The sequence below is a fragment of the Lepidothrix coronata genome, unplaced genomic scaffold (genome assembly GCF_001604755.1).
Source record: "Lepidothrix coronata isolate B3197 unplaced genomic scaffold, Lepidothrix_coronata-1.0 Scaffold177, whole genome shotgun sequence".
In the NCBI taxonomy this organism is placed as follows: Eukaryota; Metazoa; Chordata; class Aves; order Passeriformes; family Pipridae; genus Lepidothrix; species Lepidothrix coronata.
The window spans coordinates 1,622,677-1,745,496 of record NW_016690357.1 but is presented as its reverse complement, the minus strand read 5'-3'; the positions used below and the strand labels follow the sequence as shown (position 1 = coordinate 1,745,496).

The 122,820-nt window shown below is 37.5% G+C and overlaps 1 protein-coding gene across 6 annotated transcripts; it reads left to right on the top strand.

Annotated features, from left to right (window-relative positions):
* Positions 1–14,236: 14,236 nt before the first annotated feature.
* ETV1 (ETS variant 1) lies at positions 14,237–79,823 on the top strand. 6 transcript variants are annotated; one of them, XM_017830352.1, is made up of 14 exons: positions 14,237–14,426; positions 14,956–15,089; positions 15,879–15,966; positions 17,734–17,781; positions 27,539–27,592; positions 47,700–47,829; positions 49,346–49,534; positions 52,596–52,843; positions 64,770–64,838; positions 67,194–67,262; positions 70,419–70,588; positions 74,592–74,693; positions 77,231–78,048; positions 78,103–79,823. In XM_017830352.1, exons 2-13 carry the CDS (start codon positions 15,045–15,047, stop codon positions 77,450–77,452), a joined length of 1,434 nt encoding a protein of 477 aa, XP_017685841.1. In that variant the 5' UTR covers positions 14,237–14,426; positions 14,956–15,044; the 3' UTR covers positions 77,453–78,048; positions 78,103–79,823. The 6 variants fall into 6 exon arrangements, with proteins under 6 accessions (XP_017685841.1, XP_017685843.1, XP_017685844.1 ...); XM_017830354.1 differs by lacking the exon at positions 64,770–64,838; XM_017830355.1 differs by lacking the exons at positions 14,237–14,426; positions 14,956–15,089; positions 15,879–15,966 and adding an exon at positions 18,157–18,298 and having other exon boundaries at positions 17,732–17,781.
* The last annotated feature ends 42,997 nt before the right edge of the window (positions 79,824–122,820 follow it).

Genomic DNA, 122,820 nt, shown 5'->3' with positions numbered 1-122,820 from the left:
TACACATTTCTATCAGTCCCTTTAAGCTTTCTCCCTCAATTCAGTCCAGGAAATACTCTTCGGGCTGATAGGTACCCAGTCACTCTCTTGTGGGAGTGTTCGGGGAACCTCCAGCCATTTGCTGAACTCCTTTCTTCTTCATGAAGTCCAAGAAGATAGCTCTGAGTCCGTCCTCCTTGGTTCCGTGTCAGTCTCTGCTGTGTCATTCTCTCACTCTCATACCTCAGTTCCATGCTGCTGTAGTCCAGCTTATGAACGCACGCATTTTGGAATCTTCATTCCTCCTCCATGTTTTCGGATGCTCCCGGTCAAACCTCGGCAGGGCACCCCCCGAGCCTCTCTCTGGCCCGTCTCCAATTTTGCCTGGAGTTTTCTCCCTGGTGTCAAGCCTTCTCCTCTGGCCCATCTCTTGGCTCAGCTTCAAAATACTAAACTTCGTATCCAATCCCACTTACAGTGAGAGGAAAAGCCCCCGCTCAGCTTTTGCTACAGGCGTTCGGTCCAGTTATGAACTGTCCTGAGCTCTGCAGTCTGGCTGGAAAGCGGGGGGGAAAGAGGGCCTGGCCTCCTCGCAAGGAGCTTGCCTCTCTCTCTACCTCTTACCTCAGGTGTTGTGAATCCCTTCCTTCACAACACACACTCACTCCAATGCTGTCTCCAACCCCAACTTAGGCAGAGTTGTGGGGCCGCAGGGCTCCCCTTTTCCCCCCGGAGGGGGGAAGAAGGAGGCCCTGCCACCCCTTGGCCTTCTACACCCTCACACAGCAGCAGACACAGACCGATTGCCAACAACTTCTGGAGACTGTGTATATATGATTTTTCAGCAGGAGCGAACAAGACGAGTGGTGATTGGCCCTCCAGGGAACACTGCCCTGGCACCCCATCACCTCTGAGCCCCCCCCAGCTCCCAAGGGGGCAATCTCAAACCATAACAATTAACAAAATATCTTTACACACCTCAGAAGTCTACGTGTGAACTTCCAAATGCTTTTTTTTTTTTAATATTAAAAAAGGGAGAAAATAAAAGGCAGTCCCTGATTTCTCAACTTGCCATATCTTTTTTTCCATGTTTTTTCTTTTTTACTCTAGAGGAGGAAATTAGACTTCATGTGCATAATCCTAATAAAGGAACAGTGAAAGGAGAATGCCTTGGTAAACCTGTAAGTATCTGGCTTCTATGCCCTGGTACAAATCAGAAGGAGGAAGAAGAGGATTTATAGTCCCTTTTTTAAACTTGGGATGATCTTCTAGGGTCCTGATATAGCCCTGTTAAGTAATAACTTTATTTATAAATTACTTTTTGAACTTCAAATTTAAATCTCTGATTTCTTTGTAGAAGTAAAGTTTCAGTTAAGTCTTCAAGTTGAGTTAGAAATCATAACTGAGAAAGCAAATCTAGGCAAAGTTCCCTACAAAGGGGCTATATGCATAGAGTGATTATTCCAATAGAACAACAGATTCTCTCATGAACCTCTTCTGACTGTGAGAAGAAATGTGTTTTTAACCAAGCTAGTGCAAGGGGCTTTATTTAAGTATAGACAAAACTTTCTATAGTCATGCCAGTGAAAATGAGCACAAATACTTGGACATCTCAGGTGCCTAGGAGATAATCAAGTAGGCAAATAGAAAACATTTGATTTGTGTGTGTGTAAAGGTTTCTGTAGTGGAATTTTCTTTAAAGAGGACATCAAGTTGGTGCTTAGTTAAAAATACCTGGCTTAGGGAAAATTTCTCTTTGTATGATGAAGGCATTTTTGACTTACTCAAAAACAGACTTTTGGCAGAGTATGGATTCATCTTGGTTTTGATCGAGGTAAGAGAAGGTGCTTTGATCAGAATAAATTATATAAGTCATGAGATTTGAATGACCCCATAGTGAATTATGATAACTGTTACTAGAATTTTGCTACTGGTTTGTGGGATTGTGGGAAAAAAAAAGGAAAAAAGAGTCCTTTTAACTATGGGTTTTATAAGCAGACCTTGGAAAGTTCAAAAACTGCTTTTACAGAATCTAGCAAGATAAATAAACCTCATGGCATGTATTGCAAGGTTGCTGACTGATATCTTTGAGGGAACAAAGTATTTTTATGTCTGAAATGATAGGATCTATGGAAATTGTTCTCTTGAGCCTAAACAACAGATTGGTGTGTCTCTTTTATCCCCTTCATCTTTTTTTTTTTTTAAATTTTCAATGTTTGAAATAGAAATGTTCTTAAATTGTTCACCTGTTTTGAACACCCAGAATTTCCAAACATTTGCTTCTTTTTTTTCTAAGGCTAGTCTTCTTTTCCCTCTTTTATTCTGTGAAGATATATAGAGTACAAATCAAGAAATCTTAATTGTAGATATATTTATTCCAGTTCTTTATGGGAAACTTATGGGAAACATTGAATAATAAAAAGCTGTTAATGCATTCCTGTACGAATAAATGTGGGAAGATAATAAAGGAGGGAGGGAAGGGAGCATTTTGCCCTGCTTTTGTAGAAAACATTTTTCTGACATCGATTGACTTTAGGAGGTGACACCTTGTATTTTAGAAAAATAATTTCTAACTTCAATTTCTTTAAATTTTCAAGCCTTCAGCTTCAAGTCTTAGTTTACTTTGCATTTGCTCATGTGGATTCAATATTTAACTCTAGAATACAGATTTGTAATTTATGGTCATCCATATTTTTACTGTATGATTCAGACTATTTTATCATTTTACCATTGAAATTTGTTGATGGCATTTTTAACTAATTTGACTTTATGTATATAACCATGTCATCCTTGAGGTCAGAAGCTTGAGCTGAGTTGCATTGTGCATGCCCTAACAATTTACTCATTGCTTAAGCTTTTGAATATCCTAACAAACTAATAAATATATGTCAAGTACAGCCTTTTTTACTATCCTAAGGGTAGAACTATGAATAGTATATTTAGCTTTTGAATAATTTTAGGTGTGTCTGCATGTGTAGTTGCTTCTTTCTGTATATTACTGCTCCTTTGCATCTATGTCATCCAAGGAATGTGCACCGAAGACAGCATCTTTATTGTTATGACATGAACTTCCCTGGCAAAGGTAGTTGTCATCCTGTAACTTTTAGTTTTTAAAATTAATATTTTGACACCCTGTGAAGAGAACTTGACAGTAAAGGATGGCATTCAGCCCTGACAAAAAGGCAACAAAAATATTATATCAACTTAAGAAGTTGAAAGTCCTTCTTGGAAGATATGTTTTAAGTTGTAGTCTAGTGCTAGCCCTCAAAAACTTGGTACATGTTTTTGCCATGAATTTCATTTACAAAATTAAATTTAATAATCAGAGTTGATAAAAACAAATCAACATTAAGAGAAAGAAAGCAAGCAAGTTCCATAATTCAGGTATGTTTTCCTTTTAATCTCCCTTGAGTGGAGGGAAAAAAAAAATCACAGTCACTCAGGGGACTGTGCTTAGTAAATTTGAGCTTCCTTTGTAAGATGCAAACAGAAAACAGCTTTCTTCCTTAGGCTATCATCAAAAACTTAGTGATGATAATAGAAAGAATCAACAGTTTGCAACAGAAGCATCCTGAATAAAGTACCAGATTGCAGAGATTGTAACCTTAGATATAAGAAGTCTTATATCTTTGTTTTTCTCAGGCAAATCTACAATCTGAGGACTTTTACATTGCTCTGAGCTTCTATTCTTATGTCTACTGGATTCTAACTGAATGAGAAGGTTTTTATTTTTTTTTAAATATAGCCTGGCCCTGTTCACAATGGGATTCCAACATCTCCTGTTAGAATGTGATTTACCAAGAATTTAATTAATCTCCAGTTCAAACTGTACTGCAGGCCTCTGAAATTAAAAAGAAAAATAAACATAGCAATTAACACTAAAAGAGAGCTAAACTTAGCACTTGAAACTAAAATAACAATAAATAAAGATGAACCCAAATCAAAATTGGACAAATGCATGCCAGTCAAGCCTGTTATGTTCAAAAGCCAAATATGATTTCTGTATTTTAAATCTTAGGTTAAGAATGGTATAATATAATTAGATAATCTGAGTCCTATCAAACATAAACTGTACCTTTTATATTGTTGTTTTTTCTTAGAGATGTTTATTTCTCCTCCTTCCCTCTTTCTCAACCAAGATGTGATTTCGAAACACAAGCAAATAAATGTCAAATTCTTCTGCCTCTGTTCTGCCACTCCATTTCTGAAATTCTGCCAAACTGAAAATTTCCATTCAGACTGACTGGCATTTGCTGAAGTGTGGTTTTTTGCGGAGCTTTTTATTATTATTATTGTTATTATTATTGTTTTATTCTAACACTTTTTCAAAAGTAGTCGAAACTTTGTGCAACCCTTGCTGTGCCTGTGCCTGACATTTTAAGAGCAGCTGCTTCTGTGGATTTTCTGCAGTAAAAAATAATATGTTTTTTACTGCAGACACTCTGAAAACATCTCACAAATAAACCTTCAGTTACTTTTAACTCTTGGTCTATGGTATTTCCAAACTTATATGTAGAGTAGGTACCACCTAATATAATACTATACAAACCTAAGAAATACAGATACTAAATAAAAAGATATAGTAACAGGTAAATAAGATCAGAGGAAGATTTGTTAAAATCTCTATGCCCTTCTCCTCCTCTAAAACAAAATAGGAGATTGTACAGATTTTGTCTTCAAAATCTCTGCTCTACTATTCTGCTACACTATTTTTGTGATAAAAATTACTAGGTAGAATAATATGCACAAGGAAAAAGATGAAGCAGAATGGCTTATGAGGGTTTCCTTATGTAAAAAAGGTTTTTCACATTTACAGTAGAGTAATTTCTTCAGTCTGCTAAGAAATTACTCTAAGAAACACACTAAGAAATGTGCTAGAAAGAAACATAAGACTGTGAAATGTCACTATGCTACAAGAATCCTTCTTGCTCTTTGTGGACGGTATACACGCTGGTTGCTTATTAAGGCAGCAGACAGTTCTCAGAAGATGTATTATTGTAGTTATAGAACCAATTTTTTTAATATACAATAATGAAAAGTCACAACTTCTATGATTGTACAGACCTGTATTCACAGTACTATATTTCAGCACAAGAGCTGATCAGCTTCCTTTAACCTGTCTTGTTTGCTCCTCTATGGTGAACCTGTAGTTGTAACAGCAGCAGTTGCAGATGGGACTAGACCATATTTGCCCCATTAGTCCCTTGTCACATATATCAGGGTTTTAATTCCACCTCCTGTTTTCAGTTCCCTTTTTTTTGTGTGTGGTTGGTTAAATGCAGAACATTTTAAAATAGTTATATTCCTCAAAACAGGCAAAAAAAATCTTCATGACAAAATAAAATCCAATAAGAACCAGTAACTTAATGCCCTATTAAAACATGATACTTTCAGAAATGAAAATCCTAACATTCAAAGATTGTGTGTTCTTCCCTTCTCCCCTCTTTTTCAAATACTGAAAGCTAATGAATTGCAAAGTTGTGAATGATGGTAACCTTATGCACTCTATGTGGAAGAAGCCTCTAACATCAGAGCTGAGTTTGGTGACCCAATATAGCTAGGTCAAAGAAGCAATGAAGTCCTTGAATATTACTGAAATCCTCCCAGCATGCAACACTTATCCCTCTTATTAATCCTTGGTATACTCACAAGAGCCTAAATTTCCTTTTTCGAAAAACAGGTATAGATATTCTTTCCTATCTTGTGAACAGATTTGGGGAGTTGAAAATGAAAGTTTTTAAGCCCATTAAACTCACTGAATGAAAATATCACTTCCTGCTTCTAAATGTTCTGTGTTTTATAATTCTAAGGGTTCAAGTGTTACTGTGTTGGTGCATCCTTTGTGGCATTTATTATTTCTGTGAAGACTTGCTCAATTCGTTTGGGGGGACTCTGGCCTGTAGATCCTGAACATTCTATTCCATCTGTACATGTAATTTTAGTCTCCATTTTTAGTTGATTTCTTCCCACCTGAAATTTCCTCCCAATGAGGAATTTACTTACCACGTGACTCAATACAGTTGTTTAGTCCTCAATTTAAATTTTGCAAATCTTAGCTTTTCCCAGTCACTGCCTACCTACAATTTTCTCATATCTGATCTTCACTTTCTCTTTTGGCATGTCTCCCTGTGTGTGCCATGAAGTGCTACCAGGACTAGCACTTTGTCTGTATAGCCATCTTCTACTGATTTTCATGCTCTCTTCAACCACCTTTCATAGATGTACCCTGTCTTTGGCTCTTTGCAATCTAGTTTAACCTAATGTGATACTGTCTGCTCTAGGTAGCTGTCTAAAAGTTGTAATAGCCATAAAAGCAGTAACAACAGCCTGCAGTGCCCCACATTTTCTACTTGCTTTTTGTTTTGTATGGGAAAAGTTCCCACTGAAAACTCAGGAACCTCATACATTGTGTTCTTTCAAACGCTGCCTTAAAATCTCTCATTTAAAATGCCTCTGCTTGGCACAGATAGAAGCCATATCTAGCTATTTTCTATTTTGTTACTTCTGTCTCAACAAGGCAAAGTGCCGGGTCCTGCACTTTGGTCACAGCAACCCCAGGCAGTGCTACAGGCTGGGCACAGAGTGGCTGGAGAGTGGCCAGGCAGAAAGGGACCTGGGAGTCTGGATTGACAGGAAGCTGAACATGAGCCAGCAGTGTGCCCAGGTGGCCAAGAAGGCCAATGGCATCCTGGCCTGGGTCAGGAACAGTGTGGCCAGCAGGATCAGGGAAGTGATTCTTCCCCTGTACTCAGAGCTGGTGAGGCCACACCTGGAGTGCTGTGTCCAGTTTTGGGACCCTCAGTTCAGGAAGGATATTGAGGTGCTGGAGCAGGTCCAGAGAAGAGCAACAAGGCTGGTGAAGGGACTTGAAAACAAGTCCTATGAGGAGAGGCTGAGGGAGTTGGGGTTGTTTAGCCTGAAGAAGAGGAGGCTCACGGGAGACCTCCTCACTCTCTACAACTCCCTGAAAGGAGGTTGTAGCCAGGTGGGGGTTGGTCTCTTCTCCCAGGCAGCTATCAGTAAGACAAGAGGGCATGGTCTTAAGCTCTGCCGGGGAGGTTTAGGTTGGATATTAGGAAGAAATTCTTTACAGAGGGGGTAATCAGCCATTGGAATGGGCTGCCCAGGCAAGTAGTGGATTCTCCATCCCTGGAGGTTTTTAAGATGAGGTTGGATGTGGCACTTAGTGCCATGGTCTAGTAACTACAGTGGTAGTGGATCAAGGGTTGGACTTGATGATCTCAGAGGTCCTTTCCAACCTGGCTGATTCTGTGATTCTATGATTCTATGATACTGGTTTGGAATGGAAGGGAGAATACATTTTAATTTCTGTTTTGATGAACAAACACCTATGCTCTCTAGGGCAGAGACCACCATCTTTATTCAGTACCTTCTCAGGCACAACAAAGCCCTGCTGCAAGGTTGTCATTCTCAGCAACTAAAAATATGGCAAAACTGAGAACATAATGCATATGATCTCATTAGCCTCACAGAAGTTAACATATTAACATTAGCTACTCTATAACAAAATACAGACTCCCTACTGCAAATGGACACAAAATAATTAATTTCTCACCTGAGCACAAATGGCAACACATACCTTCCACCTTCTTGATAACAAAGCTACTTCCTAATTAACTGGAGACTGGGCAGGGTTTTGTCCCTGAAACAACATTTAGAACAATGTGTTCTTCAACTAACAGTTTATCTAGGTATTTTTATTTGTCCGTACTAGGTCTTTACAACTTAAAAAACACCCTAAGAAATAATATTCACTGTTTTAATTTTTTCTTTGTATAAGTAACCTTCATCTGCTTTTCAGTATCTTGTTATTTTATGTGCATGAAGCTGTGCTTAGATTTTGTCCTCTTTCTTTGACCCTAGCATTGTTTGCCTTGGAATACTCAGGTGTTTTTATGCAGACGTGGGTTTAAGGATGGTAGGCAGGTGGTAGTGGATAGCTAGGTCTTAATGGTTATATGTGTTTATGATTTCACATATGCACATACATGATGTAATATCCATATAGCTATTGCCTGCTAATAGGAATAGTTTTTATTATTGCTCTGTCAAAATTAATAAATTAACAATTGTAGAGAGAGGTCATATTTTTTACTAGCCCAGTTGATGCAGCTGCTAAAAAAAAGAGTAGATAAGCTTAAGGTCCTTTGACACCAGAAGCTTGTTTAGTTTTTTGGTCATTATAACCACTCATTTAATAAATAGCATTGCTTTTTCCTACAGACCTCTTGCTGCTATGTTATTGTCTGTGCTCAAGCTTTGAGCATGTCCAATAGTGATCTTGAGTGAGAGTCTGTAATTCTGAAAGGGCACGTTGTGTCATCTCTGTGTCTTCTGGGTTTCAAGAAGGCTTAAACGACAACCAAAGCCATTTAATGTGTACCGAACAACTTCTAAACAACAGATTTTCCAGCAAACTTAGTAAACACAATCTTTAAGCATTTCTCTTCCTTTTCCTTCTTTCATGTTTGCCTTAGACTATAAGTGCCTCAGGAGATCTGAGATTTTCTACAACCTCTATGAACTACAGCAGGGCAGAAATCTCACATAAAGTATGTGAAGGATTCTGAAGTGTTTGCACGATTCTCTCTTGGTATCCATACAGGAGGACGTGCAAATTAAAACCATCTGTGAGATTAAGGGTTATGCACAAATTCTTTTACTGGCTTGATATTCAAGTGACTTCTAGGCTACTTCATTAACACTTAATCATGGCTGACCATTTCATGAATGTGATTGCAAGGAGTGCAAGCTGGAAACTTACTGACCCTGTAAGAACCTATTACAATTTACATTTACATGCTTTAACTTGGTTTGTTCTTCCAGTGACTCATATGTTGCTATATTAGGTCCCAAACTAGTATAATTTTTATTTTGATTTGCTCAGTTGGTCAGGAAATGAGCATTGTTGTGATGGGATAATGATGATTTATACAAGTTAATCAAACTGTCATTTAACTTGTTCTCTGGTACTTTGTGGTAGAGGACCGCTTTCTGTTTTGGTTGTGATGGTACACAGAGCTGAGCATTCTTCCTGACCATGGATTCACAGCTCTAGCTGAGTCACTCCTGCTTTGTAGCAACTGTCATTGAAGTTAATATGTATGTGTAGCATGATTTTTGCCCTTCAAAAGTTCAGAAAGAAAAAGACTGGCAATCCAAGGAGTTAGGGGCAGCCAGTATCTCCACAATCAACAGTAACAGACTATTATTTTCAATAGTACTTCTCAAGTTAAGAACTCAGTGTCTCACTTTATAAGCACAATAAAACCCCATTGAGATGACAGGGCTTGCCTGTGTATGAATAACCCAGAAGACTACTAGGAGAGCCAGAACAATACTGAGGTTACTTTGCTCCAACAAATGGGCCAGTGCACTAAGAGAGATGCCAAGCCTTCTCCTTTCTAGAGATGTTATAGTTTGAAGTCTTAGTTATAATGAAGGCTGAAAATACTATTAAACTAAACTTATTTTTCACCTTTCATAGAATCATAGAATCAGAATGATTTGGATTGGAACAGGCCTTAAAGGTCATCTGGTTCCACCTCCCATGCCATGGGCAGGGACATCTTTCACTCAGAGCTCAGAGTGGCATCCAACCTGGTCTTGAACACTTCCAGGGATGGGGCATCCACAACTTCTCTGGGCAGCCTGTTCTAGTGCCTCATCACTCTCAAATTAAACAATTTCTTCCTAATATCTAATCTAATTCATCTCTCAGTTTAAAACTGTTCCCATTTTGTCCTATCATGCCCTTGTTAAAAATCCCTCTCCAGCTCTCTCATAGGCCCCTTTAGGTACTGGATGGTGCTATAAGGTGTCACTGGAGCCTTCTTTTCTCCAGGCTGAACAACCCTGACTCTCTCAGGCTGTCTTCGTAGGACAGGTTTTCCACTCCTCTGATCAACTTAGTGGCCCTCTCAACAGGCCCATGTCCTTTTTATGTTGTGGGCCCCAGAACTGGATGCAGTACTCCAGGTGAGGCCTCCAGAGAACTGAGTAGAGATAGAGGATCTCCCTCAATCTGTTGATCATACCTCTTTTGGCACAGCCCAGGATATGGTTGGCACATGTTGCAACAGAAGGTTTGTTTGGGCTTTTGTTTTCATGCACTGATTGTGAAATACCTTAATTTTAGTTTTCCTATCTAGCATAACTTTCTAGTAGATAAATGTTTACTGAAAATTATCCTGCATTTTATTATCAGGTAAACGGACATTTAAATGCAGTTGCTTATGGAGGCCTCTAGGTTTGTGCAATGCTGTATGTAATGTTCTATTAATTCATGCAGTCAAACTGGGATTACTTCTTTATTTTCTTTCCTTTTTTCTTTGAAGATACTTGTTTACATGTACTTTTAATTCCACATCTGATAGTTTAGCATATGAATATAATCACCATGTGTTTTCTTCCTACTGTTACTTTCCTTTTTCTTGATTTAAGGTTTAGTCCTTGATGCTGCATTTGAATCACAGGCTTTAGAAAAAGCCACGCTGTTGGGCAAGTATCTGCCCTATCAATTTCTTTTTTTTTCTTTTTAATTTTGCTGTTATATACTACTTTGTTGTATGCCACTAGCATCATGATAAAACAAGCACTGTTAACCTGCTGAAAGAGTCAGCATCAGGAGGTTAAAATGTGGTCAAGGGTTAATTTACCAGAGAGAAATCTCATCAGGTTTTCATGGATTTGCTGTAGTCAGCCACCTACTATGTTGTTACTTCATTGAGTCTGCTATAGACTATGTTTTAAAAGTTGCTGCTCAACAGTTGTTTGGATGGAGGGCATATCTTTTGTTGTCTATCAGGTCCATAAGTAGATCAAAGTTTTCTGGGGAAATGCCTGGAAGGATGGAAAAGCTAAACAATTTCAGAGAAACAAGTATGATTTTTTTAACTTAATGTTGTTTTGAAATTTACCTAGCTATTATGTTTCAATTGTGACTATCCTTTCTCTGAAAGATTTTCTTTGGTATAAGCATAATTTTAGGAAGGTGTTCAAAAGGTTTATTTTTTCAGCATAAACTATTTTTGAATGTATTTCTCTGTCTTATTATCAAGTCAGTTCATATTCTTTATTTTTTATTCCTTTTTTTCATACTGAACTTAGATTTTATCATACTGGATTATAATGGTTTATTTCTTTATTTGGAAACATGGTTAAATTTTCTCACATTTTCTAGGAAAAAACAGTGTTTATCAAATCTTCTCTTTGCTCCGTCTGGATTTACTTTATGTTTTATGTTACAGCAATTATCTGTAGTTCCACAATGTGTGAAATTGAGCAAGAAATACATATTTCATTGTCCTCTTTTAGAAAAGTGTGTGAAGTGTATATTGCCATTAAGCAATGGAAATATTATATAATTTTCGATATATAGTGAAGCTTTATAGTACAGTTGAACATGTCTGTTTTTAAAAGGAAACAAGTAACTTGCTTATAAAGCAGTATCATTAGAAAAGTTGATTTTTTAAAGCGAGTTTTTATAGTAAAATAAATTCAGCACATTTTTTTCAGAATATCCTCGATCTGGTAAAAAACTGTTTCGTCTTTTCAACTAAAAATTAAAGTGATTCTGAGGTTAATTTTTCATTTTCTAAAAGGATTATTTTTTTTAATAAGAAGATATTTAAGAGTACTGCTTTCTAAAAAGAGTAATTAAAACATACAGCTTTTATTTAAAAAAATTAACTAAGGGTAAGAATTTCGAACAAACATGCGAAATTACACAATAATTACTATGGCCCCACCAGTTTACATATAAGACAGCTATGATTGGTGATGGTACAACACTGCATTCAGCACACAGAACTTCATCTACAGCATCTTCCTCTTAATAGTTAATGAAGTTTTCCTGAGTATCACTCAGCAGAGTGGATGAATAAAGATGAGGACAAAGGGGGCTTCAAAATAGCTTTACTCTTCCTTTCCTCCCTGGCATGTGTGACAGGGAAGAGATGTGTGGCATGAAGAGAAACAGCAAGCATTAGAGTGTTTCTCCTGCCAGGACGCATTTATTGTACAGCTTCTCTTAGAGTTATAGCTCAACCCAGACCTCCTACAGCTCCGTAAAGCAGGATGCCAAACCTGTGCACATGGAGGGGGGGGTGTGCTGGAAGGTGGCCACTGTGCTGTGCCAGACTTTGTGAGGTGCAGGTTGTGGTGTAGGGAAGTGCAAGATGGGATCCAGCAGTGCAAATTTCACAGGTGACACCTAATATGTGATGGCTCTGAGGTAACTGGAAACTTCAGTTGACATTGGTTAAATCGGCTTGTCTGACTAACACACCAACAATTTTTAGTGCACTGTTGAAGATAAGAAACCACCGATTTTGGTTTAGAAGAATATGTGGTAAAGTCTAGTGCTTTGGGAGCTGGTTGATGGGTGGCTCAGACATCCATCCAGTGGGGTGGGATGGACAACTGGAGGGGTAATATCTGCAGCCACAGTGTTCCCACAAGCTCAGCAGCTGCTCTAGTATGGATATGGGTATAAGTAAGAAAATCATGGTCTCATTAGAGAACTTATGGATGCCCCATTCCTGGCAGTGTTCAAGGCCAGGTTGGATGCAGCTTTGAGTAACCGGATCTAGTGAGAGATGCCCATGGCGGGGGGGTGGAACTGCATGATCTTTAACAACCCTTCCAACTCAAACCATTCTATGATTATCCAGCAAACATCATTTATACTGGAGTATTTGGTAGAATTTAATTTTTCTATTTTATCACAAAAGTGGCTTACGGGAACAGCAACTCAGATGCTTGGCCAAGAACACAATAAAATCATACATTTATACAATGTTTAGAATATCGTTACTCTCTTGTAATTACAGGTGTGCTAGGATGGGTGTTTGAAATCAGAAGGAAAAAGAACACAGAAAACAAGCTGCTGGTGGTGGACATTTTCCCTGAAAAAGCAGTATTGGAAACATAGAAGTAGTGAGGACATTGTGCTTCCCTCTTCCTTGGCTGGACAGCACAAGTGTCAAGTGAGTATGAATAGTGAAAGCAGAAAGGAGGAGAATCAAAACATTGTGGCAGAAAGTAATATGCTCTAGAATAGAGTATAATGAAACAACTGCAATTTTCAAAACAAATTAATACAGAGGAAGTAACTGTATATAACCACCACAGGCGAATCATACAAAAGCAGGTTTCTTTAGTTGCCTTTGTACCCTTAGCTATAAAGAGAGTCCTCAGAAAGTGCTGAGAGTGAACTAGGACTTGATCACTTGAGGCTCTACTTGTTAATTGCTGAACTATATCAGATCATAGAAATCTGAAACGTTGTATCTCACAGCAAGACAGCCTCATGAATACCTGAATTTACCACCTGATTCCTGTGATACCTGGAATTCACTACTCAAAGAGAGGACAAATGTAGCTCTTATGAAACCACACAATCTGTTTGGTGCATTTTGGCAGTTCAGAAAGGGGAGAGATTTTGGACACAGCCAACAGCCACTCTGTCCAAAGAACAGTTTCTTAGAGAAGTCCTCAGAAATCCTGAGCTGGGTAGGTCCTGGCATCACTGCACCTAAAAGTCCCCCAGACTGTGTCTGGGTGCTACCACATTCTGTCCACAAAACCTAGAAATTATGTCATCCTAGTGGAAATAGAAATTGCTTTCTACGATTCAACTAAAAAAGAAACCAAAGAACCCGCAAAACAAAACAAAACAAACAAACAACCCCCCCAAAACCAAAACAAAACAAAAAAAATCCCAGAACAAAACAAAACCCGCTAACCAAAAACCCCCAACAAAAAAGCAAACCCAGAACAACCACGAGCCCGGGGGTGCCACCAGGTCCGGGCAGAGCGCTGCGAAGTCTCTGTGGCCGCGCTCACCTCCTCCTCACCGCCGGGCGCCCGCAGCACTTTGCGGGGCAGCTCTGCCATCAGAAAGGGCGCGCGTGTGCGTGGGGGGTGTGCTTCGCTTAGCAGAGTCAGAGAAGCGAAACTTTTTTAAAATAAATTTTTTGTGAATGGAGGAGGTTGCCTTGCCACGCGGGGGTGTGTGGGGGACACGGTGTTCCCGCGGCAGGATCCCAAGACACCGCCGGGCATCCGAGTGTGGACTTCCGAGCCCTTCCCCCGCCGCCGGCGGAGGGTCAGAGGGGAGCGCGGAGCCTGGCCCCCGGCGCTGGCGGGGCCGGGCCGGGGGCGGCGGGGCCGGGGCCGGGGCCGGGGCGGGCGGGCGCGCGGCGATCCGGCGATCCGGCGGGGGGCGCGGGGAGCCAATGGGCGGCGGGGATCCGCCGGCGCGGCTCGGGGGCCCCTGGAGGAGGAGGAGAGGAAAAACCACGGGATTGAGCTCTGTCAGTGGCGCTCGCGGCTTCCAAGGGGGAAGTGCCGGGGAATAATTAATGTTTTTATTAAATTTGGAGGGAATTTTTTTGCAACCGATCGCCGCGCGTGGCCTTCAGGTGGGTTCTTCCCCCCGCAACTTTGCCCGCCCGCCCCGCAGGACTGCGCGGCGGCCGCGGGCTGCGGGAGCGATCCTGGGGGAGAAGGTGGCTGGGTGCGTGGGGCGGGGGGGGGCGTGTGTGGTGTGTGTGTGTCTGTGTGTGTGTGTGCGTGGCTGCAGCTGCCGGGCGCCGCCGCCGCGAGGTGCGCGGCGAGCCCCGCGTTCGCCATTACGAGTTGAGCACACGTTCGCCAGCGCGGGGGCTGCCGGTGGCGCGGATCGCCCGCGGGCACGGCGGGCAGTGTAAATAAACCCCTGCCCCTCGCCCCGCTCGCCGCCGCCTCGCAGTTCTTTTGCTCCGCGTTTCGCTGGCAGGAGCGCGTAACCCAGGTGAAGGCAGAGAAGGGAGGGTTGTTTTTATGAATGGGACTCTTTGAGGTTAATTAGCTATGCAAATGCAAGCAGTTCATTCATGCTGCTGCCTTTTTTTTTTTTTTTTTTTTTTTTTTTTTTTTTAAATCTAAAAGCCATCTTGTATTCCCCTCTAGGCTTATTGGAGTCCAGATCCCGAGGAAATCTCCAGATCAAATGCCCAGTAAATAAAACACAGAGCTAAGAGTCGTGGAAGAGCTGCAGAATGGATGGATTTTATGACCAGCAAGTGCCTTACGTGGTCACCAATGTGAGTGATCAGTTCAAAGTTGGTGTTTATAAACTTGACTCCGACTTATTTCTGTGGGGGAGTTTTACAGACACAGTCTCTGCTTTGTTACCGCTGTAGGGGCGACTCTTCATCTGGGAGCTTTGCCTGCAAGATGAGCCTATCTTCTTAGTTATTGCAATAAAGCATCGTGTTCTTTTAAAGACAGTTTTGGGATGATTAAAAAATCATGCACATGATTAGCGGATGAGAGGAGAGAGCAGCAGCAGCTGCATTCAAAGTTTCTGGCTGTGTTTGCCTGCAACGTTCAGAAGAATGAAGTTGAGGCAAACATTAACCTTTTTTTTTCTCCTTTTATTTTCTTTCAGGACTTTGCAAACAATTTTATAAGTAACACAGGAAAACAAAGCAGTCTATTTTAATTTCATATCTGGGTTCTTCTGCATAGCTTACTCAGAAGGGATTTATGGGCTATTGTGTAGGTTTGTATACTTTAGATGCTAAAAATACACGATTGGTATTGTGTTGCTGCTTGAGCACATTATATGTGTATCTGTACAAATAGATGTCTACATAGATAGATAAAAATGTTTTGCATTTGGCCACAGGACTCTTTTGGAGGATGTTAGGGTGCTCAGCAATATCTTTTGTTAGAAATTTAAAGCTGCAAGACAATCATTTCCCTGTTTGAAAATGTAAAGAATTTATGCCAACTTTGAGTATCCTTGATTAAATTAAAAAAACCCCACACCAAACCAACCAAAACCCAAACCTTCAATTTCTAAAGTAACTGATCTTTCCTGTTTATAGAATCCGCGTGGGAGAAACTGTAATGAGAGACCGACAAATGTCAGGAAAAGAAAATTCATTAACAGAGACCTGGCTCATGACTCAGAAGGTGAGGGCTTGTCATTCCCCCTCTTCCCTCCCCCCTTCTCCCTTTCTTACTAATGCAGAGAAGCTTTTTGAGAGCTATTTATTTATTTATTTTTGAGATAAATATATGTAGATCAATCTGAATAAACTGGACAAGAAAACTGCCTTTATTACTGCAAAACAAACTGGCAAAGACAGCAAATTGATAAAGTTGATACTCTTTGCTTGACTTACCCTGTTGGGTTTTGTGCACATGTGGCACACAGGTGTCGTGCACTGAGGCCAAGACTTCGCAGCCTCTGACACAAGTCATGGCACCTGGCTTTTTCACCATCAGACCTCTTGAGATTTAAGGCTTTTTTCATTCCTCCTGTCTTTTAACATCCTTTTCACTGGTATGTCTTCACTGGTGGTAGCAGGAGTGAGAGAATGTGGATGTGGAGACTGTTGATTTTCATTCTAGCTTGCTGTAGAGCTAGGGGTCAGGCTTCTGGTGTCTGCTGGGCTGTTTCTGTTGTTGTACAACACTAATAGGGTTAAAAATCCAGGGAATTTCGGTTACTGAAGCCTAGAATTGAGAAAGTTTTGTAGGGCCAAAAATTTATAACTTAGTCCCATCAGTAGTCACTCATGTTTGTAGCTTGAGGACTATGGGCTAGTAATAGCTGTTAACACTTCTTTAGGTTACCAGGTCTGTATATGTGCTACACCTACACCCCTGTGAGTACGTGAGACATACAGGAAGGCATGTAGGAGCCTATAACTTACCCCTATATAAATCTTATCAGGTTCAGGACACATTGATAAACTTTTCAAAATCCCTACTTGCCTGGGAAAGTAGATTGAAAGGAAAGCAACTTTCTGATTTTCAGTTAAGTCATTTCCCAATGTGAACGTGAGGTATCAGTCCACAGGATAAATGAATAGCCTCTGTCATTTAAGTTTATGTAAATAGTTATCTGTCAGCATTCATAAGAGAGGAAGTCTCTCTCAAAATACAGTAAATTAAAAATAAACCATTTGTTAGTTCAAATATCCTACTTAGTCTTAGTAAACAGAATTTTCATAACTGAGTTTCTGAGGTTTCCAAGTAAGCCGAATGCTGCTCTGGTTTACACCCATTGTAAGCAACTGATTTCAGTGAATTGCAAAAGAAGATAAACTGCTACAAAACTCAAGTCTATGAAGAAAGTGGTTTTAACTTTAAAGAAGTACAGTGAGTACAGCATAGAGGAAATAGTGGTGATTTTCTTGTCATATGAAGTAAAACATAAGGGGAAGTACAAAAGATTTCCCATTTCTGTTTGCTGTTGCTGCATCTCAGGTTGTGGCTTCAGAATCTTTATATGATAGATATGACCCTACTATTAAAAATACTCAATTATTGCTCAGGCAGAACTTCTGAAGTCTGAGTAAGCTTTATCTGGGGCAGATATTGCAGGAGGAGGCCTGAATTGTATAAGGAGAAATAGCTCACCTGTAAGAAAGATTATAATTTTTAACTTTTCTATGTATTGCTGAGTGAGCCTTTTATACTACAGAGCTTCGTTAAGGTTCTAGTTATTATTTCAAGAGTTGACAATACAGTAAGTGCCTGGTTTTTTTTATTTATAGGTATAGAAAAATCATTAACCGATGCCCCAAAATACCTACTTTGTCTATACATTTGACTGCCAAAATAGGATGCATGTATATTGTTCTTAGGGAAAAATATATTTTTGAACATATTTTAATCTTATGAAAAGATTAAAGGTATGAGTCTTTTATCTGTGTCTTTATGTTTTTGCAGAACTCTTTCAAGATCTCAGCCAATTACAGGAGACATGGCTTGCTGAAGGTAAGGGAAAAAACTGCTTTTAAAAAGAGGAAAAACAATTCTGGAGGGGAAAAAAAAAGTCCTGAACTTGCTGTCTTAATGTTCAGCCCAATTAATTGAGCTCTAAAAGAGCCACCTCATGTGTCATGCATACATTAGAGCCTCTGATGAGTTTGTCTTTGGGGACTCTGGGGCTGCTCTACCCAGTGTCATCACAAATTACCAGGAGAAATTGCTTCCAGCTCACAATCACATCTGCTTTTGGCAAGAACTAATGCACCAAGACTTCAAGTTCTAAGCCTCTGTTCAGATTTTAATTGCAATTGATCAGGTTTATATTATTGTACCTCGAGAGACTACATACAGCCAGAACTGGGCTTGCTGTTTCCTTTTCAGCAGCACATATAATTATTTGGTGTTCTGGTGGAGTACTTTTCTGATGGCAGAAATTAGTTTCTCTGGGTTCATCGGGACGGGATGCTTCAAGATTTAAGTGCAAGTGTCTTCTTTCCACCTTGTTCACAACACAGAACATTAGGTGTGTATGAAGTACTTAAACAGTACCTTTTTCTTTATTTTCTCTTTTTTTTTTTTTTCCTAGAAACCTTTACCTATTTTGCATGTGATTTTTGTCTTCGTATTTGTAGTTGTGAGATTGTGTACTGGGTGATTAGAAAACTAACATTGGTGTGTTTTACACATGCATGTTCTTTTAGTATTTCAAATAATCTTGCACAGCACATTCTAATGAAGAGAGAATGTTTAAGAACAATAATGTACAAATCTGAATTTAGAGTAGTTGCTGAGAGATTCATTTAACAATAACAAAAATGTGCTGCTGCATTAAGAGAACTTTAACAAGTTGCAAGATAGCTTTGTGCTAGTTGAAATCTATTTGTTCTTTTCAGCAATATTTTCTGATTTTTTTTACTTCGATATTTACAATACTGTTTATATCAAGCATCAAGATTTTTGTGCATTGCCTGTTCTTAATATTTCTGGTCGACATTTATATGTAAACTTCTGCATCTGAAAAAGACATGAATTTGATGAAAGTTAAAAAAATCTCTCTAAATTTGTCCCAATTCAAATGAATGTGAGTATTCACATATGTTTAATTTTTATCATGTACAGGACTGTGCACAACTGTTTATAGAAGAGATGTTCTGGTTTTGTTGGGTTTTTTTTTTTTTGAAAGGAGGGATGTTGAGGTGAAATGTTTGCTGTTGGTTTACATAGAAAGGGGGAAATATTGCTGATGACTACTTGCCTACATACTGATTCTGTTTTAACAGCTTTATATATAGTTAGTCAAGTTCTTTAGCTATAAGTAAGTTGTGGGGTATTGTTTATTTTGATGACATTTTTATTCTCATAGCATTATTTTTAGTATATGGTTATTCTGTATATAATCAGAAAGCCCTCCTTAAATTAATGGAACAGAGGATATATTTTTATGAATTAACATGATTCTTTCCTAATAATTGAAAACAGGATGTCCTGTACTAAGATAATTTTTGTAGTATAATGAACAGATACAACTGTAGCTGTCTCCCTGTGGTAATTTTCCTAAGGAACTCTTTATGTGGTATTATCTCATTCATTCTAGCAAGCTAGAATTATGTTAAAATACTACTCAAAAGATACTATTTTTATTTGGAGAAGTTAACTTTGATTTTTTCATTGGCATGGATGGTTTTGTTTCTGAAAAAATTATATTCTTTGATCATAAGTTAGAAAAATACAGGCATATTCATAATGCATGTGCAGATAATAATGGAAATTTAAAAATAATACAGAATTTAAAACTAATGATTTCTGTAGATACATATATATTAATATAATTGCAATTTTTACTCTAGAAGCATTGCTTCTTTTTGATTAGAATGAATTGTTCGAGAGCATTTTTACCTCTTTGTCAGAGTGTATTTCACTGAATAAATTTAGATTGGTTCTGAGAGAGAAAGGTGTCTAGTCCTGTGTCAGCTAGGTTGAGGAACCTTCTTAAAGGTAAATAAAATGATCCAGTAAATATTTAAGAAATGAAAAAAAAAGTTGATTTTTTGCCTAGCAGAGGATAATAAAGCTAAATAATGTTATTTATCTATAGTATGTTATAGCTAAATATTACAGGTTTTCCAGTGTCCTAGAAATACTTTAAGAAATCCCTGTGTTTCGGGCCAAGCCGTGGTTTTAACTGTTTCATAAAACACAAACTTTGCACAGCTTTCCTACGGGCTAAAGTAAAACTGAAATAAAAAGTTGAGAGCATCAAGTATTGAGCTGTTAACTTGATCCCAAAGTTTTAATAAAAAAACCCCCACCCTAAACAACTTTCAGTAGTCTTTATAATGTACTAGTGTTTGAGGATATTGTAGCTGTGCTCAAATGTCTACATGGATGAGCTTAGCCAGGAAACAGATTTTGAAATCAGACTTGTTTACCCATTGCTAGATGTGTCCATTTATGTTCTTCTGGACCTTTATAGGCTAGAAGTCTGCCAATTTGGCAGCATCAGTAGTGTTTACATATTTCTTTTCATGAAGCTCTGGAGCCAGGGAAATGACCATGAAATTTTAAAACATCTTGACCCTTTTTAAGAAAAGCAGTGGCAGCTGACCAGGTTTCTCCCACGAGTTCAGATCCCCACTGGGGAGTAACCAGGTCAAAAATCTACTTATTAGTTAGGAGAAGAAAGTGAGTTGCATTTTATGACACACAAATATAACGCTGGAGAATTTTTTTTGTTTGCTCTTCCTTGAGCTATCCTTACCACATCATACATTTTTACCTGGAGATTTTTACAGTTAGTGTCACCTGTGACAAGTTGGTGGTAAACAAATAAACAGAAATGTATTCTTTTCCTGTTGGAAATGGTGAGTGGTTCACATGTATTAAAGAATTAATCCAAATGTAAACAATTCAGTAACCTCTTTAATATTTTATTACTACATAATTAACAAGCTGAATACTACTTACAGAAAGCTTACAAATGTATTCCACTAGCTGCATACTAGATTTTTATGGAAATGAGTTTTGGTTCTTACTCTGTGCAGTATTATATATGTAAGAAAGAATCTAAATTATTTCGATGTAAAACTTACTCCGAATAAGGTTCCCTTGTGTCAATTGTTATGCAAGACAGAAGATAGAGTATAACTGTTTTCTGATGCCAGAAATTGAAAATGGGAAGCCTTTAATAATTTCGTCAGTGCTCAACCTTGAAATAGTTAAAGTTACCTATTGCTAACTAAGACAAATATTATTCAGGTATCTTTTCTTTTATATTTAAATAACTTAGTGGCAACTTTTTGTCATGATAGTGCTGTAAAATGACTTTATTAATTCTATATATTTGGAATCAGACTGGTTCTGACAGATAACAATTGTTCAGTGCTTTGAAAGAAATGGTTCAAATATTAATCTAATGTTATCATGGTAGCTCTTACTTCTTACTGTGGAATAAAATGAAGAGAGAACAAATTCTTAGTGAGTGAGTGTCTCCTTTCTATGGGGAGAGCATTTGTTTTTGGGGAATAATAGATTACCAAAACCCAGATTTTTATTTAAAATTACTCAGATACTAATTTCTCCTACAGCTCGTTAAAAATACATAAAAGGCATCCCAAGCAAACACAAATAATATATGTACTAGATCTACTTCTTAGAGCAATAGATAAGAAGCTTCTCAGATGGTAATATACTGAAAAATAAAATACAATGCTCTTTGAGTGATTTGGAAAAAAACCCAAAATATTAAGTGAACAGAAAGTGGTTTGAAATAATAGCTACAGGTGACGGGTTCATGACTCTACTGTGGCTCAGCTACATTGAGTGGTTGGCTTCTACAAGCTACTAGTATTCAGAACCCAGTTTTTAGTATCTGAAAGTAAGTAATTTTTCTCAAAAAATTAGCACCCAACTTCGGCATGAACTTTAGAAAAGAAATTTCTGCCCTCTGCTTTCCTAACCTGAAGGTCCCACCAGTGTCGCAGTGATGTCTAAGCAAGCGTTGGCTTGTAGTTTATTTCTTAAATGAGGAGGTATGAAAGTAAGTAGCTTCTAGTTCTTAAAGGATTGTTTTTAATAAAAGTACTAGATCTTCAAATAGTACTCTAGTTAGAGTGGCTTTGTTTAATCCGGCTAACTAGATTTTTTTCTCCCAAAAAGTTGTAAAATTTACGGAGTGTAAGGCAAATTCTATGTCGCCATATTCAAGAATTATCTACTTTTATCAATTTTTATAGTAGTAATAATAGTAAAAAAATGATAATATCTTCATGGCTGAAATCTGTCTAATGAGGACAAACACTCTTAAAAGCAGTGAAAAGACTTTTAGTTTATAGTACAGAGAATGTCTTCTTTTTTCTTTTTTTTTTTTTTAGTGGATTCTAGTGATCTGACAGATTTAGTTTTCTAATACTCATAACTTGTGATCTTAAATATCTGTGCAAAAAAGGAGAAGAGTTAAATTAGGCAAAATGGGAGGGAAGGGGCTATTATTTAAAAAAAAAAACCAACAAAAACCCAAAGAAGTAAATCCACCAAAAATCTACAAGTCTTAAGTCTGCAAGAAGTAATAGTTTGAAAGTAGTAATGTTTTTCTTGTTTGCTGGAAAAGTAAATAACTTTTACTCAAAATAATAATTTTCAAAGGCATAGTGGAGTTTGCTAACCATGAGGCGTGTAGCGAAATGTTAAATGCGAGTGCTCCTTGTAAGCTAACTTTTTTCCTCATTTTTAGTATAGCAGCAAATGAAGAGCAGATTCTGCAAACCCATCTTCATATTCCTAGGGATTATTCACATAAGGAAGAATTTTGAGATCTGGAGCTAGTTTTGAACTGCATTTAAGTTTATTAGTCAGAGCATCTCACATTATGTAAAAAGGGTTTTGGCTTGTTTTGACAGCAAATCCAGTGCTTATGGGAAATAATATTTTTTACCATCTTGAAATTTGTCACTGTTTTGCTTTCTGAATGCTTCTTTGTTAGAGACAGTTGTTCCCGTGGAAAAAGAACAACTACCAACTAACGCCCCCCACCCCCCCAGCTCTTTCAGGAATTAGTTACAATTTAGCCAATCTTTCAGATATTCAGACTTGACAATGAATCAAAGAAAACTCAATAGACCCATTACTGTTGAGGCCTGAAGTCTTATTTTAGCTGAAGCCAAAATACTACTGTTCCTATAGAATTTCCTGTCAATTTCAATTTCTTTTACCACTTTGAATAACTGATGGATATTTTAAAACTAATTGCTCTTAGCTCTAAAAGTGAAGCATGAGGTCAGAGCACACAGTACCGCAGGAAGTGTTCTGCTACCCAAAATAAAGTTTTAAGTGAAGCATTTGCAGCTTCTTGTTTTTCTGGAACGTTTCCGTTTTTTTTTTTTTTAACAGGAACACCTTTCCCTGGAATGCAGCTCAGCTTTTGGAAGCAGTTTTTGACTGGGAGTAGGAAGAGTTAAATTTAAGCCCTTTATAGTTTGCTTAACTTTTCATTTATAATGTTCCTCAGCAGGTCTGTGCTGCATCTTGAGACAAAGCAGTGAAATCAGTGTGTTTATGCCTAAAGTTCAAGTTTACTTTGCTGTAGCTCTCTGGAAGGGTGTGACATGAAAAGCTTGTGGTTGGGGCCACATGGTTCATGCTGGACTGTGTTTTTGTGAATGGAGGCAGAACTCCAGTTCTGACTGCTTGTCTTGAGGAATTGCTTCGGAGATCAGCTGTCTCATTCACTGGCAGAAAGAATGACTCATACATCTTCTGCCTTGTTTGGCTCCAGGTCATTGTTACAGTGGATAGAGCTGGTTTTAATTAAATATTAACTCCTTTTGTCCTGGATGGTTGTTAATGGGAACTTTTTGTTTACTTGCAATGAAAGCAAGCTAACAGGCCCTAGTTTTAAACTTTTTTTTTCCCCACAAAATTGCTTTCCATTTGCAAAATGATCTGTCAGTTCAGCTTTTCAAAGATTGTTTAAAGCTCTAAAAACTACAAACAAGTATTAAGTGTTTTTGTGCTGTGAATGTTTGCATTTGGCAAACTGATTTTAACTTAGTAGGTAGTGAAACTGTAAAACCTAGACTGATAACATCTCAAGATCATCATTAACATTTCTGTACACTTCCCAAATCCTCTTGAGACCTTATAGTTATAGTTAGAAGAAAAAGAAAACTTTTGGTAATATTCTAGGCTGAGTCGGATAGTTTATGCTGCAGATGTCTGCTTCAGGAGTGTGAGGCTTGATGGCTCTGAATGTGGAATGAACTGATGTAGCTGCTTCTGCTATTAGCAGTAAAAGCCACATGCTTAATATCTTTCAAAACCTTTTATTAGTCTTTTGGAATACACTTGCCTTCTCAAACCCCCATAATTAAGTAGCTCAGGGAAATATTCTCATTCGGTTAGGTGATCATTTCAGATATCTTTTTCAATTTTCCTCTGAATGGCAAAGTAAAAAAAAAAAAAAGTTTTAGTGATTTATGCACTGTGTCTTGTGTATGTTAACAGAAGACCAATGAAGATTTTATGGCAAGCTTGCTGAGTTGCAGTATTTGTGAATAAAAGAGGAAATGAATGGCATATGTATATAAATGTGCAGACAGTTGCAACACTGCAAGTACATTTTCCTTTCAGACATTCATGTTGAAGGGTCTTTACTAGTCTATTTAATTTGCTACAAAGTCTGCCTGTAATTATTCAAACTCCAGGTACAAAAACCCTCTTCTACTTGAGTAATGGGATGATGTATCCCAATGATTTGCCCTCTCACAGCAAGGTGCTGGTGGAAGGAATCTGTATGAGGATGATTGCTTGCATTTCAGCAGCATGATCATGTGCAAGTTTCAGTTTTGCTAGTTTAAAAATAATATCGGATTAAATGAGGAATAATTTGCGTTTTCATTTCCACTAGCAGATCCTTTTAATTTCTCCCTATAGCCTTTTGGGCTCATTTCTAAGGTACTGATGCTACTAAAATTAGATTCCAGTAGAAATGCATGTTCCTGGGTTGAACATTTTGGATGTTGTTATTTGTTTTGTTTATAGTTGGCAGGGTTTTAAATACTTCTTAACTTGCTGTGTTCCTTTCTCTAAAAGAGGCTTTTAAGGCTATGTTCATATTGTATTTAAATTTTGACAGTGCAGTCTCCACCTGTTTCCAGAGTACTGATAAAGTGATGTGCTTTGATCTCTATTAAATATGCCTTCATAAATTTTGGGGATCCATGAATGAAGTACATTTTTCTTGTTTATTCCATAAACAAGAGCAAATCAGGCGTAATGGCAGTAATATAGAGGTTTCCATGACATATTTTATTTTTTCCTTACTCTATGGCTGGGGAAAACCAAAAAGGACCTTATTTACTGATATTTATACATAAAACTCTACAACAGATTCGTTCTGGACTAAGTCAATTTAAAGTGATAGAACCAGAACAAAGCACTGGTGAAGCTGTCTGGTGCGCAGAGTACGCTCTATGGAAAGTTATATGATATTGGCTGTCCCAGTGCTGCAATCACTAAATGTTGCCTTTGTATTTAAACAGGAGTGTTTTTTTTTTTTCTTTAGGGCTTTTTCATATATCCTAGATTCACAGATTAATACATATATATGTATATATAAACTGCAGGTGGGTGTTAAAAAATTAAAGTTCTACTAGCCTCCTTGCTGCATTTGAAAATGATAGCTGGCTTAAGAAAACTGCGTGGGATGTGTCTTCTGTAAACAAGAAATTACTTGATACAATTACTTTAAATCTGAATGTACTCACAGACCCTTGAAAAACAATTGGAAATATAAGAAATCCTTATGAACTGATTTTTAAGTAGAAGACTTTGATTTCATAATTGGATTCTTCTGTGACAGTCAAATGGTTGGCATTTTTGTAAGGAAAATGCCAAATATTTGCATGCAGTCAATTGCATGAAATGTCAGAAATTGTGGAGTGTTAATATTTGGGCTCCCTGAGTTCATTTTTGGTAAAAGTTCTGTAGTTTCTCTGGAAGAAAGAGAAATTTAATGTGTCAAAAATACTGGGAATATTTGGGTTGGTAAAATAAGTGTTTTATAGAGCTTCAAACTTTGAGGAGCCCACACGTCCTCAGAGGCACTGATTTATCCTAAAAGGATGGTTTGCTGTAATGTTATTTTTTTCTTTAAAAACCCAAACAACAAAGCAACAGTAGCTATGCTTTTTTTTCCACAGTAAGGCTAATTACACTTAGTGGGTTTATCTTACACTTCTTTTCAAATCTGCGTTTCCATATTTCCCAAGGTCATTTGTTCTTAAGGAGTACTTTCTCCAATTAAGACAGTAAGATTTTAAATTTATTTTAAAATCCAGAGCAAATAATTTTTCAGTGTAATGAGCCTGATTCTGAACTCTTTACCAGGAAAAAAAAATTCCAATTAAGTCATTAGAAATATTTCCTGAGTAAGGAGTGGAGATCTGGTCCATGAAGAGTACTGTAGTGCACATTGAAAATAACTGTAATTATAGTTAAATATGTATTTTAAATTCAAACAAATTATAACTGTTGTACATATAGGATGGGGAGTATGCGCTTTCTAAACTAGAAAATGCTCTGAGGGACATAAAAGTTACATTTTATCACTTAATGTGTTTAATAATTTGATAGTCACAGTTTTGATAAATGATTATATAAGCAGCATTTACCTCTCAATTCTCATTGGGTAACCAGATCATGGCAGATGTTAACTTTTAATGAAGATCATGTGAATTATTTGCTTATCTTCAGACAAGAACTGTGTAAATTTAAGTATTTTTAAACAGATAATTTTATGCAGCTTTGCTGTAGTGATTCCTGTTAGTGTGTATGTTGAGGAAACGATGACAAAGTTGAGATGATAAGCTGGATCTCTCTCGGGATGTACGCAGAAGCAGTCTTGCTCCGAGGATGCCGTTTCTCAGTGTAATTTTCTGCAGTTATTTGAATGCATTCATCTGTAATATACATTCAGTGGTATTTCAGTTTAAATGGTTTAAATGATTTTACAACACCGTTTGAGAGATGGTTAATGTCTTAGATATACCGTGAAAAGGAACTGGGGTACCACAGGAGCAAAATTATTCATTAGCAGAGCATGAAATGATTGTATTTTATAGTTCTGGTTTGTGATGAAAGTTTCTTAAAAGCAACAATGATCCTACATAAGATGAATGGATATTAATGATGATTTTTGCTTTAAGTAAATATTTTTTTTTTAATGTCTGAAATGGTGTCATTGAACCAGGAATTCTGTGGTCTGGTAAAATAGTTCGTTTTGAATGTTTGAAACAATAACAGAAAATCCCTACTGTGTTGGCTGACTACCACAAACAATTGGAATCACATTTAAGTAAACCGAAGGTGTGGTAGTTTGGGGTTAAAGAAGCATAAGTGTTAATCACTAAGATTTGTTTTTATGTTCGGATATTTTGAAACTGAGCACTGATGAGTTTTACCTGTGGCGTGGTAGGTCCAGACCCTGGTGCAGGGAGTGAGGCAGGGCAAGTCAGCCCATTCCCATTGCTCTGTGCCTGGGCTGCTGTGGACTCAGACTGCACCGCACAGCTTCATCCCAGGGTTTATCAGATATTAAAATGATGCTCTTGCCTGATTTTCATACTCAACAAGGAAAAAAAAAATCCTAGTTTTAAACTTGGCAGTGCTTTGAATTAAGCACAAGTCTTTATTTATGCTATAACGGCTTCTTTTAATTCTTGTTTTTTGTTTGTTTGTTCGTTTGTTTTTTTTGTTTTCCTTTCTTCAGCTCAGGTACCTGACAATGATGAGCAGTTTGTGCCAGACTATCAGGCTGAAAGTTGTAAGTATAGTACGACTCATCGCTTTCTTAAAAATATGTATTTGTATATTTATGTTTGGGTCTTCATATTTGTTATTTATTTTGTCATCTGCAATCCTTTTGCTGGTCGGTGACATCAGTGTGATGAGTAGATAAAGCAAGTGGCATTTTGATGTGCAGCCAAAAGAAGTTATTTGGGCTGAAGGTATAACTTTTAGCAGGGGGCTAAAACTTATCTCCTATCATTCCCACCCTGAGCCCCAGGGAAGCATGGAAAAACTCAGGTTGTGGAGGTGGAAGGAGTTTGTTTGTCTGTAGAGTGAGCAGAGGAGCATTCTGAGCCGGTACAGATCAGATACCGTGGGACATAGGAGGCAACTCTGCTGAGCAGCAATCAGGCTGCTCAACACGTTTTGTGTATCAACAAATAAATACAGTTCTCTACATAATCAATCAAATACAACCACTGCTGAAGCATTTTTAAGTTGTCTTAGCATGTGGCATTTTGTTGCTCAGACAAAATTTCGCTTTGAATTAATGAGAGGAAACAGGAGTTACATTAAGCTGAATGTTTTGCTTTGTTTTCTACTCTACTTAACAAGGACCTAAACCTATTTTTATCAGCCTATGCCACTCGAGTCTTGCTTTCACCTGCTAAAATGCTACTGTTCTGTTAAGCACTGGCTCCCCTTTGCTGTACCTTTGGTTCTGCGGTTTTCGGTGGTTGCAAGGACATAGCATGAGAAACATCTGACAAGGTCATAGACTTCTTGGAGCACCTTTGTGAATTTTTATTCCTCATGGCAAGACTTCTCTCCATCATCAGAAGTCTCTTCTAAACAGTGTCTGCTGATTGTAGCAGAGCGCATGGGAGCTTTTCCATTTTGCTAGATAACTTAAATAATTTATCCTATCGGAGTGAATTACTGCAGTTCACTAAACCAGATAGCTGTTAAATACAGCATTCGTGTACTGAAACATTAAGATTAATATTAGAGAGATTAGGAAGAATTGCATTAAAATAGTCTTTAACCCAAAAAACAAATTCAGTTTTCCTATAAATCTTTTAGATTATTTTTCCAGTTACTTAGGAATTGTTCTAGGAAGAATTTATTGAGAGTATTCATAACAGCATTTTGTGAGGGAAAAAACCCCCACACTTTTTTTTTCATCCCCTGGAATTGTTGCTGTGCAGGATAGTATTCCCACGCAGCAACAATTTATTTTTATTTTTCTCTCAAAGTTCATGTTCATAAACCAACCAAAAATCATAGTCACTTTTCAACGTATAAAGTTGCCTTTATAACAGATTTTTTTCCTACCTCTCTCTTAAAAGACTTTAAAAAAAAATTATAATGTGAAAACCAAAACAATCTATAAATTGAAAATTGAATACGTTATTTTCCATAGGGAATTGTGCCCAAATATAGTCATTCATGCATATATCCTTTGTGTAACAGTACAAAGTTCAGTTGGGGCTTCTATTAACCCACAATTATCGTTATACAACAAGTCAATGATTCTTGGAAAATACTTTGTGAGCTGTGAAAGAAAAGCCCCATTGAAGCTGGTCACTGCTTTTGGTGATAAAGAAATACTCCTAATATGGTTATTTTATTAATGCTGTTGTATTTCAAAGTTCCTTAGCCACAGCTTACACAGTATTATCAAAGGAACATTTATTTCTTCGTTTCAGTTGGTTTCTTTATCTTAAGTAAAGGTCAGGAGAGCTTCCTGGTGAGCTACTCTGGCAAAGGTTATGGAGTTTCAGACGTATACTTGGTTATAAGGTATGTAGCTGTGGGCTCTGCAAAACAGGAACAGAGATCAACATAACCAAAGCCATGGGGAAATTACTGCTGCAGAAGTAGCACAATTGTGACCGTTTTCTTTAGGATCCAAACCTGCCTTCAAACTCCATTATAATGACTTACTGTATATAATCCATACCTCTGCACGGTACTTGCCCCGTTATTGGCAGCAGTCTGGCAGGAGCACTTTGGTTTTGGTTATTTTTTTTTTTTTTAAATTTATTTTTCTTTTATACATGGGAAAGGATGGACAAGCTTTCATGGATTTAGTGTTTGATGCATTTAATTGAGCCAAAAATGGTGAAAGATAGAAGTGTAAACCAGTGAAGGAGGTCACAGCCCACTGTAGTTCAAAGGCAACTAAACTGTGGTTCATTGCAGAAGTTTTGTTTATGGAGCTGGATATAGGTAGAGGGTTGTGGTTGATGTGCAGAGTATGTAAAGAAAACTGCAGTGCTCCAGTGAAACAGTTACAATCTGCAGTCCAGGTGCAAAAATTAATGACATTTTATTTCAGGATTCATTGCTTGAGAAATGGGCTTTAAAGCTGAGGCAGATCTGCGGTGTTAAACTGAAACTCATGACATTAAAAGGAGACTTAAGAAGCTTTGGTAGCAGTAGCAGTACTGGACAGCTGTGGTTAAACCTTTCTTGCCTAGAAATTACTAGCTTGGTGATTTGAAGAGGTCAGCTCTTGGAGCAAGATGTGGAAGGTAGCGGAGGAACTGATACTGCCAAGATCATATGCTGTGTCCTACCACTGAGCAGGATTAAATGCCCCTTAAAGTGCTGTGGGTTTTGCATTTTTTTTCTGTAATAATGATTATAACTAGTGAAACTGCACTGGTATTAGTAACTAAGGGAAACATTTAGTTTAGATTAGATATACAGTCCACTTTATCCACTCAGGGATTTAACTTCAAAGCTAGCTTGGGACCATGAATATTTCAATTATGAGTTGCTATTAAACTTCAATCCATTTTCAAAAAGCAAACATAATATGTGTATTTATAGTTAGGTGTAGGCTTTAGATATTATGAGTGAGATCAACAGCTAGCATAACTTCATGTGGTATTATTGACGTTATTGGAATTACGCATATTTCTATTAGCTAAGGATCCGGCACGTCAAGCTTCCCCTTAATGCTTTAAGCTTCAGTTTACCTGTTTAAGGTAGAATTTATTTTATTACTCCTTTATGTCTTCTGGAAAGGGGTCCTTCCTACCATAAGAATCTTAGAAATGTCTGCACTTTCAAACCTTCCTTTTTTGTCATCAAAGCCCCATCTTCTCTTACCTTTTTATTAAATTTTTTTTAATCTTTGCATACCTATCAGAAAGTACTTTTTTGTAGTTTTGCTTAAGAGTGAGTGGAATGTAGAGTAGAAAACAACTGCCTTGTTCGGATAAAATTTGAAAAACAGAACACAGTTTAGTTTCTTGTAACCTTCTGCTTTCTGCAAGAACTCAACTTCTTGAGTTCTGAGGGAGAAAAATGTATATGAAAAAGATTATTTTTGTTGTTGTTTGAAGTTGCACTAGGAAAATATTGAGTTGCATATTAGTGTAATTTTCTTACTTTTTCATTCCCATTCTCATACAAAATAAAGTCCACAAAAAGAGTGAGGAATCACTTTTACAGGCATTTACTTAAAAGTTTTATGTTAGGCAGGTTGGTTTTGCCTTATTCTGAATCTGCTTCTGCAATTCAGCTCACCTGTTTGCTGAATATTCAAGTGACTTCCTAATGACTCTTCTTTAAAACAATTACATGAGAAGCTGTGTAAAGAAAAGCTGCAAAATCTTTTTCCCCTAAAAAGGTGAATGCTTTTTCTTTTTTTTTCAATCAGAGTTCTGTATATGACTCTTTTTCCAAATTCTTATCTAATTCATAAAACTTAATTAAGCTGTTCTTCTGTCAGTATAAAGTCAGTATTCATATGTGGAGAAGGGTGACCTGTGTTAACTTCCTCAGATAAGGTTTCCTATTGTTTCAAGTCCATTTTCATATACTGAGGAGGAGCCAGATCCTGAACTGCTTGTAATCAGTGGCGAGGCTTTCAGATACTGTAGAACAGCAAGGACTTTCCACTCCAGGAGTAAAAATGAATAAAGTGTTCAGTTTGCTTGAAGTCAATAGCTGTTGAGGTGAAGATTGCTTGCTCCCATTATTTGGATGGTTTCTGTGACAGACACAAGAGGAAGTAGGTAGGATTTGCTGATGTTTAAAGGATGTAGTTGGCAAAGAAAACTTGGTATTGTCAACAATACCCTGAATTGTAATTCGACCTAGGTAGAATTGGTTATAAATGGGGATTACCCTACACCAAACCATATTGCCTTGTGTCTTCATAGCATAATCACATTTTGTTTTGTTTTTATATGTTTTTGACTAATCTATTTTTTTAGAGTTTTCTTTTTTCTTTTTCTTCTTTTGCCCTGAAATGTCAGTTACATATTTAAAAATAATGAAAAACTCTTGGTTTTGGCTTTTTGTTTGTTACTAGATTTCTATTAATGAAGATTTGTCTTGTACTTCATCTTCTTGATCAGTTTTCTTCTCTTTCATTTTATTCCTGTGTTGTTTTCCAGATCATCACAGCCTTAACACTGCCCAGGGGTAAATGTTAGTGTTAGACCACAGCTGTTGACAGTAAATGGGAAGAGCTGGCTGTAAAATCCGTGCTCCTCCATGTCTGATTAAACTTTTAAGATAGGAAAAATACTTTTTTAGTAGTTATTTTGTTGCTGATCTTTCATGACCTTTATTCTTTCTCTTACCTCTTTTTTGTTCCTCCAGTTTTAGCAAAGGAGTGCTTTCAATGTAGATGCCAGGAGCCTTAAATTATTCAGGGATGTGCTTTTTAGATGCTCTGGCTTGCAATCTTTAAAAGCCTGTTAAAGAGAGATTCTTTACACAGGCTTCAGGTAGCTGTATTCTTCTGTCATTTTAACTAATGGTGTAGGATATTCCAAATGCACTTTAAATGAGGAAAAGCTTTAATATTTACTTATATGTTTGCAGCATGCAAAATAATGATTTTTTTTGCACTACCAGGTGAAAAATGCTATGTTTGTTTTACTTTCTTTTTCTTTCTTTCTGTGATTTAAATTTCAAAGGTGAATTTCAGACCTAGAAGAGCATTTCCTGTTTGCTTTAGTATAGCAAGAGCTGATGAGCAATTGATAGAGGTTAATTTTCACTTAATTTTACATATTTTGGAGGAAAAAGCCCACATAATTAAAACTGAGTAGAAAACACCAGAATACTATAAGTTCTGACTGGCCTACTGAAGTCAAAAGGAGATCTATTTAAGGGATTTGTTTTCGGTTTTGATGCAGAATAGTTTAATTTTGCAGCTCCCAGAGAAAATTTTAGTGGACCAAAAAAAATGACATTTTTTAACGTGATGATTCACTACATAGGCAGCTGGTAGTTATGTCTTGGTAGTGCACAATGTCCTAGAAATTGCAGTTGGTAGCATTTTGGTTGCGTGTGTGTGTGGCGAGTTGCACACACTAGTGTGTTTTCAGGTTAGTTTTTTGGGGTCTTTTTATGTTTGGTGTTTTGTTTTGTTTTGGTTTTTTTTTTTTTTTTTGGTTTTTTGGTTTTGGTTCCCCCCCCCCCGCCAAATTTCGCATTTTTTAGAGTCTCTGTGTCTGCAGTCACCTTTTCTTTGAGTGTAGCTCTGCAAGTGTGGTGCTGCGGCAGGCAGTCCAACAATATCCTACGAGGTGTTGTTACTTATTCTTGGTGCTGCGCTATTCCCTGGTAGGGCTCTATGCTGCAGCTGTGTTTTGTTTCTTGCCACTTGTCTTGAAACTACTTCCTTCCATAGGTCAGATGTTGTCAAATACAGAGAGATTTAGTTATTTATTTTAGTGCATGCCCGACTGTGATGGATTCTTTCTTAAGGGCTGTGAGAGTCGGGGTTTTGTGGTTTGTTCCTGCCTTTAGCTTTGCATGACCTTGGGCATGTTGCTTAACATCTTTGTTTCTGGTTTGAAGTAGGTACAGAAATGCATGTATCACTGTGCTGTGAGATACACAGCTTTCTTAATGATCACTTATCTAGAGATCTCAAAAGCATTTTACAAAGACAGTCCGGTGCAATTGCTGTTGTAAGAGCTGGAGAGGTCAGACTGAGGAGTCGATGCTGACCACCTTATCTCCCTTCGTAGTTGCCTTAGATAGCCTCCCTTCTTTCATTGTGTCACTGAGCACTTGCTTCCTTTGTTTAAAGCAGGACTGAAACTGTTACCAGCTGTTAACTTTCTTTTCTCTCTCTCTCTCTCTTTTTTTTCTAATTCACATTCAAAAGAAATTACGGATTGTTGTCTTTTTAGAGAACTTTGTGGGCTCATTTTGTGGTTCATTGCTGGGCATTAGCCTGTGTTAATATGGATTTTTTTTTTCTCCTTCTTCCTCTAGAGTATTTTTGGAAATATTTAAATCTGCTATAGTCGCGTCTTTTTCCATAATTGCAAGATTTAATTATTGAAAAAGTTTTACCAAGAGGCAGAGTGTTGGTTGTAATGCCTCGGACTTCTGATTTTAACAGTAGAGAATTCATGGTTTTTTTGTGATTTTAATAAGCAGTTTCTGTTTATTTGCATTTCTGCTTGTATTTCCAGCTTTGAAGGTGGAAGGACTTCAGGTTCTCCTTTGTCCTGGATTGTAATAGTGGTAGTGGCTCAGCGATTCTGTAAATACTGGTGGTGGCAATAGCACGGTGAATCAAATTAGAAGACCCCATCAAGTACATAACTTCTGATTTTTAAAACTTTTAAAGTGTGAAAGCTTTCTTTCATAGTGCCCAGCATGCATGTGAGTTTTATTGCCTATGGAAGGGTATTTCTGGGCATCCGCAGAGACAGCAGACACAGCAGACACCTTATGCATCATTTAACTGTACAAGACCACTGTGAAGTAGATGGTCGCCAGCAATGTGGCTTGTGGGGTTTTTTCCCCCTGTCTCCCTTATGGCCTTCCATCAGCCTGTCCTTGCTCAGCCAAGCTGACTTAGTTTCCACAGAGCCCCATCCTCGTTTGCTGCTTTTTTATTGCAGATTAAAGGCTTGGATTGCATGTGGAGGTTATCAGCTAATGAATAAACTTCAGTCATCCTGTCCTGTGATAAATCTCTCTCCTAGATCAAAGATGAAGCATGTAGACTTTTTTCTTTCAAATGGTAATTTCTTAAGGCTGTCAGATCACTTCCTAAGGTCTGTTTACATAAAAACAAAAACATTAAACATATTTTATTCAAAATGTTGAATTTTTGGTTTTGAAAAAACCTTCGATTTCCTCTCTGAGGAAGCCTCCCCTCCTTCCTTCTGTGATGGTCCCATCTGTGGAAATACTGGTGATCCTCACATTGTAACTTTTAGTCACATTATTTTCTTAACACTGCAGTTACTTAGTTTTTAAACAGGTAGTTGTTCACTTAATTTCATCAGAAGTATGTGTATATATAAGATCTTTTCAGTTCCAGTTGTGCTAAAGTATGCAGAAACTTCTTTCAGCTGTATTGTCACATGGAAACCAAATAAGGCAGACTGTAGGGTGTTTGTTTTGACACAAAACTGTTATTCTCCTAGAACTCCTTTCCATGCAGTGTTTTCGCAAAATGAGTTTTGTATTTCAGTAGTAGTCTAAATAATGATTTGAAAATCCATGAGCTCTGGAATGATGTAAAATAAGGCAGTCTGCAAGTTGAGTCCATCCATTTCTATTTATTATATATGTTTCTTTAGTTCAAATGTTTTTAGTCTGTATAATTTTTTTGTCTTCTGCTTGCTACCTCAGCAACTGAAGATAGACATAAGGCTCTCCCATGGAGTGCCATGAAGTTTTCAACGGGTATAGCAGGTAAAAAAAAGAAGAGAGAGTGACAGTCCTGTAAACGTCAGTAAGCTTTGAGGAGTCTGTGACACATTCCTGTCCAGTAGGACCAATATCGCTGTCCTCTCTAAGCATAGAGGAAAAATAGTCCTTGTTTCAGGTGTTAAGTTGTTTTGATTTGGTCATGTGCGTTTCAGTACTAGGAAGTAATCACAGTGAAGCCATTTATAATCCGATAAATATGCACAAATGATTGCTAATTTTTTAAGTTTTAGAATTCATCAGTGTTTTTTCTAGGGATGATCTAAACCTAGTTTAAACTGGTAAATGGAAAACTGATTACTTTTTCAGGGCATGTGCTCGTCTTTTCCCTAAGAAGGGACTCTTTTTTTTTCCTTTCAATTATTCTTCATTTCTCCTTGTCTTCAATACATTACTCTTCCCTGTTCCTGGATTATAGTTTGACCTTGATGAGGTAAATAGAGAAGTGAACTGTCTTGGTAAAGAATATATTCTTACGTATCTATTTATTCTATAAGCTGAGGATTATGCATGCTAGAAAAGAGTGAATCATTAGCAGCTTTATTTCTGGTTGTCTTTTTTTCCTGTGGCTGTTTATGAACTTATTCAGCAAGTGTGGTTGCCAGTAAGTTAATGTAGTGAAATATTTTTTAGCAATGACATTTACTGCGGAGTCCTGCAGTCACTGAAGAGGAAGGTTACTGACTGGCCAGGTTTTTGTCTTTAAATTTATATATTATGAGTTGTCATTAAGTACATTTGAAAAATTGTGTGTGCAAAAACAATTCCCAGTCTTCCTAATTTGATCCTTCTTGCTCAGATGTTGTTTCCTTTCTGCTTCTAATGTATACCTAAAAAAGATAAACAGTTTAATTCTTTTTTAATACTCTGTCTTCATGCTGAAACTGAATGCAATGTTTCCTTATTAACCATCTGTTAATAAAATTTCTCATGACCAAAGCACTAAGGGAAGCGGAGACAACAGGGACTTTTTAAAGTGTTGGTATTCAGTAAAGACAAAGAATTTCAAGGATTTGGGATTAGATTTGGGAACTGGTTTAATACAAGTCTGCATACGCAGTGTATACTCACTGTGTATATATACATATTCTGTATATATATATATATATACACTCATATATATCTCCATATATACATATGCATATAGAAAATATACCCACCATGTAATTGTCAGTCTTACTGATTGTATGCACATGTAAAATAATCATAAAACTTCAGGAACACTTGGCTTCAGAAAACATGTGCTATGCAGCATGTTTATTGGTAATGTACATTCAGCTGCAAGTCTCATATACGGTAAGAATGCTTCAAGTAGCAGCAGAAGCCTTAAATATCCGTGTTGAGAACCAGCACCTGGTTGCAGGTGGTCAAAATTCCACCGGCTCCAGAAAGAGCACTTTGCTAAGAGTCTTTGAAAATCGGCCTACTTAAATAAGTCCTGACTTTATGTTCCCAGACTAACCACTTCTGACAATGGCTTCTTTGTTTCCCTGTTGAATCAGTGATAAAAGTTGTGAGCTGAATTTTACTGTTGACTTATTTCAATGGCCCACACCTTTTCCAGTGGAGACTGCAGTTTTTGCGGTGGCTTTTGGTAGTGAACTAAAGATTTATATTTCAGCCTTGCTTTAATGATCTGTAAACTAGGTGTGTCAGAGTTGTCTTACTGGTGAGCATTTGTGAAAATTGAACATTGAAGCATGAAGGACACATGTATTTAGAGTGGTGACAGTTTCTCTCTTCGCAAGATGTAAACAAACATCCCATTAGCTATGCTAAGTTAGTTTATACTTGTTTTATGAATGTATACATATTTTATTGTTAAAGGCAAAATAAAATTAAAAATCATCTCAATATGCAATTTCGGTCCTTTTACTTACTGTCATTGAGAGTTGCTAGAATAAAAACAAATTGTAAATAATCTTTTGAATTGGTTGTTTAATTCATGCTAGAGAGCGCTCAGTGTGTAGTACATTTCATTATTTATTAGCTTCTATGCTTTTGCATATTCTTGAGTAGCAAACTGACAGACAGGCATGATTATCCTTAAGGATAATTTTTTATTATGATGCTCTTTTATTACGAGTATATTCCTATTTTTATAGGGATGCATACTGAGCTCTTAAGACTGAGCTACTACAAACTAGACTTCACCTTCTGACACCAGTCGTTTGGGTTATGGCAGAACCAGTGATTAAATCCAGTTTCATTCACATTTTGTCCAGCTGCAAGTATAAGATCAGTAACCTTCTCATCTATAGCTGGCTGTTAGCTCTTTGTGTGAATACATCAGAAAAGAACAATAAAAAGATAATAATTAGATTGATGTAACTTGAAACTTTTCCGTAAGAGGGGAAATGAGGCAGAATCAGTTCCTGTTTGTTTTCTGCTGTGGGCATGTTCCCTAAATATCAAGTTGATGATACCTTTAAAACAATAAATAGAAGGAATACAAAATGGCTTATTTTAAAGTTTATTGTTACTTCTAGCAAAAATACTTGTTATAATTTCCAAAGTTCTCTTCATAATTCCGATTTTGGAAAACCTATTAAATTCAGACCCCAAACCCTCAAACTGCAGATTTACCTGAAGTGGAAAGTGTGTATGTATGTGTGTGTAAAATGATGGGATATTATTGGATATTTTAGTAATGGAAGTTACATAGTGCTTAGCCATTACCTCTTAGAATTTAAATTAAATTTTGGAAATTGCTGTAAATGGAAATCCTGTCCTCAGAAAAGCACACAGACCCTGATTTAGTGGCCAGCTCTTCTCTTTGCATTTAACTTTATTGATAATTCCCAGGTAGGAATACAATTTAAGTTTTCTCCGAGGCTTGTTCTTACATTAAGACCTTGCTCTTTAGCAGAAGCTCTAAAGGTGGATTGCCTCTCCTTGCACCCTGCCTGGGAGCCTTTGGAGCCAGATACATTATCAGTAACAGTAGAAACAAATGCCCCTGATTTCCTCTCAGGATTTTAACGGGGAAAGCTAATGCAGGTGAAGAGCAGCCCTGTTTCTCTGTGGGGTCCTGGAGGTTGCAGATCCACTATAGAGGGATTAAAAATGCTTTAGATATTTTTTTTTCTTCCCTCCCTGTAATCATCTTCAGCTATCCACGTGTTTTAGTTCAATTGCTACAGAACTCAGCTGGTTTAATTTTATTAGGTTACCGCTTCCTGCTCCAGAGAGCACTAAGCCGCTGTTTATTTTGGGGGCAGGGGGAGAGGGAGAGCTCTTCGTCCTGCCTCACCTACTCCCCTCAGACATCAAAGTGAGCCAGTTCACTCCTCCTAGCTTAATCCTCCCTTTCTCCCTCCCACCAATGTTCTGCAAATTTCCTTGTATTCTTCTCAGAGTTATCCAGTGTCCCTGGTATTTGTCAGCAGGTTCACTTTTGCCCTGGAGGTACTTGCTGGGAGGCAGAGACCCCCTGGAAGCACTTTCCACTCGACTGCCTGCAGCTGTGAGTCTCCTACAGCCGGACAGGTAACTGTCTGGAAAGGAAGGAGAGCACTACAGGAAGGGGACATAAATTGGAATAAAACAGTGCCTGTGACAGCATTTCTGTGAGATTGCTGCTCTTGGAGGCTAAGAAACTGTTGGTAACTGCAGCTCTTGCTGTATGAAAATACCTTCTAGACAATTGTTATTTGGCAAGTGGATATCTTTTGGGGTGAAGGTGAAAAGGGATCAACTAACCAAAATAGTGCCCAGATGTTTTTTTGCTTGGGGGTACCAGAGTAGAGACAGTGTTCTAATTACATATGGCAGTTCAGCCAGTTAGTAGTGTCAATTTAGGCCAAAGGACCTGCAGTGTCCTAACTAGGTGTTAACTAGCAGCCTCTAGAAAAGTTTGCCTTGGAATTGCTCTATCTTCGGGTTTACTTAATAGGTTATCTTTTATTGGTATTTACTGGAAGTTACTCCCCCCACTCCTCAGTCAGGTGGCTTACCCTTTTGAGCAGGCTTTTTAATTTTTGCTCTACTGAATGTACTTGTAGACTTCAATTTTCAACCGGCATGGTCTTTTTAAATGAGAAGCCAAGTGGCTACAAATATCTGAATTATCTCAGTGGTGCCTTCAGCACTTCCCAGTGTTAGAAAGCTGCAGGTGTACCCTCAGTAACTTTAATGAGCATTTCAAAAATTGCAACTGCACAGACAAGCAAATGAGGGATATCTTGACTAAAAAGGGGATTTATAGCAGTGAACCAATTATTAAGCTGTATGGGTGCAACCTCTAATATTGTGCTTCCTCTCCCACACTAACTGGGAACCCCTCCACCTCTCAGGGAGGCTGCATCTGTCATGGCAGGGGAGTCTTGGGTTAGCTGCCCAGAAATAGCTATATTGGCAAAATCTTTTAGTGTCTTAGCACGCAAGCTTTAGAAAAACACAGTTCATTTAAAGAGTGGCATTTATTTTCTTTTATAAAGAAGCATTTATAAGAATTTCTTTGCTGAACAGGAGCAGGAACATCATGTTTAGGAGTAAAATAAGCTGTCCTTTAGGGAAATGGCATATACCTGTACAAATGCCCTCATATAAACCTGCTTTACAGATAGTGATGTGAACCCTTCTCTGTTTTCTACTTCAACCTTTTTTTGGCCTCAGCTGCTATTCTCAAAGGCTTGATGTTAATGCCAGATCATAGTAAAGATAGGGAAAAATTATGGTGGACATACACAATTAACATAATATAGAGATGAACAGGTGATTCAATTAATTTAAAACTGATTTTCATTAATCCTTTTTTTGTCTTTTAGTCATTAATCTGTAATGCTTAAAAAATAGGAAAGAAAAAAACATCTCTTGCTCCTAAGCAAGAGACAGTTATTTTAACAAACAATGCTTGTTAAGGTGGATGCATTACTGTAGATCTTAAGGTCCAGAATTTCCTAATATCAGCTGTAGGAAAATGTGCTGCTATTTTCCATCTTGAAAGTCTGTGGTACTAAACAATAATAAATTCCAGCTTTTTGCTGCAGTTCATTTTCACCTGCTTGCTACTTTTTCCTAATTCAAATTCAGAATCAATTTTTTTAATTCTCATGACATGTCATCTGAGAACAGTCCATGTAGACTTTGAGTACAAAATCCCACAATTTTGGGCTGCCTTATTCTTCACCCCCCGCCTCCTATGCCTCTCCACCCTCTGAGGATTGTAAAGACTATACTATTATGTAGCATTTGTGTGATGAAGTATTCAAGTAGACCTTTAATTGACATGCACAGAATTGTATGCTTTAGTCTGGAAGAGAAAATAAGCAATTTGCTTTATTTTGCAGCACGAGTTCTAAATGTTATTAAAGTGCATTTGTAGTTGCATATTTTCCAGTAAAGGTGACAGATTACTTCAAAGCTGGTATTTTCTTTTTGTTAAACAAGGTTCTCAAATAGATCCATCGTGCCCACGTATTCTATTCTTGCCAGTTGGCTTTGAAAGCTGGTGCTTGGGCTCATCGTTCAGAACTAGCTTCCAAAAAATGAGGTCCCATGCTGTTTCTATCTATTGAGCTGGTAGGGGCTGGAAGGATCTGATCTGAAGCCAAGGCAAAGACTGAATTGATGGAATCATATATAGCAGATTTGCCAAGTAGTGCCCAGTCATGAAGTTCTGCTTTCTGGGAAAGAGCACTGACACAAGGAGTGGCAGAGCTATCCTGAGATTTCCTTCTGTGGACTTAGAGTCAGTCTGCTAGAAAGAACTAGCTTTTTATTGCATGCATTTTCACACATTTATGCATGATGCTTTCTTCTGCATGATGCTTCCCCATTTCCTCCCCAGTTGTACATATTCACTGGAAGAGGAAAAAGCTCTCTGCCCTTTACTACTATATTACACATATTTTCACCAATGTAATGTGTCATTGCAGAGGCATGCTTGGACATTCAGTATACTTACTTTCATTTGACTCAATGTGCACACACACACATATCCGAACACACACATACAGACTGTTTCAGGTGGATGGTCACCACTTGGTGAGTCTAGATAGAGACCAGTTCTCCTTAGGGCTGAATTCTGCATCTTAAAGGAGTTCTAGTTTTCTAGATGCAAACATAAAATGGAGAATAATATCAAGATCATGCACTTCTTCAGAATGGTACTTGACAGAAATGACAGTGAAAGCTCAGGTCCCTTGTCTATGTTCAGTTTTTATATAAACTGCCAGGATAGTCTCTGAAACCACAGTGATGATACATATCTGTGTGTGAGATATCCAGTTTGTCACCAGCTTCTTCCGATATCTGGTGGAGAGCAGGACCTAAATGAAATCCAGTTGACTGGAGCTCAGCTAAGATCTGATAGAGTTGACTTTGATAGATCAAATGGTTGAAGAACTTGGTGGAGTCTGTGTAGATGTAATCTGTTCAGCCACTTTTAAATCAGTCCGCAGTCTTCAAGTGTTGCTCATTTTTGCAGCTGTTGTAGTGCTCAGAAACAAAAGTTTTTTTCCTATTATCTAGACAAGAGATCGACTAGGGTGAAAACAATTGCAGATCCTGTCTATGCCTGCAGCATCCATGCTTCTGTCTTCAGCTGTTGCAGTCATCTGTATGTGTAGGATTGTAATTCAAAATCATTGGGAACAGTTTAGCTGAAAAGACTTGGTTACCAGCTTTACTGTCTTTCCATTCTGCTATCTCTCTTCATCTATTACTTCTCCAACTTGATGTTTTTATTTCAGTTTTTGTTAGTAAACTAGGCTGCATGCCACATTCAGCTGCAGCAGCAATAACCTCCGGAGTATGAACGAATGGTCAGCTGTGTTGAGTACCTGCTTTTGCTAATTTCTCCTGAGCATCCCAAAGTTACCCGTAAAATTTCTCATCGTAATATATAGTGGAATGAAATGGAAAGAGGACCACTTTGGCATCTAGATGTCTTTGATCAGATGCCTGTTAAATGGTTGTTGAAATTCAGAGTGCAGCTTCCTACAAAGGTCTAAAGCTCAAATCATAATGATCTGGAAATAAATAATCAATAAATGCAGAAGCTGTTGTTTCATAAATTAAATGCACATTTTTGAAACCTCTTCAGAAAATACATATAAAGCCTGGCATTTCCAACTAGAAGGTTATCTAGAAATTTAGTTTTATAGCTCATGGCATCAGATATGCAAATACCTATGCTGAACGTATGGATCGAACATTAAGTAACTCTTGCAAAAATAGAGCATTTAAGGCCTCATATGAACCCACAATGTAGTGTTTGGATTTTTTAAAAATGTCTACTGATAAGAGCACCTGGGTCATTGCTATCACCAGAGAGGTAAACTAGCATTTTACACTCCTTGACAAACCGTTCAATAATTTGTTCATTTGAAAGTAGAATTTTTTTTCTTATTAATGACTACCTGTTGTACTTACAGCATAAATAATTTGTTTGAATCATCAGGTGAGTGCTGTTAAGTTATAGCGAGTGAGGAAAATTGCAAAAACACGAATTAGGGTCCCTGTCCTTAAGTGTATTTCAGTTTGCATTTTGATAGCAGTTTAGAAATGTTATCGCCTGCTTTGTCACAGACATAATTCACATCTTTCTTCAGGCACTGTAAACAAGAGAAATGGTTTAATGGCTCCATAAAAGGCACTCTGTGCTGATAGCTGAGATTAGACCCTTTAGTAATGGATTTTTGTGTGTTGGGGGAAGGGGAGGGCTTGCCAGAGGTAAATGTACTGGAAAAGAATCTTGGAGAGACTCTGATGTATCTGAAATGCCTGCTGTATTTCAGTGTATATTGAGAGACAGATTTAAAGTGTGACAGTGTTGGCTTTATCAGTACAGGGGCCTTCTCTTCTTGCTGTTGAAATTTTACCAAGTACTATCTTGGGTCACCTCAGTCAGTCTAGCACCTGGAGTTGTATTGGTATTAGCTTAAGTATTTTTACATCTCCTGTCTCTTCATCTTGCTGTTGAAAAAATCAAATCCCCTATATGCAAATGTATTCAAGAAATCTCTCAAAACTTACATTGCATATTAATGTGCCAATGGATGATAAGAATGAGTTTATTTACAATATTAGGTTTAGAGGGTGATTTGAGAGCATAAATGTGAAAAGCAGTTCAGAAACAGCATGTTTAGGCTATGACTTTTTGTGACTTCCCAGTTCCTTTTCACTGCAGGTAATTCTACTACATTCACAAATTTAATATTACCTAGGATACATCAGAGTTCACTAGCACAAGCAAGGTGTGGTATAAAATCAGCTGCTGTCAATTGATTTTATGCCATATAGGAAATGCTCTTGATCTACAAGTGTTGATAATAAGACATCTTTGTCTCTTTGGTCAGTGGAATCAAGATTGTCATTAGCCAATGTCATTGAATTACCAGTACCATTTCATGGCTTTTAAAAATATGTTTAAATCTATTCTTCTTCAGAAAATAAAATCAGATTTTACTTTGTGTTCTGTGTCTGAAGTTTGAAATTTATAAAATAACTTTTTGTTGGAAGGAGAAATTACTTACAATTTCATGTATTCAGTTCTGTCTGTACAAAAGTGGTACCTTTCCTGTTTCTCAGGCTAGAAGGTACATATATCAGATTCCTCTGAGACAAACCAATTCCTCCTTTAATTTTAGAGTTCTTAAAAAAATTATTCTTCATTTAAGTCTTAAACTGGATGTTGTTATGAACAAAATGTTTTGGGATTAGGCTGTTGACAGATAGCAATGGAGAACAAAACTGCTAAAGGAAGGGTAGCAAGTTTCACCCTGTGTTTTTGCACGTTCTATGTAAGTTTACTTCGTGATGAAATCATTGCTTTGTATAAAATATAGGTCTGTACAACAGCACATTATGTGTAATATTCAAGCCCTTTTACTATCCAGATATAGATATATTTATACAAAGAAAATATGCATGCAGTAATGTGTTATACCTTCATGAATTTGCTACAGATGGTAGCAGTCCTTCTGCTTGCCTTATATCTGTGTGTTGGCTTCAGAGGAACTCCAGACAGGGTCTGTGGGTCGAGTCCTTTCTGATACTGATAAGCTTGACTTTCCCCAGTAGCTGAGGTGTTGAAGCCATTCATCTAAATACACGTTGTAAGATTGTTTGCCTTTCAAGTTTGGAGGTAGTTATCTGTAAGTAATCACTCGGGATGAAATCTTGGCCTTTGGTCACTTCTTAATAAGATCATTAGTAAGGCAGAGTGCCCTTACTTTAATAGGGTTGAGACTCTGTTCTGAGGTTAAGTAAAATGAATTTGCCATCAGGAAGAAAGAAGTGGTGAGGAGCTGGTTGTTTAAAATGTCATTTTGTTAATTTGAATGTGTTGGTAGCTTGGTATGCTGCACTAAGATTAGATTGTATAAATAAGCAACACTGCTCTCCTTAAAAGAAAGTGGATTGAAAACATAATATAAAATCCAGTTTAGCAAAACAATGTATGTTTAAAATCTGCTTTAATAGATGCACTGTAGAATGAGTGTCACACTAAAATGAAAAGTGACGGGTGGAGGGTTTTCAGTGATGATACAAGAATTGCTTTGAATATTTGAAATTTTATTGTTGGAATAAGTCTGTCATCTTCAGCCACACTTAAGATTGTTTGAAAGGTTGAGTAGCCTTCAAGAAAGACCCCCAAAAAGTATTTTTATCAGGCTATCTTTTTTCCTTTTTGCCTCTAAAAGTGTACACTTAAGGAGTTACAGATAAAGCTTAGCTTGGTGACTGTGTCAGGGGACTGCCCGAGGAAGGCTTTAAATTTTACAGCTACATTATCTTTCTGGCCGTAGTTAAGATAAAGATCTAATATAAAATCACTTTGGACTGTAATGCTTTCCCTAAATGAAATGAAGGTGTTAACCTACTTGATTTGATACACTTTACCCTCGCTTATAAAGCTGGGAGAAAGGTGAGGTAAACTCTAATTAAAACTACAGCACTGATGCCTTCTAGCACTGTGCCCTGTACCTTGCTAGGACTGTACAGTAAGCAAAATAAAACGTACCTCGCAGTAGAGTCAGCAGGCTGGAGCCGTGTTCAGTGAAAGTAATTTAATTAGTGTTGATCATGACTCCAGATGATGGTGATTTGATAAGGAATAATTTAGTACTTAACAGCCTTTTACATGCACCAACTCCATGTGGGAAGGTAAAGCAAATTGCACAAAATGAATGTGCTGCTTTCACTTGTGCCTGTGCCAGTGAGCTGGAAAACTGCCTGTTAGCAGACGTTCAGGCTCTCAGCGCTGTGATGAAATACCCAGCCAGTTCTCCGCACAGGGCTGTGGTGTGGGAGTCTCTGTACTCCCGTTATTTAAAAATAAATAAGGGAAGTAATTTTTCATAACAGATTAACTCTGAGGAAGTAGCAAAGTAAAAATAAAAAAAAAAGATTAAAAAAATAGAGCAGCATGTGGCCTTTGTGCAAATATGTGATACTGGCCTTAAAAAAGAGTCTTTTTGCATTTTTGTTTTAATTTTCTGATTCAAGTCAAAAAGATTGCCTACCTTTGCATCAGAACCACTGTCCCAGAGTTGTGGAGCCCACCATACACATTTAATGTGTGGTGTATGTTATTTGACCAAGACATGCAAAGGAGAGTCAGCAGTAAAAGTTCACTAGCAACGTCCTGGAACAAACTACTGGATGTCAGCCTGCTTTGCGATTACAGTGGAAAGCTGACTGGGCTGTATTTTGCCATATTTTTCCATATTTGAGAATATTTTTTCAAGAAGTCCATGTGGTCCTTTTTTAGTGGAAATTCAGTTTTATTCAGGAAGAATTCTTTTCTTGTGATGTTCATCACTTCTCATCTCTGTTTCCTAAGTTACTGTGGTGTGAGTATGCATTTGCGTACCTGTTTTACTGTCTGCTTCTCCTTTCTAATCTTTCCACATAACTCACTACTATCCACCAAATATAATAGCTGAATAGCAGTTTTAGAGAGAATTCTTGTAAGTTTTATGAAAATATGTGTCAAAATAACAGTGTTATGTTGCAGATCTCTCAGCTGAAAGGCAGTAGTAGAAGCGTCATATAATAGGATATGAGAGCGTCTGTTTGGAAATGAGTTCTGTGAACATTGCCCAACCATGAGAAAACCCATGACAAGAGTCTGGAATCCAGATCTTACAATGCCAGAATTTATTGATTCTGATACTCACTTCTTACACAGTGTTTCATTTATCTCCCCACCGGACACAGGCATGTGTATGCAGGTGCATTAGTATCAGAAAATATACAATCTGTAACAAATTGTCCTTCCTAAGTTCAGGTGCGAGAGAAAAGGGCAAGATGCTACTTGACAGTATATAATAATGGCCTGATTTTGTGCTGAGATTCTCTGTCAGGAACTGAGTTTTCATGGAGATGCAAGTGTCTGTGTCAGTCTAGAATGTGATGTTCAAACTATGGTGGTTTGGTGACAACATCAAAAATCAGTGATAAAATTGATCTCTAAATTCTAGGCATCTCAGAGTTCAAAAATTTATTTTCAACCTCATTTTATTTAAAACTTAATACGTGTGTTTTCAGGCTCTTACATATCTGTCTTTTAGTCCTTTGTCCTCCTAGCCACTTAGGTTTGTCCATGTCAGGTGAACTTTGAATTTTCTTCTGCTTTAATTTTGGTTAAGGTTGGATATGAGAGAAGGAAAGTTGTCTGGCTAAAACTAATTTGCTGGTTAACCTTGTCTTTACCTTTGGCCTTTTTATTAATACAGACCAACTTGTGCTTCTAATTAATGCTGAATTTCTGTCACATCCCCTCTGGATTTTTTTTTAGCTTTTAAAAAATATGATTAATTTTTTTTCAATTTGTGTCTCTATCACACCTACTACTGACTTTGATGAAGCTAGGATTTTGTCTTGTGTATTTCTAAGAAAAATTACTGAAGCCATTTCTTCTGAAAATTTTTTCAGATGTTACTTATAATTAAAGGCACATGTAATCATCCACTTTCAAGAGTTCCACTGCAAATTTTCAGGCATTTTGTGAGACAAAAAAGATTCCTGATCTTATACTTGAGGCTGATATATGAGAAATTTATTTTGTAGTCACTTGTGTGGCATTTTTTAAAGTGAACTATGATTGCATTTATAGCTAAAAGCTACCTCACTGATATTACTTAGAAACATTTGGTGCCTGGGAAGTATTTTGCCTCTGACAACATTTACAGTAGTTAAGCCAAATATAAGTGGGCTGTTATTTTCCTGCTAATGAGATGGGATGCTGGCCATCATTCTATTAAACAGTAAAAGTGAAAATAGCCAATGCATAGGATCTCTGATGTCTGTTTTTCAGTTGACACCCAAAGAAAGATTTGAAATGTTTATTTCCTATATTGTTTTTAGTATTACAATGGTTTAATTACTTATGTGTTTAATTAGAAGTGTCTAGCTTATTTGAGAGAGCTAATTGTTAATATTGTACTTGGGTTTTAATTACATTTTCTTTCTCTTTCCAGTGGCTTTTCATGGTCTCCCTGTGAAAATCAAGAAGGAACCCCATAGCCCATGTTCGGAACTTGGCTCCACTTGCAGTCAAGAGCAGCCATTCAAGTTCAGTTATGGGGAAAAGTGCCTGTACAATGTCAGGTAAAGCAATCCAAGAGCATGTTTGCAGTGAGAACTGCTGATTTGAATGAGGAATGACTAAAGAGTAATAAAACCATAATAGAGATCTTATAAAACTTACCTCTTCAGCAGATAACAGACTGATGAGATAATGCATTTAGCTGATGAACACTGATGGATTTGTTTACAGTTGTATCAAACACTTACATAATCATTTTAAAGGAGTGTTTTTCATCAAAATGCATATTCTCCATTCCTCCTCCGTGGGACATAGCCAGAGTTTAAAAACCCAGGGTGCAAGCGTGAAATAGAAGGAAGGAGTGTCTTGTTTTCTGCAAGTTGTAGTGAAAGTACTTTCAAAATGCATTAGGCATATTAGGATAGAGAGATCTGTGTAACAGGCGAGAGACTGGCAGGTCTGAGCATCACATTAGGTATTTGACAAGTTTTGCACATGTTGCATGTGTATATTCATGAGTGATTACAATTCCAAACAGTATTTCATTAGGCTCTGCATCTTTGGTATTTATTCAAAAGCAAGTTGTCTTATTTTATAGGCATAGATATTAAAAGCTTTTTTTATATATAGGTGGTGGAGGGCTTGTTACCTCTCCATTCTTTATTGACTTTGTTTTGGTTGCATTTTCATGTCACTCTTTCCTTTAGTGTCAGCACTGAAGGATTTCTTACTGACATACTACCAAAACTGTTAGCACTTAAAGCGTTTACATTTAACTTTCTGGATGTGAAGAGGGAAAAAAAAAAAAAGAAAAAGAGTGGCACCTCTGCCAGTCATAGAGGAGTGATTTTGGTTTAAAACTCAAATTAATCCACTGATGGATTTGATGGACGCTAGAGAACCTGACATAGGAAATGATGCGAGCTTGTGCTTACTATATGCCTAATGTCTGCATTTTTCCTGTTTAGAAAGAGGGATGATCGAAGTGTTCTCAAGTCCATTACTGGTTTGAGACACCTTTAAAAATAACATCTGTGTATTTGTGGGACCAGCAGTTTATTTTTGATAGAGAGGAGTAAAAAAACCCTGTCGGTAGAGGCTGCTGACATCCTAGTGTGGGTAGCTAAGCCAGCATACCATTGTTTTTCTAGGTCAGATCCCTTCCCTCTAGCTGTATTGTTTTACTGTCTCACTTTGTGTTTTGTGCAAGCTTTAAAAAAAAAAGTCTTGGCAGGCGGTGACAGCTCTTTGTGCTCTGGTCCAGGTGCTTCTACTTTTTGTATACTTCCTGTTAGAATGTCACTGTAAGACTGAATCTTTTAAAAATACATTTCTTTGCCCCAGAGAAGAAAATGCTGTGCTGAAACACTTGTCTCTAGCATGATTTTTTGTGTGCTCTTCTCAGTGTAAAGTAGAGAATTCCTCTGCTCCATACTAGTTAATAAGTTAATTGTAATGAAAAGCTTATAAATGTTACACTTGGGGGGATTTTTTCTGGATGTAGATGCTATGTTGTTTTTTGGTTGTTTTTATTCTGAAGCAATAACCTGACTTACTTTTCCCTTGCCTTACTAATAGTGCCTATGATCAGAAACCACAAGTGGGAATGAGGCCCTCCAACCCACCGACGCCATCCAGCACTCCTGTGTCACCGCTGCACCATGCCTCCCCAAACTCAGCTCAGACTCCTAAACCTGACCGGGTTTTCCCTACCCATCTCCCTCCATCCCAGTCCATTCAAGACAACAGCTTCCCTATGGACCACAGGTAAAACATGAAACGTGAGGGTCCCATGCAGCTGTTTATTGCATGAACCTGTTTTTGTCTGCTCTGTTGTGTGATTGCTCTTGAACATTTAAAATTCCAGCGGTGTGTAAAGATATATACATATATGGTGAGAAACTCAACTTACCTTTTAAACATTATCAAATTAAGAAAGACTTGAAAAGAAAATCAGTTGTTGGGAGTGTGATTTGCATGCTTCTGCTCTAATAAAGGCTGTTACCTCCAGGGATTTGTGCAGATCACATCTGAAGGAGGCTGCTAAGGTTAATATTGCTGTTTTGTGCTCTGCTGAGATAGCTTTAAATACCACCCAAGGTTCTCTACAAGCTCTTCTGGAGGTGAAGAAACACTGAATAGACCCCTTCAGCTGCCATAGTCACCATCATCTCTTCGGCTGTGGACTGTGATCTAAGCACGCAGGCCCCCAGTGAAGCCAGGCAGCAGTTTTGATTACAGGATGATGGATAAATGTGGTTCTGTATATACACCAAAGTCAAGCTGACAGGAGACTGAAATCTCCAGAAGCTAAATAGGTTATGTGGAGAGAGCAGTAGTAAGATTTTTCAGATGACAGAAAATCTTGTTTTTTAAAGGAACTTGTAAAGAGAATACTGAACCTGTATGTCAGCCCTAACTTGAGCATTTGTAGATAGTTGTAGACATCTTAGTGTAATTTCTGTACCCATAACACTTGCCCTGCACGAGCTTTGTAGGCTCTTTACAAGATTTCTGCTTTACTCAACCCCACCTCACCCCTGTCTTTGATATTCATGTTCTTTAGGGCATTTTGCACAAATGCTTCCCTTCTGTAATAGAACATCACGTGTTCTTGTGAAGTCCAAAATTGCTGACTCAAGCAAAAAAAAAAAAAAATTTTCTCCTTTTTTTTAAAAAAGTACAATTGCAGTGGAAGGTATTTTCCCCCATTTTCGTATTTATTTTGAATCTTGTGTTTGAAGCAAACATGTACTTTTTATATTTTCATGAAATTCAAATCTTCCTGATTTACAGGGTGATATGCTACTACAATGAGTGTATTTAGAAAATGTGATTTAAACAAATGACTTACCTATGTGAATTCATATGTGAATCTATAACTCAGGGCACATTTCTTTGGAACATGTATTGGTGGCATAAGATAGCATTAGTATCTAGTCCATATAGCCCATACATCTTCATACAGAGCATGAGTGTATGAATGATAAGTGGTCCTAACAAGTACCAACAGGAAACAAATCCACTTGTATAAACAAATGGCTTGATTCCATACAAAGCTTCCAGTACAACAAGTATTATTAACTTCCTTTGAGGCTTTGTGAGTGAGCCTGTTTCTTATTTTATCTTCAAGTTGCAATTTTCTGATTCACTCCTTGACAGTTCTTAATGATAATTTCTGCTTCTTTTTTTGGCTAATGAAAAAAGGAAAAGAGGGAAATGAATGCAGTGCCAGTCAGCCTAACTGTTTCATAATACATTTGAGTTTCTAAGTTTATTTTCTGCAGGTGTAGGTGGAATTGCAAAACCCAATGTAGCAGTGCAGTACTCCTTCTGCTGCAAAAATTATATTATTTACAGCAACATTTCGAAAATAAATTTTGTCTCCACTACTACATTGTAATAGTTTCTATCTGTGTAGTTTCCACAGTATTTGTAATTAAACTATGAGAGCAAACATTTGTCAGACCAAGTTACAGCAGTATTATGACAGATGGTAGTAGAGCTTAAATTGTTTCAGAAACATATACTACCTATGAGTTGATAGCCAAGGGTTGTATTGCTTATGCAATCAAACCCCTTCATTGTTCCTCACTCACAGAGTTTTCTCTAAAAGTCTGGTTTCACTTGCATGAACCGAAGTTGGTTCAAATTCAAAGTCCAGAAAACTCAGGAACGAAAAGGTCTTCATTTTTTTCAGTGTGACAGTGAGAAGCTTCCAGAGAAAGGCACAGGTTACTTTTTTTTTATTTTAAGTGTATTTTGTTTACAATATGCTATAACAGGAGTAGTAAGCAGTTTCTTGCAAGAATGTTGCTCTGCTGTTGGTTAGTGCAGACACAGTATTACTACAGTGGTGGTTACTACTGTGGTAATCTGCAAGAAGACTTCATGTGGTTCATCAGGGCATGGTGGGAGAATAGCATCCTTGTATTCTTCTGTATGCTTCTGAACCTGCAGACATCCAAGTGATTACATTTCAGGCCTTTTTGGTAGGGTAGATGGGATTTAGGGAAGAAACAACAAGCACAGGTTCTTCATTTCATTGCATGTAAATGAAGTTAATTTAAAACTGAATTATCTGAGTTTATGCCTACTGAAGAGCATTTGGGAGTAGTGAATGGCAGTGTGGCTTGTATGGATTACTACTTTCATGTAGAAATGACTAACGGAAAAAGTTAAGGCAGGAGGGTAATTCTTTCTCTTGGCAGAAATTTGTACCCTTTCCTCTTCCTGGGATGCTGACGTTCCCTTCCCATTACAGCTGAAGTGCAGTGCCAACCTTGCTAGGTAGATCTCTCGTGGCACTATCCCTGAGAGGACAAAACAGTGGACTTTTACCCTGGAATGTTTCCAAATGTTAGAGCAGACAATACTCTATTCAAAATGTGTTTATTGTGGTCAGGAATGGTTTTCGTATAACAGTAAAATGGGTAAGAATAAATTAGAGTACCAGCAATATGTTGGTAACACTTGTGAAAGAGCAGAAAACTCTACCTACGCCTCCTTCGTGTTATTGTGGTAGAATGTCAGTCTTTCTACTGTTTTGCAGCTGATGCATTTCCTGTTTGTCTCTTCTGTTGAGAGAAGATAATGAAAGCAAAGAGGATGTGGTGGGAACAGGTCTTAGAGCTGGTATTAATAGGTGGGATTCTTGTTTCTTTGCTTGTTCGTGTTCTGCCATGCAAGTGATCCTGATGGGAGCACTTGGCATGATTGTAAGCAAAATGTTCGTTACTGAGAAAGTGTTGCAGCCACTAATAATGACCATTTGGGAAATGAAATGTAGCTCAAGTCCTTTACATGACCTCTCTAACTTGTGTCCTAGATTTCGCCGCCAGCTCTCTGAACCTTGCAATTCTTTCCCACCTTTGCCTCCAATGCCAAGGGAAGGACGTCCAATATATCAGCGCCAGATGTCTGAACCAAACATCCCTTTCCCGCCTCAAGGTTTTAAGCAGGAGTACCACGATCCAGTTTATGAACACAACGCTATGGTTGGCAGTGCAGCCAGTCAAAATTTCCCCCCTCCTCTGATGATTAAACAGGAACCTAGGGATTTTGCATATGATTCAGGTAGGTGAGACTCTTCTTTAGTTCTGCATAGTAAAGGAATAAATGAGTCCAAGCCAGTGCTATTGATATTTTGGTTGTATGACTTGAAACTTGCTCTTTTGATGCTTAAGTCTCACAAATTTTGTCTGAGCTAGCTTAAAAAGTAGTAAGATTGCTACGTAGTACCATGTGACTTGTGCCACCATTGCTTGCTCTTTAAAGGATTTCATTTTCTAGAACTCTTATGTCCAGAAAGTGCACAGGTTAAAGAAGCTGGAGAAGAAAGTCAAGGGTACAAAAATGAGCTTTGTTAAGAGGGAACTTGTTCTGTACTATCTTGTCTCTGACCTCTGAATTTGTGTGCTTCATTTTACAAGCTCTTTCATTTGTCTGCCAGAAAGAGAGGACTCTTTCTCCTCTTGCTTGCTTTACTTTAAATCAGGAGGAACTCCACTGAAGTGGGGTTTATACAGCTATAAAACCAATGAGGGAGAAGAATCGGCCAAATTGGTGTCAGCTTCTCAGTTTGTGCATACTGCTGTGTTTTGTGGAGGTACATAATCTGTGATGCCAGGTTGCTGATGTAGAGAATACACTGTTGCTATTAATAATGTTTATTATGATTGCGCTTATAAGGCAACTGGAATGGAGCCTTATTGCTCTACAGACAGTACAAAACAGAGGAAGGTAGTGGCAGAGCCTGCTTTCAATAACTTCTGATCAAAATAGAAAAGATAAGCAATAGAAAGGATAGAAAAATAAATCAAGGGAATAACATTGTAAATGTTTGACACGATTTAAACATAATATTTATATTATGCTTGGGAAAAGAGAGAGAATTAGGGATGCAAAAAATGAGTTTAGTAATGAGTACCAAGTAACAAGGAGAAGAAAGCTGGAAAGAAGGAAGCTACAAAACTAGTATGGAGAAATTAAAACACATAGAAGTGGGCTAGGTGAGGTAAATAGCTGATTGGTATGGAGCCAAGACAATGCAATCAAAACATGTTTTTCAGTTTTATTGTGATTTCTGCAGCTCCTCTTCAGTTTCTGTCTCTGTCCTGCTTCATGTATGCCACACTGTTTAAATGGAGGGATTTCAGCATGTCTCAGCCATGTTTCTGGAGGAGGATAGATTGCTTTCATACACATGCATGCTGAGTTGTGCAGTGGGAATGGGTGCCCCTGTCTGCCCTTTGTCTGACTCCCTCTTGTTTTGGGTGCTGCTGTACACCCAGGGCTCTCCTGCTGGTTCAGCCTCTGGCAAGATGCTTTTGCAGTTTATTTCCCAAAGGCTACATGGCAGCTGAGTTGAAGTCTCCTTTGAAATTTTAGCTCCTGACAAACTATCTTGCAATTTGATACAGTGTAGAATGGTTTTTTATTGTCTTTTCTGTAGCTAATTTAACATTATTTAGTGGGGTATTTTGTATTAGCATTAATGTAAAGTGCTTGTTATAGAGTGGATCTTGATTTTAGAACAGGGGAATTTGGAAAGTAGAGATGCTTTTTGCTTTCTTAATCTTGACAAGCAAAGAACCAGTCCTTAGGTAAATTTGAGTTTGGCTTATGCAGGAAAGGGACCAGCGCTAAAATACTTCTCCAAGTTTAAATGTAAGACAGGACGAAAAGGAGTTCACATTACAAGGATCAGATCTAGAACTCAACCTATTCATTGATGAAGGATCTGAGATATGTGGCTTTGACAGTTGTGTATCTCTGATCTTACAAAGCAGCATGGGAGAGACTGCCTAGTTAATGTGGCAGTGGATAATAACCGGGGATTGGAGTTTCAGGCACAGCCAGTCCCTTCCAACCTTCACGAGCATTGTTACTCGTTCTGCTAAATTAAAGGCAAAAAAAAGACCCTTTAAACATGCTTCATATTTGGCTTGAAGTAGGATCTTCTTATTGCATACTATTACTTTAAATCTGGGTTGGCTGCTAGCATTCATCTTTCTTTGGAATATTCTTTATGGAAAAAAAACAGTAAATTTAATTCTGAAAGGAAGATGTACAAACTTTTATCCACTCCTGTCATGCCTGTTTTTTTTGTGCCATCAAGAACAACAATTCCACTTTATAGTAATGATGTTCAAGCAAAATTGTTGTTTCTTCTGTAGATGAATGATTAGTTTTTAAAAATGTAATAGCTGTGTAACAAGTGGTCATGAAAAATTAATCTGTTGGTATCAGGAAGTACTTTTATTGGCCTCAGAATCACTGCATTTAAGTTGACACATCTGTACACTCCATAAATTGCAGTCAACAACTGTGGTCTGTTGATATTTTGTCTTGTTACCATCTGTTCTCTAGGAACCATCATTTTCCATCCTTGCTAAGAGTACATTAAATAACCCCTTAGGAAACATAATGTATTTGACACTGAATCATTGATTTCATTTTTCACCTATGGATGTTCAGAGAAGGAGGAATGCCTTGGTGAAAAGTCTTTTTTTGCATGATATTTTATTGCAGCTCAGATAAAAATATAGAAACGTATTTAAAAAGTTCATTGTAATGCACCAAGATGTTCCATTTGGGATGTTTTTGAAACAGCCTCATAAAAGTTTGTTGTTTTTGTGCACTATTCTTTTATACTTTGAGGGAAGCTGGTGAATGAAAACTCTATTAAAACATGACATTAATTATGACATGGGAAATGGCAGATCAATTAGTTGTAATTGTAATTGCAGGTATGTAATTTCTACTGCAGAATGTTTGAGATAATGGATAAAGAAAAATGTCAACAGAGTCGAGTCTCTTCCTTATCTATCCACACTTCTAGAAGTCACAGTGCATCATGTATGTTCAATCAGACATTTTCTGCCACAGTTGGTGTTTTTTTTTCATGGCTGACAATTGGATATATTTAGTACTTGGTAGTATATCTAGCAACTTTATGCACAAAGATGCAGCCAAGGACGTATTTGAGATTTTGCATCATTAATGAATATACTCCAAAAAGCTTCCCAAAATCTTTGTTTACAAGGCCTAATAGTGGGCATTCCTGTACAGCTAGCACTTCTAGAATTCGGTAATGTATTCAGGTACTTAAATAAAAAGGCCAAATTTGATATACTTGTCTATTCTGGGCTTTATTTTTAAGCAGGATCTTCACAGGCTTGATCCGTCCTACATAATGTAGTGTGTGCAAATATACTAAGATATGACTTTAGCTGTGTGTATGAATTAATACTAAAGTTTTAAAATGAAAAATTATTAAATTTACGTCTCATATTTTGTTTTGCCAACTTAAAATAGTTATTTTGGTTGGGAAATTTTTGTGAGCGTGTCTTTGGAAACTGAAATTTGTCATACAGTGGTGCTAGAGATAAGTAGAGGAGGAATTATGGCTTGCATATGCTTCTTACTGATAGCCAGGAATTTCTGTGTTGAAATCTAGATAGATTCAGTATTTCCCAAGCAGGTTAGAAGCATTAGCAGATCTGTTCTCACAGTTTCATTTCACAGTAGCCTCATGATTAATAAGCTTGAATGGACCTTAGAAAATTTGGATTCTCTCCCTGTCACAAAATTTTCATCCAAGGTACTAGTCACATCACTTAAAGAACAAACTCTACAGACAAAATTATTAGCCTCCATGTCTAGCTTTCTGAAAAGCTCATCCCTGTATTCTTTAAGCCTCACAAGCAATAAATACCTTGTGTTGGCATGTGAGAATGGATGGGAAACTGCCCCTCTGTTGAGAGACAAGCGTAGGCAGAGAGACACATCAGATATATATACCTGTTTATTTTGGGTACCCAGTTAGACCTGGATAATTTTTAAAGAACATTATGTACTACATGTGTTCAAAGCATAGCTGCTAGGGACTTTCTTTGTATTTCTAGGTGAAGAAGTATGGGAACATCAGATTAGGATCTCAGTGTAGGCACAATAAAAATAAGAAGTGCATAATACCAAAAATCTGGCAGAAATAATGTGGCTACTTTGGAAAACCTCGTTGGGGGTTGAATGGGCTTTGTTGGGGCCTAAAATTGACCATTGAGCTGTATTATCTTTTCCTTTCTTGAGAACTTCTGCTTCATTAAGTACACAACTTCCAGCCCCTGTAACAAATTAAGCAGGGCCTCCACCTGCAAAGCTGTTTACAGCATGGCTCTCCCTTCCCCATACAGTTTTGACCTGTGCACTCAAGGCAACAGTGCCAAAGCAAAAGGCTGTATCATAATTCATTTGCAGCAAAGGAGTTGTATCAGGTTTGTGCAGGAAGTTTTTAATTGTGACACATTAACTTCCTAAGTTTGCTCTTATATGGAATGTTGTTAGCATTCTAATGATCGGGAACAGAATAAAATGCACAAGTCCTTTCAAATACATGATGTGGTGTTTCTTGAAAGCAAATCAATGCATATTTTATGTTGGAAAAGGTCCCTATAGCACATTCTTTTCTAGGCATCAGCTGAAATATTCTTAAATTTGGAAGTTTTCAAAATAGCATAAGGGAAAGCGTTGAATTGAAATTTCAAGGGGAAAAAAGAATTATTTCTTTAGAGTATATATTTTTGCAGATTGCCTTTCTTTTTTCCATTTCTTTTTTAAACAACAATTGGATATTCTATTGTACTTTTGAAGGCAAAGTTTAGACATTTGGAGATGTTAATATGAAGAGAAAAAGGAAATCTTAACCGTCAGTCAGAGTCAGTACAGGTTTGCTTTTTCCAGGATATTGTCTAGTGCTTTGACCAATGCAGCATTTAAAGTGACACAACTCATGATGCTTCTACTACTGTCTTTATTATACTGGTTAATTTTTGTACAGTGCTCTGAAAACATAAAGAGCTGTGTGAGTGCTAAGTATTATTACTATAATTTTCCCCCTGGGAGTTTATTTCACAGACAAATACACTTCACAGTGAAGAAATATTTCTTGATCATAAGCCTAGATTTTCTCTTTGATCAGTTTCACTGCCTTGCTCGTAGCTACACCTCTTCATAAACAATTTCTTGATATTAATGTACCACCTCTAAATCTCTAGATGGTTTGCATGGATGCTCTGTCAGTGTGGCTTGTTGAGATCTTGGATCCTGTTTATAAATCCTCCAGCTGCATAATCTTTTCCTCTAACTTTCTCTGGGTTTCCTTTCCTTTTCTTTTTGTTACTGTTGTTGTGTCAGACTGCAAAAATTTGCAGTATTTTTGAACACAGTTTTATAAAATGCTCTGTGAAACAGAAATTACTCCATCCTTTTCCTGGATATGGTGCTTTAGTATACACATCACAAAACTGCATCTCCTTATGACCTTAAAAAAATTCTTTTACGCAGAGGTACAGTTGTTCTGAATGAAAATCTGGATGGCATAAAGGCAAGAGGGGAGAAGGGATGGGATTTTGCCCTTCAGTTTAAGAAGTCTCCCCTCCTCATTTGTAGGTTTGCAGTTTTCCCTGTGGTTTAAAATATTTCATCCTTGTGTTTCAGGAGCTTGTCTTTGCTGTGCTGCTTCAGTGAATGAGTATGGATTTTGTTCGGTAGTTAAGCTGCACTGCACTTTGTACTTGCTCTAAAAATACGTAAACAAATCTGCTGTTGGATGGTATGATCGTAGACAATAAGAGCTTCTGAGGGGGGAACTTGGAAAACCTGGACTTCAGAACTTTGCTATGAAAGGCAGAATTTTAGCTTTTTACTTGTTTCCAATCTAGCTGATTATTCACTAATTCTGTCCAAAATAAATTTGTAGTTACAATAGAATTCATTTTGTAATGTTATCTTCATGGACAAAGGAAAACCTGAATACCAAGTTAATGGGAGTGTATAGGCAGGAGACTGTACATCTATTTTTGCTTTCAAAGCAGACAATATGATCTGAAAAATTGTCCTGCAGTCCCTGTTTTTCAAAGAAATGGATAAATATCCTGTAAATCTACAGTTACAGTAAGTGGCACTGGCTAATGATTTGATTTGAGGATTGAGAGCGCAGTCTGGATTTACTCTTTGTGCATTAACGCAGGTCAAATGGACACAGGCTGCATTTTAAATCAGTAATGGAAGGCTGAAGCCTGCCTTAAACCAATCACATCAGCCTTGCCCAAGACCGATTGATCCCGAGAGACTGAGCACTGTGAGCATAGCTTTTATATGAATGGACTCTGTGCAGCCTGAAGTTTCATTCATAAAATGGATGCTGAAAGGAAAAAAAAAAAAAAGCCAACCCACACACGCCAAACCCTGGAATGTCCATTTATGTGAAGCTGAAGGGTGTAGTGTTCCCTCAGCTGCTGCCTTTGCCAGTTGCCTTAAAGTAATGATTAATGCTGCTTGGCCCTGCCTGCCTGCAACCTGACACCATTTATGGCCTTGGTGTGTTTCTAATGTATAGTGAATGAGAAGGCTACATTCTCAAATCAGAAACATAAACAGGAACTGGTTGGTCTGAATTCCATTCAAATATGTCACTTCAGCCGTGCAGTGTTTGTCCAACTTCAATTTTACAGGCAGGGGATGGGGTGGGGGAGAAAAAGCAACACAGACATTTTTGCAGTAAGATTACCAACAAAAGGAGCAAGGGAGAAAGAAAATACTGCTGTCTTTTGTTGAATTCAAAAGAGAGTGATGTTTAAGATATATTTTACAGTTACTGGGGTTAATAAAAGCAAATACATGATTTTAAAGTATGCTCAAAAGATCAGCTCCATGTGGAATTTCAATTCAGAACTGAATGTATGAGCCTTTGTTTTCCTGTTCTGCTGTATAAAAAGTTACACATCGCCTAGACAGGCTGTTGACATCTGGTCTCACAAAATGCATTAGATGTTGTCATAGATCTAAAAACCAAAGTTGTGGAAAGGAAGCTGTTTGCTTAAGATTTTTTTTCTCTATGTTTGTAATAATTCCACTTAGACATGAGCTGGTGGGGCCAAATCTAATTCTCTGGTAGGTTTTTGTCAAGTGAGGTATAAGAAATTAAACTTAACAAATTTTAGTTAGCTGTTTTCTCGAAGGAAGTGTTTGTGTATATCTGAGAGTGCAGATACTTGTAGATTTTTTTTTCCCATGATTGCTGGTGCAAAGGCTGGTGACAGAGAAAATGATGAATAAAACCTTCCATCCTGAATGTTTTTAAATTGCATCATGATCTGGAAAAGATTCCTTAATTTTTAGATTGATTTTTAGAGTAGATGTTGTCTGTTTTCACCCCTGTAACTTCAGTGCATCTACATTTCTCATACTGAACCTGCTACTGAAAAAATAATAGTACCTTTTGTATTACCAGGATTTTACCAATTCGTAGGGCTTGTTGTCATTACATAGCTTCTGAGGGGATAGTGCTTTTAAAGGTGGTTGAACTAAAACTTGATCCACCAGCATTTGAGTGGTGTAAGACACTTAAGCAATTCCTGTATAAGGACATTGTAATTAGTTCAAGTATTTCTATCTGAACGCCTCATTTTGGAGAGACTTATGAGTTTTAATCTAAATGTATTCTGCAGGTGTAAAAAATTCTAGATTTCATGATCCAAAACAATCATTTGGTACTTCTCCCTGCAAAACATAGATCATGCATTTATCTTAGTGATACCTGGTGTTGCCTTAACCACTTGTTGCACTCTAGTTTGAAGAATTGCCTTTCGTGCCTAAAAAGGTCCTGTTTTCTGGTGATTTCAGTATTACTCTTCATCCTTGAGCTGGTCAGAGCTTCTCAGTGGGAAACAGCTGCTTTCCACCAGGCAACTAAATGTGTTTCAGTGGTGGATGAAGCGTTTCTTTGTAAACAGTTTGTCAGTGCTCTTAAAAATCCATGAACAGAAAAGTTACTTGCAGTGTGATTGTGATGTTTTAAGTTTGATGCCAAAAGTATGATGCGTTCTAGCTTGAACATTTTATTTTTAAAAGGCTACTTTTTTCTCTGCAGTTGGTAAAAATCTGTCCCACTGCATCAAACAGCCAAGAAGTGCAAGTAAGCACTTTGTGAAGCTCTGTAAGGCACCAAAGGGATGACTGGTGTGTTCTCAGAGTGTGTAGCACAGGGTCAGGTTGATGCGTGTGAGTGATACCTGGGAGCCAGGTTCATCCCAGCTGCCTGAGAGGCTTGTGTGTGCCCTTCTGTACCCAACAGCACAAAGGTAAAGAATCTGTATGTGCTGCATTCCTTGTCTGTGGGAACACAAGGGACACATGTAAGTCTATCTGTATAGATATACAAACTCTGAATTGATGAAATAGGAGCCAAAACTCACATAATTACTTTTCAGACCAAAGGAAGAATTAAGGAGGACAGGGTGTAAGTTAAATTATGGGACTGCCATTGGAGTCACTTGAGAGTTTTGGGAAACAGCTCCTTTGAGAAGTTTCTTTTGGGAACCACTTTTAGTATTATTTACTTGGTAATAAAGTGTAAATAGGAAAAGTAGGCAGGAAAACAGTAAGAAGGTTCCAGTTTTAGTGTTATCACTTTAAGCATGCAGGGAAGTAGGCATGTTTGATGAACTTGAGTGACTTGTTAACAAGCTCCCTGAATAAGGCAGCTGCTCTCAGTACACTGTAGTGTTCACCTGAGCTGCCACACGAAGAGTGACACCAGGCAGGTAGTTAACTTCTTATTCACCCTGTTTCAGATGGCACACGCCTTGTAAGCCTCCGTCTCCACATCTCTCCCTCTGCACATCCACGTATGTAATGCAACACCTGTGTATCACACTGTGCTTTGTCGTGTGCACATGGGTAGTGCCCTGTGCCTCCAGATCTTCAGGTAATGTTGATAAAGTGAACTAAAAAGTAATTCAGAGTTAGTGTTACATAACAACCTGTCCTTCAGTTAGGAAGGCTGTGTAGGGTCAGAAACAGGAACAGCTGAAGAATAAATCGTGGTTCACGTTTTAGTTCCTGCTTTGCTCTGCTTCATTCAGAAGAAGACAGTCACTTCACCTTGTAGAAGACAGTCAGTCACTTCATCCCTTTGCCTGCAAAAGCTACATGTTCCCTATGTCTAGCCTGATTAGGACACAGGCTGAAATTCTGGTTTTTTTCTGTGCTAGGTGAGATTGTGGGTCTGAAGTCTAGTCCTTATCTCCTAAAAACATTCAGAAAAGACAATTTAAGGATTCCTTACCTGCTTTGAGTTATACAGGACTGAGAATACCTAGCCCTTCCTCTTCTTTTCTTCTCTCTTTTTTTTTTCCTATTCTATTATCATTCTGACACAATAATTAATATGAAATACTACTTTACTAAGGGACCACTCAAGTGTCTTACTTGATAATGAAACTTAGAATCTGTGACTGCTAAATTCAATAGCAGATTTTTCTTGTCCTGACAAAGTCTGTTTGGCCTTTTTCTGCTTGGATGTACTTTGATGAAGAAACAGCAGAGCTTATTTTCAATATTTTCCTCTATGAGAGTCCTAGATGAGAAGGCATTTCTGCAGTGTCTAGATTACATGTAATGTTAAAACAGCACGTATTAGGAAAAAAATGGTTTCATGGTATATTTATTGGTTTAAGATGACTGCTACATTTCTGTTAATAAGAGGAGCAATGAAGACTGACCTCTAAGTACTCCAAATTAATAGTAACGGATAAGTAATTTTTTTATGTTTCCATATTTTTAGTTAGTTTTGGGGCTTTTTTAAAAGGGATCCAACCTTACAGTGGGAATTACTTCATTAACAGTCTAAAATGAGCTCGTTGTTTGTCCTAAATCCAGACACATTTTTCTTCAAACACTAAAAATTGATAACAGATCATAAATCAGTCACCTCAAACACTTGGATCTTGCCCTGGGAGTATTTTATGTCTGCTTCTGTCTTATTTGTTGTCTTGAAACAATGGTTTAAGGAGAAGAAAACATATAATTGCTCTGTAATTTCTGCACTAAAATGTTTTCTTTTGAAGTAGCTCCACTTAGCCTGTAAAAATACTTCTGGGTCTTAGTCAAGCATTTAGTACAATTTAAAACTGCAATACTAAATTTCATTGGTTGGACTTTTTATTAGATAAGGTAGAAATGAAAGCAGCAGGCAATTTAATTAGCAGTAATTTTTCTGGGCAAGTCATTACTTTGATGAACTTCAGAGCAATGTTTATGGCTCCTAATTAACCATGTTAGTCATTTGATTGAATAATCACTTTGGAAATGTTTCTACAATTTGATTAGAGTCTGACCCACTCTGATAGTCATAAATTAACTGATAGCACTTTAGGATAACAAGACTCTAGTTACTTTACGAGAAATAAACTCTTCCTTGCTGTATTTTTCGGTCTTCTGTGGGCTGTTTAAGCACAAGCTAACCAGAAGATTAAGTAATGTTGGTACAAACAATGCTTGCCTTAAAGAGACTCCAGATGTTAATTATACTTGACTTAGGAGCTTGGGGGATGAAACCCTGAACTGGCTAAAAAGACAACTTCTTGAATGCGTGCATAATTCTTTATTCTGTATACTCTGCTGTATCGCTCTGCAGGAGTGGAGTTCATGAGTCAAAAAGAGCTTTGCTGCCAATACTAGAGAATTTTTACCTAAAATAGAAAATAGCATCTGTTTCAGTTCTACAACTTCCTCTTTTTTACGTAGATTTTTCCATTCTCCTTAAAATGCAGTCTTCTTGGAAACATGAATGATTCCTTGCAGGTGAACCACTGCTTGTAGCCTTGACTTCTAGTCTGTAGAGCTATACTTGACTCGGGTGATCACTGAGTCACTGATTCCTGTGGTTGCTCAGAATAGCTGCCTGAGACACTGGAGATTGTCAAAGCCTGAGGAGGCAGGCACTGAGTGTTTCATCGAGAGAGGAGGTAATGAGGAGTTTGGCACAGATGTGCAAGAGAGACCGTGGGCTTTTAGAGGAAACTTTTTATTACTGCCCTGTGTTTCACTTGTTTTGTGAAGTCAGTGTAAAACCTCATTTTCTTATCCTGCCAAATCTTTGATACTCATCACTAGTCAGTGAACAGTGAAATTTGGAATCACAGTCTGAAAGGGTCTGTAGGCAGTGTTGGAAAAATAATGTCTGCTCTTTCGACCTCTGTTTGCATCTCTTTAACAGTTACAAGTTACTGGTAACAGATTGCATAGCTTAGGGTAGGAGTTTATCACAAGATCAAATAGACTTTGTTAAGCTAAACTTTTGATATCCAAGAAGTGGGTTAAATCTGGTCTAGAAGGGCAGACTGTTTGCAAGTCCCTGTGCACAGGATGTGGCTACCTGGGGACAGTGCAAGACACGGGGAAGAAAAAGAGACATTTACAGAACACCATTTTCATTAGTTCTGATTGGTTTTTCTCATTCTTCTTGCAGATTTGAGTAGAGGTGGAGAATAGCAAATAAATATCGGTTTTACTTAGAATATGCGCAGTAATTTTTTGGGGCAAGGTGTCGTTTTTGTTTGAGGATGTGCAAGTGGAGAGTGACATAGATACATCTAAATTCGTAGATAAAATGCTTAGCAATCACAGAAAAATTCATTAACCCTTTAAATCCTTCACCGGAGTCTAAAAAGCAATATCCTAATCTAAATTCACTTTGACATGCCTTGAGTTAATGCAGAGTTTATAAGTCTCCAGTGTGATTGGCAGGCTTTTCAGTATAGTTGATTAAAAATGTTGAGTTGAATTAGTTACACAGATAGATATACAAGCACAGGGTTTAAAATATTTGTGGTCTGTGGTGTGGATTTTTTGGTCTGCAAATGGTCTAAAATGAAAATGCCATGGGAGTCAGCTTTTTAGTGAAGTTTATTACAAAAGGTTTTGAGTTCAAGTGCCTATGTTAGATAGGGTCTAGGATCCTCATATTGTGATGTTCTGTTTTACCATGCCTTGTGTGTACTCTTCTGAAATGCTGACTGTTTGTTGACAGGTTCCGTCTCGCTGTAACTTGCATCCTTTTTTGTTGCTCTTCTACCTGCTGCCTGTCTCATTGACAGCCTGCACACTTTTAATTCCAGACAGTCTTTTGACTTGCATTGTCGTGTTCTCCTTTCAGAAGTGCCTAGCTGCCACTCCATTTACATGAGGCAAGAAGGCTTCCTGGCTCACCCAAACAGAACAGAAGTTAAGTTTTCTATTATGTATCGCTTTTGTATGAGAGAAATGTAAAAAATTAAAAAGCCTGGGGATTTGGGGTTCACTGGTTTAATTCTGCTTCTGGGAAGACTCACATCATTTTTCGTTCCCTTTCCAGTGTTGAGTTTCTGATGCACTGATTTTTTAGTAACTTCTTTTAGTGCCATGGGTTGATCAGGATAGAAGCAATTATATTATAAACTTACACTGCTTTTAAAGGCCTCTAGCAGTTGAAAGGAAGAGATGCTTAAAAACTTCCGTTTCAGCCATTCTGCTCAAGTGATATTTTCCAGGCTATTGATGTGACAGGCTCAGTTTAACTGTCTTAAGTAATCCATTTTATACTTTAAATTCAGTGGAAGTTTTTTGCTTTTTCTTTTGTTATTATTTTTGCAATATTTTGTTGCATTTTAGGCTCAAAATTGAGATTAGTACCAAACCTCCCAGTGATTTCAGTAGTGCAGAGCTTAGGTAGTTGTCAGAATTAATAATTCTGAGTACAAGCACTTTATATGTATTAAAAATAAGAAGGCCAACAGAAGTAAAACTACTGAAAGAGAAGTTATACTGTCCACTCCCCTGTTTTTGTGTATCTGTCTTGTCAATATATTATTTTTTGCTTGTTTGTTTAGGGTTTATTTGTTTTTCTTCCAAGAGTCAAATTTCACAAACTTGAGGAATTTTGTTTTGAGATTGATGAGAATCCAGATAGATGTGTGACTCAGAGCCTTCTAGTAAGACTTCATTCACTAGTGAAAAGACATAACTGGAGAGATAACACATCTGGCTAAAAGCCCAGCTGCTTCTGGGGTGGAATAAAGGCAGAAAAAAAAAGAAATAGAAGGTATTGTCAAATGAGAAAGGTGAAACAGGAGATGGAAATTTCTAACAGTCTTGGTATTTGAAATTATATGAAGTATAAAAGCTTGATAAGGGAGTTGAAAGACATCAGGGAAAAATCCACACACTGCAGGGCTAATGCCAACAGATTTTGAGCTTTAATCATTGCACAGATAGGGGAAAACCAATCTTAGCCATGTTATGCACTCCTAGGAGGTTGATGGTGGCAAAATTGTTATGAATGACATAGAAAATCAGTGATGTTTGCTAAATATTTGTTTTCTGTATTTGAAAATCAGTCAACATGATTTTATGGAATAAAGGTCATGTCAAATCTGATTCTATTCTTTGCTGAGATTAAAAGTTTGATTGATAAAGATGCTTGTATCATATAGTTAGACTTTCTATGGCATTCAGTTTGCTTCTGCATCACATTCTGATTAAGAAGTTAGCACAAAGCAATATCAATAAAGTACACATTAAATACATTAAGACCTGGCCAACTGACAGATCTAGAAGTGGCTGTCACTGAGCAATCATCTCTGAATGGATTGTTTCTGTTATAGTTCTATAAGAGTTGATATCAGGAGTGTTGCTATTCAACATTTTCAGTAAAGATACGGAACAAAGTTAATAGATAACTTTATGGCACAAAGATAGAGTGGTAAATAACAGGCAGGACAGGGCAGTCACACAAAGCATTTTGAATTGTTTGGTAATCTGGGCACATTAAACAAAATGGGTTTTTAATATGCAGTTTTAGGCCTCTGGAACCGGGAAGCAGTATATTAGAAAAAATGATTTTGAGATGGGCCTCCCCCTCCTCAGGTTCACAGTGGGAGACCAGCCCAACTAAACACTGCAACATTATGACGAAAAAACCTTCTGTAGTACTTACACAGTCGAAAGAAGGGTCAGAGAGTGGCAGGAGAGGAGGAGATGTTTTGTCTCACTAAGTAGCACTGGTGAGAGAGCACCAGTACTGGTATGCAGCGCAGTTCTGATAAAGGGAAACATTAACATAATAGGGAATAGTAGTGTACAAAAGAATGTGCTAGAAAGACTGTTGGGTTACAGAGAGTATCTTCTAATGAAAAAAAAATTTTACAAAATTATCCTAATTGGAAGAAACATCAAGGGCAGTGTGTGGTGGTAACTTCTGTGAGTGCGAGGAGGAAATGCCAAGTAATACTTCTTTAGTCTTGCAGGGGGAAGACCTGCAGGAACTAATGGTTAAAAGTCAAAGCCATGCTAGTTCAAACAAAACATGAGACAAACATTTTAGAACAAATCACAGAAAAAAATGGGTACTTATTCATTTTTGCAGGTAGAGATTAACAGTCTTTTGGGAGAACACACACAAATTAAACACCCCTGTACTGAGGCCAAAATATTGTGATTGGACAGTGTGTAAAGGATGTGGGACATTAATCTGATTCCTGGCATGATCTCTTCTTTCTTCATGCATCTTTTATATAAACACCTCTCTCTTTTTAACTTATAGGCTGTATGTATGAAAAGGGACCTAGGCAGTTTTATGATGACACTTGCGTTGTTCCAGAGAAGTTTGACGGTATGTATGACACATCTCTCTTTTTCTTGTGTAGGGAGATGAAAACGAAAGAGATGAGGGACTTTTCTCTGTTGCTGATCAAAAAAGCCCAGTAACATTCCAATTTAGGATTCCTTAACACACCGTTTGCGGTGTGCCCAACCAAAGCTGACCTTTGTCTCTTGAAACCAAAGTCTCCTCTTCAATAGGATGTCATTCGACTTTTACCAGCAAAAGATGCTGTATCCAGAGTTGTGGCAGAGGAGCTCAGTTCCTGTACTGTTAAAAAAGTAATAGGAGGATTTCCATTTCACTGATGATCACATAGCGCTTGTTGTTTGAGATTTAATGAAAGCTGTTCTTATAATTTACAAAACAGCAGAGAAAGCAGCAAGTTTGGTTTAATTGAGGATTAAGCCTCTTGTCTAGCTATCACTGAAGGGAGGAATAGTGGGGACTGAGTGTGTAGGGCATTTTTGGGTTTATGTCAATGTATTTCCACTAGGTTAAATGCACTAGTGGTTTATTTTTCAGTGGGATTGATAACAAATCAATGCTCTTTTCACAACACTACCGATTACAACAGATTTTTTTTTTTTAAGAGTAATTCTGACATCAATTAAAATGTATTGGTCCAAATTATCTTCAGTTACTCTGACGTAAAATCAGTTTCCTGAAGTAACTCAGTTGATTTCAGATTTATTTCATTATAAGCAAAGTAGATGGACACTGTATTTCTTGCCAGTTAACGCTGTTAGTCTGCAGCTTTGGGAAGTAATTTGGAGACAAGCTATTTAAATTTGCTAGAGTGGCTTTTTGTTAGTGTATGTATGTTACTGTAGTGTTGTTAGTATAGCTTTTGTGTTAGTGTATTTATTTCTTTTAATGATGCTTTATTTATTTTAGCAGGAAACATCAGATACTTCCTGATAAACTTGTGAACAACTCTCTGACCATAGCTAAAAGTAGAGCTGGAGAATTGGCATTTTTCTCCTGCTTTATTTTGTTTGTTTTCCCCTGAGAATCACTTATGGATTACAAAATTATTGCGTGTCTAGCAGCATTTGTTGTGTATGCTGAAGACTTGGAGACTCTGAAATGAAAGTAACCCAAATAATTGCACATTCTTCAAACAGTATCACATGTATTTTGGGGTTAGTAAGAAATAGATAATTTTAAACAATATTAAACCTAACAGAAAATTGCTTAAGCCAGTATTGCATTGTCACTGCATCAACACATTCACTGAAAGGATGATTTATTGGAAGTCTACTTTATACCCTGGCTTTGTAATATGAGCTTGGTTTTGGTTTGGGTTTTTTTGGGGGTTGGGGTTTTGGGTTTTTTGTGTGTTTCTATTTTTTGTAGGGGGTTTTTCCGTTTGTTTGGTTGGTTGTTTTTTTTTTTTTCCTTTTTTTTTAAATCACATTGAGTCAGGGGCTTTTTTTTGCCCCCAGAAATGATTGTGGGTCTGATGTGTTTTGAGTACCAGTGGCAAATTCATATTTACGTTTATGAAAATGGGGATCGGACCCTGTACTACAAGAAGTTAAAACTCTTCAGGAGTAGCATTTATCTGTATCTTCCTTGAAAATCCTTTTGGTTTGTTTGGGTTTCGTACAGGGAGGGGAATGAAAATGAAAAAGAAATACAAGTAAAGTAAAAGAAATAAATGTTGGGAAATATTTGTGTGCTTGCAAAGCAAGCAGTCTGCTGCTAGCTTCTATGACTATTCAGTGAGAGAACACCTTGTACTCTCTAGAAGATTGATGTCATGATGCAAATACGTGTGTTTGTACTTATAGTGTGATGACTTTTGAGGAAAAAAATAGCAGATGTGTCATCATATTCTGGCCAGTACAGCAAAAGTTGGATGAGCTCAGGACTAGTCTTGATGTTTCAGAAGTAGATTCTCAGCTGCTTTGTTTGAAATCAAAGATCGGTACAGGCAAAGAATCTGATCCTCTGTAATACTGCACTTGCTATTTGTGCATTGCTCAGCTATCATTAAAAGAAAAAAACCTGTCCTTGAAAAAGAAGGCCTTTCAGGACTGGAACCTGAACCTCACATAAACCAAAAAGCCTTGTGTTGATTTATTTGTTTTCCACAGCTATTGACTCAGTTTTCTTTCCTTATTACAAAAGGAAGTGCTCCATTTTTAATATTATTATTCTACCTTTCACTCCATGGAGCCATTCTGTAATGGCCATCAGAGCATCCTAATGTTGTGGTTGAATGTAAATTCCTGGCTTTCCATATTAAATGGGTCATGCTGTTCATTGGAGGGTATCACCGTTCTTGTAGTTGAAATGAGGAGTTTTACCAGTATATCAAGGGTTGCAGTCATTGTGTGGAGCAAAAAATAGTCTGCTTCAATATCAATCCTTTCAGCTGTTGTTGTTTGCATGACTGATTTAGTATGAATATGATTTAAAAACAACAAAGACAGTAGGGATGTAGCAGGAGGTTTTTTTCATTGGCAGTTTGTGGAACAGCTAGTAGAATGTTATTATTGCTTTTTTAAAAGGTTCCTCTAGACTTAAAATTTTAGAAAAACTGACTTACTGCTTTTTAGAGGAATACTGATTTAATATGTAGATATGAGGAAAAGTCATATGTGCTTATATGCAAGTTCAGTATGCCACAGAGGAACTCACACATCTGCAGGATTTACATGCCTGTACATAAAGCACATAATGTATAAGTCCAAGTAAAATACTTGGTCACATTTTCCTTAGAAGCGTTTGCATGCAAAAGAAGTTTCACTCAGTAGGGTTTTGCAGCTTTATGAAGCATACCTTACATTATCAAAACTGGGGTCTGTGCAAAGTATAGTACACAAACACAGTTCTTCACGTATCAGAGTTGCTTCAAAAGCAGTCTATGCTCTTTCAGGCAGAGGATATTACAAAGTGATTTGCAAGCGAGATTTGCATGTATCAAAAGTACATGGGAAGAGGCTTAGTGAGACTTCCATAAATCATGAATGAATTTATGTGCTTTTGAGTATATTCATATGTTATTGTAAGTCACCAGCAAACAGGGGAATGTTGCTGGCTGTTTCTTCCCTCTGTTTTATTAACCCTAATGACAGCTTTGCCAGTTTACCTGACAAAGTGAGTGATTGTGGTGATACTTTTTGCTCAGTGCTTACCTGATATTGTTGTTCTGTGCAGGTGATGTCAAGCAGGAGCCGGGCATGTACCGTGAAGGACCCACGTACCAACGGCGAGGCTCGCTTCAGCTGTGGCAGTTCTTGGTAGCTCTTCTTGATGACCCATCAAACTCTCACTTCATAGCATGGACTGGTCGAGGCATGGAATTCAAGCTGATTGAGCCAGAGGAGGTGGGTTAGGCATACAGCATGCCCTCACATCCACTGCCCCATCCTGCAAATTGAATTGTGCTCCTTTGGGCTTGGGCCTTATTTTTCTTCAGTATTTTGCTTCAGTAGCACTTTACAAGGGCGACAGGTATGGTTAAGCACAGACTTGACTCCTAGTCCCACAAAATAATAAAAGTATTGCAAGTACTAGAGTTACCAAATACTTCACATTAATTGTGGGGCCCAGATTTTTCAGAGCCACTTTATGGATAGAGCTGTGTTCCAATATCCTTTGAAAGCTTTTCCCTTAAAAGCCTTTCAACACCAAATATTCTTCAATGTGAAGATGTGAGAACTTGGAACTTTTAGGTTAAAGAGTGAAGTGCCCCAAGTCTGACAGATGGCAAAGGAGAAGGTTAAGACTTTTAGGCAGTAATATCCCATCAAAATTGCATAAATTTCCCTCTATTTAGGGTTTTCTTCAGAATCTTCCTGCTTATGTGTATCATTAGATTGTTTAGTGCATGCTTAGATTGTAGCCTTGCAAACAGTCATGCACATGCATGGCATCCCTGAACCATGAAGGACTCATGGGATAGATAAAATTGTGTTCATGGACATTTGCTGAAGCATGACTTAGTTCACTTGTGTGATAAAAAGGAATAAATTGAATGTTTTATTACATAAAAAGTTTTGGACTAGGTAACATTACATAACCTATCCTGTATTCTCAACAGTCATGAAAACTTGGAAGATCAGGTGTATGTGAATTTTACTGTAAAATTGATGTGGAGGATTTAATTAGGGTTGTCAGAAAGCAATATAGCTCTGCTTTACTTTTTTGCCCCTTGAATAGGGGTTTGGTAGTAGAGGAGACCACAGCAAATTTTCTGACAGAATGCTCTCTGAGTGAGAGCTGAGTAGGAATGTTTGGAGGTGTATGGCTGGTTCTGCATTCCACCAGCTATTTCTGCTGTTTGCCACCCATCTGCTGGTATAAGCAGTATGAAAGCTTTCTTGCATTTTAGTTACATTGTCTGCTAACAGCTCTATGGGGATGATAGAGCAGTTGGGGATGGATGTCCCCTGACAGGATTGATGTCCCTTTCCTTCCTGACATGGTCTGGCTGAGGAGCAGGTTGCTACAACGACCCCTGTGCTGGCTCTAGTTTGTCTGAGCATTCCCCTCACTAATGATAGGGCAGATCCTGGCATTGTGCATCTGAGGATTTGACCTCAGAACAGCCTGAGTTGATTTGATATTGAAACTTGCAAGTCTGCAGCCTTAGCAGGCTACATGGATTGCTCGGTTGTGTGACCTGTCCCAGAACAGAGCGAAATCTTTGGAAAGGCTTTGGTTTTGGTGAATAACATATCCAATTTTCCCCCCATTCTCAGTCTCTGTATTTTTTACCCTCTTAGTTTTGTCTATGTCCAATTTTTTTCAAGATTTAAGAGTTTTATTGAAAAATGGTTTCCAGCAGATGGTGCAAAAACTTTATAGATTTTATTAGCTAAGGAAAGGAAAGTAGCAAAACAAAGTCCTAAGGTTTCCTTATTGTGTAATTCCCTGAAGAACTGGATATTCTAATTTAAGTTAAACAGATCATCTGCTCATCTGGCTATGGAGAAGTTGCTTTGTTTTTGAGCAGCACTGCATCTGAGATCTGGAGGAGGCAGGATACTTAAAAGTTGCCTGACTCCTGTGTAGTCTTAGGGATTACAAAGGAGCCTAAATTGTTTTCATTTGAATGTCATGAATCTCTTAATTAAAATAAGAATAGCCTATAGGAAGTTGCACAGTTCTGTTGGTTGCCAAGTGTAAATTGAAGGGAAATCAAAGAGCTTGTTGGTTCTGCTGTGGCAGGTTAGGATGTAAATGACATGACCTTTCCATCTGATTCCTTGCTGGAGGTTTGTTCACTTGTAGAAAGGGTGATGACAAAAATGAATATGTATCAGCTCCTGGAGTAAGTGTGTGTGAACTATGGAGGCTGAGAATTGGGTGTAGGTCCACTTATGCTGCCTTGTCATAGGGGCAGCAACCTTCAGCAGGAAAGTGGGGTGGAAGGGTAGAAGTCTGAATCCCTTCTACAGAGCAAGACTATGTAAATGCTATGCAGTTCTGAGACAGGAAGAGTTGCTTACCAAGACTCCTTCTGGACCCGTTTACCTGTTTAGGAGTGTCAAAAAAGCACACAAAAAAATGGAGCGTATTCTTAACCATTACTTTGTTGTAGTTATCTTTGCTGTGTATTTATTTATTTTGCAAGCTTGTTATGTTGGGGACATTCAGGACTCTGATTAATGCAGAAAAAAACTTGGAAGGAATAGACAAAGAATGATGCAGGCATGTGTTGCGAAGATGAATAGGTGAATCAAGGTTACGCATCTAGGTCAGATCTGCAACTGGAATAAATTGACGTGATTGGAGGTGTGTTTCAATACAGCTAAAACATAGCTGAAATTAGCAGAGCCATGATAATTTGCATAAGCCTGAAAAGCTGCACCACTGAAAGGAAATAGTACTTTTGAAAGAAATTTTAGAGATTATATGGAGATCGAAAGCTGGAATTTGCTGTTGTTTAGTCCCCTTCAGACTGAAATGTTGTTTCAGGGAGTCCTTGTATCTTCTCTTCGGGGCTCCTCTTTTGCGGCAGCCGGTGGCAAGTTCCTCCAGTTGGGAGGTCTGAAGACACAGTATTTTTAACACTGCTGATGCTTTTGAGAAAGCATGCAGGATCACTCTTGAGGAGAAAAGACAATGCAGAAAGAATTGTGTCTTGCAGAGTATACCACCTAAGGAGTCTTTCTGCTGTGCCTTTTGCAACTGAATGTGTCTATCTCTTATTGGCCCTTTTAGCCACCAGTGTGCTTGTAACAAATGTGGGTAGAGCCCTCCCCAAATCTTCGTTCGCAAAGCCTAGCCGTGATGATGAGTCCCCTTCAATACTCAGTGGTGTCTGTTGCCTATGGCTTGCATCAAAAAGTTCCGGACACCTATGGGAAAGTTTTGTAGAGCAGTCTGCAGAGAAACTGCTTGGCTGCTCTGTCCTTTTTCCTGAGCTGCATGCATATGCACCTCTCGAACATTTTTATAAAATGTGCTTTAGAGAGTTCATCAGCTCTGACTGTTTTTTCCCTCTGGTGACGTGATAGTCATTTTTACAGACAGTAATTGAAATGTCATGAACAGCTGATTATAATTTCAGGTGGGGAATAAGAAGTTAAGCTCTTTAAACAAAGGATGTCTTTGTCCAGAACTATCTGTAGATAAAACAGGAAGCGTAAAGGCAAGTAGGAATCATAAGTCAGAGGAAAAGGCATATAATTCTCTATGGAATGGTTTCCTAAGTTACTTGCAATTCACTTTTTATTGTTATTTTTAAGGGAAATTATACAACTGCAACTATGAAATTTCTGTTCCATTCTTCATACCACCATATAGTTCTTCCAAATGATTACTCTACCTCCTCAGATAATTCATTTTTTTTGCTGAAGTAATGTTTAAGACTGGGAGTTGGCTTTTGACTTGTATCTCCTAATAATCTCAACATTGCTGTCATTCCAAGTACAATCTGTATTAGTTCATGAACTAAGTGTTCATGTGCATGAATGTGTGTTTAATATAACTTAGTTTTCTGACAGCAAGGAAAAGACAGGAATAGTACAATTATCCATAGTATCAAACTAAAGATAAGTTTTCATCTTTTATGAAAATTTTCTGGTGAAACTTGCTAAATAATTTTTGTCTGTCTTTGGCTTTATTTTTTCATTGGTTTTCTTTATTAAAAAGCAAAGAAAAAACCCTCCACCACATTTGCAAATAAGTAAGCCGATTTCAGGTTTAATGGTGATGTGTCTCCAATTGAAAATCATAGTACTACATGGGAAATTCAGGTCATGGCAACCTTTGTTGCACCTGCAGGGTTCTCCCTCCTGCATCCCCAAATAAAGTATCTGATGATAAGATCTGCTTGTTAAATGCATTTAACAAATCAATGCTAATCCATTTTTGTGGCAGGTGGCACGTCGCTGGGGGATTCAGAAAAATAGGCCAGCTATGAACTATGATAAACTCAGCCGATCGCTTCGCTATTATTATGAAAAGGGAATCATGCAAAAGGTGAGTAGCTAATTTTGTATTAAGTTTCACCGGAGTCTTGCATGTTAATCCATAACTTGTTGCATTATGTAGTTTTTTCATCTATTTAGGCAAACACTAAGCTTTTTTTACCTACCAGGTCCAGCATATGCATTAAGATATTTTTCTTTTTCCTATGTAAAAAGTGTATGTGGTTTTAGTTCTCACAATGCATGTCATGATTTTAGGGAAAGAGGTAACATTCAAAAATATCCAAAAGAGCTTCCTGGCAGCTGGGAAAGGCAAATAGTAGAGTACAGTATGATTAATTATTTGTGGATCTAAATTAGCTAACCAGTGCTTGGGTACTTCAGTAAGTGTAAGATAGGGGAGAAAACTTAAACCTATTAACATACAAAATACTTTAATATTTTTACCAGTAGTGTTGTAATAATACTGGTTTTAATTGAAATTTAATATTTTAATAGACCGAATTAGGAAAAATATTTAACAACAATTTTTATATTACAGTCTGGTTTTGCTGACAGTATTCAATCCATTCTTCTACTGGGGCTTGCTGATTTACATGTATATTTTTAAATCTTGCTATGTAGTACTATGTAGATTGACTTAGAAATCAATAGGAGAGACCTGTGCTTTATCTGCAAAATTGGCAGGCGTGATCAAAGATCATAATGAACACCTTGTGCTGTAGTACTTATTCCATCTCTTTTCACATTAGTTTTGTGACCTGTGATGATTAACATGTTTAAACCTGCCATTTGCCAATTCCATGAACGGAAACAATGCTGTCAGCTCAAGTTACTCTGGGCAGCTTTTCCAGTAGGTTTTGTGAAGTCTAACAAGTTCTCTTGCTTAGATTGTGGGATCGTTGTAGTGCACTCCTTTTTCACTATCCAGGAGTCAACTTGGACAACAATCTGGGCTAGTATTGTCTTATGGTTCTTAAGTAGCACAGCACCCTATTCATTTTTGTGTGTCATGTAACTATACATTGAATCTTTGTAAACTGGACTGGAAACCGAGTCCGGTCGAAGAGAAGCAGAAATGCTTGAGCTTGTTGGCTGGTGCTTCATACAGAGGAGTTCCTTGTTGCAGGTTACAGCTCAGCTGCATAGGCAAGTGTGCTGCCAGCACAGTTCAAAAGCAGCAGAGAGGCAAGAAAAAGTAAGAGAGGGAAGCAAACTGAAAAGGTGGGGTTCGAAATACCAGAAGGCTGATAATGCTGCCCCAACCCGCACATCCATTCAATATGGAAAGTTTACAAATACTTCTGATAGGTAACTTGCTGCCTCTTAAACTACTACTTTATTAGCTAGAAGAACATATTTAACACACAAATTGAAAGCTAGCTTGTGTGCTTATTTTTCTGACATGGCAGTGTTTGAGGCTTGTCCTAGGATCGATCTATCTCACCAGTTCGTGTATGTTAAAAACTAATGGGGATTGCAGATTCATAGCAGGTTTCTTTACTGCAAAGTTTGTATACATGCTTTCCCTCCTGTGTTTTAAATTAAGCAATGATAGCAGGTTATGCAAAAGCCTAATTTCTGAATGCAGCCTATGGTTTGTCAAAGTTGATGTAAAAAATTCTACTGCAGATATAGCCTCCATTAAATTCTATTTGTAGAATAAATAAGCTGAAAATTTAAGGAGGTGCTTCAAACTATTTTGCACCCATAAGAATAGAGTTGTTAAGTTTGTGACACTTTTTCCATCTTCATTCACTCACTTCAGTGCCATGGTAGCTGAGGTTGCAAGAAGAAGGCAATATGATCTTTATTTTTAAATAATTTTAATAATTGTGAGCATACGACATGGTTCATATTTTTAAGCACAATTTTTAAAATGAGGTGCTTTAGAAGACACTGTATTGACTTCTGTTTGTTGTTTGGTTTTTTTAATAAGACAACAAATCAGTGTTGTTTTTATTATTCTTTAGCTTTTAGGAAATTGAAACACAGACATTTGATTAAGGGAAAACTTTAGGATCTTTGGACAAATTGCCCCTCCATAAGCAAATCTAAATGTCCCAGCTTTGCATGAGCAATTGCTAAGTACATATTAGCCTACGTATTTGCTTACGCTGTGCCTGTGCAATCAGCATCCACCATAACTAGAGTGCTTTTGTACGTAAATATGAATCAATCTGTGTAAAGTGAAATCCAGATCTCTGTCATGCAATGTGATTCTTTTTTCCACTTCGCACACAGAGTGTGTAATTTTATTTTGCCACTGTAGTGACAATTTGTTTACATTTTCCAATAAGAACAGTTCCATTTGTGGTTAAGTATAGGAAATGATTGCAAACAAATGTTTAGTGTAGAATACCTAGTCCATCTTCCAACAGGATGTCACATGTGGCAAAATCAAGATCATTCCGCACAGTCTGCTTTGGCGGGTCCCTCTTGTCTTTGCCAGGTCATTGCCTAATGAGTTCTGCTGTCACATTATTAATTGTGTAACAAAGGTGAGTTCTTCACAAGACTGTTGAACTTGGAGTTGCAAAACACGAGGCCTTACACTGCACCTTTTTTCCCCCCTTCTGTTGTCTTAAGGTGGCTGGAGAAAGATACGTCTACAAGTTTGTTTGTGACCCTGAAGCGCTTTTCTCCATGGCTTTTCCGGACAACCAGCGCCCCTTACTGAAGACTGACATGGAGCGCCACATCAATGAGGAGGACACTGTGCCTCTGTCCCACTTCGATGAGAGCATGGTCTACATGCAGGATGGTGGCTGCTGCAACACCCACCCCTACAACGAAGGCTATGTCTATTAACAGCAGTGACAGTGAAGGGGATGTTTTCCCCCTCCCTTAAGCTTCTCCTCTTTCACAAGACCCAGAGGAAAGCTGAATCGACTTCAGTTTGTTTTTTAAATAGTACACTAAAAGGGGCTTTTCCTGTTGCATTACTCCTATGGTCTGCCATGGACAGCGCACTTTATTTGAAAGGGGTGGGTTGGAACCTAAACGTTATTCTGTGTAAAAGGAGGAAAAGGGTGGGTTTGCTTTTTTCTTAAGTTTGGGAAGGGAACATACAGGTTTTAAGTACAAAAAAGCTATATCATGTCTGTTTTGTTTCATATCAGCATAAGATATTGTACATTTTCTCTGGGTATCCACAGTACAGTTAATTCTCATTGTGCAAAATAACCACTTTATGATGATATCAGCACAGCATGCCTAGGGCATTTGTTTCTTGCCATTCTTAATTGTCTTTCTGCAGTAATAAAAGAGAAGCAAAGCATATACTACAGCATTTAATTTTGAAGCTTCCAGTGGCAGATCTTGTACCTTGCCTCTGAGAATAACCAGATATCTGGAAAGTTTTTCCTATTTTTTCTCTTTTTTTTTTTTTTTTAGGGGGAGGAGGGGTATGGTCTCAAAATAAAATCCTAGTTAGTGACAGAGGGTTTTTTTTTTTTTAGGGGGAGGAGGGGTATGGTCTCAAAATAAAATCCTAGTTAGTGACAGAGGGGCTATAAGTACAGTCACCAAGCAGCAAAATCCCTTACTTCAGACTGCAAGCTGCATGCTGTATCTGGTGCCACATTGCTATACATATATGGCCCATTCTATGGCTCAGATTTTTCAAGATCCATTTCAGGGCAGTAATTACATGTGGTAGGCTTTCTGATGATCATGTCAGCATTAAATACAGGTTCGTGATCAGGAGGGAGAAAACATTTTGTATCCTTCCATTTCCTTTGGTACATAAATAAGTTATTTAATCAATAGGAATTAACTGTACTAAGTCACATATCTAATTATGCTGTTTAGACACAGCAGGCACTCCTTGAGAAAAATATCCAATACACTAAATAGGTACTTTAGTAAATTTTTAGACACGGTACCCATTAATATGCATTTAAACCTTTTACTGCTGTGTTATGTTGATAACATATATAAATACTAGATAATGCTAATGCTTCTGCTGCTGTCTTTTTCTGTAATATTCTCTTTGATGCTGAATTTACTATGACCATTTATAAGCAATGCTGTAACTACAGGTAGCATTTCAGGACAAAATAGATGACTTGAACCATTTATTGCTTAGAAAATAGCTTACGCCATAGCTGTGCTATAAGCAGCTTTTATGCGCATCCACAAATGACTAGTAAGCTTCAGCTTGCTAAGGAAAGCTCTGCAGAACCTTTTGTAATTTTTGGTGGAACGGAGACGAACTGTCAAAGAATACCATGAAGTTGCTGTATGACGTTGTAGTGCTGGCACTGGTGTTACCAATCAGCTTGTTTGGACACTAAATGTAAATGTGATCAGATATGCTCGGAAGACAATTTAAATTTTGAGGGTTTTTTTGTTGTTTTGTTATTTTTTTCAAATCGTTTTATTTTTTTGAGAGGGGTAATCTTGAACACAAGCCACACCTGCTATTCTGTATGTAAAACAAACAAAAAAAAGGCCCTGACAGAATCCCAAAAGTTTTAAATATTTATGAGCACCTTTTTTGAGATACAATAATTTGTAGTTTGAAGGAAGGGAGAGGGGGTAAGATCTGGATTTCTTTTTTTTTCCCAGTGAAATTTAAATAGGTGTTACATGAAGTACCTCATTTTCCTATATTGTCAAGAAGTGAGAGAAAAATGAATACATAACCATAAAAAAACAAGAATAATTTTCATCATAATGGATGGGTTTCAAAGACAATCCTAGGTGGTGGGTTAATCTTCTATCCTTTGTCAGTTAAGACACTACCTAAGTTATGAATATTTTAATATGCAGTTAATCAAAAGTAAAGAAGCAGTGGTCACTAGAAACCACAGGTGCATAAAAAACATTTGGGCAGGTATTTAATTTACTCAGATCTGTAAGACAACATAGTTTATGAGAATGTATATATGCCTTAATATGTCACCTAATTCTGTCATCCGTAAGTCTCAATGGCACTTAAATACTTGGTGATCAACCCAGAAAAAAAAGTCTAAAATTGCAGAACTAGCAAAAAGCAAGGGGAAAAGGTTGGATAATATTGTTTAAAAAAATTGTGGTTTCCATTGAAATAAGGTTCAAATGAAACATGCTTTGATGAAAAGTCCTTGGATTGGTTTTGCTTCTTTAATGTCAGCATGAAGCGCCTCTTGCCTGTGGCAGGATGGGGGTATTTGGGAAAGGGGTTGGACAAAAAAAGAAAAAAAAAGATTTAAAAAATGCATCAAATGTGTAATATTTAAGAAGAAATATATATATTTATCTGTATATGGTAGTGACTCACTGAACAAAACAAGCAGTCAGACCAACATTACATAATTTCTGAGCAGAAGATAAAAAAGTCTTTCACTGAACTGATTAACCCTTTTTAAAATGTACCTAAGAGGTTTATTTAAAGTCTATTTTTATTCCACTTTTTTGTTTGTTTGGGGTTGGGTTTGGGGTTTTTTTTGTTTGTTTTGTTTGTTTGGGGTTTTCAGGTAGAATAATAAATCTGGCAGCTGATTTCTGCAAGATTGTTGTGTATTGGATTCCTAAACATTTGGACTGGAGAGGCCCCTGCAGTAAGGTTATTCTTTTGGAAGGGGAGAGGAGGGTCTGTTCCCAGTGCCTAGAATAGCTCCCTGCAAAGTGTAACTCAAAAAAACACATACAAAAAAGCACTTTTTTTCAAGCTGTGCCACAAGTGGAAGGAAAATGAAGGTTTTACCTCTTTAGTAGGAGCTGTGAGTATCTGCTTGTGTATATTCTTGCTGGCCAGAGCAGCTGGGCAGCCTGGAGTAATGCTACTGTGAAGCAAAGTCGAGAGGCATCACTGCAAGACCCACGCGCTGTGATACAGCCAAAGGGGCTCAGGTTTCATCTACCATGACAGTTCATTTGCATCGGTAGCTGAACAGAGATGAAATTAGATAAGGGCTTGGCAGATCCCCTCAGAATCCATTTGAGAGAGTTAAGATTACAGATTTAGGACAATGTACAAATTTTGCTTCAGGGATATGACTTCCATGACAAAAAGCCTAAGCCTTTTCTCTCCAAGGTTACACCAGTCTAACTTTCTCACACACCAGCTACAGTATAAACCTTTATATTACATTCACTGAAAGTGCAAATTTCGTATCCATGTCAGACCAGATCTGCTTACTTTACTTACAGTGGGCTGCTGTAAGGGAGAAACTAGGAGAAACTGGGATACAAGAACATAAACGATTGTTTTCTCCAGAAGTTCCCTGCAAAGAGCTCTTTGCTCAGAATCTTTTCGTCTTCAGGGTTCTCTGCTACCTGGGACTATTCCCGAGGGATCAGTGCCTAGAGTTTTATTGCCCTTGACAGCTGACTGGTTTGGGCTTCAAATCCATCTTCACAGGACAGTATCATCTAGTAAATATTTTTGCTTTCTTTGTGGTTTTTTTGTTTGGTTGGTTTTTAATAGCAGGAAATAGATCAATGTGTACAAAATGTATTATGAGGAAATCTTTGAATTGTTAATGGCTGCACTTTCTCCTCTGAAGAGCATTAGCTTCAGTTCGTGTATTGTAGGTAATAGCACCCATAAACAGCCCTATTCAGTGCTCACATTAATAGTACTGAGGACTTTCCTAAATAGTCTCCTTCAAAGATGTTTTCGGAGTATTAATTAATATAGTATCTTATACTCTAAGAATTGTCACTCTGAAATACCTCACTTGAATCTAGCAGTAAGAGCGCAGGAAGTTAATTTCTCGGTCCTCTTTGGTTGTTATTTTAGGGGTTTTCTGTTGTGTGGGGTTTTGGGGTTTTTTTGGTTGTTTTTGCTTTTTTGGTTTTTTTTTTTGGTTGGTTGGGTTTGTTGTTTGTTATTGCTGCTGTGGTTGTTTTGGTTTGATTTTAAATCAGAGGCTACTCTGCATGGAAGGGAGGTAGCAGCTGGGAACAGGCACCTGTGTCTCAGGAACTCTGGTTCAAAGTCCACTGCATTTTGCTAAGATACCAGGCTGAGAACTGGAGCATCTACAGTACAGAACTGAGCCCTGCCCTCCTTGTACTCTTACAGAACAGGGAACTACAGTGCATTGTCTTTTGTTAATTCTGCTACAAGAGCAGTAATCTCTGGCAGAACAGCAGGATGGAAATCTAGGGGCAGTAGCATTAAAAAACTACAAGATTACCCAGATCTGTCTGTCTGATGCCTAAGATTCAGAAATACATCAGCAAAGTGCTGTCCCTTGCCACCCAGCTTTCGTGATTGTATAGGTAGGTAAAGTTAATTTCATCTTTTGCTTCAGGAGGTTGAAATATTGGTTTCCCCATTGAACACCAATTTAATTTCTATGGGAAAGAAATATCTGTGCCATCTTCTTATGTAATAGTCTGTAAATGTCTATGAAGTGTATTGTTGACATTTTCCCCAAGAACTATTTTTGTGTGGACGTGACACAAAAAACATCATGAAAAGAAAGGGTAAATAAACTTAAAGAAGTTATCCATACATCAAGTTCTCCAAAACTATAGCATTATTTACCCTAGAAATATATCATATCTTTAATACTTCTGTATTATCCTTATTACATAGTTTCATCGGGCTGACCTCAAAAATACTCAATATACCCTGAAGTTTTGGGGTTTTTTAAGTGAGCTTCCTGCTGTTAATAGAGGTTACAGGAAGGGACCTCTGAGGAAGAGTCACAATCAAACGTTTGGATCTGGTAAGCCATAATTCTGTCATGGCTCTTGCAAAGCTCTATGGGCACTTATGCCCATGTCTGTGCTTTCTAGTTGCATGGTAGAGAGGTAGTTGTTTGTTTGTTTGGGTTTTTTTAGTAGTTTCTGAGTAACTACAATTTGCTTTGTTTCAGAAGGAATGTCTATGTGTATTTCTTTCCACACTCCAGGTAACCAGATAGATACTTGGTGTCCAAAATAGCATTTCTGCTGTGTAATTCACAGTAGAGGCTGTTCCTCGCTGTTGCCCTAAAAAGGAAAGAGTTGAGGAGATTTCACAGTTTTCTTCTCCCCCCTTCAGTGATAGGACCCAGCTGATCTATCTCAAGATAATTTAAGCCTATTCTTCTCTCACCTATGATATTTTAGTGGACAGTCTGATTGTTAGTACAGTGGCACTTCACAGAAGGCGAGGTATAGAGTGTTGAGTGTTTTAGATGCACTGCAAAGGGCTCTCTATGGTGGCTTTCAGTCAAAACCTTGCATGGGCAGTGCCATATTGTTACACGACCTAAATAAAGGCAGAAGATGTTTTTGCAGAGGCATCAGCTCCTCAGAGCTTGAGATGTTTGCTGAAATATGCAGTTAAGGCTGTTGCCTGGCCAGCTAGGGTGAGTCTGCCTTGGAAGATCTGTCGATGAGCTCTGTGTACATGTAGAAAGCCAGAGAGAGCAAGATCCCAGCATGGCTGAGTGAGGCAGCATAGAAATGGGATAAAGTCTGTCAGGGGCAATCTGGCTCTACCAACTAGCTAATCCAGAGCTGATTAGTACAGGAAGAAGGAGGTTATGTGACTGATACAGTAAATCACAGAGATAATTATTTGAAAGACATGCTGCAGGAGAATCATAAGAAATGATGGAAAGCAATAAACTCTGTAAACAGCAGTGATTTTTTAAGACCCTGGTGCTTGTGGGAGTGCTTCAGGAAAAGGAAGAGAGAAAGTAAAACACCGAAAGGGATGATAATATTAGATGAGAACAACAGGACTAAAACCATGAACTGCATTAGGGGACTTGGAAGATTGCAGTGTTTTAGATAAAAGGAAGGGACTAAGATAAGTACAGAGGCAGTAAACTGAGATAAGAGCAAGAGAGAGAAGGTAATTGGAGGCAGTGCACTTTGTGGTCAGTGGGCCAAATGTGTTAGGCTAACAGAGTTGCACAAGGGATGTGTTTGGCCCTGGTAGTATATCCCCAAGGACAGGAATATCAGTTCTGACTTTGGCATGATTGTTGATAATTTAGTAAAACCATCTGTACAGTGTTTGGTAGCTGTTAAAAGAGCAAACAATATATTGGAATATGCAGAGAGAGTTTTGGGCTGTAAATGTGGTGTCTCTATCATCCCACTATACTAAAAAAAAAAAAAAACAACAAGAAAAACCACAAACAAAAGAAAAAATACCTTACAGGATAATGGAGCAGATTGTTAGTATAGCTCAGCTTGGTTTCCTTGAAATCAGCTATGTAGCTTTACACTAAAATAGACTATGGCTTGTATTTGGTAATGTGTATGCCTATCTAGCATAGTATACACACAGGACATTTTTACATGTTGCATCATTCAGAAAGATATACAAATGATCAAGATCTGGGGCATAGCATGAGACCAATAAAAAAAAAGACATTAAACAAATATATATGTCTTCTGAATTCTACTGATGTAGACAACTCATTCCATTTTTATATAAAGCTCTCCACTGGAGCTCTATACACACCTCTAATCCTTGCAATTAACTTTTTTAACCCATGCTGGCAGACTGTGTGCTGGAGTCCCTGCTACAAGTGGCTCAGCACTAGTCTCTAAGAGGTGTCTGGAACCTGTAGGGTCAGGCTGCCTGCCCAGCTGGTCACAAAGATCATGTGAAAATTTGCAAGTCTTAAGGAGTGTACTAAGCCATTCTCTAATAGCAAATTCACTATAATAGCAAAAATCAGTTATACTGCAGATTTAGCCACAAAGGCTAGACTTGCAAAGGAATTTCAGCCACTGTTATGCTCCATCTTACAAGGCTATGTGATCCCAGCTGTAAATATTTAGGGTATCTAAGGGCCTCCACAAAATCTTTCAAAAGCCACTCAGCTGAATGAGAGCTTCTCTGCTTCCTGCAGGAATCAAATGCAGGAGAGACAAAATTGGTGAAGACCTAGATTTGCATCTACAGAGAAATAGAATGAAGAACACATCTGTACTACTATTTTAGAGTTTCAGCATTACATTGCAGGAGGGAGTTCATAGGAGTTGAGGCAGCCAAACATTTTCTTGAAGCCTGGAATAGATGCCTACACCCCGGAAAGGACTTAGTTTTATGTTAGTTTTATGTGATTGCGTACATGTGCCTGCTTGGCTTTCAAGTTTTCATGAATTTGGTTTTTGGTGTTTAACTCTTCCTAATACTTAAGGGAATGTTCTGCTCAGCAACAAGTTATCTTTCAGGCAATCTAGTGGTCTACTTTATTGTGCATAAAATTTCTTTGTAAATCTGGCCTTAATGACTTAAAAAGCACCACCACATAAGGAAAGGTCAATGCCTGAAACTGTGCAATGCATGAAACTCAGTAGTTGTTATGATCATGATCTAGCCTTGGGTAAGTGACATAGCTTGGCTGTGGAAAAAAGAGTCCTTGAACTTCAGCTTGGCTTATTAATGCTTTATGCCAGCTAAATGCCAGGAAAGCTGCTCCACACATCTTGTAACCTTCTCTTGTCACTCTGACCACTTCCACAGTTCTGATCCCCACATCAAAGGTTATGGGAGACCTAGAAAGATATTGTGAGACATCATAAGAATAATTAAGGCTTACAAATGTCTTAAAATTTTTCAGCTTGGGACAGAGGAGGGAATAACATCATAAACTGGAGAGGAAAAATAAGGAATTAAAATCTACTGAATCTCATAACAAGAATTTATTGGGGGTCAATAAGAAAAAAAGTCTGAGCAGTTTAAAGAACATTAAGGAAGTACTTTATCACATAGCACAGTCATTAGTTTGTGAAATTTATTGATGGCAGCTATTTTTGGTGACACAAGCCTTAAAAAAAAAAAAAAAAAAGAAAAATTACTGAAACAAATTCCTGGAAGCAATAGCCAATAATCATTCTCAACTATGATGATGAAATTGAGCTTTCCAAATCAGGAAGTCCCTAACACAGGGACTGTCAAACTTCCAGAGGACGTACCAGAGTCATCCTCTTCCCATCCTCTCTTTCTAAACACTGACACTGGTCTAGTATTTGAAATGAAGGCACAAAGTTCTGGTGGCACAAAGTACTACCTGTATCCTGCATTTTGTTTGGGTCCTCTCATAGAAATAAAAATGAGGTAACAAAACGCGCTTAAGCAGTTCGGGGGTTTTTTTACACTACATTGCAAAGATTTGTGTGTAATTACTAAGCTACTGACATTGGGGATGGAGTTATTTTTAAAGGGAGAAGAGAAACATTGCTGCATTTATGTTTAGCTGGGAACTGTACATCCTTCAAAAAAAAAGAAAGGAAAAAACCTAGCAAGGATAAAATTTGACCAATTAGTGAGTAATACTCATTTTATACCCCTGCCACTAACACCTAACATTTCACCATAATGTTTGCTCTCTCTGTGACATTCTTGCATATAGGAAGCCAAGGCTATATTGTAACATATAGGGTTGAAGTAAGGCTAGAAAGTTATAACTCCCCGAAGTAAGGAAAGAGAGAAAGCACACTAATGAATGTCTTTCCATTACCATATTGCCTCTAACTTTATCAATAACATGTTCTAAAATGCTCTAAGTTCTATCCTCAACAGATAACATTAAGCAGTACATATCCTAATTTCATCAGTCTTGGACTCTTGCTTAAAACCTTAGGTGACTTCATGCATTTATATCAATTGTATTGACAGACCAGTGCATCTGACTCTCTGAAAGCAGGATCCAAGCAGAGAGATTTCTCATGACAAGGTGTTTTGGATTTTGATAGTATGATTATGACAAACACAGACATCAAGAGACACAAATCTTTCATGTAAAATAATAGAAAAAAACTCTGGAAATACTGTGTATGTGATGTCTTCAGTTAGTAATATTTTTGGAAGACAAAAGGCAGTTTTATTTGTCTGATTTGTGTTACTTGGGAGTGACCATGTGCATAAACTATAATGGGAAGTCAGTATATCTGAAAATTTATATAAGAGGATTTATCCAGAGAAGCATGACCTGCTGACTCATTGTTCCAAAATGGTATCAGTCTAAAATATCATTGCTAATGTGAGCTGAATTCTCATACAAGCCCTAAATGGGACAGATAGTAGCTCCATACATTAGGAGGACAGACTGTCATATATAGCTGTAGCCAGTAGAAAAGAGCAAAGAAAGAATCCTGAGACTATTAGGCATAAGAAAATAAGATTAAACCTCTCAGTCTTGCTGCAAATTGGCAACTGCAAGCTGTAAATTGTAATTCTTGAGAAGTAAAAATTAGCTTGGAATGGCTTCCTCAGAGGCCTTTGATTCTGGGGCATTAGATGAGTTCAACTTCTGTTGGACTGCACACCCAAGATCTCTCTTCTATTTGTAGAAGTAAGTAAGTCAAGCCAATGAATTTTTGCACTACATGAAGAGGTTTCAAATTTGCTAAGAAAGAGCCCATCTGGAACTTTCAACCAGATGTGTTAAAGTCATCATGTTAGAAAAAGAACCTCTCTCTTGATAAGATAAAAAAAAAGATAATCAACACATGGACAGCAACATTGTTGATAAAGAAAAGGGCCCAGAAAGGCCTATATACATAGCAAAAAGGACACCAAGAAAAGCAAACCAGTCCAATGTCTCAGGTTTTTAATGTTTAGACGAGCATAGGGTAGCTTCCTTTTTTGCCTGACCCTGCCTTATGAGGGGAAAAATAGGCTTCCTCTTTAAAATTCAATAGCTTGCAGAACTCCTAGTCTTTTTCTTTGTTCTTGTTGTTGAAAGGTGAAATCAGATTTAAAGCTGAAACCTGTAACCCACTCTTCACTGAATACAGTTGTTGCTTTGTCCTAATTATAGAATAATCATGGAGCAATGTGGTATGAAGTTTTTATTGACATGGATATGAAGGAGTTGTATTACTATGCCTGATCTGCTTGTTGTTTCCATGCTGTTTATTTCTGGAGGCAGAAGTACATTTTACAGCTTCCCCCTTCCCCAAATAAAAAAGGCTTTTATAGCAACAATCCCAAGCATCTTTTTTTTTCTTTTTTTTTTTTCCTCTGAGCCTCATATGCTGAAGAAAAAAAAAAAACAAAAAAGAGAAAGAAAACTGTTCTTCAACTGTTTAGAAATTTTTAAATTGTGGCACAGGTTTCCTTGTTTTTCTGCATATGAAGTTAATGACTGTGATAGAAAGACTTAACTACTGACAAAAAATTTGAAAGTAAGGGCAAAGTAGAGCATCTTAGAGAAGTAACATCTTCTCATGTGTTACCTAATATTTGTGTACTCATACACATATTCAAACTGCTTCTTTCAATAAAAGTTGTTGATTATTTCAGATGTTTATAATATAGAAGTTGATGGTTCCTATCTTGCCTAAACTTCTGATTTTTTGAGAAAAGGAGGGAAAATTTATCAGAAAAGAAAGAAAGAATAACTTTTCCAGAGTGTTGGAAGGTGAGATCGCTCAATGGTGCAGGAAAAAGAAATTTAAAAATGCATGGATAATTACAGTTGACATATAGCTTTGTGATTTACTACATGGATACTATTCATGTACATAGACTCTATAGGCACTTTATATAATAGCCATGTAATTAATGTATACATTATTAATATATAAGTGCTTCTATTAAGAGATGTTATTAATGATTCTGCCATCCTGAAGCTGTAAGATGCAACTTAGTGTGATCCCCATAAGGCATTTATTATGGTCTGTAAGAATTAGACAAAAAAGCTGGACTAAATTCTTCCTAGTACACAAAATCTTGTAATGCCAGTCTCAGTGCCCTGGATAGGGAGCACAAAGGCCATTTTTGGTGAGAAGTGGATCAAAGAGGACTTAAAATATACTCAGGATGTAAAATATAGTCTGATCTCTAGGAACAGAGTAGAGGAAGAACTTCACTGATATATAATATATTCAAAGTAAAAATATAAAACTTTTTGTTTCTCCTTTGTCCGGTTTCAAAATACACATGGAAATTACAAAGGGACTGAGGAGCAGTTCTGAGAGGAAGAACATTAACAGATTCCCACTACTGCCATAAGACAATCCATTTATTTGCTGCAAGTTTCTGCATAACAATAGAAAAATGTTCAGCTTCCCCTGAGAATTGTAAACCAGAATATCTTCACAAGACTTCAAGAAAAAGATTAATAATTAGTGAGCTGAAGGTTAAGTATAATAATTACAGCTGGTAGCAGAGACTTTAGGATTGCAAATATAATCAGCCCTGTCAAAATAAGTTAAAGAGAAGAATATTTAGTCTCGATGTTTTAATATACACAGTTCAGATGGTTTCTCTGAGTCTGCCTTGAGGTCTATAGACTTCATCTCCCTCTGCCTTTTTTATACCTGTAAGTGATGTATGGTTTTCTGAATACATGGGCATTTTCTACACAGGAAATCTGAACTGCGAATCAACAGAGTTGAAGGGCCAAACACAATCAGAAGCATCAGTTTTTGTCAACACTTGCTGGGAGCAGAATTCCACTTAATGGCTTGCTAAGATCTCCAGCATTTCACAGTGGCTCTACAACTTTTTCTGTACAGTTTGGTTAAAAAAAGAACTCCGAAGTCTATTGAATTCAACAGGACTGGACCCAAGATTTCCCTACCCTACCTTATTATCATATGGATGAATTTAATCTTGTATACCTTACTGGATTTTTTGTACGTACTTGCTATGAGAACACTGATTCATTCTACCTCTGCCTCTTCTTTATACATTTATTCTTGTGTAGAGCAAGGTCAAGCCAATCAGCACAAATGCAAATGAAGATAAAAAGTAAAGAACTGGGCTGTGGCATCCAATTTTTTGCTGTCTTCTCCATGCAAATCCAACAGCTTTTCTTCTCTGTGGTGTTTTTTAACTATAACAGACTATTATTTATTTTTATTCTGTGTCTCTGTCACCACCAGAACACTGCAATCTGCTTTTTCATCTCTTCAGATGAGAAAAATTCTTTTTTCTTTTTATCCCATGTACTTCAATTTGCTTAGGTTCTTCTGTGTTTTACGCTCTTTCATAGTGCAAATCCCTTTTTCAGGAAGCTAGGGCAGACATACCAACTTATTCAGATGGGTTAACATATCTTACTGAGAGTACTGTGGCAGAAAAACACTACAAAAGGCAAGTATCTGCAATATTTAGTCAGTTTATGAAATACTCTAGCAGAAAGACCCCTATAAGTCTATATGAGGATAACTATTATGCAGTATGAAATACATCTTTCTTTGCTGAAACATGGACAGAACCATTTCAAACCCTTACTTGGTTTGCCAGATTGAGGGGAAGGATGTTCATCACTCATTTGTGACCCAGGCAGCTTGGGTTGTGTTTACAGCACTGCTGGTGCCCTTTTACAAAGCTCCTTGTCTTTCTGCTGCCCCTTGTGACAAACAGTGCTCAACTGCCTTTGCAAATGCTTTGGGATCCTCAGATAGAAATTAACTGGATACATCAGCCTTTGCTGTTCAACTTGCAAATTTTTATTCTGATCTAATACCTTTGGGTCACTACTTTCTTCTTAAAACAGTAAAGCCCTAAAAGATCACTGTATTTCGTATTTCAGGGGTTTTGGGGATATCAGACCAATTGTATTTGAGAGGAATTGAAGTATGTATTTTAAATACGTACATAGTTTTACTGAGCCTACCTCAACTCACTTTTTCTTACCTGTTGATAGATTCGTAACAGTGTTTCTTCATTGAGGAATGTCCTGCTTCCGCCTAAAGTATTACTGGGAAGCAGCTCCCTAGGAAATACTAAGCCTCCATTTTGTGACATTATAAAGGTTGCAATTATGTTTGTATCAGAGATGGTGGGAAAAGCTGATTCCTTTCCTAGCGTGTGTTTCAATACTTGATTAGCCTTCAGCCATGTGCAAAGTTATTTTAGAGGTCATTACCTCACTAAAAGTTACTCAACCTCAGTTGATCTGTGGTCACAAGTGTATTTTGGAAATACAGTTCATGAAAAAGATAAGCAATTACCTGAGGTTCTCCATATTCCTAAGCAATTAGGAGCTTTCTAACTGCACTGAGCACTACACATGGGATATTATGGGATCAGAAAGTATATTTCATGCTATATAGGTCCATATAGAATTTTGGGTGAGGAACAGCCCTACAAGGATTCTTTTGATCAGGAACTGAATCCAGCTGCATCCAGTCCATCTGCTCTGCACTGGACGCAATTTCCTACTTCACATACGGTGTCTCTAAGGAATTCTTCTGATGGGGACTATGTGATGTACATAGGGAGGCAAATCTCCTGCACTGAATCCCAACCGCTCCTTGGTTGTCTGCTGTGGAATTTAGAGGCCCTGAAGAAGTGGGTTTAAAGACTGCAGTTCTTTCCTAGTCTGGAGGTCAAGCTAACTGGCAGGAGTTTGGTGGGAAGGGAGAGATACAGATCCTATGGAAAGCTGAGTGCTGTGTTTTGGCTGAGTAGTAGTTCATGCTGCTGTGTGATACAGGGAGTTTTGGGAGTCAAGTACTCTACTCCCATGTTTTGGTCCTACACCTGTTTGAAATTCCCACAAGATGTCTTGGCATTTGACATAAGGGCCAATCCCTGACTTCTGCAGGAGTGCTATCAGGACAGATGACTCCTGCTAATCAGGACCCATGATGGCAGCTCCACTCAAGTGAAAAGGATAGAATAAAGTTGGAGATATTGGAGGCTTTGAAATCTCGAGAAGAGTAAAGATCAATCAGAGTGTTTGCATATCAGCTACACTCTACGCTTACTAGATGGTTGTTCTGCCCTTGTCCAATTCCATCTATGCCTGAGGTATTTTGTATTGTTGAAGAAGTGATGGAGCAAAACTGAATAAGTAACATTTTTACTACCATTCCCTGAGTCACAAACCAGAATCTGTTGTATTTGCATAGTTTTTATTTATTAAGGAGGAGAATTTAGGATGGTTCTTTGCTATTCACTCTTAATAAATTAATGAAGTAGCTAATAATAACAGAGCTAAAGATCTACTGTATGATCCATCCAAATCACAGTGACCTTTCTTTGATCATGAGCTATCAAAAGTACATAATGAGCATTACTCATATGAGACCTCAAAATTTGTTTGCTTTTGTGCCTGATGCCAGAACTTAAACTCTGTTCTCCTAAGGCTGAAAGGCTAATGTACTAATTCACAGTGTCATGCAGCTGCCTATTTGGTTGAGTTTTCTTTTCTTCTCACAGAAGGTTAATTTCCATAAAAGGGATTTTGATTTGACTGGGCTTGTTTGGACAAGACTTTATGGGATTTGATTTCAGTCGTGGTGTTTGATGTCTCATTGCATAAAGAAATACAGCACAAGAACAGAGAATGCTGTTTAATTTTTCACTGCATAAGCCTATCAAGTGTCTTTTTGTAATGAATGTGTGTGCAGGTATGTTGTCCTGGGCTAGTGGAGTATTTTCCTGTGTCTAACACTTAGCAGCATTATGTTAACCTGGAGCTCTTTATCACTCTGGGTTTTGTGGTGCTTCTTTTCAAGGAATATGTAGCAGAAAATAAAACTGATTGAACTAGATGATAGGCATAGGAACCAAATAGTTCCACTTACGAGGTTCTGGGTTCATAGCTGTCTTGGAAAATATTTGATTGCTAGAAAGTCACTGCAGAAGGTTTTCCCAACGAGACCAAGCAAGCAAAGCTGAAGTTAAAGCACTTGGTAGATGTGCACTTGATCAAGCCATATAGCTCTTGAATAAATTAGTTTCTACCAGTTGCCTTGTAGTTAGAGCTAATACCATTGATTAATAATAGAAGAAAGGTGAAAGAACCTGCAGACATATAGATTGTCATGACTCAGATTCTTTTGGTGTTCTGGGCCCTGTAGCATGCATGAATCAAAATGTAGAACAAAAATTTCCATCAAGAACCTGCAATATAACTAAAGTAGAGGAGAGAAAAGCATCAAAGCAGTAAACAAATTCATCTTCTTTAACTCCACTGGATGAAATCCAAGTTGAAATCAGTCCCTTACAACCTTGCTGAATTTAAAGCCTTCTACATGGGGGGTAACTGATGGCAACATTTGCCCCTGCAACACATTTAGAAATACATCTTCATTTGGCACAATCTAGCAGAGATGAAAGGCAGCAGCACTTTGTGAGCTCTGCTGAGCAAAAAGGTTTAAAGCAGCTGACAAGCGCCATAAGATATTGTTGTACCAGTTTGTATTGATTGTGCTGGAGGGCACCTCCTTGTGGAAGAGGATTGATTTTTGTGTGTTTTCACAAAGAGATTTTAACAGTCTTTGTACTTACTGTCATGTCACAAAGGCCCACAAGCAAGGCATGCCTGATACCACAGCTTTAAATGATCAGCCCTCTAGCCTGCAATAAGCATCAATTAATACTGTATAAAAACATCTCCAATGCACTTACACTGAAAACCAATTTTTATAAGCTATAAGGTCAAATTTCTGCACTCGTGCAATAGCAAAGAAATCAGTGCCATCCAGGAATTAAATTAACTCAGCTTCAGAGAGCGATTAAGAGAAAGAGTACTCAGTTTCTGATTCTTTGTTAAGAAGGTCAAATTCTTTCTTAAACTCATGGAAATGTGAAAGCTGTTAATTGCAATCATTTGAGTCATTGGATAGAAAATTGTTCCTAGAGGTTTTTTTCTTTTGTTACTTCACTCAGAAATTTAGTGCCTCTATAAATTTCCTGAGGTAAAAATTCACAGCAAAGAAATAGATAAGTTTTTAAAATTTGTACAGAAAAAGCACTGCAAACAGTGTAGATTTTTTGTGTCTTGTGGTCAAATGACTGTAATATTACTAAAGCTTTATCATAGATCTATGATACTACTAGAAATACAATAGTAACTCTCCATATGGAAAACTCCTGCAGAATTTAGCAGGACTGAAAACAGAAATGGAACACAAAATATTATGTATAGATTAAAAAAGATCTTTTCAGTGACAGGATAACTATAGTAATTTTCAAAGGGTGTGTCATAAAAAATTTCTGTTCACTTCTATTGCACTTTTCCATAAGATGAGGAAATCCTTTGTAAGTCCATATGCAGTCTGCCATCAGATGCCAGCTCTGCTGGGTTACAGTGAAACATCAGCTCTAGCAGAACTGAGGCATTGGTTGTTCCAGATGCTCCAAACAACAAGTGGTTCATCTGTGGTTTCTTCTGACCACAGTAGGTGACACTCCTCATTGAGCCAGTAGTAACTTCTGGAATTGCTTGGCTGCTGCAGGTGCTTAAAACACATGGAGATGTGGCACTTAAGGACATGGTTTAGTGGTGGACTTGGCAGTGGTGGGTTAACTGTTGAACTTTGTGATCCTAGAGGTCTTTTTCAACCTGAACAAGTCTATGATTCTCTGAATGTCCTCATGGGGCATGCCATAAAGTGCTGAGCTCTGTATACCAGCTACATGCCAGTCCCGATGTCACATTCTCTTCTACTTCCATCCCTCCTGTAGTTGTAATTCTCACCTCCTTTCTTCATATCTCTCATTATAGGCCTGGAAGAGAAACAGGTTTTGCCACAAAACCAATAGGTAGTGCAATTCTCCTATCTTTGCTTTCTGATTTGGCTTTAAGTCAGATAGGGAAAATATTCTCTGCTGCTTTATTTTTGGTTTGTTTTAGGAGTGATCACAAAAGCCTTTTGAATTTCCAGGAGGTTATATGTGAGCTGCAGCTATTATGATGCAAATTACAGATTAAGCCCAAATCAACGTGAGGCTAAATAAAATTAATAGGACTCTTTCCACTGATATCCATAGTAGGTTGATCTGAGTTAATAAGATTTCTGAATATAAACTTTCCTTCACTGTATGTTCATGCAGCATTTTGTGAAGTAGGGTCTGGAATCTGTTTTTTACTGCTGCTGCACTAAAAATAGCAGTGATGTAACACACTTTGCAAATACTGAGCTTTACTGTGGAACCTAGAGTTGTAGCTTCTAACTTTTTCTAGTTTATAATTTTTTACTCTCCCTGCATATTTCCACAAAGAAACCTCAAATGTTTAAGTGTTGGGAAAAGTAAAGAGCAAAGAAATGAGATGATGGAAAGAGCTGGATGGTTCTTAGGAAATAAAGATAGCTTCTATTCAAAATAAATAAAGAAAACCTTCATTTAGTAGCTCATTTGTATAGAACATAGAAGATATGAGAGTGAACAGGAAAAAAAGTATCTTATTTTTCATGAAACACAAATACGGAATATTTCAAGATAAATCATATTCTGGTCATTGTCAGAACCATCAACACTATTTTTCCCAGAACAAATATGCAAACAAAGAAAAGATTGCTTCTTTTGTACAATACTGATTAGAAAAATAGAGAAAAGAGTAGAGAAAACGTGGAAGACAGACAAAGAGAGAATGAGTAACACGACTTTATGAATCAGCAAGTATTGGCAGTGCTCCTTAAACTCTTAACCAGCTGGGAAAAGTTGGCTTTGACTGTAAGCTTAGATACAGAATATTTATATTCTTCAGTATAGCAGAATAAAAAAGAAAATGTATTAACTGATTGTTTGAAGGTGAAAAAATTGTAAGGTTAACTAATATACATGTAAAATTCTTTATTTATATGCTACAAGTTATACATTATGTATTTGGAATCTCGTACACAAGGAACAGCTACTATCTCCTTCAAGCCTGTGAATCTTGATTTCTGATATAAGATGATGGTAGTTCTTCCATTATGCTGTAGCTTTCATCTTTCCTTTTTTTGGGGAATGGAAGGATAAATTCATTTGAAAGGGACTAGCTGAACTGTAGAAGAGTCTTGAAGTGATGAGGTTTTTCCCATGCAAACTCAGCATGAGAACATTCTGCCTCAGAGTTAATTTTGAAAGACTGTGTTGTTGGGGTATGTGTGTGTGTGTGTGTCTGTGTATGACACAACTCAAGAAGTTTTTAAAAGGAAGGTACTATGTGAAAATATTTTGGGATAAAAGCAATCAGATCCAAAACACTTTACCTAATCAAAAGAAGATCTTAAGAGGCAGTTTAAGATGTTCAGGGATCAACTGCATGGTTCTATCATTCAAGCAGTACAGAAGCCTGATCACAAGAGCTTATAAATCTCAGTAATTAGAAACAGAAAAATACTGTACATGCATTATCTCACTCAACTCTCTACTATGTGACTGTTTCATATAATATTCATTTTACAGTTTTAAAAATATCACTATTTAACTTCCAAGTCTGCCTTTAAAAACCAATGTTGAGTGACTGAGATAATATTCTTATGCAAATATGATACTTTATTCTTAGAATTATCATGGAGTAGGTAATGAAAGGTAATGAGTTGTTGTAGTTCTATAGTTGATACTGCATAGAATTTAACAGCTACTGTTGCATGTCTGAAATAGATGTCAAATGTTTTCTTATGCAGTCATCAAACATTTCACATGGTCTTGTACATAGCCAAAGAAATCCCTAGCTATTTCTTTCTAGTCTCTCTGCACCATTAGATATGCAGCTGGATTGTGCTTGTAGGACATTGCAAAGATCTGTGTATATATCAGCAGATAAATTTCTCTGACAAAGGAGGTAATGACAATTACAGGTCAACCATCTGAGAAAAGATGAGAAATGAATGAGCCCAGGGGCTCTAGTCTTAACCCAGAAATGTGAGCACGTAGGGTGGGTTTGCTGTGTTCCATGTCAGTTTAACTCCTTGAGTTGCATAATGCTCTCAATGATGCAGTACGTTTTCATACTTAAAAGTGCAATTAGTTCCTAGATTATATGTTTTCACCTTGGTATGGAAGATTTCAGATAGGTGACTTTTCTTTAATGTTTTTCAGGGGAAAGTATGCTTAAAATTTGTTGTCAAATATTTGTCATATAAACTACAGAAAATGAACAAGCCTCAGTGCTGTGTGCCCAGAGACCTGTCTTTTCATTCTGTTCTTTACCTGATCTGGTTTACAAGCATGTCCACTATATTCTTTTCTCTGTGCTCAAGTTCTCTGTCTGCAAAGTGGGAGTAATTGCATTGATTTAATATCCCCAAGTATTATTGTTAAGTTTAACAATTGATTAGACTACCGTCTACAAAGATTAAGGTTTTTCAGAAATGGCCACGGAAGAGGTTGAGGAAGAGCACCTGAGCATTAAAGAAGTACTGAAAACTCAGTAGCTTTTATTAAGCTGTTGACTGATTTTTGGAACATGGTTGCTGACATCCATAGGACACATATACATGTATGACCAAAAGGGAAAGACAGAGGACTGGCAAGTAGGGGGTGAACAGAGAAACGTGTATTTCTCTATGTATTATTAAGTGAGAAGCAAAGGGAAAAGGAAATGGAGTGGAGGGAAATGAAAGATAAGGAGGAAAGGATCATTCTGTCACTGGAGACATATGAAGAATATGGATTGTTGGAGAAGGGCTAGAGATTAGGGGAATATCTAGAAAAGACTTAGAATGGAGAGAACTGGAGAGTCATAAATGAAAGAGGCAGATGTATGTGAATGAGGTCTCCATATAATTAATTTCTTTCTGAACAATCTGGCTTTGAAGCAAATTGTACACAGAAGTATTTACCTACGGCAAGAGGATGTAAGCTGATCATGAAAAAGCAAATGAGATTCTAGACTGGATCAAGGAAGTTATCACCATCAGAAAGTGAAACCAATCAGTCCCAATGCTACTTTGTGCTGCGTTGGTTATATACTTCCATAGGGACCTATAACTATGATGGGTGCACAGAAAGGAATACTCAGGGCCTGTTTATTCTAGACTGGTCACAGGACTGGAGAATCTGATACATGCACATCAGTACAGTGTTTACAGAAAAATGGTGTATAATCAGCACCTAAAAATACTTTCTGAGGTTCTAAACAGCAACTAGTGCCTCAAACAGTTTCTTGGTTCTTCTTCCTTAGTTCCTAGCTCAGGTCCCATGTGGCTCATCCTATTTAGGATGCTGATGGAATAAGTGACGTTTCTAGGTAGTCCATCCACCACTCTCCTTGTGGAATTGAAAAAAACACCATAATATGACTCATTTGATGTTAGGAGGCTTTATTGTGCAAATTTTACTTACAACTTCCATATATGCAGTAGAATTATTTGTACAAAAGCTAAATAGGGAGTAGGGCGGCGTTGTTATCAGTTGTTATCGTGCAATTGTGCATGAGGCATAGTTTTTCAGGAGAGTCAGTCACGGTAGAATCCAGTCAATGAAATACTGCTGAAAGCCACTTGAAACAAAAATCTGCTGAAATCATAGCAGTTCAAATCATATTTTAAAAAGGGAAATATTGAGATATTGAAAGTTATTAGAAATTAATTCTAGTTAAATGAGATGGAATTGGTCTCAAAAATATATATCTAGAAAGTAAAAACCAGCAATATTAATCTACAAGTTTGTTACACTTTGAATAACTGCGCAGCATTCTTGGAAAAAAAAAGAGTTTATATTTAAGGGGACCATGGGAACTAATTTGTAACTGAAACACTGATGGTATTTTTATGCTTATTAGCTTCTATCATTTAGGAAGAAGATTAAGCTTTCCGCAGAACTGTAGTTTGTTGTAACTGCAGATTTTAATGGTTGAAAACAGGCTCATCCATCTGTTGGAGACCAGCAAAACAAATACCTTGAGTTACCTGTATAAGCTACTTTCTCTGTACATGTAGTTCTAAATAAGCACAACAAGAACTGATAACACTGATCATTTTTTAGACAGGATGTCAAATTTAGGGTAAATGATGCTAAAAATTATGGTAAAATGGTCCCTAGCCTCTGTCAGTGCAATAAAATGATCACAGCAGGTTTTTTTTCTCATCAAAGCAGATGGCTTTAATGATTTTTCAAGCCATGCTTAATTCATCTGCAAACAACAGAGATTGGTTTCCAAATGTGTACTGAAAGAGAGAGATGTTACTGTTCATAAATGCTCTGCAAGTTTGTTTTACCCCATCATTAGTGGCAAATGGTGTTTACTTAAGGTAAATTATTTTTTGTGAACTGCCTTGGAGTTAGTGTTGCAGTTGCAATAAATTACCTGTAAAATGAAATGAGCATCACTTGGTTAATGTGGCTAGTACAATTGACCTGATAGAATAAGTAAAATTATCTATTTTCTTTTGAATTAAAATTGCAGTATAGAAATGATTACCATCTTTTCCAAATACTTGTTTGTTTGTTTTGTACTATAAAACTGAATGTTTTATTTTTTTTCATAATTTTCTATTGTGAGTTTGTTATTGTTGTAACGTTGTTCTTTAACACCAAGCAGAGAAAAACACATGGCCAACTCACATATGGGTTCATGTTTAAAAATATCTTTGTTTTTGTTAGTGTCAGAAGGTAGTTACAGAACAATTAAAGAACCAATTTGTATATGATAACTTACAGGAAGGGAAACTTTAAAATACACTGAGTAAATAAAAACATTAATTCTAGCTTCTTTTTGTCTCCAGAGGAAAAAATTCAGTTTTTCATAAAATTATATCATTCCTTCTTTTACCTAGTGACTGAAATACAACTGGAGAAAAAAAGTGTTTAATGAAGCAATGAATGTATTTTTGAACACTGAAACTTAGCTCCAAAGAGGCTTCCTTGCATTAAAAGCCTTAGATTTATCAATAACAGTGTTGCTCCAGGCTATAAAGAAACTGAAAATTTTGTTTCTCTCTATAGATATATACCAAAATTCTAAAAAACCTGGCTTTCTTTTCCAAAACAGGCATTTATCACTTACAGATGTGAGTAATGTAGCCAATTAGGCCATACAAGACTTCTTTTCTTTCTAAACTGATCTTAGTCGAAGTTAAAATATTTCTTATGATTTATGATTGATGGCTTGCCAGCTAAACCTTTTAAAATGTAGCAAAACAGACAAAGGTGTTTGGATGACACTGACTATAATAAATAACATGAGATATGTGCTAAGAAAACTGTGAAATTAGATATTGAAGAGCATTGATGCTTGGGGTTGTAGATGTTCTTGATTTCAAACTGGAATTATAAACAAAAGTTGTATTAAATAATTTAAAAGAAAGTTAGACGCAGGTGGCATTAAGGATAGAAGAATTATGTATTTCTTTGTAAAGCTAATCTTGGAGAGTCTAAACATTCGTGCTCAAACTTCATCAAAATATTGAAACATTTATGCAATTAATATGAACCATTCACTTCCCTTCTGTGTCATATTCTGTACCCTTCTCTGTCACTCTAATCTGAGAGTGTTATAAAAAGCCATGCTCTCCACATCACTTGGGTCAGAAAGGGAAGGTCAGGGCTATGCCTACATATAGAATTTGGGTATGCAGAACAGAGCTTGTCAGAGGTCAGGACACTTGATTAAATCAGTAGCTACACAAAAAAGGATTTGTTGACCACTCTTTTTCAGCGGGTGATTATGTAGACTGATTTCACAGGGCAGATTTTTCAGACCTTGGCTTGCAGTCCTTGATAAGTTCAGCAGTAAGAGAAACACAAAGTTTATATATGAATATAAAATTTTAATTAGGCAAACAATAGAAGATACATCTTCCAAATAATCTTCTTGTTTCACTATTAGAAAGAATATTTTAAAATCATCTTTATTTTTAAACCTTGCTGATATAACATTATTCATGCTGTCTGTTGTCTGGGAGGAAGACAGCAAGCCCCTACATGCAAAGTTGTGACATTTTTGAGTCACAGCAATTAGCTCAGTTATCTAACACAATACAAGTGGAAGTGAGAAAGAATGGGCCAGAACAGGAATAATCCTCAACATGCCTTTCAATTCAAATGGGGGGTCAGGGTTAGAAAGATTGCATTCAAGATGTCAGTGACAGTGTTAGAGAGCATAATTTAGCAGTGACGTTCATGCCTAATGCCAGGAAACCAGCTGGCATCCTACAAGAAATACACTCGAATAGAACACAGTTCAAGACATTCAAGACCTTTCTGAGAGGTGAAAACCTAGATGAAAATGCAGCCTTGGAGTATAAATGGAAGATCTGTCTAGCACTATGCTATTGACATTCTGTTAGAAAAAAACCACCCCCCCAAAAAAATCAAACTGCAACAAAAGCCACAGTTGGAAGGTGGGAGGAGGGGATTGTATCCTGCTAAACTGTGAGTTTCAGTAATAAGGCTTTACTAAGAAAAGTGCAGCATAACTAAATTTAACATACATTCTAGAAGTGCAATCAAATCATATAGCCAGAGCTTCAGTGAATAATTCATGTGAAACCTGATGAGATAAAAGGACTGACATGAGATAACACCATAAATAACATATTGTAAAAAGACTGAAGACCAAAGATCTAGTCTTTCATCAGCAGACATAGGGCAACATCCCCCTTTGGAAACACTGGTGGTTCTTCACTAAATCTACTCAACTTGCACTTTCACAGTTTTTAGCTGAGAAACAGGATAATAAATACAGGACCTTCTCACCATTCCCAGTGACTGTGAATACCATAGTGATCTCTCCTGATTGATCTGTAATCCACACAACACCTTTAACCACTTTTTGTCTTTGGTGTAGAAGCTCTGCCTCCTTGTCTGAGTTGCATTGCTTTTCTCTATCCGGTCTTCTAGATTTGGGAAGAGAAATGTAAAGGACACACAGACTGAAAGACTGAAAATTACTTTTCTGGGAAAAAAGGAACTTTTCTTGAATATTTCTCTGCTGCAAAAGATTAATGCGAGTGAAGCAGCACTTTAGAAATGTGATAATCCTGTACTGCAACAAATCTAGTGGCTGTAGTGTATCTGCTGCATTGTCTAAAAGTCCATCTCTGCCCTTCCACTGCTATATAACTGTGTTACTCTTACCTGGGAGTTTTGGTTCTGGTAATATAACTAGGACAGTAGGTTTTTCAGTTTTTTGGTTTGGGTTTTTTATTGTTGTTTTATTTTGTTGTGGGATTTTTTTGTATGGTTTTTTGTTTGTTTGTTTGTTGGGGGTTTTTTTGTGTGTGTATGGGGTTTTTTTTAATTTCTTTTTTTTTTTTAACTTCTGACCTTTCCAAGAACACCTGAGTGACCTTTGTCAGTATACACCAAACTGACAGCAGTGACAATTACTGCTTCTCCTAATAAAAAAGGACACCTGTACTAGTGTAGTTTACCACAAAGCCAAGCTGAAGATGGTTGTAAAATTTCTTTACAGTGGAGACATGTTATGCTGTGGTGTGAACGCTCTTCAAAGTGTAAACTGCTCTCCTTCTCAAGTATTTGCCTTAGTCAGTATACTTCTGACTACATGTTGGGATGAGATGTAGTCATAGTCCCTTTTTTCTTTGTAAACAAATACCGATAGACAGGGAATAACAGAGCATCTGTGACTCCAACAGGTTCCTTTGGTGCAAATAATCAGAAGACCAGGATGTGTAGTGACCCACTGAGTGTATTTCCACTGATGGGAAAGAGTCAGCTGGAGACCACAGTGAATTGCAAACTATGCAGGTGCAGTATACATTCTGGATTGTTCTTGTGTATAAAGATAAATATACTTTACTCTGCTTTACTAGACCAAAGCCAAGATGCTCAGCACTACATAAACCCAAAGAGCTTATAGCATTCAAACTAGATCTAGTTATGCTATTTTCCATTAACATGTTTATTCTGTTGAAAAATGCTGATGTCACAAACACACACAAAAAAAAGGTGAAAAAGAAACAAACCTACATCTATCATTAGGGTATGATAACTTAAAATCTCTTAACAAAATTTTGGTTTGTTAAATTAAATCAAATTAATTTCTTTCCAGATAAATTTAGTATTAAACAGAAGTTTCTGGCTTAGCTTTATGTGAACAATAGTTCAGGCAATTCACTCTTACATGGCCTGGGGCCTGGGTAGTTTAGAGCATAGCCTTGTCCTTGTTGGAAAGTGGAATTCCCCTTATGCCAGCTACATACATCATCTTTGGAAAACCAGAAAGAGTGGAACAGTATTAAGGCTCTGTAAGACATATTCAAACCAGACTGACAGTTTCATAGAAGTAAAAATGACCTCCAGCTTCACTTCTACTCGGTGTAATGAAATTGTTTGATGCTGAAATGACCAGAAGCAAATCGCTTCACCTTTAGTACCATGATTTTTTTTGTGTGCTATACTGTATATGTAGTTCTGTTTCAAGTTGCGACCCCAATTTGGAATCATGATAAACATTGAGGTATGGCTATAAGCATCTCCTCACTCCTACTTAGATCTCAGAACCTTTTCTTCCTGGCTATTGCATCTCAGTGAACATCTTCTAAACAAGCAAAACAGCCTCCCACAGCCCATTTGGATTTCTGTGGTGGGCCGCTGCTTGGCTCACTGCAATGCAGTGGTAAGCCACAATGTCTAAAGAGATACTGGACTTTCTTGAATGCAAAGCTGGCGTTTGTCATTTTAGCCTCCTTCTTGTACCTTCCACTGAACAGCTCTGCCTGGCCCAAGTAGAAACTGCTCGAAGAAACTAACCTTGGTTAACCATTAGGTTCATTCATCTGGCAGTTCCACAGCCAATACTCCTTTTAATCTATGAAGTTATTTCCCAGGCTTTCTATTTATAGTGCATGTAATGTCCCCTATTGGTGCTTTATTCGTGGAGTATAGTGGTACAAAAATATGTATTAGAAGCAGACACTATTAGTCCTAGATGTACTGGTTGTCTCTGAATTTTATTGAGCAATTGTTTCTCTTGCCTACAGGCATTGATTCGTTACAACCCAATTCAGAAAACAACCTTGGATTTCAAATAAGTAACTGAGGTCAGAAATTTGGCATGAAGCGCTTAAACCAATAGCAGAGGAAATTACTTTATTACAGAGTTAGGCTGATATTTTCAGAGGCAAGAACAGCTCCCATTAACATTGTTGGCAATCACACAGCCTAATCCCAAGCACGTAAGTTAGAAAACTTCCCCCTGTGTGGACAAGTGTTCTCAATGAGTTTCTAAATTTATAGAAGCCTCAAAAGCCCATAGTCTCTATGTTTTGTTGTTAGAGTCTACAGTCAATTCCCAAAGGTGGGACTCCAGCATAGCAACAAGCAGCTCTTTTACTAGGCCAACAACATTCAGCAGAGAAACATTTACATGTATATATTACACATTCTTATTTTTACACATAATTTTCAAGAATCCATTTTAGCTCTATTCCCAGTAGATGTCTGAAGCACCATTGCTCTAATCTCTACTGACTAAGAAAACATGCAGTAGATTAGGCAGTAGTAATGATTACCAAGTGTGGGGCCCCTGCTGTTAAACTCAAATGACAAGCTCATCATGAGCTCTGTTTCTGATGTTCAGCTGTTTTACTTCATTATTCTCCAAGAAGCAAAGTTGGCAAGTCACCACTTTGCTCTGAGAACAATGTGACAACATAAAAAGAAAAGTCAAGGCCTAAATCATGATTTTCAGAGACCTAAAGCTTCCAGCAAAATGTCTTCTTGGATAGGATTATCCATTTGTAACTTTCAAGGACAGTATGACAATGACTTTTAAAATAACAGCCACATCAGCAAGAAGTTACCATGACCTCTAAGCTTGTGTTGTAACATTCGTTCTCTATAGTTCAACAACAGTCTGTCTGAAATCTGAATTCAAGTCAGGCTTGTAGTACTGCCATGTCTTGGAGATCACAGAGCAGAAGTTCCTTGTGGAACAATTTTGTTCCTGAGTAATAGAAAATTGCAAAAGCTGTTAACGTGACAGAAAGAGAAGAAGCTGGAACAAAAATCTAACATCTAGATATACCTTGAAGAAGTTCCCAACTCTCGAAAAGGTGATGGTATTTAATTTCTTAAACTTTTTGGTATTGAGATTGCTATTAATTCTCTTTGGGTAAATCTCAGACCCTCACTCTCCCACCTCCACAGAGACAAGGCTTCCAAGCTGCCTGTCCAGAAATCTTGAGTCAGGGCAACTGGCAACTCCTTTGCATTTTCTTTCTTCTGGTTTTGTGGCCCCAATCTGTATACATTCATATGTAGCTACATGAGGTATATTCTAGCAGCTCCTGAAATGATGGTCTGCTTGTTACTGGCAGACAACCTCTGTATTCAATTACCAGGAAGAAGTCTTCCTGGGAGGAAAAATGTAGAAGAGAAACAGTACGGTCTGCAAAATGAATGAATGGATAAATAGAATGCACAGAAGAGTCTTCTGAATGTCTCATGTTCCTGGTCCTGGTTCAAACAGTAGAGACTGGGTGATCCTTGAATAATGGATAGGGCCATTATGTCAGTATCTAGCAACATGGTTGCTCTCCTTTGGTGTTTTTGTATGAAGGTTAACACAAAGATAGTGTAATGAGGAGTACCCAGAATCCCAACATTCTCCAAGGAGGTCACCTTGGAGTGATGGTCACCCAATCCTTTGGGGGATTGATATAAAACCAGTCCTGAAGCTGTGTATCCTCTTCTTGATTGGTGTTTGGGAAGAAAGAAGCAATGGCTACAATGAGCTGACAAAACCTGACAGATGTGATATAGACAAGAGAGCTAACCTGAATGGTGACAAGTAGCAGGGGTGGAGACCTACAGGGCTCAACCCAGTCTGTGAATGAGAGCAGTGGTGTGTGGTAACTGTTGTTGTCTGGATTTGAGCAGGGTAACAGAAAGGCTATTTGGTCTTGATATAGTGAAAGACAAATATTTGGAGTGAGATAATATTTGTCTGAGAAAGACAAATAGGGTGTGGATGATGAGTTACGTACGAAAAAAAGATAGGAAATCTTTGCAAGTCATGCAGGACAGATGGGTAGGCCTGGGAAAGTGGGAAAAAAAGCAGTCAACAGCTGACAGGATGGAGAAGATAAAATAGTGGGAGGGAAGAGTGCAAGTGGAAGTCTCTGTAGGTAAGGGAATGTGAAGATTCAAGGAGTTTCTAGTATTTTTAATGCCATTGGGAGTAAAAAGGTAATAGTGCCAGAGAAAGAAGGCATTGTTGTGGCTGATCAAGCTATCATGCTGCAAATTATCTATTAAACAGATAGATATGACTCCAATAATTCTTTTTGCCTTTTTTTTTTTTAATTCCCAGAAAAATTTCATTTTGCTATTCCAAAAAAATGTCATTTTGAAGACTCTGGGAAATATAGATCTGTTTTTTGATCCACTCATTCTTATGCTGAGGTTTAGCCATGTTGTTCTAGAGAGTATGTAATATTTTTAGATTAAGAGAAGCAGATACTATTCCCTACTAAAACTTCTGAAATCCTCTCACTGTAAATTCTTTATTAGTTTGATAGCTTTACGCTGTACAGAGGTAAGTTAAGAAAGAACTGTATAAGCAAAGAAAGTCAGTTGTAAAGCATCAAAGTTAGATGAAATATTTGCTATATATCTGTGGCAAGAATGATCCACTTTAGTTATATTGGAGGTTTTCACTTTATTTTCAGTGCGCAGTTTAGATTTTTAAAAAGTGGAATCTATTAACCCTGTGCTTCAACCTTACTATTTGTGCAAAGAAAGGTGATGCAGAAGGACTGCTCTGGACTGAATACATAGCCTCGCTTGTGACAATTTTCCAGCTTCTTGCTGACAAGCCCAGTTCTCTCTGTATTAATCTCAAAGCTGATATGTGCAAATTGCTTTCCAGTGGTAATAAATATATTCCTGGTAAAAGGGGAAAAAGTAAATTAATTTCCTCTTGAAAGCTGAGGTTGTTTATGAGGTTGTTTCAGGCTTACACAGTAATTATCCAAGTTCTGTTGCTTCTAGGAAGGTAATTCAACACCCATGACTCAATCTTCAAGATACAGTAACCCGAGGTTTTCAATGATCCTATAAGACAGTCCAATAGAATGCCAAATTTGCTCAGATGTATAGCTGGAATGAAACAAGGTGATATGAGCACATTTGGAAAACAGATCAATATCAAAGTATTGGTAATTTTCACAGAATCAGAATGTCTGAGATCAGAAGGGACCTCCAGAGGTGATCTGGTTCAACCCCCTGCACAAGTGGGACCACCTACAGCCAGTTGCCCAGGACTGTGTCCAGACAGCTTTTGAGTATGTCAAAGAATGAAAACTTTTGAGTTTCTAAAAGTGCTCCTCCCATTCCCCTTTATATCTGTTATTGAAGCAGCAGAGTGTATACTAACGTGCAATACATCACTAAAACTCACAAGGCGACTCAAGAGCTTTGGCGTGAGCATTTATTTACCCCCTAACTCAGGGTGTTGTTTTACAGCAGTATACAGCCAGCCAAAGTCACAGCCCTGCCTAACTCTCCCCCAGCCTTTAAAAATATAGTGATTTTCTGCTGACTCAGCTCCATGAACTAGATCAGTATCAAATCACAGAAACACCAGCATGGGTGAGAAGGAGGGATTGAAATTTTATGGTCAGGGAGAGATGAGGAGGAGGCAGGATTGTGGTAGTTGGTGTCTGAGTATGACTTAACAGTAACAAACATTTGACATAATGGGGAGAATTGAAATACTATGGCAAAAAACGAAGCACAGTTTATTCTCATCTTGGTACATGCTGATGAAGAACTAATTCCTCTCTCAATCCATAAAGTACCTCTGACATCTAAGCAAGGAAAATATGTAAGTATCTTTACTGAATTTTAGAATTACTCTATTGTAATTGCAGAGCAGGGTAGAATACAGTATAAATAACAATGGTAATAATACTGATAGCTAGATATTTCCTATCCAAACTTACTATCTTCTTTGGTGAACACCCTTTTGTTCTTGTTGTAAGACATTAAGTATTTTTCTTCATATATCATGGACAAATGGAAGCTTAAGTGTCTTCTCTCATTTCATGTCATGCTCAGCTACAAGAGTCAAACTAAGTTACTGCAGTGACTTCTGAATTTATGAATTACGTTATTAAAGTAAGTGAGCAAAAACTGTAAGAATATAAAAATTAATTAAATTGAAGAGGTTGTTGAATTTTCTATTTCAGCTGGTTTGGATTTTATCAGGACAAATTTAGGTATCTCTTCCCCCATGCCATGTATGTTCCAAATTTTTTTCCCACCTGTTATTTCTTTGTAGAAATATCATTATTCCAACCACATCACTTTTCAGTGTAGAGTCCTACATGGGCAGTGGTTTGTGAAGGATTACTTGAAAAGCGTACACTATAATTACCTGAAGTAAAAAAAGAAAAAAAAAAGGGGGAAAAAAAAGCTTACAGTAAGATAATGTATACTGGTAACATCAAATTGATTCTACATGCAGTGTGTCAAACCTGCTGTCTTTGCAGCAAACAAATATTGTTTCAGTTTCTGTATGTCAAAGAGCAATAATCCATCTGCAAATAAGTATTTGCTTTAATTTGTGTCTTGTATATGAAGACTTCAGCAAAAAAACTGATAACAAAAATAAAATTTGTTGTTATTATTTTGCTTAGGCATAAAAGGGCCATTTTAAACAAATGAAACCAATGAAATTTCTTATTATGATTAGCATACTTATAGCACAACCGTGTTTGCATTTCCCTGTATTACCAGATACTTTATAAATCCTGAAGCTTAAACATCCAAGCTGTTGTTCACTGTATGCCTGACCAAGGGGACCTTGTTCATATTAGGAAAGCAGGTAGGATAACTAAACTAATCTCTCTGGCTACACCACTGTAACCCTCTCAGGTACAGCCTAAGTGCAGTGGGCTGAAACTGAGTGCATCAGTTGTGCTCAGTCCACTGTTGGACTGCTCTAGCTGGAGAAAAGAAAAAGATCACCTTATGCATCATTCCTGTAAATATAAGATCTGTTAGAAATGTGAAAGAGAATTATGCTGTAAAGCTGACACATGCAACTGGAAACCATATATGTAGAGCCATTCAGGTTGTTTCAAAAGTGAATGCCATAGAAGGAGTGTAAGATTTGGTCCTCTCATCACCAGTCCTTGCAAAGCTGTGAAACATGGATGAAATGCATGATGTGCTGTTTGCTCTTTGTCTTCTGTGATGTTCAACCATCTTTCAGAAAATTGGTGTAATTTCTGTTTGTCTGATGCTGCAATGTACTGAGTTTCACACACATTTTCTCTCTGTGGGACAATCTTTTTTTTTTTTTTATTTTTAATTTTAGATATGCACTTCTTTTTACCAGTGTCTAGACATCATAGGTAGATCTGTATTAAGCCTTCATAAACAAAATTAATATCTACCTCTTTCCTTGTTTCTGCCAAGGATGAGGAGCAGAGACTTCACAAAGTTCGGATCTGTCTTACTAGAAGGTTAAAAGGGAAAACTAACAAGATAGCTCTAAACTTCCTAAGTGGCAGGTACAAGCCTGGCTTTCTTGAGACTCAGGAAAAGTCAAAGAGAGGAATCATGGCTGCTGTACTCTGCTGCTGTAGTTTTATGCCTAGATCTGATCATCTTTATAGCATCAGAGTTCTGTAACAGCAACATCGGTTTTTTATTTCTTGACGGCTTTGATAATTTTGCTGACCAGATCCTCAGACGCCATCTCACTTCTGATTCATTGAACATTAGACACCCAGATACCTGCTAGGCACACAAATAGTTTTAAGGACTGAATGAATGTTTTCTTTGCTGTCTGTCTTTTCCTGGGCATCCTCTTCAAGTGATCCTTCACTTTCTTTACTTTCTTCACTGTGGTAAAGGTTTCATCTGTTTTGCTGCAGTATTTACACATTTTAAACAGACAGCCCTATGGTTTTTTACTGCAAGGCCTATTCTGGTGAACTTCAAATTAAGCATAAAGTGGTTTTCCTATAGACTTCATTTAGATTTAGGTCAGGCCTAGATGCTGGGATTGAGTATATATTTTAAGGATATAGACTTCCGCGATTTCCTGTATTCGAGTAATGAGAAAGTAGGGGATGATCCTTTCAGATAGTTACCTGTCTCTTATAAGTGATATGAAAGGTGCTGTGTGTTCTGCATGGTGCTGTACTGGGTACCTGAAAACGCCAGCTGGGCTAGGTGGTGTTTTCAGTTTCTTAATATACATATGGAAGGTAGGTCAGGATAACACTCAGCTTCGCTGGAAATTGTATCATTTGAAATCAGTGCAGGTGTCCAAGACAAGAACTCACAGCTTTCATCTGAATGACTTAGGGATGGAAAGTGTTTTGAAGGAAGACCCTTTAGCCAGTGCTTATTCCCCCTGTTGATGTCACACAGCCTATGCATGAAATAATTTACGTCTGAACTCTCTATTTCCTTAAAGGAGTAGCCCAGGCCTAAGTGTGCTGTCCAGGGAGAAAAAGTCAAGGCAAAGGGAGGGACGGATAGGTAGCAAGTGGAAAGAGGCAGGTTACACATAACTATAATTCTTTACAGCTATAAAACCCTCTGAAATTTGGAATGGACTTTTAAATATTTGTAAAGCTGTTAGTTTTACAAAAAGGCATTTGTTACAGTAAAATTGAAGCAAACAATCAAATCAAATAACTCTCTTGCTTCTAAACATTCAGATTTTGCTTGGCAGGTCTGAACTTTTGACAGCCTAAGGATTAAAGTTTCTCCTTTGGAACCACATGGTGCTTTTCCTAAAGAATAGAGAACAGACTCAAAATTGAAAAAACCTACAAACCAAATCAAACCAACCAAACAAAAAAAAACCCACCAGAAAATAAAAGGAGAAACAAGAAAGCAAAATAGACCTCAGAAATCTAGCTAAGTCTTTCTTTCTTCTGTCTCTCTTTCTCCTTCTCTCTCCCTCCTTTCTTGTTCTACCTCTTGACTGTATCATACTGTGTTGCCTGTTGCTGAGGTGCTGCTTCACCTTCTGCAATGTTGCTTGATCTTTGATTTCCTGTGAAGCACAATGAATCTTACATTAGAGTGTGCAGAGTCAGGTGGTGCACCATCTGTTCCCAAGCTCTGAAAACACTGAGTAACAGAGAGCAACAGAAAGCAACAGCTACACCAGTTTCATCAGAATATTCATATTCACACACCAGCAAAAAAACAGATTACTCTATTTTCAAGCACAAACAAGCACTTTTGTTTTCCAAGTTACCTATTAAATCTAACTTGTTTATGTGTTTTTATTTCATTTTGTTAAAATACCCTTAATATTAATTAACATGGCTCAGTCATAAAATATGTTAACCAATTCTTACTGCTTAGGTAATTTGATGTTATGGAGACCATGTGACACAGACTGCAAAGTAGGGTTAATTTAACTGTATTTAATAACATCTGTGCATGCAGCAGCCGAAAGATTGCTGAAACAGCTGCAAAACTATGATACTAACATAGTGAAGAGCAGGTAATGCAGAAGATCTGTAAATCCCTTGCCACCAACATATGTTAATTTTTTTTTTTAATGTGCAATAACATTATGTGTACCTGACTTACTGTAAGGAATCGCTATGATACCTTACTAAACATTGGTTAGGAATCACAGGTTACAAGTATTTTAATTATATGTTTTCTTAACTGTGGTTTAATCAGACAAAAAAGAAATACCTTGAGTGCCTTAGAACATGCTTTTTGGTTGAGAACAAATCAGTCAAAGTTGCTAACACATATGCTTCTATTTCTTTGATGTTTCTCTCCATATTAATGCTAGAACAGCTTAATTCAGATTTACCAGAACCCTAAATTGCTTTAACTACTTTACTAAACATTGTACTTATTATAGAAGAAACTAGGAGAAAGATTTATCACAATTTTGGAAACCACTTAAAAAGCTTCACTGATCTTCCTGCACTTTAACATTCCAAAACACCTGTTTTGAAGTACTGTGTTACAAGAAGAATATAAACGTTCAAAAATAAAAGTGCTTCTGCCAGAAAATGAGGAAATAAGGAAAGAAAGAAACAGTCTTGTTTAACACCACTATATCAGTACCCTCTGTAATTCCTTCCATCTCTCATTACACAGCACTGAAAATAAAGTATATTTCATGGCTAGGTTTGCCTATTCCCAATTGTGCTTATGATTTGTTGAATGATCTTGAAAAGTTACTGTGTGCTATAGTTCATCTAGATATGAATAGGGACAATGATGATTGTATGTACAATGATTTTGTATACACAGGATCTTTGACTCAGAAATGTTCACATATTTTACAACCATCCAATTACTTCATAATTTTGTTGAAGGATTACATATGTCTAGCTGGCATCCACATTGGAGTTGTATAATCATATAATACAAAAAGTACACATATAAATATATATATTTTTATTATTTTACATATGTGCATATGTGTGTCTGTGCTATATGGATTATATATAATGTGTACAAATGTAGCTATACAGATAGCAAAATACAGAATCCCCCTCGTCATGCAATAAGGTTACTGCATGGTTGTAAAACATTTGAAGATGTGTGCATCGAAGATATTATACTAGCACAAAGCAAAAAAACCCCCAACCTCCTGCCTTAAAAAAAGTGCTGAGTCCCTCACTGTTTCAAACAGGGCAATGGGGAAAAAAAAGTCAGATAACTTAAAAAGCTGACACAAACATAGTTTGTGGGCTTGGCAAACGTTGGAAGCAAAATTGATTTTGCATTGTCTGAGTTTGGAATGACTGATGTTAAGATCTAGCTGTTAGTGTGAAGAGGAGCTAAGACTTTTGGCATATAAACACAGAATATGCAAGTAAAATGCACTGTGGAAAAAATCCTCAACTAAAGTAGAGATGACTTCTGATTTTTCAGCCTGGACAGTGCTCAATGCCCAGCTGGCTCAGCCCTACACTTCATGTCTAATTGGGATGATCAATTAAAAGATTTCTTGTTGCTTAATGTGCAGGTACGTCCTAGATCAATGGGGCTTAAAAGTCCTGTAATCAGACGTCCTAAGCTTTTAACTTTTGATAATTGAGCTGTAAGAGATGCTTTCTTCTCGTTCGTCTTGAAGCCTTCAGGAACATGTGTTGGTTTATTTTTTGCCTGTTGATTGTTCATTTGAATGTAAGAGAGTCTGACCCTGCATTTGCTGACCTAAACAGCAATACTTCCATTGAACAAAATGGATTTCTCTGCACTGTTGCTTTTGGGGGTTGGTCCTCTCTGAACCAATGTTAACACGTGACTGCTGGAAAAAAGAAGACAGGTGGACAGAAATAAGCTGCCAGCAGGAGAGTAGGTCTGCTCGTTTCTACCAGCCTGTGTAACAATGTTTATGAATATAAAGTGCTACATAGACAAAACTGAATTATCTCTAAAGAAGGAATTAGGAGCAGTCCAGCTTCAACATTGAAATTGTTTTCTAGCACTGGAACAGGCTGCCCGGGGAAGTGGTTGAGTCACAAATCCTGGAGGTATTTAAAAGATGCGGAGATGTGGCACCTGGGGACATTGTTTAGTGGTGGACTTGGCAGTGTTGGGTTAGTAGACTCGATTACCTTAGAAGTCTTTTCCAACTTAGATGATTCCGTAATTCTGTGATTCTATGTTCAAGTTACATCCTGGCTAATTTATTCTGCTCTGAAAAGTAAATATGGGATGTCTGTCTAATCTGGCTCTCCTACAACCATAGCGTAACTGTGAATTACTTACTCCTTCAGAAACAAGGAAAAACATATTCTGGTCTAAAAAAAAGCAGGCTACTGAGATAGAGTTTGGTCCATGAATTTGCCCACGCTCCCGCTGGAGGCCTGTGTCGGACCTAGAAATCAGAAGCATATACTGCTGTATGAAGATGATTGGCACCTTATTCCTGTTCTTTGTCCATAATGCTAGCTTTAGGATGGCAAGGGATCCTTGTTTTGAGTTAAGATATGGGTATGACCACCATCCCCTAAGGCCTCCAAATATGCATTTGTGCAGCATTTGTCTCCCTCAGCTGGGGCCAAGTTCTGAACTGATCCTCCTTGTACCCTTTTTAGATATGAGAAGGATTTTCTGAATGACATGGTGATGATTAGGACAGTTAATGTTTTCCAATAGCTAGTCTCACAAACAAAAAATTTGAGCTGATTATTACATTTTTCTCTTAAAGTGAGAGTGGAAGGTAGAAAAAAGTTTATTCTTCAGTTCCTTCAAGGTGCTGTGGGATGTCAACTCTGTTCAGGAACTCTTGGCATTGTACCACATCAGTGATTGCTATGGAGTGACCTGAACTGGGTTGCAGATGCGTCTGGGGAAGGACTATGTGCAAAGACCATCCAGTTGCCAGGGTCTGTACATTCTTCTAGGAGAATGTGGACAGAGTTGGGAGGGGGAGCTGTGATGATGTGGGATTGAATTTGATGTATATATCTCTTTGGATCTAAAACTTAAACCATATAACCTTTTTCTCTGTTGTTTTTTAAAATTTCATTATTTACTGCAAGAGAAGCTTAAATTAAAATTAATGCTGATCCATTGATTTGAATAGATGATGGCTCTAAATTTCAGGGACCTGAATTTGCCTGTGTTCACATTTCTTTCAATTACAATGACAGCAGTTTTAATTTAGACTAATAGTATCTGGTACATATTTATCTTTCTGCTGCCAACTAGAATATCCATGGAGAACCTGAAAGATTGTGACATAATTAGTGGAGACAATTTCCAAAATGCCAGAAGTGAGTAAAGTTGCAGGCAATCCCTTCTTAAATTTACCTACCAATATTTTTTCTAAAATGTGTTATGACTCCTGTTTGTTTAATATTTATGAAAAACTACAAAGTACTTACCAGTAGCTATGCTCTGCATTAATCACATTTTTACTATTATACCTGTTTATGACTTCATTAATTAATTATCACTGATTAATAATATAGTGATTATATTTATTATTTCTTAAGCTTACTTATTAATTGAAGGCAGTTTATTACAGAAAGTGGAAATGAAATGTTTTGAGGGCCAACTGCCTCTTAAATGTACTGTAGGAACTTACAATGATAGATGAAATTAGTACACAGTTGAAAAGCTGTCATGGAACAGATTTCAGGGGGTTGCCTGACACAAAATGTACCAGGCTCTAAGCCCCAGTTAGATTTCACCAGACTGGATGTGTTCTGTCTGAAACATCAGAATGTTACTGAATCACAGTTTAACATACATTTTCTTTTATTCAGAATACTGCAAGGATCAGTCCTGCTCAATATGACATTTCTGAATGCAGAAATTCATGCTAGGATCTGTTCACTAGTAACTACATTAACGAAAACATAGGCTTACAACTGGCTTCTCATTGACAAGAACAGTAGAAAGGATTTTACTTACTTCTTTTGACCACATTAAGTCAAAAGTATGATATCACCCTCATATTTTGGAAGGTAAAATCAAAATAATTGTTCATTCTACTATAAATTACTTAAAAATTATAACCTTACTTTGTGCTTTACCACCTGTGCTTAAGGAGAATAGTGCATCTAGATTCAAGCCCAGTTGTGAATATGTACACCATTGACAAAAAACCTTATTTGCCAAGATATATTTCCTTTATCCAAAGCTAATAACTAGTTTAATTTGCATCAGCTTCAGACAATATGCGCAAAGCTGACACTGAGATTTTGCCTTTCCTGAGTGAAAAGGGGCAGGTGAAAGAAAAGGAAAAAAACTCCCAACAGTTGATTTTAGAAAAATTCTAATTGGATGGTGTACATTTTGCTGAAGAAAATTCTTGCTCCATTTTTAAGACAGTTGATCTTGACTTCTTTTTTGGCATATCATATCATCTTCTGAGAAGACACAGCATATCTTGAACTTGATGTTGAAGTATAAAACCTGTAATACTGCCTTACTGGGAATTGAGTTAGAGCAGCAATGTGCAATATGTTGGCAATGCCTAATAACTTCTCAGTTATGTATTCTTATGCCTTTACCTGCGGATGGTACATTACCCATCAACAAGAAGTCTCCCATATGAGGTAACATGCTTTGATGCCTAAAGTGCCTACAGATAAGTTGGACTATTTGAACCTATTTAATGCTTATTGTATTTGAATAGAAAGTGTCTTTTTTTTTCCCCAAAATTAAAATATACAAATATCTCTTTGCCCTTATATATGTTTGTTAGTGATGTTTGACAAATAACTCATTTTCACTGTACTTGCCTGATTTATATCAATGGTTCAGGAATGTGAACTAGCTCTTGCAGCCCTCAATAATAAGAGTTGTGTTGGATATGAAAGAGGACAAAGACAAAATTATTTTTTCATCATTCGCTAAAAAGCTACAAAAATATTTTAGATCTAGGTAAATCTGTTAATTGTGTAAGATAAATATTTTCTTGAACATGACTGTAATTTGGGGTTCAAAGAGAGGAGTGTAGACTGTTCCTCTATTCCTACCAGCAGCTGAGCTGAATATTATATAGTTATACGTAGAAATGACAGACCCTTCATATTAGGACACATGGAATAACAGAAGGAAAATATTGAGCAAATTCATCAACTGGACAGTCATTCTGTGAACTTGCCCCCTGGTTTTCAGGAATACTGACATTACTCAGGTTTCCTTATCAGAAGTGGAATGACCCAAGAGTCCTATATATATTTATGTGTAAATAAGAATTTTTTCAATATAAACAAAACATAACATAGGACTTAACAGTACTGTTTCCCAGATTTTGTGTGACCAGTAAAACAAGTTGTTTGGAAATTAAACTCTCTACTCAGCTCTTGACATCTCTGTACATGATGACCACCATTACCAAAACAAAACACCCTTCCTCTCAAACACAAGTAAAGGAATATAATTTTTCTACTTGTCCTCCTGTTGCATGCTATGCCTTATAGATCTACAAGAAAGTAAATTTCTGTGTGAAAAACCATCCACAAGTTACAGCAGATGTTCAGATGGAAACATCCTAGGAAATTTTCACCACAGGATACAAATCTACCAAGAATCACAGAAAGGGTAAGTCATATAAAAAGTTAATAGTGTCTGAGAAAACAGTGCTGGATTTTTCAGGAATATTATATTATTGCAGGTCAATACTCCCTAGATTCATAAGCTTTTAACATCTCCACGGGTACTGCTTTACTCTACCCAATGATGTATCTTTTGTTCTTCGTAGACTATCTTTAATTGGAAAATTGTTTAATAAATCCTCACATTTTATCTCATCAAAGAGAGACATAGCATGTGTAAATATTCATTACCACTTCATGTTTAAAACCACTTTGATAAATTAACTTCATAACCTTTAGAGAACAGGAAGAGACAGGAAGCCTGGATGTAGCAGAGATGGTGCATAAAAAAATGGAATAAAAAAATGTAACTCAACACAATCATTTGAAAACGTGCTTAGAAAGATTCTGACTGTGTCTATTAGTCGAAAGGAGATTCACGTCATCTCTCTTAGAGTAGAAGATGAATTATCTTCTTGAGCTTCCACCTCACTTTTCTGTCTGTAGATGTAGCTTCGGCCACTGGCTCAATATAACTTTAAGGTCACTGTGAATCTAAATGTCATTGTTATTTAATAAATACAAACCATGACATACTGTAGGAAAATTCAACTGTCCTAGACAAGCAGCAGATAATATCTCTACCCGCTGCCCACTCCTCACACTAGCATACCAAGCCCTGGTCATCTAAGTCTTTTATGACAGCATGTCTTAGTCCAAATTTTACAACAGTCTGGTCTCGTGTAAGATACTGTTATGATAATTTCTTGAACTTATTTCTTCAATCTTTTAAAGGATCAAATTTTTCCGTTTTTCTGCATCTTTTCCCACATTCGTTATGTTAGGTCTGAACTGCTTGCCTTCACCACTAGGTTACTCCAGACCCTGTCTCCACCCCTCAATATCCTCCCTGTTCATACTTGAGTCTTCATCATTCAATTCTTGTATCTTCAGTCACTTTTGCACTTTCTCTCCCTCTGCTCTTCATCCTGGGGAAAAGCCTCCTGTAACTACATACACAGCTACTTTATCATCCTCCTTTTATTCCCTCCTTAAAAACCTCTTCTTTGGGGCCATAAATCTGAGCAAACAGCTGACAGCAATTATGTGAATGTGCTTTGACCCCTATCAATCTTAGTGACCAATATAGTCTCATTTTCTCCATTGTATTCCCCATATGTCTGTATGTATCTGTTGTCTCTTATAATTTTTCAGATACATCTCCATAATATTTACAAAGCTAGCTGCAGAATGGAGAAAAAATATCTGAAACATCTTTAAATAAAATGATTTTATCATGAACAGTAGTCTTCTGTAGAAACATATCCTTAAATTGTAAGCTTACTGAAGCAGAACCTGCATTTTTGGCAGGAGTGGCATCATTTCAGCTTGTAAATGGGTCTCCTAAGTACCAAGGCAATGCAAATAATTACTAATAATGCCAACAAAAAACATCCTGTTACCAGACAAGCTGATTAGCAGCTGAAGCGAAAGTGGAGGTCTTGTCTGCATGAAGTGTTGAGAAATAAGCAAATAAAATATCCTATATCGCTGTGTACCAGCCCTCTTCAAGGTTTGCTTGTGCTAATGCTTAACAGCATGTGCACATCATGCAATTTCTTCTGCTTTAATTAGAGATCTGTGAGGAGTGAATTCTCTAGAGATAAAACTTCTGCTTATCCTATCCACTAATTATCTGCTTTTTCTTTGAAAAGATATTTAATATTAGAATCTACTGTTCTTGAGTAGGAAAAAAAGTTACTCTGACCTTTCATGTGACATAGTGCATAGTGAATGACTATAGGGAACATGATGAAATGTAGGTAGGTTGGCCTTTGGAGGCCTAGATATACAGCACATAAAAAGAATTATATGAGGAATCTTGAGAGATTAATCACCTTTTTTGCTAATTTTTTTTTTTAAATATTAATGTCAATTTAATTGCAAAATGCTAGATACTGTTATTCTGTTTATTGCTGAAAAAAACTTGCCAATTGTTTTAAAATAGTTGGACAATGTTGCTCCTTTCTATTTTGACATTGTATGAGGAATATATCAGATGCTGATGCACCTTAAAAGAACCCCTACAAAACTTAAGAAGGCTGAAGGGCAAAATTAATTTTGGCAAAAGTAAAAAGAATGGTCAGTATTAGAAAGAAGATGGTGCTGACAAGGTAACAATGATTAGCAGCAGCTAGGTGCTACTGTTCAGATAGTGTCCTAAGTACCAGTTTTGTTGATCAAAATAAGTTATCTGTCAGTTTTGATGAGGTTAATATTTCCACATTTTCCTCCACAATGTTACTGGATTAATCAGGTTTGACTGTTGCTATAGGAAATTTATTTACAGGGGTCCTTGCTGGAGTAGGGCAGGTAGGACTATGTTGTTGCAGTATAAATTCTCCAACTGAGGCAGTCAGAACAAGATGGCAGTACAAATCATGGCCAGTCACCACTTGCTGGTGGCAGTCAGGTCAAACAGCCTGCTCTTCAGCACTGGCCCCAAAAGCTGTGTTTGCTTTGCCCTTGGCTGCACACTGCTCAGCCGTGCAAGCCTTCAGGGGAGATGGAGGAAGTAGATGCCCCTCGGGCTTGGCGGCTGGAGCAGCTCCTGGAGCTGCTAATTTGATGGCCCCTCAGGCTGAGCAGAGCATGGTCCCCCCTCACTTTCCTCAGAGAATGCTTCTAACCGCTAAGCTATTATATAAGCCCCCTCGTTTGGATTTATTTTTGAAATAAAACAATGAAGTCTGCTCAAAGAGCAATTGCTAAGGCTTCCCTCAGGAGATCCTTTGGGCCTGAGGGTCTCAAGTGGAAAAGGAGTGTCTGTCTGCTCACAGCTCAGACCTGGGAATCAAAATTCCAGAGGAGAGGGAAGGGATTGCAGACATGATTGGAATTTCCTATTAGCTAGACATAGGAGTTTCCCAGCTCCTTAGGAAGCTTCCCTTCACCATATGATTTTTTTAGGAGTATGTTTTGGAGGTGCCTAATTTTTCACCTAAATAGCTCTCAGAGGTTAAGTGTCTAGCTCAGGTCTTGGGACTCCAGCTGAGGGGTTAGAGGTGCCTAGCATGAGCAATAGTGGGAATAGTAACAACAGACTCATGCCCTGGGTCATACTCTTTATCTTCACTTTGATTTATTAATTATCTTGGATCTGATAAATTATGACTCTTTTCAAAGGGCTCAGGAAGAAGACATTAAGATACAGGGGAAATTTTAGCTTTATTATTAGACAATGTCAGGTTGACGCTCACCCTGATGACTGAACTCTTTTGTGACAGTCACTGACTTCATAAATTTCTGACCTTTCCTTAATGCACAACACTTTTGTAAACCAGGCAGAGGACCAAAACTGTAATTTCATGCATAAGAAATCTCCAACCAGATGCCTTGCACCAGTTTTATGTCAGTTTGACTTCCTGAATTTCCGGTGTTACTCTTAATACATACTGATTGGATGAGATCTAAATGAGGCCCATAATACAGCAGATAGTTCAGTTTCCTACCCTTACCTCTTTCTATTTCAGTCTTTATCATAATGTTAATGTATTTATGAGGAAGACTTAAAAAAAACACTGTAAAAGTACTGCAGAATGAAAGCTTTCCTTTAGATAAAGTATATACATATAAAATAAAACAGACTTGCTCACTTGAATAAATTTCACAACACTTGCACAGAAGTAGGAGCATTTACTTCAAAATTGCAGTGTATTTTCATTCCTCACTCTTTCCATATAAATGATCTTACCCTTGGAAGTTAGAATTGTTTTCACCTGCCCTGGGAGCCAGACAGATCTTCTAGAAGCTCCCAGGAGCCAGACAGTTTTCAGGGATGCTAGTTTGCATGATTGGCTTACACAGAAATCATATGTCCAAATTAATGGGGACAGTTAATGATAGTTGTACAGACAAGACCACATAGTCCGATAAAACGTAGATGCCTAAATTCAAAAGAGGGAGTCAGAGAGTCTACTTTCCATCACTGCCTAACTCTGATGGCCAGAATGAAAGCAGATAAATGGGACAGCAAATCTTTAGCTTATTGATTAAGGACACCAGCATGTTGTGTGCGAGATCTGGATTTTGATCTGTGTTCACTGGACTATTTATGCCTTGTTACGTTCAATGGTCTGGGTGAAAAACAAACAAACAGAAAAACAAGACCGGACTGTGAGAGGAGGCCCCTGACTTCTTGGATAGGCACCATTGGAGACCACCAAGGATCACCATTGCCCTGCAGAGCCAAATTGTGGGTACTGAAAGGCTGCCTGCCTCCAGTGAGGCAGCACAGCTGCTGGGCGTGTCTTCTGTTCTGCATGGAGTCTTCCTTCTGGAGGTCAAGAACCATCCAGACTGCTGAGGGAACTGAAAAAGAATTTCACTGATGACTACTAGGAAAAAGATGCACTGTGCTATGAGAAAGGAATAGACTTCTCGGTAATTTTGTATTAGCCAGAAGAGCAATTCTGAGGATTGCTGTGACTCAGCTGGGAATGGTCTCTTGACTTTGAAAGCTTCAGAAATAAAACTTTGAGACATAGCCTTGCGCCTAGGTCTTGGTTTCCTACTGAGTTTGCAAAGCATAGTGCCCTGCCTTGTAAACCACTGCTTGTCTTCAGAAATGACACAGGGAGCTGGGCATCATAGAATCATAGAATGGTTTGGGTTGGAAGAAACCTTAAAGATCATCTAGTTCCACCCCCCTGACATGGGCAGCAACACCTTCCACTATACAAGGTTGTTCAGAGCCTCATCCAGCCTGGCTTTGAATACTTCCAGGGATGGGGCATCAAAACTTCTGTGGACAATCTGTTCTGGTGCCTCACCACCCTCACAGTAAAGAATTTCTTCCTAATATCCAATCTAAATCTACCCTCTTTCAGGCTAGCACATGCATGTGTGCTCTGGCTTACACTCCTGGGGTGTCAGACCTCTTCTTAGCCAGTAAGATACCTACATTCTACTTATTACTGTGGTTTTGAGTATCACTTGTTAAACCTGAGAGTACCTCTACATTTCAGCCGAGGTCTAGAAAGCTAACCTCTAGAATAACATTTCATCATGCTGCTGGAAGAGATGTAGCCCTTAATACGTTTAGGTGAATTTACCTTGTCTACTTTACCTGCTGTTTGAGCCAGATTGCCTTAAGCTACATAAAGTCTGATCAGTCTGATCTTTTCAGCATGGTGTGCTTAATTGTGGAATGCTCCACAGACTTAACTAAGTCAGTCATGAACAGCAGTTGAGTCATGAATGACTATTTTTGTAGTAAGGTTTCTGATTAAAAAAATCAAATTTTACATCACCTTTTGTGATGCTGGCCCAGCTACTCTTACAAAAAACACTTTGAAAAAGAAGCAGAACTTTAAGAAGCAGAAAAATGTAAGAGAACCATGACAGACAAAAAATACCAACTCTTTGATATCCTTGATTATAAATCCTGTAATTTAGAAAATTGACTCTACCCCAGCCAAAACCGGCACAAGCATCGTGTCAGTTATAATGTTACTGGCAGCAATCACTGAGAATACATCTCAATCTCTTTGCTCTTCTTTCTTTCTCTCAGCCACCGCCTTCATTTGGGTGCATGTTAATGCATAACATGATAGCCCTGATGTGCATCTACAGAATTTAGCATGACAAAAATCATTATCAATGTCATGTGCTTAACTGAAAGTTGTATGATATTACCTTGAATGAGAAAAAAAAAAGGGAAATTAACCAGGGACACGAATATATTAATTAACTTAATAATTAAATAATTAAGTCAGTTATGTTTTCTGATAATGCATTCTACTATTCTATCACTGTCCTAGCTGTTTGAAATCTTTGGAGGACCACACAGAAGTAAAGGTGTTCAAGTCTGGGGAAGGATGGAGGATAGATAATTCTCACAGAAAACTCAGCATGTTGAGTTATGCTGTTATGCTGCTTAACATAGAACTTGAGTTACATGTTTCTTAAGTAGATGTGGGTGAGATATTCCATAACATAATCTAATACATGAAGAAGCAATAACAGTTTTCTCTGTGAAAATAAAGAATACCCATCTATCATTGCTAAAATTTCAAGTTTTACACTCTCAGCTTAAAAATTATTTTATTATCTTTCTTTTGGTTACCAATGACAGCAGAAAAGGCCTGACTCCCTCAATCTGGAGGTTCTTTGCAAAATAGTAAAATAAAATGATGAACAGAAAACTGATGCAGGGATGAATCTGTCTTTCTGGTTATGGATAGTGTACCATGGTCATGGTCATCTTTGAGGATGGTTCTTCCTAACCCAAAAGCTCCAGGTTCCTTCTTGTTATCCTATAAAATAAGCAGTTCTGTTCCTCAGTGGCCTTCTAGGTGTGAGATCCACCTTTCTAGTAATTTTCAAAATGTTTTACAAAAAGACAAGGGTTCTTCTTACATCAGCAAAATGTTTTCTTCCACAATCCTGTTGTGGGCACTAGAGAAGAGAATGTTTTTCAGAATTTCTCACATTTTTCAGCCTCTGCCATAATTTGTAGCGGGAAGGTCCAGCCATATGAATTTATCTTACTCTCCTTTTTTTTCTCAAGACATAAGACTATACATAGAAGTGTATTTCTTAGCATCCCAAACAGACATGGTAGGACTAGTCAT

Bases quoted from the DNA above. Each gene is read 5' to 3' on its own strand.
- ETV1 (XM_017830352.1), top strand. From the start codon at position 15,045: ATGGATGGATTTTATGACCAGCAAGTGCCTTACGTGGTCACCAAT. The intron at 47,830-49,345 runs GTAAAGCAATCC...CCTTACTAATAG, and splicing joins AAGTGCCTGTACAATGTCAG to TGCCTATGATCAGAAACCAC. The intron at 67,263-70,418 runs GTATGTATGACA...TGTTCTGTGCAG, and splicing joins TGTTCCAGAGAAGTTTGACG to GTGATGTCAAGCAGGAGCCG.